This window comes from Ruditapes philippinarum, unplaced genomic scaffold (genome assembly GCF_026571515.1).
Source record: "Ruditapes philippinarum isolate M1 unplaced genomic scaffold, ASM2657151v2 ctg236_1_1_1_1, whole genome shotgun sequence".
NCBI classification, from domain to species: Eukaryota; Metazoa; Mollusca; class Bivalvia; order Venerida; family Veneridae; genus Ruditapes; species Ruditapes philippinarum.
Window position 1 is genome coordinate 1 of NW_026855129.1, and position 105308 is coordinate 105308.

The 105308-nt window shown below is 32.7% G+C and overlaps 6 protein-coding genes and 1 long non-coding RNA gene across 14 annotated transcripts; 6 read left to right on the forward strand and 1 right to left on the reverse strand.

The window, feature by feature from the left end:
• Positions 1 to 1646: 1646 nt before the first annotated feature.
• On the reverse strand, positions 1647 to 13512 carry LOC132742196 (succinate dehydrogenase assembly factor 3, mitochondrial-like). Of its 2 annotated transcripts, none has more exons than XM_060730526.1 (3): positions 13269 to 13383; positions 3982 to 4222; positions 1647 to 1934 (listed from the first exon to the last, which is right to left on the reverse strand). In XM_060730526.1, the coding sequence occupies exons 2-3, from the start codon at positions 4159 to 4161 to the stop codon at positions 1755 to 1757; spliced, it is 360 nt and encodes a 119-aa protein (XP_060586509.1). In that variant the 5' UTR covers positions 4162 to 4222; positions 13269 to 13383; the 3' UTR covers positions 1647 to 1754. The 2 variants fall into 2 exon arrangements, with proteins under 2 accessions (XP_060586509.1, XP_060586510.1); XM_060730527.1 differs by lacking the exon at positions 13269 to 13383 and adding an exon at positions 13384 to 13512 and having other exon boundaries at positions 1730 to 1934.
• Positions 5196 to 23910, forward strand: LOC132742195 (uncharacterized). 6 transcript variants are annotated; one of them, XM_060730525.1, is made up of 8 exons: positions 5196 to 5220; positions 14845 to 16092; positions 16364 to 16615; positions 17638 to 17861; positions 18734 to 18837; positions 19490 to 19578; positions 21009 to 21140; positions 21493 to 23910. In XM_060730525.1, the coding sequence occupies exons 2-8, from the start codon at positions 14895 to 14897 to the stop codon at positions 23520 to 23522; spliced, it is 4029 nt and encodes a 1342-aa protein (XP_060586508.1). In that variant the 5' UTR covers positions 5196 to 5220; positions 14845 to 14894; the 3' UTR covers positions 23523 to 23910. The 6 variants fall into 6 exon arrangements, with proteins under 6 accessions (XP_060586508.1, XP_060586507.1, XP_060586506.1 ...); XM_060730524.1 differs by lacking the exon at positions 5196 to 5220 and adding an exon at positions 13387 to 13458; XM_060730523.1 differs by lacking the exon at positions 5196 to 5220 and adding an exon at positions 13396 to 13466.
• A 1650-nt stretch (positions 23911 to 25560) lies between these two features.
• Positions 25561 to 37537, forward strand: LOC132742197 (uncharacterized). The gene is made up of 8 exons (XM_060730529.1): positions 25561 to 25702; positions 26144 to 26647; positions 27671 to 27910; positions 29180 to 29403; positions 30861 to 30967; positions 31514 to 31602; positions 32219 to 32347; positions 33116 to 37537. Exons 2-8 carry the CDS (start codon positions 26179 to 26181, stop codon positions 35161 to 35163), a joined length of 3306 nt encoding a protein of 1101 aa, XP_060586512.1. The 5' UTR covers positions 25561 to 25702; positions 26144 to 26178; the 3' UTR covers positions 35164 to 37537.
• A 6403-nt stretch (positions 37538 to 43940) lies between these two features.
• On the forward strand, positions 43941 to 54652 carry LOC132742198 (uncharacterized). Of its 2 annotated transcripts, XR_009627401.1 has the most exons (4): positions 43941 to 44086; positions 46541 to 48387; positions 53998 to 54102; positions 54305 to 54652. XR_009627401.1 is itself a non-coding variant. In XM_060730530.1 (2 exons), the coding sequence occupies exons 1-2, from the start codon at positions 44045 to 44047 to the stop codon at positions 47795 to 47797; spliced, it is 1299 nt and encodes a 432-aa protein (XP_060586513.1). In that variant the 5' UTR covers positions 43941 to 44044; the 3' UTR covers positions 47798 to 49371. The 2 variants fall into 2 exon arrangements, 1 of the variants encoding a protein (XP_060586513.1); XM_060730530.1 differs by lacking the exons at positions 53998 to 54102; positions 54305 to 54652 and having other exon boundaries at positions 46541 to 49371.
• A 5688-nt stretch (positions 54653 to 60340) lies between these two features.
• On the forward strand, positions 60341 to 66638 carry LOC132742187 (uncharacterized). Its single transcript, XR_009627400.1, has 7 exons — positions 60341 to 60479; positions 61441 to 61479; positions 64133 to 64189; positions 64434 to 64528; positions 64897 to 65041; positions 65839 to 65927; positions 66473 to 66638. It is a non-coding gene; the product is annotated as an uncharacterized LOC132742187 (long non-coding RNA).
• A 1063-nt stretch (positions 66639 to 67701) lies between these two features.
• LOC132742181 (uncharacterized) lies at positions 67702 to 71846 on the forward strand. Its single transcript, XM_060730506.1, has 6 exons — positions 67702 to 68089; positions 68395 to 68603; positions 68813 to 69026; positions 69462 to 69665; positions 70497 to 70739; positions 71842 to 71846. The coding sequence occupies exons 1-6, from the start codon at positions 68035 to 68037 to the stop codon at positions 71844 to 71846; spliced, it is 930 nt and encodes a 309-aa protein (XP_060586489.1). The 5' UTR covers positions 67702 to 68034.
• A 6237-nt stretch (positions 71847 to 78083) lies between these two features.
• On the forward strand, positions 78084 to 101250 carry LOC132742182 (G-protein coupled receptor GRL101-like). Its single transcript, XM_060730507.1, has 23 exons — positions 78084 to 78141; positions 78542 to 78687; positions 79268 to 79471; positions 80161 to 80297; positions 81134 to 81245; positions 81790 to 82029; positions 82614 to 82763; positions 85799 to 85987; positions 86650 to 86763; positions 86982 to 87125; positions 87330 to 87515; positions 88659 to 88867; positions 89786 to 89886; positions 91438 to 91637; positions 93143 to 93280; positions 93706 to 93822; positions 94110 to 94619; positions 95307 to 96358; positions 96562 to 96994; positions 97418 to 97545; positions 99259 to 99307; positions 99786 to 100021; positions 101101 to 101250. The coding sequence occupies exons 2-23, from the start codon at positions 78546 to 78548 to the stop codon at positions 101248 to 101250; spliced, it is 4941 nt and encodes a 1646-aa protein (XP_060586490.1). The 5' UTR covers positions 78084 to 78141; positions 78542 to 78545.
• Positions 101251 to 105308: the final 4058 nt, after the last annotated feature.

The following is a 105308-nucleotide window of genomic DNA, read 5'->3' on the forward strand; positions in this document are numbered from 1 at the left end:
CTGAATAACTGAATACAGTTACAGTAGCAATATAATTAAATATAAGACTCACAAATAAATACATATCACTTTAACTATTAAGTATATTTCAACCTTTAACAAAGTGATTTTCTTATAATTAAGTGATTTTACAAGCAAAATGTATCATATTGATGCAAAATAGTTCAATACTGTTGCCAAAACCACAATATCAACAAGAGCTGTCGGAAGGACAGCACGCTCGACTATTCTAAGTGCTTGATAGTAAAAGAGCCTTGATAATGTTAAATTTTTTAAGTTCACAAAAGGGCTAATTTTTTTTTATAAATTCAAGTTATAGGCCTTGAAGAGAGTCTAATTATACAGTATTGGCTTGACTATTCGGAAGGTAATGTCACAAGGGTGTTTTTATTGAGTATAATAATACTAATTACCTATGAATACATAAATTTGACAGAAAAGGTACAAAGGCTTGTTATTAAGATGTTTTATTAAGTAAATAACAGCTTTATTATTATTAATGCTTAAATTGTCCCAAAAAAGGCACAAACCCTTCAGTAGTTATTGAGATAACAGCTTACAAGCAAAACTTTACCATGAATTTCTAAGTTAAAAAAGGGGAGAAAAATCAGCCTAAATGCAAGGTAGAATTATGGATCTTTGTCAGTGAACTACAATTATGACTCTAAATGCATATGTGAAGTTTTAAATAAATATCTTTAATAGTTATTGAGATATGTAAAACTTGCATGTAAACATTAACCAAGAGACTAAGTAGAAAAGGGGATATGAATCAGCCTTAATGCAAGATAGAGTTATGGAACTTGGTCAGTGACATACAATTATGACCCTCCAATTATGACCCTACGTGCATGTGTAAAGTTTCAAGTAAATATCTTTGAAGACCTTTAACTTTAACCAAAAAATTTCTAAGTTCCAAAGGGGCATAAATTCTGTCAATATTGTAGGCAGAGTTATCCAACTTGTCAATCTGATGTACCTTGTTACTATAAATAAGTATTGTAAGTTTCAATTGAATATCTCAAGCAATAATTGAGATATTTGACTTTACAAAAAACTTAAACCAAAATTTCTAAGTTAAAAAGGGGCATAATTCTGTCAATATTGTAGGCAGAGTTTATCCAACTTGTCAATCTGATGTACCTTGTTACTATAAATAAGTATTGTAAGTTTCAATTGAAATATCTCAAGCAATAATTGAGATATTTGACTTTACAAAAAAAACTTTTAACCAAAATTTCTAAGTTAAAAGGGGCATAATTATGTCAATATTGTAGGCAGAGTTTATCCAACTTGTCAATCTGATGTACCTTGTTACTATAAATAAGTATTGTAAGTTTCAATTGAATATCTCAAGCAATAATTGAGATATTTGACTTTACAAAAAACTTTAACCAAAATTTCTAAGTTAAAAAGGGGCATAATTCTGTCAATATTGTAGGCAGAGTTATCCAACTTGTCAATCTGATGTACCTTGTTACTATAAATAACTATTGTAAGTTTCAATTGAATATCACAAGTAATAATATAGATATTTGACTTTACAAAAAACTTTAACCAACACAGACGCCGACGCGGACGCTGACGCCGACGCCGGGGCGACTACAATAGCTCTCATATTCTTCGAATAGTCGAGCTAAAAAGCAAAACAAATTTTAATCTCTCAACATTAATCTTTTTAATCTTTTTTACAATTTTTAATGTATTTTTTTTGTATCATTTTATAAATATTTATCCATATTATTGACATCTTGTCAAGAAGACTTGGTTTCTGAATTCACACCTTTCCTATCAGTCGCTGTATTAAATAGTTCTACTAATTGAGCCACCTGCTCATCATTAAAATTGTCTAAAAATTCTGGCGATAAATTGGTTCCCACTGTCTGGTGTTTCTTCCTGGCTGCAAGCTGTTTTGCTAATTGCAGGTAATACTTCTGAAAATAATGCAAATAAATATGGTTTTAAAATAATGTTAATAACTCTAGAAGTTAAATATTTTCCATAAACTTAACCATTTACTTTTGCAAGGCAATTAATAAACAAACTCCTACAATCTTGTAACAAATTTCAAATAGAACAGTAACAAGAGGGCCATGATGGCCCTTGAGATCGCTCACCTGTATGTAGGCCCCCACCACCCCCCCCCCACAACGTTGCAGGGCCAATTTTAACCCAAGGGCTTTTTATTTGCACAAAACTTGGTAGACACCCATAAGAAGATGTTTCATGCTAAACATCTATGCTCTAGCTCATTGGGCTTTTTTTTAAAAGAAGATTTTTTTAAAAGTTTTTAACTATACACATATAGTTAAAAACAATGACACCCCTGGGCGGGGCCAATTTTGACCCCAGGCTTTTATTTTGAACAAACTTGGTAGACACTTATTATAACATGTATCATGCCAAATATCTTAGCTTTAACTCTTTGGGTTCTTTAAAAGAAGATTTTTACTATATGCATATAGGGAAAATCAATGACCCCCTGGGCGGGGCCAATTTTGACCCCACGGCTTTTATTTTGAACAAACTTGGTAGACACCTAATTAGAACATGTTTGATGCTCAATATCTTAGCCATAGCTCTTTGAGTTTCTTTTAAAAGAAGATTTTTTAAGTTTTTACTATATGCATATAGGAAAAATCAATGACCCCCGGGGCGGGGCCAATTTTGACCCCAGGGCTTTTATTTGAACAAACTTGGTAGACACCCATTAGAAACATGTTTCATGCTAAATATCTTAGCTCTAGCTCTTTGGGTTCTTTAAAAGAAGATTTTTTAAGTTTTTACTATATGCATATAGGGAAAATCAATGACCCCCCGGGGCGGGGCCAATTTTGACCCCAGGGCTTTTATTTGAACAAACTTGGTAGAAACACACTAGAAGATGTTTCATGCCAAATATCTAAGCTCTAGCTCTTATGGTTTTTTAAAAGAAGATATTTAAAGTTTTTTTCTTTCGGTTGCCATGGCAACCAGAGTTCTGCATGGAATTAAATTCTTTGAACAATTTTTAAAGGTGACCACCAAAGGAACATTCCTGTGAAGTTTGGATGAAATTAACTTAGTGGTTTATGAGGAGATGTCATTTAAAGTAAAAGTTTACGGACGGACGGACGGACGGACGACGGACGGACGACGGACGGACGACGGACGGACGGACGCCGGACGAAAAGCGATCACAAAAGCTCACCCTGTCACTTTGTGACAGGTGAGCTAAAAAGCCATCATTATAGAGCTAGGCTAACCTGCACATTAATCACAATTTTCCAGTCCTTTTGGTCAATCTAAAATCAGTTAAGGGCCTCCAATACAATAGAGATTAGTATATCATAGTAGAAACTAAATATACAAATTGTATACCTGTTGACAAAAGTTTGAATTTGGCTATATTTGATTGACATGTGGCATTCTACAATTGATTCTACTTGTCAACAAAACTTTACCCAAACTGACCTCAATTTAAGCAGCATTCAACTATTTTCTGTTGGAAAACAATTTTGTGTTGTTTCAGCCTTAGTATTTCAGCAATTTTATCTTGAGGAAGTGCATCATTTCACTCTTAAGCATTCTTCAAAACAGAGCTATTTATAACGATCAGTGACTTTTGTTTCTAAAAATAGGAGATCAGTAAACAAATTGTCTGCTTTACTTATTAAAACCTGGAGAGCGGACCAGTAGATTAGAGGTATCAAGGGGTTTCCTTACTGTTTATTTATTTTATCCTCATGTTTGACAATTATATGAAACAATTTATCTAAAAATAGCATATTTAACGGAAATAGCATACTTAACGGAAATTAAAACGCAAAAGGCTGCTTTAAACTGTGAAATTAGCCAACCTATTATACAAATTCAGCAGATATTAGGTTTAAACACCAAATGTGACAAGACCACAAGAAGCAGAATATTTCTATGGATCACCAAGCAAAAAAAAAATCAGAATTAATGTAACCCGAGTGACAACTGATAGTATACACTTACTGTCCATTCATCCATAAATACTTCAGCCTCGGTCTCTGAACATTTTTTGTGCCTCCGAAATTCATCTTTGACATACTGGTCACCCATTGCTTGCATATTGAATGGCAAACCCCTGTGTAGCTTCAGAATAGCCTTGTATAAGGCACGCACATGACTAGTATGATTCATCACTGACGCCATATCATAAAATATTTCCTGGACTTTATATTGTTGGTATACAGGTATTCAGTAATGCATCGTCCTGTAAAAAAGAATTGAAACATGTTATAAATGGTGAATATGACTAAACAAATTATTGCTAACTCTTTGATTTTTATGTGTTCCATGTTATGTGTTATCAACAAGTGATTTTGCAGTATTTTTCACCATATTTTTACTGCATTACTAATGCAGTAATGGCTAATTTTGCATATTCTGACCACTTTTTTGGTAATTTATATGGGTTTGCAATGTGTATATTATTTTCTTTCTTAACTTCAGAATATTTTACTTTTTAATACATTTTCAGAAGTTTCATGAAAATTAGAAGGTATCTGCAGGTATGCTGCTCTAATATTATCATTCACCCCTTACCCTACTGGAACCAAAAGTATTTAGTCTTTGCCACCAGTAAAGAGCCAGGCCAGCCTATGCATCTGTGCAGTGCGACCAGGCTCTATACTAGGCTGGCCTATTTCAAATTTTCATCTTGATATCCCCAAAATTGATAATGGACTGTACCAATAGAGAAAGTTTGAGTCCAAGTGAATTTAAAGAAATTCAGCATGTTTAAGGGTTAGAAGATTTTTCTAATATAAAACTGTGCTACTATAGTACTTATGATCTTTAGGTTTTAATATTTGTTGCCTTTGTGTACCATTTAATTAACATACATGTATTATTATTGTGTGTGTTTAACTGTACCAAGTCCTACATGTAAAATGACAAGAAGTATGGTTTGGTTTTGTTTTATGGTGCACCAATACAATTTAGGTCATATGGCACCATAACAGGAAAGATGATTTTTGTTAAATGACTGGAAGTAGTTGGTCTATTTAAATTGATGTAAGACACTGCAAGACTACCCCAATACCCTTTCCTTTTATTAATCATTATCTAAGGGAAGTAACTGTGTTTTTCATAAACTATACTCAAGGAAGGTAAAAGTGTCTATATATATGAATCATGACTGTATGGTTTTTATGAGAAAATTAATTGATGACTCATGAAAACATCAAGATTTACAGGAAAGAAATCTATGTAAGTCTTTGTCTTCCTTTTCAATCCAGTGTTTTATATAATGTTTTTGTATCATATTTTAATTTGTATATGTTTTGCATTATATGAAATAAATACTGTTTAAACCAAAACATTCAGATATAAATGGTTTGACACTAAAATCCTTTTATTTAATATTTAATCTGTTAATAATTGTAACTTAATGGAACTCCACTAAGGTCAGTGCATATAACATTATTAAATCATTTTTTACATAGATCAAATGAAGTACTTGAAATGGAAAAATCTGCAAATGATAATAAAACAAGAGGGCCATGATGGCCCTGAGGTCGCTCACCTGTATATAGGCCCCCCCCCCCCAACGTTGCAGGGCCAATTTAACCCAAGGGCTTTTATTTGCAAAAACTTGGTAGACACCCATAAGAAGATGTTTCATGCTAAACATCTAAGCTCTAGCTCATTGGGCTTTTTAAAAGAAGATTTTTTTAAAGTTTTTACTATACACATATAGTTAAAAACAATGACACCCCTGGGGCCGGGCCAGTTTTGACCCCAGGGCTTTTATTTAAACAAACTTTGTAGACACTTACTAGAAGATGTTTCATGCTTAATATCTAAACTCTAGCTATTTGGGTTTTTTCAAAGAAGGATTTAAGGTTTTGCTATACACATATAAGGAAAATCAATGACCCCCGGGGCGGTGCCAATTTTGACCCCAGGGCTTTTATTTGAACAAACTTGGTAGACACCTATTAGAACATGTTTGATGCTAAATATCTTAGCCATAGCTCTTTGAGTTCTTTAAAAGAAGATTTTTTTAAGTTTTTACTATATGCATATAGGGAAAATCAATGACCCCCGGGCGGGGCCAATTTTGACCCCAGGGCTTTTATTTGAACAAACTTGGTAGACACTTATTAGAACATGTTTTCATGCTAAATATCTTAGCTCTAACTCTTTTGGTTCTTTAAAAGAAGATTTTTTAAGTTTTTACTATTATGCATATAGGGAAAATCAATGACCCCCTGGGGCGGGGCCAATTTTGACCCCAGGGCTTTTATTTAAACAAACTTGGTAGACACCTATTAGAACATGTTTTAATGCTCAATATCTTAGCCATAGCTCTTTGAGTTCTTTAAAAAAGAATTTTTTAAGTTTTTACTATATGCATATAGGGAAAAATCAATGACCCCCCGGGGCGGGGCCAATTTTGACCCCAGGGCTTTTATTTGAACAAACTTGGTAGACACCCATTAGAACATGTTTCATGCTAAATATCTTAGCTCTAGCTCTTTGGGTTCTTTAAAAGAAGATTTTTAAGTTTTTACTATATGCATATAGGGAAAATCAATGACCCCCCGGGGCGGGGCAAATTTTGACCCCAGGGCTTTTATTTGAACAAACTTGGTAGACACTCACTAGAAGATGTTTCATGCCAAATATCTAAGCTCTAGCTCTCATGTTTTTTTAAAAGAAGATATTTAAAGTTTTTTCTTTTGGTTGCCATGGCAACCAGAGTTCTGCATGGAATTAAATTCTTTGAACAATTTTTAAAGGTGACCACCAAAGGAACATTCCTGTGAAGTTTGGATGAAATTGGCTTAGTGGTTTATGAGGAGATGTCATTTAAAGTAAAAGTTTACGGACGGACGCCGGACGGACGCCGGACGAAAAGCGATCACAAAAGCTCACCCTGTCACTTTGTGACAGGTGAGCTAAAAATACACTCAGAATTAAATTGAAAATTGATAGTTTCTGTAATTTTAGCCAGATTAAAGTGAAAATGGTTGCATCGCTTTACATTTTGGGTTTGCACAATGAAAATGATTATACTGGGTAAATGGGGAGAGACACTTACTAGAAGATGTTTCATGCTTAATATCTAAACTCTAGCTATTTGGGTTTTTTCAAAGAAGGATTTAAGGTTTTGCTATACACATATAAGGAAAATCAATGACCCCCGGGGCGGTGCCAATTTTGACCCCAGGGCTTTTATTTGAACAAACTTGGTAGACACCTATTAGAACATGTTTGATGCTAAATATCTTAGCCATAGCTGCTTTTGAGTTCTTTAAAAAGAAGAATTTTTTAAGTTTTTACTATATGCCATATAGGGAAAATCAATGAAAACGCCCCAGGCGGCGGGGCCAATTTTGACCCCAGGGGCTTTTAATTTGAACAAACTTGGTAGACACTATTAGACATGTTTTCATGCTAAAATATCTTAGCGTCTAAACTCTTTGGTTCTTTTAAAAGAAGATTTTTTTAAGTTTTTTACTATTATGCATATAGGGAAAAATCAATGACCCCCCTGGGCGGGGCCAATTTTGAACCCCAGGGCTTTTATTTAAGACAAACTTGGTAGACAACTATTAGAAATGTTTAAATGCTCAATATCTTAGCCATAGCTCTTTTTGAGTTCTTTAAAAAAGAATTTTTTTAAGTTTTTTACTATATGCATATAGGGAAAAAGTCAATGAAACCCCCCGGGCGGGGGCCAATTTGACCCGCCAGGGCTTTTATTTGAACAAACTTGGTAGACACCCATTAGAACATGTTTCATGCTAAATAATCTTAGCTCTAGCTCTTTGGGTTCTTTAAAAGAAGATTTTTAAGTTTTACATATGCATATAGGGAAAATCAATTTGACCCCGGGGCGGGGCAAATTTTGACCCCAGGGCTTTTATTTGAACCAAACTTGGTAGACACTCGACTTCAACTAGAAGAAATGTTTGCCATGCCAAATATCTAAGCTCTAGCTCTCAGTTTTTTTAAAAAGAAGATATTTAAAGTTTTTTTTCTTTTGGTTGCCATGGCAACAAGTTTCTGGCATGGAATTAAATTCTTTGAACCAATTTTTAAAGGTGGACCACCAAAGGAAACATTCCTGTGAGTTTGGATGAAATTGGCTTAGTGGTTTATGAGGAGATTGTCATTTAAAGTAAAAAGTTTACGGACGGACGGCCGGTAGCGGACGCCGGACGAAAAGCGATCACAAAAAGCTCACCCTGTTCACTTTGTGACAGGTGAGCTAAAAATACACTCAAAATTAAATTGAAAATTGATAGTTTCTGCAATTTTAGCGAGATTAAAGTGAAAATGGTTGCATCGCTTTACATTTTGGGTTTGCACAATGAAAATGATTATACTGGGTAAATGGGGATAGCCAATGATCAGAAAATTTTTACACAAGTTATCAATTCAGACCTACATCAAGTGGTACGAAGAACTTGGAAAAATATAGAGGCCCAGAGAAGATGATGTGAAAACAGAATTGATAGTGGTTGTTATAATGGGCATATCATAATATCCTAAACAAGAGGGCCATGATGGAACTAGATCGCTCACCTGACTTATCAAACTCATCCAAACAATTACCTAGACAAGCATTCTGGCCAAGTCTCATGACAGGTGAGTCAAAAATGTGACAACTACAGTATTAACAGGAATTATCCATATTTGAGCAGTGCCGACCTAGTTTTTTACCCAGGTGGACACATATTCAAAACTGGACCTAAAATATCATCAAAACAACTTCAGACCCAATTTCAGGATACTTTGATCAAAACAGTAGCAACTAGAAGTGTTAAACAAGATATTTCTAATTTTTAGCTCTGGTGACCTAGTTTCACATGCGATTTCGAACTCATTCCCAAGCAATACCTAACAAGCATCCTGACGCAAGTTTTGATGATAATTGAGTCCGAAAATGTGACCAACTAGAATGTTTAACAAGGCTTTTCCATATTGGGGCGGTGTTTGAGCCTAGTTTTTTCCATCCCAAGATGAACCCATGTTCGATCTTGACTTAGAAATCATCAACAAACTTTCAGACAATTAACAGAATATTTGGATCAACACAGTAGCCACCTAAGAGTGTTTAACAAGATTTTCTATATTTTAGCTCCCTGTGACCCTAGTTTTTATTTCCGAGATGGTCCCATGTTCGATTTATTCCCAGCAATGAACCTAGACAAGTTTCCTGACGCAAGTTTTTAATGACAATTGAGTCAAAATTGTGACCCAACTAGAGTGTTAACAAGGTTTTACTAAATTTTTTAGCTCTGGTGACTGCTATTTTTTCAAATCCGAGAATTAACCATTGTTCATGTTCAAACTTATCCGAGCTATCACCTAGACAAGCATCTTGATCAAGTTTGATGATGATTGATGCAAAAATGTGACCGCTAGAGTGTTAACAAGGTTTTTCTATTTTTAGCTCCGGTGACCTACTTTTTCATCCGAGATGACCCATGTTCAAACTCATCCGAGCCAGGGCCGGCAAAATCTGATTTTGACTAACTTGTCCGTTTTTACTTGAAGCATTTCCTTACTTGTCCGTATGATACTTATATAGTAAATTTTAGAAAATTTCCACTTGTCCGTACAGGCTGTGGGACAACCTGGGCAATAGGGACCATTGATTTCGCCGCCCCTGCGAGCTGTCACCTAGACAAACATCTTGACAAAGTTTGATGATGACTGAAGCAAAAATGTGACCACTAGAGTGTTTACAAGGTTTTTCTATTTCTAGCTCCGGTGTCACCTACTTTTTCATCAAAGATGACCCATGTTCAAACTCATCCGAGCTATTACCGTAGACAGGCATCTTGACCAAGTTTGATGATGATTGATGCAAAAATGTGACTGCTAGAGTGTTTACAAGGTTTTTCTATTTTTAGATCGGGTTGACCTACTTTTTCATCCGAGAATGAGCCATGTTTCGAACTCATCCAAGCTATCAACTAGATAAGCATCCTGACCAGTTTGATGATGATTGATGCAAAAATGTGACCGCTAGAGTGTTAACAAGGTTTTTTTCTATATATAGCTCCAGGTGACCTAGTTTTTTTCATCCGAGATGACCCATATTCAACTCATCCGAGCTATTATCTAAAACAGCATCCTGACAAAGTTTGATGATGATTGGGTCAAAAATGTGACCACTAGAGTGTTCACAAGGTTTTTATTTTTAAGCTCCTGTGAACCCTAGTTTTCATCAGAGATGACCCATGTTCAAAACTCAATCCAAGCAATTGACTAGACAAGCAATCTGACCAAGTTTGATGAAGATTGGATTTTCAAAAATGTGACCACTAGAATGTTCACAAGGTTTTTCTATTTTTAGCTCCGGTGACCTACTTTTTCATCTAAGATGACCCATGTTCGAACTCATCCGAGCTATCACCTAGACAAACATCCTGACCAAGTTTGATGATGATTGGGTCAAAAATGTGACCTCTAGAGTGTTCACAAGGTTTTTCTATTTTTAGCTCTTGTGACCTAGTTTTTCATCCGAGATGAGCCATGTTCGAACTCATCTGAGCTTTCAACTAGATAAGCATCCTGACCAAGTTTGATGATGATTGAGGCAAAAATGCGACCGCTAGAGTGTTCACAAGCAATTGTGGACGTACGACGGACGGACGGACGACGGACATTCACCGATCCTAAAAGCTCACCCTGAGCAAGCTCAGGTGAGCTAATTAAAAAGCTAAGGGAGACAATTCAATGTTATATTGATAATATTGAGCAATCATAGTTACTTCCCTTTTAATTAGGTTGGCCAAAACATTTCATAGGACCTATATGGACCTTTCCAGTGTTTACAGTTTTATGTAAATTGGCAAACTTGTTATCAAATTGCTACACAGAGATTATACATAGTCAGTGGTTGACCTGGTTTGCACAAAAGAACACATGGTTATGTTTGTGATACTGTTTGTGAGCAGTTGACCTAGCAATTAATGGAAAAGGTGTGGCTAAATGTTCCACTACGAAAAACCGGAAAGGTATATTATGCAGAAAATTCAAAGAAATAAAATATTCAGACTTTCCAACAGACTTTTCCAACCATAATAGTAACAAACTACACTTCCTTTCCTCCAGATTTTCAATGATTACTTCCATTAAATTTTTAATATTGCAATTTGAAAGTTATAACACTCTGATTTTGCCTACATCAGTAACAAGAAGTGTAGATCAGCAGCTTTGCAAGTTATTTCCAAGATTATTATAATGAATATTTGGGAAGGTGTTCCAAGATACTTGGGAAGGTGTTCCAAATGATGGATTAGCAATGGATTTTTAAATGGATACTTGGGAAGGTGTTCCTGCATGAAGTGTACTTAGGACGGTGTTCCAGGATAGTAATTTTGCCAGAGATAAAAAAATTTAAAATGGATACATGAGAATGGGTTCCCTGATACTTGGGAAGGTGTTCCAAATGAGTGATTTGCAATAGATTTTTAAACAGATGCTTGGAAAGGTGTTCCCTGATACTTGGGAAGGTGTTCCCGGATACTTGGGAAGGTGTTCCCAAATACTTGGGAATGTGTTCCCTGATACTTGGGAAGGTGTTTCAAATGAGTTATTAGCAATAGATTTTTTAAACAGATACTTGGGAAGGTGTTCCCAGTTACTTGGGAATGTGTTCCCTGATACTTGGGAAGGTGTTTCAAAAGAGTGATTTGCAATAGATTTTTAAACGGATGCTTGGAAAGTAGTTCCCTGATACTTGGGAAGGTATTCCAAATGAGTGATTTGCAATAGATTTTTTAAATGGATGCTTGGAAAGGTGTTCCCTGATACTTTGGAAGGTGTTCCCTGATACTTGGGAAGGTGTTTCAAATAAGTGATTTCAAATAAGTGATTTGCAATAGATTTTTAAAACAGATACTTTGGAAGGTGTTCCAAATAAGTGATTTGCAATTATTTTTTAAAAAGGATACTTGGGAAGATGTCCCCAGATATTTGGGAAGGTGTTACGGGATACTTGGGAAGGTGTTCCAAATGAGTGATTTGCAATATTCATGACATTTAGAAACTTAAAATGAGCAGTCTTTTGTTGCCTCTTCATGTTATCTATGTCTCTGATTAAACTATTAGAAACTTAAATGAGCAGTCTTTTGTTGCCTCTTCATGTTATCTATGTCTCTGATTAAACTAACAGCAGCAAATTTCACATTTTGCGAAAGTCAGTCGGTCTTCAGTCCTCGCTGAATAAAAATCATGCAGTCTTAAATAAATTTTCTTTCCATCAGTTCTCATGTCGGAATTAAATTTCAAGAAGCTAAAAATATCATGCCTACAATGTATCTTATTTACAGTTACACTAGTTTCCGTCATACTATATAATTTAAATCGCCAGATTTATAATCTTATATTAACTGATAACATTAAACCAAATTATTTTGATTAAAATTTTAATGCTTTAAATGTCTGGGCTGGATAAAAATCATCCAGGACTGAAATAAACCTTAGAGGCTAATTAATGCCATGCCGATCTGTGGCCTGACATATTTTTAAACTTTCGCATAGACTGATTGAATATCCATAAATCTATTTAAATCTCTTTGACTGTCTATAAATTTACGGACATTCAATAAATATCATGAAATCCTAGGTCTGCGAAAGTTGCTATTCTTATCATTTGGGATTTTAACAGTCATCGAATCTAGCACTGGCCCAGTGGCCCATGGCCAGTGAAAATTAGTTGGGGCCAGTGTAAATTTTAAGAAAATTTTGTTAAATATATAGTAGGATAAATTCAAAACTGGAATTCGTGCCAGTAAATTCATAATCTTAAATTCAATGACAGGATTTATTTATTATTTTTGGGTTTTATCGCTGTAAAATATATTAAATAAGATTCATGAGCTAACACAGGGCTTTTTTTCACAGTTTGGGGAAGCAGCCCAGCCCTTAATTTTGGGGAAAAATTACATGGTATATTTGCAAAAGGGGAAGAAAAAACTTAATGTAAATTCAATTTTTGGGGAAAACTGCATGATTTTAAAGAAATTTTCTTTGGGGAAGCAGCCCTATACCGGCCCCTGTTATAGAAGGTAAAAAGGCCCTGTAACAATAAGTCATAAATTAATCTATTCTGAAACTTATTTGTATTGCGTCTTACTCTTAGAAGTACAATCTCATTAAATAATTCATTATCATTCTCTAATTTTAAATAATTATTAAATTCTGTACGAACGTGCTTGAGTACAAATATTAAATATTCTCCTAATTTCAAACATTTATTAATATTTGGAAGAAATATATAATCTAGTTACATGAATTATCTGAGCAGGACGTTCACCGACTAACGCTATGATCGCTTCCCACTTCTAATACAGTGTGGTCAGAAAAAAGGCAGAAAATTTATGTAAGAAATAATATTGTACTTACTTGACCGGTGCGCTTGTAAGAAATTCAAATCTGTAAAAAACAATAATTCACGGTAACACGGAAGTAATATTTTCGGTAATTTGGTAACTTGGAATTTGTATATTTTTTTCTTATCCATTTATGTTTTCTTTTTATTTGAATGACTGTTTTGCGATTTTTAGATTGAATAATCTTGCTCGAAAGTAATATTTTTCCAAGTGGTCAGGAAAGCCGTGGATTGTAAAGGCTACTTTTGGTTTCGTTTTTGGATACATGTATGTATAGGTAATATTTGTAATTTATACAAAGCGATTTTATTCATTTATCATATACATATGTATAAATATTTAACAATAACAACTGTTTTAATAAAGATAATAATGATCATGCGCTAGTAAAATTGTAACCCCTGATCCATTTCGGGCCAGTTGGGTCAGCGGGTCAGACATTGGCACAATCCAACCAGCTCCGCCTTAACATACAAGTGGGGCATCTGTTGCAGTCCTAATCTTTGTTTGATTCGAAGTCTCTATAAAGAACGCCAGATTATGGTTTCAATACTTTCTTTTTATACATTAAAGTATGTTTAAAAAACCAATGTCTCCCAAAATATAAGAAAGACTTTAATAAGGTCTTTCACAGCTGGAAAAAAAAGACTTTACAATTCGAAAATGCAGGGGCCACAACTGAAAGAATTGCAAATTTCACAATCGATTTTTGACTAATTTTACAATAAATTACCCTGGACTATTCCCTGTTTTTCATTTTGAAATACCTTATTTCTCAAAAAAAGGTAAATCAGGCTTAAAATTGTTTATAACAGATTATGTCAATATTGCATGTTTTTATGTTTTTCCCCCTTCACAATCTTACGAAATATAACGCGTATAAATGCCAAGAAAAGTCACGCTTGTTCTTATAAATAAATAAATAAATAAATAAATAAAGACAAAATCAATAAAGCATGTGTAGATATTCCAGTGTACGCGCCTTAAAAGGACTGCCATACAAATCAGTCAAATTCCGCTCAATTTCAAAACAGAAACTATATTATATAGATTATTTAGAATATATTATTGAGAGTTATATGGGGTACAACATAAATGCTTATATAAGACACGTAAATAGACACTTTTGAGCAGAATAAAATCAAAATTAAAGTGACATAATGCCCATTAAGATGTATATAGTGAGTGAACAGATGAATATCAAAATAAGTTTTCATCTTGCCATAATTTCTTTTAATTTAATAATTTACTTCCCATAAACAACAAATAATGCACCGATCCAAAACATTTCTGTAAATATCTATTTGAATTTACCTATAACACTCAGTTATATAAAGAGTGGGGCAGTCTTTTTATATTTTAGGCAGATTTATAATTTATCCTGAACATTTTCCAATGTCCAGTTCAACTAAACTTGACTATAAAAATATGAGCATAACTGTCACTTTAAGTTTTTTTCCTTTTTTCTTTATAGAAAACACGCCAGTAAACACGTTTTAAATACGTGTGTGGCAGAACAGTGTTATGTCGTCTAAAGCCAGTATTCCCGACAAAGATTCGGACGACTCCGACACAACCGAAGTTTTCTTGAACCAGTTTTCGGACAATGACGAAGACGATGAGTCCATTCATGACCACGATATTTTTACTGTGAGAAACACAAATGCCCTTGCAACGGACTTAAGACTAAAACAATCACCGATCGCGAATAGTCCTTATGGTATTAGTTTAAAAAGCATTCCCGACCAAGGAGCTGACAAAAATGTACGTAGCGGCACGTACCCTGATAATTATAGCGATACTAGTTCTGATGGAAGTGAATATTCTTATACCGATACTGAAGATTTGTTGACAGATTCTGATGATGATTTGCTAGAAGGCTGGGAACATTGCTCTAAACCACAGAGAAGCCAAAGAAATAAAAATGTCATTCCAATGGGAGGAGTTCGTGGTATAGTAAAAACACACAAGCATGTGCAATCGCCAACACAGATAAAAGAATTTCCAACCAATACGAAAGGTTTTTCTAAAGTGGACGTAAATGACGATAATAAAGGTAGAATGTCTCTTGATGTACAAAGTCACCAAAATTTGTCACAAGGTAGAGCAGGGAACAACGAGACAGACCAGACACGCCAGAAAGAGACACGACCAAAGCAATTCAAAACACCATATAAGCAGCCGGTGACAAGCTTGCCCAGTGATGAAAATGTTGGAAGGAATCAATTTTCAGCAGCAAATTCCAATGTAACTTCATATTTTGGCGTGGAATCGACATCTAGTAATGAAAACTCAAAAAGACCGATGAAAGGCATTGATGATATTGGAAAGTCTCAGCCGAACTCAGAGGCTGCATTAAATAGCTCTGCACAACTATTGTTACCGGAACACAGTGAAGATTTTTCGGTAACTTCGAATGCATTTGCCGAAAACTGGGAGACTGGTTCTTATTATGGAACAAATACTACTGAAACTCATCAACTTGAGTATCAGTCTAGATCGCATTGTCACTCTGTCTTTCGTGCATGGAACAAAAATTGGACAACTGATGATTACCTTATTTGTCCGAACTTTTTGTCGGGAGTCCATATTGAAGAAGACATTGGGGACACGCAGAAGGTTGGACATCGCCGTGGACGTGGCGATACATCCGCTAAATTTGGGTCACATCATCCTCGGATGCCTCGCATGTTTCACAGACGCCGGACTAAACTGAACGAAGGTAAGTTTTATGATTAATTAAAACATGAACTTGACAATTTGCTTCTATAGCATTTAAAAAACAAAACAAAACCATTAATTTCCATAACGACTGTGTATTTGAATACTTTTTTGCATTATAACAAATACATGTAATCCTCTTTACTTTAAAATTATCCCCAATCATAACAAACATTCTTGACATTTTTGTTTAACTACATGTAAATAATATCCATGGCAGAAAAAAAAACTACCAAAACGGCGGTTTTCCTTTTACTTGCTTTTATTTTTAGACGACAAAAGAGCAACGTCACGTGAAGACCGTTTCTCGGAAGTAGCATCTATGATGAAAACACCTCTAACTGAACTTTTTAAAGTTATTAAAGAGACTGGACTGGATGTGACCAAAGTTTTAGGTCAAGCTGGTAAACTTGGTTTGCCAATGCAATTCCCCTGTATGCAGTGTCATGAAAGCTCGATGATGTCAGAAGTGGCCACAGATTTTATAACCGGAAGTGGATATTCATCAGACGGTAGATGTAAAAGTAAGTAATTGATTGTTAATATATTCGAAATCATAACTATTTTAACAGAATTTCATCTATGAAAATAAAGGAAGACATGCACGAGTTTTACCTAAACGAAACCAAGCAGGTCATTCATTCCAAATTTTATAGAATTAATTTTATATCAATACATTTAGAATTTATGGTTCTTTGTTATCTCTTTTAAGGACACATTACCCTACACCTGGATTTGTGTAATGAATTGCCCTGCTTTTAACTTGTAACAGCCCATTGAAAGATAGAGGGACTTCAGTATCAAAATGTAAAAAAAAAAAATGAGCTAAAACAGTAAAGGGCCTGGTCACAGGTCAGTCTAGTTGGCCTGGCTCCATAGATGTGCCAAAGGCTTAACACGTTCGGTTTCAGCGGTGTAAGGTCTACTGCTATTTTTTTAAGTCCACGCCTCCAGATTTATGCTGATATGCATAAGATTTTAGAAAATATTTTAAATAGTTGAATAACACTTTTTTTGAGGAAACAAATTAAGTAATTTAACCTTTAATAAGGCACTTACAATGCAAAAGTTACAAAAATATTTATGCAAAAATAAACCTTGAACATGCTTCCCCCGAAAAAAGACACACAAAAAAAACGTAACAAAAAATCAACAACAAAAAACAAAAACAACAGAACATAATTATAATGAGCATTTGACGACACTGCCGCTTTAAGGCGAGCGATCAACACTGCTTATTGAAACTGCAACTTTACTGACTTAATTGAAACTTTAATATTCTAATTATTCTCTGTTGTAATCATATTATGAGTACAATGCGTAAAATGAAGATATAAAATCAACAGAAACAATTAACAGCAGCAACCCCTCATAAAGTAAATGAAGGAAGAAATGAAAGATCAATATAAAGAGAAAAAAGAAAATGGAAGTTTATACGAGTATGTGAAAAAACACTCCCACATGTAAAATCTTTGAACTTTAAAGATATAGATATGTGCGTGTTGTAAGACATACATCTATAACATACATGTATAACTATTTTCAGGATGCGGAGGACAGTTGCAGACACTTGATTCCCTTGGTAAAATGATAGCCAAAATACGAGACACTGTCGCGAAAAACAACTTTGAAATACGTGATGTGTACCCCGATGGTAATTGTATGTTTGGAACTGTGATTGATCAACTGCGCGTGCGCGGTGACTTCCGGTATACTGTCCGAACACTGAGAAAAGCCGTGGTTGACTACTTAAAGGAAAATCCAAACGCAGTAAGTCTTGTTGAAAGAAGGCTCATGTTTTATTTAGCAATATTAATAACGAAAGTGTTTAAAACCATTCGCTTATACTAAGGTGTTCAGTGCTTAGGATTATAGGTCATGGATCCTAGTGTTTGAGTCCCGGTTATTCTCCATCCTAATCTGATTGACAGCCATAGGTCGGACATCTAGTAATCACGGATATATACGACAATTATAGTTCCTTCAATCAAAACACCTTTAAAACTCATGTATTTCTTTCATATATCATTTTCATGCTGGTTGATTTTTCAAGTTATTTCCCTTTAACTTAAAGTTATTTTTTTTAGCAAAATATGTTTCTACATTTTAAAATGTTATGATATCTAACATGTGACACTTACCGTTTGTTTAAGTGATATCTCATATTATGTAAAACTACACTTTGTTGAACTTGGAGTGTCTTGAAATATATTTTTAGAAAAATTAGAAGGTAACGACTTTTCTGTTAATTGCACCAACTTTTATTTATAGTGATATTCCCAGGAACATGATTTCCTAATATTACATTACTTAATTAGCAGGCACATCGGGACCTATTCTTATAGTATTGTGTTTTTTATTTATGTTTTTGCATTCCAATAAAAGGCCTCTTACCGCTGTGGGTTCGATGGAAGCCATACAACCACTGGTTGAAACAAAGTGTCCATTCGTGTCTGAAATAATAAACTTCAAGTTAGCTGGAATCTCGTCAAATGTATTAATTATAAAATCATTTATTTATGGCTTTTAGTCGACATATTTTTTCCCCAGCATCGATATGTAAAAAACTAGTTAGAAACAATTGAGTAAGATAAAATTGTTTTTGTATCAATTTCTGTTTTCATCGTTTGTTTTCTTTATAGGAGGACGGGACACCCCTTGAAATGTTCCTTTCAAACGAAACGTGGGAAGAATACCTGAAACGCATGAGTGAAGACGGTCAGTGGGGAGATCACATGGTTTTAAAGTAAATATATAAGCATTTTGTTGGTCTACATGATTTTCGCGGGAGGGGCCTCCGTGGCCGAGTGGTTAAAGTCGCTGACTTGAGATCACAGGTCCCTCACCACTGTGGGTTCGATCCTCACTCGGGTCGAAATCTTTCATGTGAGGAAGCCATACATGGTTTTCTCAAGTACAGTGACTATTATTACTGAATAGAAAAGTAATGGATGCAGTAAAAATATTTCCCTAGCTAAAATGTAAACAGAACTAAACTAAAAAGAATAAAAAGCTTACTGAAAATTCCATCACTATCCGGCATGGAGTGTTCTATTTACCTTTCTTTAAGAGTTCGTGATTAAAATGTTTTGATTTGAACATGTTAAGGCTAATCTTTTCATAATGTTTCATGGTTGAGATTTCTCAGACTTTTATAAACAGTTGCCTCCCTTGTTGAACGTGTTTATCTCATGCTTAAAGAAAAAAAAATGTTTTAGGTGTATATAAAAATGAGATGAAACTGTTACGAGAATTGATCTTGATGATTCATAATCACCGTAAGTCTTAAAATTGCACAACAAGTGTTAGGGAATTCTAGATACAAATACAAATACCAGATCGATGATGTTAAATCCTTTGGATACATGATATTGTCATTAGAATTGTATTGTTTTCAGCGCCATTACCAATGTTTTACAAATGCGAATCGTAATATTTGGTGGTAGGAACGGAGAAACAGAAACTGTACTTGTGCCTAAAGTACCAGGTTTGTTTACATTTGAGCCGCGTCACGACAAAACCAACATAATGGGTTTGCGACCAGCATGGATCCAGACCAGCCTGCGCATCCGCGCAGTCTGATCAGGATCCATGCTGTTCGCCATCAGTTTTCTCTACTTGTAATAGAGTTGGAAAGCGAACAGCATGGATCCTGATCAGACTGCGCGGATGCGCAGGCTGGTCTGGATCCATGCTGGTCGCAAACGTACTATGTTGGTTTTGTCATGACGCGGCTCATTTACACATAGAATTTGAATTCCTGGTTTGTTTCTAGATTAGAATGTTTTTTTACAGTCGGAAGAAAATACTAGAATTGTTTAACGTTTCAGAATGATACCAGTTTTCTTACATATTCTCAAAAATTATAATGTTTGTTGTACATTCATTTAGCATTAATATCACGTTTGTTTATACCAACATTACTAGTACTAGAATAGTATATATATTCTACATGAATATAGTATAGAATTATGTCAATAATCCGGTAAATCATATTCATTCTTTACATAACAATCTCAGTTACACTGAAATCTATAATTTTGTTTATATCCGCACCAAAAAGCAGATTTATCAAAATGATAAATAACAGTTTAAGTTGTATGTACATTCTAACAGTGTGTTTTTTCCTTTTATAATTCTCGTTTTTATCAAGTCAGGAAGTATCTTTAAAATTTTAACAGATCCAGTTAACGAAAAACTGCGGGTCAAATAAATTGCTAAGTAACAATACAGCCCTTCCCTCTTAGATGAAAACAATAAGTCTAATATTGATTCACCTTGTGAAAGATTTAGTTTATCATTTTCTGTCAGAATTCGGAAAATGAGCATGTCTATCAAACTTAAGAAGAAATCAAAATTTGAAAGGATTTTTTGTTGAAATATTGTTTAAGATCCTGTAACACAATTTTTTATGGTTTTACATGTGTATACCATAAATATGATGTTTAAATTAAGATTTATTAATATTTTAAGTTCGAAATAGCATTATTTATAAAGATATTTCCGAATTTAACATTTCATGTAAATAAAGGGAGGTAATTAGAAATTTATTTTCTATTTTCTATAAAGTCTAAGTCAATTTTTTCAATAAGAAATGACTGCATATATTTTAATGATTACATATACTTTGCACAAATATTTTCAGTTCATATTTTACATATTCTTCGATGTTTGAAGACAACCTCAATTACAACATACAGGATCTTTAATAGAAGATAAACATTTTAATTTGAACAGAACATTACTAAGTCTTGCCGGACAACACATTGCAGTTTGGTCTGCTATTTGTTTGGCACATGACTGGTATCTATTAAAGAAGGACGAATGGTGAAGGTTTAGTTATTAGTATAAGCTTGGTAAAATATTAAAATGTTGTATTGATTTGAATTTTGAGTTTTGAATTCTGTATGTTTATAGACGGAGAGAAATCTGAGGCAACCAACGATGAGGTGACGAGGAAAGAAATCCCTACAATATTCATGGGGCATTTAGGGGAAACACACTATGTTAGTTTCCGGCCAGAAAATTGGTGGCAAACCATTCAGGAAAGTATGTTATTCTCTTCTATTTTTTAAATGTCTCGAAAATTATTTATCCACGCATAGTTTCTTTATGTGCAATATGAGTCTTTGAAATTTCCATTGTAGACTTAAATATTAGATTGTATTATTATGTGTTTATATTATTATATATATCAACAAAGAAACTGTTAAAATAAGTATTTTTCTTTAAGTTTATTCAAGCTTTTAGCATTTCATACATATTTATATAAAATATATTTCATTCTGAGATAATTATGTGTACCCCGAAACGTAAAAAAATGAAATGTATAACATTTTATTGAAGATTGTCAATCATGCCTCCCCTATTTTATAACGCATGTTTTGTTTATTTTTATCAGAAAATTTCCAAGCGTCTTTGGCATGGGATCTTCAGAAGTTTGATCCATTGCAAAGCCTTTATGTGCCTGTTACACATTTGGATTTTATTCTCAAACATACCATCAACCTTGAACACATATCATACAGCCTGCCAGAACTCGCCAACATTCCTACCGACGACGTGGAATCTGAATTCACTGTAACTCTTGTTGGCCCAATCATGTGTAAAATGGTGCCCGACTATACGAGTCAGGTTGAAAGTATTGCACCAGATATCAGCGTGTTCTTTCCGGACACTTTTTACAAGGTACCAAGTAAAACATGCATACTTTCAGTGTTCCAAATACCACGTGATACATGCATACAAGATGCCATGTCAGAGCATAAACGGCTGAATCTTTTGACAGAAAAATCATCGACGGACTTGTCACATGTTAGATTAAGTCCTGTCTTAGTCTCGCTTTGGGAGGGTCAAACGATTGCATCCGAGACAGGAACTGTTTATCTTAAGGCTATTGATTTAGAGAGCATTCCGTTTGAGACATTTTTGAGTACACTTGCAAGCGAAAAGTTTACTATTCACCGAACATTGGCATTTAAATCGGAATGGCCGGAAGTGGCCAATGAATGGATTTCACGAAAAAGAAAAAGCGGTAAGCCAGAGGAGCTCGTCATCCAGTCCGTTGCATCAATTGGCTGTCATGTGGTTCCGGTCACATCAAATGGGAACCTGAGTAATGTCATTGACAGCTTTATAACAGACGCTTTGAAAAAAGACCAGTGCTTGTGGAGTTACTCCTTTGCCGTTGCAGAAATGAGATTATCACACTACCTAAGCCATAGTCAGAGATGCTGCTTCCTCCTTCTCAAATCACTGCTAGATTCCACCTGCAATAACCCGACGCTACCCGATGCACTACCAAAAAGCGTATTTTTCTACGCGTGTGAGAGTATTGAAGACAGTACATGGAGTCGCATGCCCGGTAGATGTTTGATAATTATGATAGAAAAGCTTGCGATTGGTCTTCGAATGGACTTCATACCTCACTATTTCATATCAGAACAGAATTTACTACAGAATATTCCCCAAGAACATATTGAAGTATGGTCAAAATACATTGAAGGAATTCTTACACAGCCAATAATTTCACTACACTATGTCCTAGATATGCTAGATATCACTTCATCAGAAATTGGTACTGTTTTTGACGACGTCATTGAAGACTTACCAAAGTTTAACTCCCACCAAAGTATAGAAAGATCATTCAATGAAACAATTGTTCATGCCTCAGGAACTCTGATTGAAAATCTTATTTATCAAAGAGAATATCACTTCGCTATGATTACATTTGATGATATACATGAACAGGTATGTCGGTTCACAAAACAACCCGTTGAGGTCGTGAAAGTGATGCGAATGGTATTAACAATGGCAGTAGGGTATTGCTGGTGTTTTGGATTGTATATTGACCTTGTCAGGGGAACTACAGTGACAAGAGATATCGGAAAGGCTTTTGACCCGGTGCACATAACCGAAATATTTGGACCTGATATTGATGATGAGGTAATATCAAACACTGTAGTTCCCTCTCTATATAGCATTACTTCCGGGGATTTGAAGTTCCCTACCGTTTGCGCTGATGTGATGATGAAAGCTGGGAAGAGAAAGCTTCTTGCCAATTGTTTACGATATTATATCGACACTTACAGCGAAATTGCCGGTGACAATATTGTGATCCAAAATCAGACATATCAGCCGCATCAACTGAAATTACTTCAAGGTCTTTACATGACATTGCTTGAGACGTACGATGAGCTAGGTTGTCCTGGTAAATTCCGCGAATTAATGGACAAATTAACAACAATAGTACAACTTCGCCAGGTTCATTCAGGTTTCCATGATTTAGCATTTGCATGGGAGACTTTAGGAGAACCGGAACTAGCTGTAGAATGTTGTCCCTGCTACAATAATCACAAAAGTGGATCTATGAAAAATCTTTTACAAAGAATGTTTGGAGGTATGGGAGATTACCAATATGATTATTATTAACTGTATGTGTATATTAGATTGGATACATCATTGAACAGTGGGAGACAACTGAGAAGAATCACAGGTTATATATTGTGTCATTGTTTAAAGTAGAAATAAACAGGTACTGGAAATTGACAGTTGCTGTTGATAAAACTTGTGTATTTCACGGTTTAATTTTATTCATTTTCGATTTTGAATTGATTTTATATTTCTAGTCCTGTCTTTATAAATTAAAAATTTCAAGGTTATACTTCTAAGATATAAAATGGTTCTGTGAATATGTTTTTAGAAATTTCATTCTATTCAGTTAAGTTGTTATTTTGTATCCTGAGAGGGTCATATTGTAATTTTATTTTGCCAGTTTAAAATGTTGATGAAAAAAATTGCTGAAATAAATTTGAAAATCTTGTTGCTTATTTCACCAGAAAACATTCCAACATTGTAAAAGGCACAAAATACCTCAGAAACAAATTATTTGTTTCTTCTTTAGAAAGGGTAAACATGAGTTTTATAACGTAAAGATAGATAATGGTTTCAGAGCATGCAAGATGCTTATCACCGAGGAATGCAACCCTGAATATAAAATCATTTGTTATAAGAGTAGCAAAATGTAAAAGTAGAATTTAAACTTCGATGCAATATTAACTGTACTTTTTGCCAAAAAAGCAACAGAAGTAAAATATGATCCCGGATATTGGCCAAAGACTAACCTTTTGGATATCAGGACACCAAAAATAAAATATTTTGAGAAATAAAATAAAAAGGATATCTCGAGCAAAATGGCCTTTGAATTAGAAGTAATTATATTTTTAATATGTTATCTTAAATTTAAGCATAGTTTTAAACTTGTCCGATCGGCTGGACGCTGACTTTGCGATGGAGACTGCCTCGTTTCACGTACAAATGTATTTAAATGTAGTTCCTTTTTTCCGTACCGGCAAATAAAAAATAAATACTACTTTACGTTCTTGTCCCTTTGAATGACGCTCCAATTGATGGAATGTTTATAAGACTGAATTATCACTTGTCATTCTTATGTGAATGTACCGGTTGTCTAACAATGTTGGATATACTAGTATGTTAGAAACCATCACTGACTGACTTACTCACTCACGCACACATTTAATCTTTATTAATCACTGTAGGTTTAAATATCTCCTGGGCTACTGCATTCACTTTCCAGCTAATGTTTAGCAGGTCAGTATTTACTACTCGAATGGAAGCAAAATATTGAAAAGGACATTAAAGTTGCAAAATTGCCGTATAAATTGCAACAAAATATATGCCGGCGAAACATTTAACTTAACAGAAAAAATGTGTGCTGACGGGCGCTATTTAGCTCTCAAATGTAGGCGTGTTGTTGTTCACTCCAAACCTTTTCCTTCTATTCTTATTTTTCATTGTTCAGTATCAAATTATTTACGAATCTGACATAATGCAATATTTATACGGACAAGTTGGTGTATATTTTCTTATTTCTCTTTGTGCAAGTATCGACATTTTACAAGTAATCGTTTGATGATAAATATGCATATCAATTCGTTTCATACGAAAACATTGGATCTGGGATTGTTACTGTTTATTTTCAAACAAGCGCTTAAACTTGTGTTCAGTGAATATACATTTAATGTTCAATGTACACGCAGGCGATATTACTTAAATATGGTTGACTGTGACCTAAAGCAATCACTCTTGAGATAATGGGAAATTACTGATTTTAATAGAACCAATCAATATTAAAAAATAGAGACAACAGATGTGTTATTTTATAGTTTTAATAAGAATGATTTGTCATAAATATTTTTGAAATTCAGTACAATATGGTATATTTTAGGGACGGAAACGACTTTGAATAGTTTATTGAATATATCCCAGCCTTCACTAGCTTAAAAGTAGTTACAAATACATGTAAACATAAAGGTAGAATAAAAACAGTATAATATTTATTTAAACTTTGCATGCTTTTGTAATATGAAAAATATAGTTATTTTCAGAGGTCATTGACCTCAATTTCGAGTTATCTACCGATGAAATAATCATTTAAGATAATACTTTAAACCTTTTTTACAATTAGATAAACCATCTTAAATGTACACGGAAGGTAATTTACGATACGGGTTTTACCCTTTTAAGTACAAACATGCGCAGTTCTGAAGTCACCTGATACTGGAATTTACTACTTTCGGTTTGTTAAACATGTAAGTTGAACTTCTGATATTTTCATTTTTCGTTATAATCTAATAATATCTTATTTTTTTGTGATTGGAAAATATTTTCATAAGTTTGATTACTGAAAATATTGAAAAAGTACGGTGTAGTTAAAAACAATGTACTCGATACATAAATTTTAGTCTGTACTTTCGGTTTACAAATAGTTCGGCTAGTGTTGTTTCAGTATCATTCAAACATATAAATACATATATTATATGTGGAAATTGTTCACTTATGACTGTTAATGCTTGTGGTATTGCACTTATAATAATACCGACGGAATTATGTCCGTTTTTGTTAGATCCTTATGCGCAATAGGGTGAATTTCGCTATATACATGTATAGCGAAAGGTTAAATTCATAGCAGATTTATTTAATGGGCACGAACGAAGAGTAAGAATTTATGCTTCATTGATCACCGCTTTCAGGCACGGAAACAGATGAGAAATCAAAGTTATCTGTCATGGAGGAATCTTCAGGGACAGTTTTTGCCAACACATTTTCCGATTCTGAGGATGAAATTGAAACTGATGCCGAATCTGCTAATTATGATGCCGGGGTTGAAGTAAGAGAAACGAAACATGTGTCCCATCTGGATAAAGTTGATATAGATTTACCTGTGGGTATGAGCAATGAACCGTCAAAGTCTGAGGGACCTCATGTATTAGAGAAGCACAAGCTGACAGGTGATGAAAGAAAAGACGCTCGTGAAGGTTCAGATCGTGTACTGGAAGCGAAACAAAACATACAAATGAAGCAAAGGTACACAGATAATCTGAGCCATGGATGGGCATTGTACGAAGATGACCTATGGTGTATGCCTTTAACATGCAACAAGAATGGGCAGTCACTGTCATCGAAGAAGCCACTGTCTTCGAAAGGATCCAAGAATTATTCAAAGAAGTTGTTAATGAAAACAATGAGACAATCAAGTAAAATTTATTTATTATTTTTATAGACTGTTTTATATCCTTAGTAAATACAAGTTTTTTTATATGCATTTAGTTAATAATAATAGATGATAAAAAGACCTAAATGGTAAAATGTATCAAATTAACACGGAAACAAATTTTCTTGAAATGTTAACAATATTGTATTCTTACGAAAATCCTATCATTACACGATGAAAATGATTATTTTCCGTGATAGATTTTATAGTGCATTATCTTTCAACCACTGGCGACAGTAAAAACAACTGAGAATGAAAGACCAATGCCACCATATTCAATGTAGCCAGACACCTGATCTATACATATATCGATCATTTTATGCCCCGCCATTGTATGTATGTGTGTGCGTGCATGCGCGCTCATGTGTGTAAAAAACTTCATACATATATGTCCGAGCCATAGCGTCTGCATTTACGAGTACGATGTGTTGCGCATGCAAAGGTCACAGCAAAGGATTTATCTCAGTCAGACGGTGTGTCATTAGCAAAACCTATTTCTGCAATTTCAAGGGCAATGTTGGACATGATGGTCAAAGGTGAAATAGTGTTTATCCAGTATACTTTTCGTTTTATGATTTTTTTAGTCATTGATGCATTATCAAAATATTTGGCAAACGTCTCCACCCAGGTCAAGGTGACTTGGAGGTAAAAAATGTCATACTGCGGGGTGTTGGGGGTCATCGTTTTCCTATGGACTCATTTTGGTTTCATACTGAAATCCCTTACCCTACTTTCGATCGGCGGCAAATTCAATTTCAAATTCGATGATAAAAAATCACCAATTGTAAGGATTAGATATAAAATTAGTTATGTTATTATGTTGCATACAGATGTAGGAGATATGTCAAACAGTATTTATATACACGTTTCTTTACACTAAGAATATAAAAGTAAAAAAAATATTCTATGTAAATTAACAATGTTACATTTGTATTCAAATGAAACATTGTTATCATACGCATATGGTTCTTTATGGTGTATCGATAACGATTATTTTTCTTCATAGAAAAGGGTATGTACCGTTTGATTTATGTTTCACCAATGACCATGATTGCCAGAGAAGCAAAGAAAAACGGATATGACTTGGCAACATTTATGGAGACATCAGAGTTCATCGGTGGACCTTCTTTTCAATTGCCTTGTATGCAGTGTTATGAGAAAAACGGCGGGAAATTGAGTGGTGGCTTGAGCTCTATGTTTGACGGTATGGGCCAGGGAGGAAGCAGTAGTAATGGAAAATGTTTGAGTAAATATATTGCTTACATTTTACGTTTATTCAAGGAATGTGGGTGTTTGAAATAATTTACAAATTCATGCAGTGATTAAACGATACCGGTAATTGTGAAAATGATTAAAATTTGATATACCCTTTTTGTATTGTTTTGCATAGTAGAAAATATATGAGCCGCGTCATGACAAAACCAACATAGTGCGTTTGCGACCAGCATGGATCCAGACAAGCCAGCGCATCCGCGCAGTCTGATCAGGATCCATGCTGTTCGCTATCAATTTCTCTACTTTCTATAGGGTTTGTTAGCGAACAGCATGGGTCCTGATCAGACTGCGCGGATGCGCAGGCTGGTCTGGATCCATGCTGGTCACAAACGCATTATATTGGTTTTGTCGTGACGCGGCTCATATGAAAAGTTTTGAAGTTAATCTATGCTTGCTTATCTCAAAACGGAGAAATCAGGGATCGCTGGTTCGATCCTAGGGCATGGCGTCATTTCTCCGCGACAATTGATATCTGACATAACCCTTGTGGCTTATGGTTGCCTCTAAGGATTGAGGCATAAGAATTGCAGCCGCCGTTTATTCCCGCGTAATCGTAAAGAGGCGACTAAATGGGTTCGAATTACTGGAGTCTATGCATCTCTTAGCTCCAACAGGTGAGGTGGTTTTGACCCCTGGTGTTGCGTTAAGTTTGTAACACACGAGGTTAGCCAAAGCTATATTTCCTGTTTCGGCATTATATCACCTTAATTGTATTGGTGCGCCATAAAACCAAACAAATCAAAATCTCGGACATTTAGTCTAATGGTTATTTGTCTCTCTGTTTCATGTGAGATAAGTAGTTGGTCACTTGCTGGTTAGTTATCCAGAAGTAAAATACGAGTGATGGATATCGTTATGTAATATGCCAGGCATAACTTTGAATAAAAGGCAACGCATGGTGTTATCTGTTACTAAAACGATACCCTAAAGATATTATAGAGGGATTTAAAATTCTATAGTTGAAAGATATTTTACACCCAATAAAAAGATTAAGGAATGCATACTATACCGATGGATTTTTAAAGAACAGATAAGGCTCTTACAAGATTAATAATTCAGAATTTTTCATACTTAGTTTATAATTCTGCCCCAAGTATTTTATTTGTACATGTATGCAATGTATTGATTCTTTTACGACTGGGATGGTTAGTTCTTTTACACATTTATCTTGTGCTTTGACAATTCATATACTGATAAAACATTTATTTGTTAATTTAACATATTTTTTTTCCTGTATAAGCCTGTGGAGGCCAAGTTCAAACGCTAGCGATGTTTGGTAAAATGATACGTCAAATGAGGGAGAAGATTGAAGCGAAAGGTTTAGTTCCTCATGATGTATACCCGGACGGTAACTGTTTGTTTGCTGCTATAGTTGATCAACTTCGTGTAATGGGCGATTTCAGTTTCACACCACACACGCTCAGACAATCTGCTGTGGAGTATCTGAAGGAAAACCCGACCGCAGTAAGTGCATTTTCAATTATGAATTCCGTGTAAAGGTAATTATCAAAATTGAGTACTTAAGCTCGTCTGTGTAATAAATTTAAAGATCGTTCAATATAAAATCCACCACCACGGGTGCATAACCATTGACGTGACCTAAATGAGGTCCGGATCCACTTCCTTTTTTGCTTAAAGGAGATCGGATGGCTTAACTTCAATGTAATGATTGAATTCTTTGAATTCTGAACACTTGCCTGTCTGAAAAGATCAACTTCCCGAAGTGTTTTCATGCTGGACTTATTTCCTTTGGTGACATAGCACGTACCATTCTTCGAGATATCACAACACCGAAAAGAAATTCTCTATTGTTTTAAACTTATTCACTGTGATAGTGTGTCAACTAATTAATGTTTCAAACATCTGGGTTTGTATAGAACTGAGGATTTTATATAATAATAAGCATTGGTATCAGGACCCTAAAAAGTAAAATCACTTTGCTGACGAAGTTATAAAACTGAGCATGAAATATACGTCTCAATTGAAAAAAAGTAAATGAGCATAATTGTGAACTGTTTATCTGTTTTTGTTATGTAAATTTCAACATATTTTTGTCTCGTCTGTTGGTCATATCTCGTGGGTTGGTCAACCTCACAGACATCCGCGGATAACTTACTCGTAATTTACAATGACTCTATAAGTGACCGGCTGCTCACTGCAAATATTTATTTCAGCGGTGAGAGACAAATATTAGACTCATTATCCGAGATCAATTGGAAACGCGAAATTTTACATCGAGTATCGAACCAGCGACCCATGTATTACAAACATGATACTCTGCCTGTTAAACGAAAAAGGACGCATCTTATATTGACTATTTGTTCTGAAAACAGCTGAGATATTACATGATATAAGAGACTATGTTTAATGCGGATGTTTAGATGATAAAATTCCAAAAGCTTGACCAGCTGGCTCTTTAGCGTGTCATATGTTTTAGCACTAATGTATACGCGGGACCTCGATTTAAAGACTGATTCGAGTAATTTTAGTTGGCCAGCCCGGAAATTGAACCCACAATGTCGAGATTACAAGTCTCACGCTCTACGGGATTGAGCTATGTCGGCTTAGGCAAGAAAAGCAAATTGTTTAAGATAATGCAGCATCAAATTGCCACCGATATTAATCATTCAATAGCCCGGTTACAACATTAAAATGATCAGGAAAATGAACACTTTAGCAGACGGCATTTTAAATTTTAGGGGTGTTTCAACAGAAACTGTGTCTGAGCGACTTCAGTTTGTGACTTTATAGATGCATTCGCTACCATCATTCTATTAAACTGTAATCTCTGGACCTTGAATAAGGTTTCTATGGTAAACAGGCATATTTAAATTTCGAAGCAGTAGCAAATCAAAATAATCGTATTAAGGAAAGGTACATTTCAAATGTTGATTGTATTCTTGCTTTTTCTTTCGAAATAGGACGACGGGACGCCTTTAGAAATGTTCCTCACCGACGATGAAACCTGGGACATGTACTTAGCACGCATGAGTGAAGACGGCGAATGGGGGGATCACATGATTCTCAGGTACGTTGATTTACTAACGCATATCGAACGTTCAACGGCAATCTTATATAACATAACGTAATCGCATGTTATTAAACATTATTTTCCCTTCTTTTTATATATAAGTCTATATCTAATTAATACAATAAAAAACACACTTTTGTGACGAAATCTAAAGTGTAATAATTAAAATTGTTAAGTTGTGTATTCATATCATTATACATATAGCTTATAGTAGTGTACAGCATTGTATAGTATTGTACGGCAACAAAAGATTGCGTTTTATTTCTAACATAACAGGAAACATTTTTCACATTACTTATACTAACTTTTATATAAATATATTTTGAAATGGTATGAATATAATTGTGTGTCCGCTTCCTAAAAGATAATAAAATGATTTGAAATGAGAAATTTTACATTGATAACGCATCTTGAAGTTCGTTTTTCTGATTCATATTAAAGAAGGTAAAGAAAATAATATTCTTTTATTATAAAAGCATAGATTCAATAAAGTATATGTGCAAATTAATAAACCTAGAAAAGAAAGTGAATATACTATTTCAGAGCAGTAACTAACGTTATTAATAAGATGATAGTTATATATGGTGGAACCAGCGGACAAAGCGAGACAATCCTATCTCCCAATCCCAAAGGTAAGTTTACCATGACCATATCGCTGAGGCTATAGGTTTTATCTGCGAATGTTTAGAATTTTAAAGAAAAAGGGGCCAAAACTTATAAGGATTTAAAGTTCAAATATGAATTAAAGAACGAAATGTTTACATTTTTGTCGAATTAATTAGTAGCTTAAAATGAAGCAATTTATCTCTTTACTGCAACGATAGACTTCATAAGTTTTTCCTTTTACTTCGTAATTACTTTCGAAAGATTTGAAGGTATAGATTAAATATACATGTATCACATATGAGACAAGTGATGTGTTCAGAGATCATGTTCAGTGATGTATTAGCATCTGTTAAGTCACAATAACTTCATAGAAACTGCAATCTAGAACGTCATGATATTATTGTTTACAGCAGCCAGATTCGGTTATGCAGAGAAAAAACACCTGATTAAAACTCGAAAATATTTCTCAACACTTAATTTCTTAGACGGACTTTAGTTTACATTTTATGAGCTATGCTTGGGATTTCAATATGAGAATAAAATAGAACATTTACCTTTTGCAAATGCCGATCACTTTCGATTTTAGTGGGGTATGGGTTAATGTCATGTATTAAGTCCGTGTATTCGTTTTATTTGGTACAGGTGAGACAGATTCTGCAGAAGCGGGAGAACTGAATTCACAGGATGAGGGCACTATTTATCTAGGTCATGTCAGTGAATCACATTATATAAGTCTTCGGCCAAAATGTTGGAGAGAAGACCTAAGAAAAGGTATAATTTCAAAGTTTTTGTTTTCAAGAATCAATTGTAATCCATATTTGTAAAAATGTTGTTTTTTACTTATGTATATGTAACCCTTTTATATCAAGAACTTAAACGTTGGTTTTAAACTGTCTTTTAACGTGTATAAAGCTATATATATCTTACCTTAAACTTACATCTCTTTTGAGTTTTGAAAGAAAGAATACTTCTGACATACCTGGATTACAGTAATTTGCGAATGCATACAAGAAATCATTGCTAAACATTTAAATCTCTACTTAAATTATCTGCATTGTACTTTTCCTGAACATTCTATTCTGTTTTGTGAACAATATTCGTGTAGGGCTTCTGTATTACATCTCTATCAGAAATCATCCATATGATTATAGAAACAACTTAATTTTTCTGTTTATAATTTTTATAAAAAACGTTTATCTAGATATAGCTTTAAACCCTGAATGATGTCCGTAAAACAATATAATTTGAGATTAGGTTTATTTTATTTCCTTGCTATGCAAACAAAAAACAACAATCAAACATAAAACTTGAACAATAAAGAAAATGCTTTGCAATGATAACAACATATGAAAGTTTTATTGATTAAAATATAGAAGCAAAGATATGTTATTACAAAATGATATTTACACGATTTCAGGGCCTTATTGCGTCTATAAGATAATTTCACATTTCAGTAATGCACTTAATAAGTTTTTGATATTGTTTTATTTTGTTTGTTTCTTTTAATAACATTTTAATATGTAGTTATAACATTTAAAGGTTTCGAACAGAGCAGAAAGTCAGCAGAATCTGTATCAAGAAAGGTGATGTTGGCAAGCTGTCCGGTTAACCAAATTGACTTCATCTTGAGACAGGCTTTCCGGATGGATTGTATTCAAAATTATGGTTCGGATTTGATAGATACTTACTATCCTACTATTGAATCGTCTGATTGTAATATTGACATGTTTGGTTCAGGCGTGTGCAGATTGATTCCATGTAAAATGAAGAGTTCAGCTTTGGGTCCTGACATAAGCATGTTTTTCCCGTCAACAAAAGAGGAAGAAAACATAAATGGTTGTTTTCAAGAGCATGTTTTTACTGTTTTTAGTGTTCCCAATGATACAAAAATTGTTACAACTTTGACATCTGCAAAGGCAGTAGATCTTATCGCCGAGAATGATGCAAATCTTATTGGTAATTTAAAGCTTATCCCTAAAATACCAAAATTATGGAGAGGGCAAACAATAGTATGTGAAGAAAATTTGAAGAAAATTACGTATTTGAAAGACTTTGGATTAGATTTTGACATTGGAGACGAACTGTTGACTCCGACGAATCTTAAAGGTGACACTACACATGTTGTAAGTTTAGCTTTTAAAAGTGATTGGCCGTCATTAGCCGACGAATGGCCTCGACGAAACAGACAAAGTGGTTTTCCTGACGAATATACAATACAGGCCGTTGTAGATGGAGGCTGTCATGTAATTGCTTTGACATTAGATACCAAATTGTCAGATGTAATTGATGATCCTATCAATTTCCTTGTCTCTCAAAATGACCATACCTGGTGTTATACATTCGCTGCTGCAGAAAAAGAAATATGTCGTTTCCTATCAGCTGAGCAAAGAAATACTTTTCTTGTCTTTAAAGCTCTAGTTGACGATACATTGAAAGACATACCTTTCCCGCCTTCAGTTGTTAAGAGCATATTCTTTTACGCTTGCGAGAATATCGAGAAACAAAACTGGAAGTCGAAACCTGGCGAATGCATTTTAATTCTTCTTAAGAAATTTGTTGAGGGTTTAAAAAATCATCATATTCAACAGTACTTTCTTCAAGAGAAGAACTTATTAGCTTGCATTCCAAAGGAAGTAATAGACGAGTGTTGCGAGAGGTTAGAGTGTGCAAGACGAATGCCTGTAGTTACCTTGTATTTCCTGCTAGATCAACTTAACATAATGTCATCAGATGTAGGTGGTTTTGTAGAAGGAATTATTGAAAACATGAAAGTGGATTCACAAGCATTTACTACTGGAGTCATTGCGAGCAGATCTTTACTTCCAGTATGCACTGAACTGATGGAAAATATGATTTATGAAGATGACTTCCAATCAGCTTGGTTAGTTTTTCAAGATGTAGTAGAACAAGAAGGCGGTGATTTACAAACACATGGCATTGATTTGATGAAAAGACTGTTTCACGATTTGCATATAGGTTATATCTGGTGTTTTGCTTTGTATATTGACATCAAGCGTAAGACAAACTTGACATCAAAAGCTTGTGATGGGTACAACACTGTTCATGTTACTGAAGTTTTCGGCCCAGACTGTGTTGATGAAGTGCCAGACACATTGGTTCCTGAATGCTTTAGCATAGAAAGTGGTGACTTGATCTTTGCTTCAACGGTGTCAGGCATTCTGTCTGATACAATTAGTGGGAGATTATACATAAAGTGTATGAAGTTTTATCTAACGACCTATGGGGTATTGGCAGGAGACTCTCTTGTTATATCAAAGTCTTCTCACCAAGCATCTATGACCAGAAGGTTGCTTATAAGTCAGTTACAAGACGTTTATGTACGACTTTTTAATTTTTGTTTAAGCAATGGTATACCTGAAGAGTTTCGTGAGATGATGCCAGTATATACAAAGATTGTTGAAAGGTTAGGTACGCAACAATGTATAGGAAATCTTGTCCGCATGTGGCGATATCTCGGTGAAAACAAAAAAGCTGAAGAGGTTAGTAAAAGATTGGGTGCCGGTAAGGAAGGAAATGTATTCAAAAGCTTGGTAAGTTCGATGTTTAATGACTACGAACTTGACTAAAGGATATTCATGGAAGAACTGCAAGGGACTGAGCTCAACCGTCACTTAATTTTAACTACAGAGTAAATATATGCATTTTGAATGGGATGCATGAAAGCAATAGATAATAAGCTAATAAATCTACTTTTTATTTTGTGTTACATTACGCAACATTATATAACGTACATGTACGTATATATAAATTACAATGAAATGAAAGTTTTTGTGTGACAAAATATTTATTTTTAACTTCGAAATTGAAAAAAAAGGATAAAACTTTCAATAAATCGAATGAATGTAATTTTGGGTAATATATAATCGTTAAATAGACTTGTGTAATTGATTCGTAATAAGCGTGTGTTGTTCATGATAATGATATTGACCGACAGTGCATAAGATTTGTTTGTACACATTTTGATAACATTGTTTTTTTTGCTTAGTGTTTACTACAAGCTTTTGTTTTGTTTTACATAATTTATTCACCTTTTCATTTTATTTAAATCAATTACAGTTATGTATATGCTACGTACATATCATTGCGGTTATGATTTTTTTCTATATGACTATTTGAAATATATCATCACCAGCGCGTCCACTCTAGTATATTTTCCTATATATTCCTATAACTTGACCATTGTTTTATAATTCCCTATATTAAGGCCATGACAAATCCTATATTTTGATTGCATGCCTATATTTTTTTGATGGGAAATGAGTGGATGCCCTGCATCACATGAATTCCATTGTATCTCAAAAATGTGAAAATTAATATTGTATATTCATATGTGTCGTCAGTTTTTGTTTTAACTATTTGACTTAATAAAAGCACTAAAATGTTTAAAAATGAAAAAAACAATGCATGAAATTTACCAACGCCATTAATAAACTAGAAAATATTTTCGTTTTTTTCAAAGAAGTTTCGTTATGCCTAACGCTCTGTAGGAAATAAAGAAATAAAAGATGTATTTGTTATCATGTGTATAAACTAAATCAAGTAATGCATTTACAACTATTTTTTGATAAAATTTGACTTAAACTGACTTATTTTTGTTGTTGTAAAATGTTTTGATTTTATCATGTACATACTTTAAATTGACCTGAAACAACACGCTTTGAACTGACCTGATACAAATCACTTTGAATTGACCCGATGCAATACACTTTGTATTGACCTGTAAAACATAATTATTTTGAATTGCCCTATAACACCACATTTTGAATTGACCTGATAATTAACCTGAACAATACGTACATTTGATTGTTTATTCATTTTGAAAAACACACGGGTGAAGCAAATATTTAAGTTGTTCTAATCTTTTCAGCCACATTTCCTGTCTGAAGCCAAATATTATAAAACAACCTGAAAAAGGGTTACAGTAACAACAGTTTTGTCAGGTTTCATGTTAAGAAAATGTTATCAGTATTTATTTATATAAATAAATTTTTTAAGATTAGAAATATTTTGTGCTTTAGTGAAAAGTACCTCCGAAATATTTTGATTGATCTTTTAGTACTTGTTTTGACATTAATAATAATGATAAATTGGTAATAACGAGTTTGTTATGTTATAATTAGCTCTTAAAATTAAGGGTGTCAGCTCTCTCTAGATGTTATTGACAATGTTGATAAGGTGACAATCAAAACTCTAAACCTACTTTATTTTATACATGGACTTGTCAAGGGTTCATGTTTTAAAGTTTGAGGACATATCCTTAAGAAACATTTGAGCCGTGTCTTGACAAAACCAACGTAGTGCGTTTGCGACCAGCATGTATTCAGACCAGCCTGTGCATCCGCGCAGTCTGATTAGGATCCATGCTGTTTGCTTACGAACTCTATAAAAAGTAGAGAAACTGATAGCAAACAACATGGATCCTGATCAGAATGCGCGGATGCGTACGCTGGTCTGGATCCATGCTGGTCGCAAACCCATTTTGTTGGTTTTGTCATGACGCGGCTCATTTAAAATTATAGAGCATAGTCAGACTGTACGGGATGCAAACTGACCTGACCTTATACTGCTTACAAAGGCTTATTACTCTAGGTTTTAGCAGGGAAGGTCTAAAAACCTTTACATATTACAATTGGACTTAAGTTCAGGCTTTTCGCATTTCGTATTGTTTTCTTAAATTGAGCTATATTGATTATTTGATGTATTTTTTACATATTTGATCTCCATTTGTAGAAAATTGTAGTATTTTTTACCTATAAATCTTTTAATCTTAATATTATATTATGCTAGATAGCGTGTTAAAATATTAACACGATTGGAGCGTTTACAGCGTCATTGCATCAATTTTCATAACTATATGACAGAATGAATTTATATATCTTCTTATCAAATAAATTGTTCATAGTTTGTATCGAGAAAAATAAAAAAGATTCATTAAAACGGGACAAGAGACTTTTTTTATTTGTTTTGTTCTTGTGTTTCATTTTTGGTCATAAAAGTGCTAGATAAAAAGACATATATTTCAAATAAGCATGGACTCATGCACTACATTAGGTTTTTTGAGATTGAGTTTATTTCCTCTGGCTCTATGTAACATTTAAAAGTGTGTCTAGTATATTAATGAAATCATTTTTATACAAAACATATTCGAATGTACTACGAAGCGCTAGTAAAATTGTTAATCATTGCTATACAAAACATATTCCAAATGTTTACATACCGAAGCACTACCAATATGCTACGGATAAACTCGTTGTTGGAACATGAAACATCTTCAGTATTTCACATCCATTTGAAATACTTATGTGGGTGTTTTTGTGAATGTTATTTCAATCTGTTTGTTATTGTTTGGTGTCTTGCTGAGCTCCTAAACGGTTGCCCGGTGTTGATGGGTTGTGTTGGGAATGCCTTTAATGAAATGCCACCTTTTCTTTTGCGATTTTCAATAATTTGAAATTGTTTTCATTGCTCTGGAGGTTTCTCGAATTCCCAAGATTTTTTATAAATACAGCAGCAGGTCTTTTTGCAGGTCAGGCAGTGTTTTTGTATTTTCTTGTCCTTTTCCTTCGAATCGTTGCTTCCGACACTTGGAATTGACGATTCAATATGACTTCGCCGCCGGTGATATTGGGAGTGTAGGCACCTTCCACGTTCGTAAGACGTAACACGTATACTGTAATACAACATGATTGACAGAATATCAGAGAAAGAAATAGAAATACGGTCTTACATTAAGAATCGTTGTTTCCTTGGCATAGAGTGTTAAGACATTCTTGATATAATCAGTTCTGTATATGGACAAAATGAAATGATATGGGTTTATTTCGACTGAAGACACACCCCATGCACGTCGGGCAAATACAGCAATGGCTGTCGAGATTGTTGCTTAAGTGAAAGAAATATGTAATACCGCTGCAAGTACACCACTAAACAAATAGCTAGTATATTTGGCATTTCATTAGGAGCAGTTCATACCATTCTTAAACGTGATTTGAAAATCAGAAATGTGTGTGCTAGATGAATTTCCCATTTGCTAACAGATGAGTTGAAAAAGCTTGCGTGCAATTCGCTAAGTTGTTGTTTCCAAATTATATTGTACGTTTTTTTTTGCAAAAATTCGTCACAGGTATCGAAACATACGTTCATTTTTGAGCCAATTTAGCAATAAAAAAATCAAGATTGTGGCGACAAAGTCTATAAAAAGACCATGAATTGAAAAAATGATCCATTAGTATAAAAAGGGTAATGCATGTCATTTTCTTTGAATCTTAGGGTCCCGCCATTCAGGTTGCTGTCGTAAATAATGCAAATCTGTTAGTGTGAAATTTAACAAGACAAATGTTTTTCTTAAACTGAACAGATACTCTCGAAAATGAAGACCTTCAACAGGTTTAACCAATGTCAGATTGCTGCTTAACAACGCGTCATCGCACAAGGCGTCTATAGTACCAGGACTTTCTGAAGCAGAAAAAAATCGTTGAGCTCCCCCATCCTCCTTACTCACCTGACATTGCCCCTTGTGACATTTTGTTATGCTCCCCGAAAAAATTTCGGGGGAGCATATAGTCGCCGCCTTGTCCGTCCGTCCGTCCGTCCGTCTTTCCGTCCGTCCGTCCCCTTTTCTTGTCCGGGACATAACTTTGAAACAACAAGAGCTATCAACATGAAACTTTGTAGGTAGATAGATCTCATTGAGTAGGTGTGCAGTGCACAAGAACCGTAACTCTGCCTTGCCTAATTTTTGAATAACCCCCCTTTGTTTATTTTACACTTTGAACATTGTCCGGGACATAACTCTAAAAGTATAAGAGGTATCAACATGAAACTTTGTAGGTAGATAGATCTCATTGAGTAGGTGTGCAGTGCACAAGAACCGTAACTCTGCCTTGCCTAATTTTTGAATTATCCCCCTTTGTTTATTTTACACTTTGAAATGTGTCCGGGACATAACTCTAAAAGTATAAGAGGTATTAACATGAAACTTTGTAGGTAGATAGATCTCATTGAGTAGGTGTGCAGTGCACAAGAACCGTAACTCTGCCTTGCCTAATTTTTGAATTATCCCCCTTTGTTTATTTTACACTTTGAACTTTGTCCGGGACATAACTCTAAAAGTATAAGAGCTATCAACATGAAACTTTGTAGGTAGATAGATCTCATTGATTAGGTGTGCAGTGCACAAGAACTGTAACTCTGCCTTGCCTAATTTTTGAATTACCCCCCTTTGTTTATTTTACACTTTGAAATTTGTCCTGGACATAACTCTAAAAGTATAAGAGGTATCAACATGATACTTTGTAGGTAGATAGATCTCATTGAGTAGGTGTGCAGTGCACAAGAACTGTAACTCTGCCTTGCCTAATTTTTGAATTATCCCCCTTTGTTTATTTTACACTTTGAACTTTGTCCGGGACATAACTCTAAAAGTATAAGAGGTATCAACATGAAACTTTGTAGGTAGATAGATCTCATTGAGTAGGTGTGCAGTGCACAAGAACCGAAACTCTGCCATGCCTAATTTTTGAATTATCCCCCTTTGTTTATTTTACACTTTGAAATTTGTCCTGGACATAACTCTAAAAGTATAAGAGGTATCAACATGAAACTTTGTAGGTAGATAGATCTTATTGAGTAGGTGTGCAGTGCACAAGAACCGTAACTCTGCCTTGCCTAATTTTTGAATTATCCCCCTTTGTTTATTTTACACTTTGAAATTTGTCCTGGACATAACTCTAAAAGTATAAGAGGTATCAACATGAAACTTTGTAGGTAGATAGATCTCATTGAGTAGGTGTGCAGTGCACAAGAACCGTAACTCTGCCTTGTCTAATTTTTGAATTTTCCCCATTTGTTTATTTTACACTTTGAACTTTGTCCGGGACATAACTCTAAAAGTATAAGAGGTATCAACATGAAACTTTGTAGGTAGATAGATCTCATTGAATAGGGGTGCAGTGAACAAGAACCGTAACTCTGCCTTGCCTAATTTTTGAATTATCCCCCTTTGTTTATTTTTACACTTTGAACTTTGTCCGGGACATAACTCTTAATGTATAAGAGATATCAACATGAAACTTTGTAGGTAGATAGATCTCATTGAGTAAGTTTGCAGTGCACAAGAACTGTAACACTGTCTTGCCTACTTTTGGAGTTATTGCCCTTTGTTCATTTTGACACTTTGAACTTTGTCTGGGACATTACTCTAAAATTATAAGAGATATCAACATGAAACTTTGTAGATAGATAGGTCTGATTGGGTGGAAGTGCAGTGCTTAAGAATCATTACTCTGCCTTGCCTTATTTTGAAGTAATTGCCCTTTGTTTATTTTTACTTTTTGACTTTTGTCCTGGACATTACTTTAAAACTATTAGAGATATCAACATGAAACTTTGTAGGTAGCTAGATATAATTGGATAGAACTGCAATGCTTAAAGAACCTAAACAAAGCCTGGTCTAATTTTGGAGTTATTGCCCTTTGTTCATTTTTACACTTTGACTTTTACCCGGGACATAACTCTGATATCATCAGGAAACTTTATAGATAGATAGATCTCATTGAATAGAAGTGCAGTGCAAAAAAAAACATAACTCCGCTCTGCCTAATTTTGGAGTTTTTGCCCTTTGTTCATTTTTTTTTATACTTTCCTGTGTCCAGAACCTTCTCGGGGAGCATCACCCGGTTCAACCGGTTCTTGTTTTGAAAGCTATAAAATACCTTCAAGGTCGAAAATTTGTTCAGCGTTAACACCTCGGTTCTGTAATATCCCAGTGTTTTCATAACTTATACATAAACAATTATGAAAATGCGATCAAAGATTGGATCCGGAGACTGAAAACTTATATTTCTACCGGATGTGAATATGTTGCGTGAACAAGAAAAAAATCAGCGAAATCTGTGAAAATAAAAAATAAAATAAAACACATTTTCGATCATTCAAGAGAAAAAAGTTGTAAATATGAAATTAAATATAACATAAAAAAGTCAAACAAAACAAGAAAAAAATATCATAAACCATCCTTATTTTACTTTTCTACATATTATATATGTAAATGATATATCTGTTCTTTAAACACAAAGTTACATGATAGTCTATTGTACTAGCGATTTGAACACGATATGCTCATACATGTATATGCTCATATTTGTGTACCACACATGTCCATTGTTACTTGGTGGCAGCTTATATCGATTAGATCACTTTTTGTAGTTAAGGCAAAATAATAAAGACCAACGGTACCAGATTTAAGATTCAGATAATAATTTACATAATTATCATGTGCGATTAATGACTAATTTTGCAATATTTATCACCAAATTTGACTGATTTTGCAATATTTATCACCAAATTTGACTGATTTTGCAATATTTATCACCAAATTTCTTTCTACTCTGTGACTAAGGCAGTAAGAGCTATTTTTCATATTTTGGCTTAACTTTGGTAATTTATGTGGACTGTAAGTGCTGTTCGTAAATACTTTCTTTGTTCACTTTTACCTTTAATAACATTTTCAAAATTTTCATGAAAATAAGAGTTTTGGAGACATGTTGCTTTAAGTTAATTTAGTTTTATATTCTGGCTTGTTTTCATCTAGGTGTTTAACAGTTTAAGATTATCTTCCAAAATTTTCCTTTTATTGTGTTGTCATAATATCCAGAAAGGTACTCATCGCCATAACTCTGATCTATCTTTTGTTTTTTTTGTCACTCAATAAAGTTTAACCAATCTTATATTTTATTTGAAAAAAATCAAAATACTTCTTTGATTCTTTGACAAATCATTTAAACATTCGGCATCCATTTTTAAAATATTAACCCCCACAGGTTTGTCATTTCTTGAGATGAAAAAATAAAGTAATTTCAGAATGCTAATGTCCTTTAAAAATATAAGGAAAAACATACCCCTGATGCGATGTCCTCTTGCCAGAACCTAAAACTTGTAAATTAAATATTCTTATTCGTTCATATATATTGTCTGCTTAAAAATGCATACATAACATTTTAACATTTTGACCATATAGACAGTTCTGTCACGTATGTGATTCCATTATCTGAAAAGTACCCCTGCCCCCGGGATTTTCTATATATCTCACTGTTCATTTTAAATGCGCGCTTTAATATCACCGTGTATATCCAGTACTACAGGAATGTGCAAATAACGCAGGAATTGTGATAAAGTAACGCAGAATTGTGCAATTTAGTGGCTTAAACGAGCAACGAACGCGATAAGTAAAGGGACCAATATTTTTATTGTACACCAAATTGGAAGAAATGAGTTAGCGCATACGGTTGATTAGACATTTTACTTAAAACTTCATTAAAAACATGTCCATGAAAATGTTTATTTTTCAAGATTATTCATGAAAATGACGACCTGACTAACGTATTGATGGCGACTTTTAGTTTCGTTGATACCTTTAAATACAATAACGTAGATATAACTTTATAATTATTCGGTGTACCTGAGACATTTTTCAATCTACTTGTGTCATATTACACTTAATTTAGCAGATAAAACATAATTGAGACCATTTTTACGGGGTAACGCCGAATTCGTGAATGAAACACTGAAGCAACGGCGGTTATTTCATTAAAAGTAGCTAAATCTTATTTTACCAGCTTCCTTCTATTGTTATACGACACTTGTAGTTTGACAAATGTCTTAGGTATACAGAATATGAAAAAAATAAAGTTTTAAATGTGTTTAATGTATATATTTATTTGACGAAACACAAAAGTCACCTACAAAACGGTAATCAGGTTGTCTTTCTCGCGAATGATCTAAGAAAGTAAACAAATTCCTGAAAAAAATTGTAATACTGGTTAAAGTATTATGTCGTAACATCCGTATGCGCTAATTCAACTCTTTAAATTTGATTTAGAATAAAATATTTTGGTTCGTTTACTTATTGTGTTATTCGTTTTGGCAATGGCGTTGCACTGATTCGGCGTTGCTTTTACGTTAATTGCACATTCCTGCGTTTCTGAATATGCACGGTGAATATACACTGTCAAGTTAACTTGAATTAATTGTCGCCCTTGGCTTGATTCAGTTTCAACTAAAATATTTGATCCATTAAATGGTTAACAAGAATATCAGATCATGTTAATGAGCAATATTCATGTAGTCTAGTAGCGCTTAAAGTATATATAAAATATTGTCTTATGTATTTTATAACTTAGATTAAATAGACACTCTAATACTTAACGATTACTGCATTTCTAGGATTATCATGACATTATAATATTATAACAATCCAGTACAACGAGGAACAACAATATTGAAAACTCTTGGCCTTAGACCAAATGTGTTTTCAAATCTATATTATGTAATGTGATAACTTAACATCATTTTATTATTATTATATTATTTCATATGCTTGATTGCTAAAAGGACGGATTTTTTTCTTTGGAAATTACGTTATTGAAGAGCAGATATAAAGAGCAAATAATGAACATGCATACGGTTTTTCAACGAAAACCTCTTCTTATGGTAATATCTAATTTTCAATTATTATCTACTCGTTTAATCAACATATTTTTCTCTTTCAAAGTGATCTATATTATATTATCCTTTATCTAACAATTTTACGCTTTTTGCAGTTGGTCGGGACGTGGTCACGTATCAGTCCATAAAAAGTGACATTGACCTCAATTATAGGTTTATTTTTTAAACGAAAAGTCATAAAACATGGAAGATAACATAGCTAAATAAATAATATATGATTTGAAACCAAACGCTAAAGAATTTACGGGATTAATGGTATATATCCACCAATTAAAAACAATGTTACATAAAATTATCATTTGGTGTATTTCATAGAATGTGTATACAAATGCGTTTTACTTCGCAACTTATTGCTAAATTTTACTATTGCCTAACAAACAACATAATTTTATCCTTTTTAAAAGAAAATCCATTGTACGTAACTGTTATGATAAAGTTAAAAACTTGTTATGGTTATAGAAGAAGTGGATGTGTATCAAGATTTAAAATGCAAATCAATTATTGTTATTTCATCTAATTAGACATTATATATTCAAGTTGAAATGTATATTATAGAATATCAAGCTTGAGACTGTTAAGGTATTATTGTATATGACAAAAAAAAATAAAGCAAACAAAATTAAATCCTTGCATCTGTTTTAAATGTTTATATTCAATAAATATACAGAATTGGAAAATTGCTGAGACAATTCTTTAACCGTAACCCAGCAATTCAAATAGACAGTCTTGTTATTGGTAAAAACATGTGTGCAAGAGAAATGAAATGTTAACAGACTCAATTGAAGTATGGTGAGCAGAAAACACATGTTTTGAATTAATGAAGTCTCTATCTTGTAAATATGAACACTTTAATATCGACTGAATATTTCTTGTAAGGCTGCAGTTCACTTTGAGGCTGGGTTGAGTGTATTAAAACGCTATTAACTCAAACGGCTTTACTGTATTTTAGTAGGAACATTTTGGATTTTTCATGCATTTTTTAAGAATATTATCGTCACATGTTTAAACAGTTTAGAAAATGTTATTTTATTTCCCTTTAAAAAACTTTTTTGAAAACAAATCTAAGTATAGCTTGTTATTGGTGGTTTTGTATATATAAACAAAAATGTTTTCAAGCCAAGTCAAATACTTTAATTTGAAGCTGTAACCCTGGCCATATTCGGCTTTCAATATACATACATCGGTACATGTTTTAAAGTTTTATAATCCGCTTATGGCAGCCCACATAAAGGTGTTTTTATAACACCTGTTCCGATTTGATTTAGTAATAAAACAATACGGTCATATTCTGTTTTTAAAATAAGTCGTGTTCTTGTGAAGAACTGAAGACGAGCCACCTCGATTCCGGAGCGCTTGTCTAACATTGATTCATATTTCCAATATAAATAATAAAATCCTTATTGCAGTGTTACAGATCAAAATAGTTTTTAATCATAAACATGATGCTCAAATTAAGATTTATCAATATTGTAGGTTCCAAAAGGTATCATTAATAAAGATATTAAAGGGAGGTAATAAAAATTATTTTCTATAAAGTTTAAGTCAAATTTTACAATAAGAAATGAATGCATATATTTTAATGATTACATATAATATGCACAAAATTTTGCAGTACATTTTACACATATTCTTCGATGCTAGAAAATGGTTTTATTTGCATAATTATGTACATATATATAATTTCAAATAGTGTGGTTAACCACTTTGATCACAACGCACAGGATCTTTCAAGATGAGCGCTATAAAGTTTTGATAAAGATTTGTACACACAATGAAAACTCTATCAGAGAATTTATTTAAATTTGCACGTTGACACAGAAAGAACCATTGAAAGAGTAAAAAAATCTCGATTTTGGAGTTATCTGCACTTTAGGTTGGATTTATTTGCTAATCTCAAGGGTAGATAATATGCATTTATACAGCTAATTTACTTTCTAGTTTTAGAGATTATGCAAAAGTTTCAAAAATATGTATACCTTCACCCCCTATTTGAAATGAATTTCCAGTCTCTTTATCTCAACCAAACAAAAGAAAACACAAGGACTGGTATTATTGAACTCCATAAAAATTTGTAATGTGACAAATGATAGGAAACATAAACTAAAAGTAACAATGCTAAAATGTTATTAAGACTTATACGTTATATGTCCTCGAAATTACGTTACATGAAAAAAATCAAAATATGGGCAAATACTCAAAAATAAGACCAAGAACGGTAATATTTTTTCTCTTTATTTTATAATGATGTTCTCAGATACTGCAAATTTTAAATGAGTCTTACGAAATAATTTTTACACTGCTTATATGTTTATTTTAAAACTATAGCGACAGTCCTCAAAGCAAATTAGTTACAAGTATAGTATAACTAGTACATTAGTATGATTTGCGATCAATGTCAAAATATTCAATATAATACTCATAAATTAATTTGTTTTACAGATACTAGCATGTTTGGGCATATCAAGTCTTTGCTTCATCTATACACGGACCGATTCTGCTGCTACCTTTTACCAAATTTTTCAAACATCTGACGGAATCAAGGCGTTCTGGGAAACTGACAAAAATCTTAATGATTTATTTTCTGGTACACAGAAAGTTTTAAAATCAGCAAGTCCATTTACAAGAAGCATTGACAATTCTATCTTTCAAACACATCGTGACATACGAGTTTTAAGAGACGAGACCCTTAGAAATATCATAATCGATGACGAAGTTGACTGTTCGAAAAGACAGTTTTTGCTTTATAAATGCAGTAGGGGTCTTTGTGGGGGATGGGGCGACAGAGAAAAGGGAATAGTGTCTTCATTCCTGCTGGCGTTACTAACAAACAGAACGTTTGCCATTTATATGGACAAGCCATGCGAACTAGAGAATTTTATGGACCCTTTTATCTTCAATTGGACAAAGTGTAAAAGATATCTGGACACAATACCAGCGCAAAATACAACGGAAGAAAATCATGTTGGGGGAAATAGAGGGTTTTATGGTAAGATATCAAGTATAGACTTTGAGAAACTTTGGACACGAAAGAAGATTGTGCTGTTCTTGAATGCGTATGTTCCCGTGATGGACAGCATAAAATTGCATAAAGACGTCGAAAAACAAATGAAATGGATCGTCAATATGACTAGACCAGAAATTGTTCATTTAGTTATCCACACATTGTTCAGACCAAAACAACGACTCAGAAATGAACTTGCTGAATTCATTCGAACTAATACCAACGGTAGGCATCTTGTATGCAGTCATATAAGGATCGGTAAAAACCCTTCAATCCCAGGTGATAACAATCTACCAAAAGGTTCACCTAAAGAAGGAACGATATTTTCGTTCTTGAAACGGTTTAAAAATCCAAGAAAATATGCCATATATATTGCCACAGATTCTAACGACGTCAGGCAAGGCGCCATGAATAATTTCAAAAATGTTTTCAATATAAATCGCACAATAGTTCACGTCGACAGATTTAAGAAGGTAGACAGAGAGACAGATATTTGCGAGGGTCTCTACACGGTTTTATTCGAGCAATTAATGTTATCCTTTTGTGATACGCTCTTAATAACGCGCAGTAATTTTGGAACTATTGCAGCTTATATGCGTGGTTCGTCTGATGATTTATATTTGTATCATACAAAGACGGATAAGGTCTTTTTAACCAATATTACAAACATTCAATCAGTTTACGGCTTTGTTTGACCGTCTTTTGGAAAAGAGGAAAAGACTTAAAGCCAATGAAACAATTTTCACATGTTATGTAATGTTTTTCGATTTATTAGTTATTAGGGTATTTTGTCACATTCGATCCATCTTTAAATAGTTAAATATCTAATTCGTAAGCCTGATTTATTCATAATTATATAGTCAGTTAAATACTTGATTTATTGATTGATTGATTGATTGATTTATCAATTCAGTAATGCATCCTCAGTCTTCAACAATTGGACATCAACTATCATTATTTAATGAAACAGACCCTCACTCTATATAATTATATTTGCAGCAGTCGTATTTGTATCAGTGTAAGTCATTTCATGTCAAATTAAAAGACAATTCTCTCCCAGACAATCATGTTAAGTCCTCATGTTGCGACAGAAGTCATGTGATCACGACCTCTCCCTCTCGCGAGCAGATTTACGATATCATTATATGTATATAAAGCCGTTGTAGAAAGATGCTTAGCATTATAACTTGTGACAAACCGATGCATCGCTTCGTCAAAATAAAACAGTACAGAAGAATGATTTGTCAATTGAACTTGTATTTGACAATATGCTTCATTATTTTAGGTATGTTTGTTTTATTTCTAGTATGATTGTCATTTATATTTAATTAGTTAATATGTGAAGAAAATCGTATTCATTATATTTTGAATTTAATTTCAATTATTTACATATGTATGTGTTTGGGTCGTCCATGAAAGAAACACTTTCAGTGGTGTGGTGTCATAGGTATAATGGAATAACTTGTAATGGGTACAGTAAAATTATTTTGCAACGGACAGAACTCAATTACTTTGAATTTGGCAGAATAAAGTAATTATATGCAATTGCTAGAGTATACTTGTAATTACTACGTTACAACGGACAGAGAACTTATGAACAGACAGAATAAAATTACTTTGAAATGGGAAGACGAAAAGGTACTTTGAAATAAAGAAAGAAAATTTCTTTGGTGTAGACAGAGTAAATCATATTTTGCAATGAAGAAAGTTAGATAACTTTAAAGTGTGATAGGGAAGCTTCTTTGCTTGGCAAGAGTAAAGTCTTGAAAACAAAGAGTAACTTTTCACAAGGCAGAAAAATACTTTCTAATGGGCAGTGTAACTGATACTTTGCAACTGATAGAGTAAAATTACTTTGTATGACACGAATAAAGGTCTTTTTTAAGTAAAATGTATTTGCATGTGTGTAAAATTATTTTTGAATTGACATAGTGAAATGTCTTGTTTATATTAAATTATAATTATTCTAGTTTTATCAAAGTGAAATTATTCTAGTTTAAACAGTTTCAAAGCAATGATTGGTAAACATTTGTATAACTGCAGAAATATTGTCAAAAATACCAGAATTATTTTCACCAGATTTATAGTAATCGCGTTTATTTAAGAAAAAAACCAAAAATACAGCAGTGCACATATGCATCAGTTTTATATAAATTTACAATAATAGAATAGAATATATATGCATGCATTAAATTATGCTATTACATAATATATGTTCAGACCTGTCAATAACATGTTCTTACTTATAGTATTAAATTCAAATAATCTTTTAAAGCTTAGTAAAATATTGTCTTGACTTGTCATCTCTGCACAATTGTTTAAATACAGTTGTTAATTGCAGACTCGATCCGATTAATACTGTTTATAAGGAATGCCTTCATATGTAAACTTTTGCGCTTTTAAGAATCATTTTATTAATAGTCCCTAAAGCCTTGAACAAGTTTATCTTACTTAAATTCCATCTTGGCCAACATTGAGTTTATAAATATATGGTTAAAAACAGAAGCACAAATACAAGAGTTTGAAACAGATCCTTTTAAACACATTAATATAAGCTTTGTGAGTTCTCAGACACTAAATCGTAGGAATCACTATTACTATTATACATACACGAAAGACATGTACATACACGATGTCGACTTTGAAAAATTGATTGTCATAACTGATAAATGAATTGCGTGAAACGTTACTCAAAACTCTTAATAATAAAAACACATGGTTGCAGTTGCTCGCTAACGGTGAGTATCTTTGTTCTATTAATCGTTACAATGAGCCATGATGGCTCTGGAGCGCTCGCGAGAGATTCAAGCTAGAAAAGGGTAAAGCCAGTAATGAATTTATATTGGGTTTGTCATTTTATCTCCAGGCTGTCAGAGACTGCTTCATGGCAAATACCTAAACTCTTGACGTTGTAGTTTCACAAAAGAAGACTTAAATAAGTTTCCAAGACTAATCTTTATAAACTAAATTGACTCAAAGGGTGGGATTAATATTGACAGAAGAAAAATTATTTAGACGAAGAATTATCCAGAATAATTCTGACAAAGTTCATGTATTCTTCATTAAATTTATACTTACGGAGAGTTTGAGGGTTCATGTATTAAATTCCAAAATATTTTTAATTTTAATGGCATTCAGTTGAAATAACCATGAAAAAGCCACAGCGGCGCAGCTCAAAAAGCGCAACATTCATTGACATTTGGAGTACACCAAAGTGTCTGGTAGAAAAATGGATCTTGACAAAATTGGGACCTTGGGGCATAACCGGAAAATGTCATGCTAGGATTTATCATAATTTGAACACTGTATTATTGTGCAATCAAGTTTGCAGGTTTGTAGTTGCGACGTTTATGTATTCAAAAATGTCGTCATTAAAGAAGAATGCGAAAAACGCCATTTTCATAAACATGTATCTAAGATTTGTTTTAAGTATTTATTTCAATTATCCAGAACTTATTCCTATTGAAGTTAAATAAATCCAAGCCGATGGATTCATTTGCTGTCTTATCTATAAATTATAAGAGATGGTAAACGAAAACTTGTTTCCTTTCATCTTATTTGTTTGTTTAAACATCTGATCTTATCATGACCATTTTATTAAATTACATGATATAAAGAAATAAAGTATTTTATGCCTTCACCTTATGATTGAACAGCAGTTCAATAATAATAGGTTTGAGTTGTTAGCATCTGAATGACATCTGGATCTATCCGACAAAAGAACTCCTTATGGTATTATTCACCAAATGGGTTGTAAAACATTGACCTTACGTTGCCTGTAATCTTAAAGAAGAATAATTATATTGGCATAGTAGTTTCACAATAGAATGCTAAAGTTAATTGTTTTAAACAGGTTTGCATAAACTATTTGATCCCTCGGTTTGGCCAAATTTGACACCAGGGAGATGAATTATATTGTTTTTGTATAAGACCATAAGGTGATGGGGCATGCAATATATGTAAACTCATGGCACTTAACTGTCAGAAGTTGAGTTTTGAGACAATTTGATTATACTAGTCTATGTAAAATATGTGGCCCTTGAACCCCGCCATTTTTGACCTCATAACTTATTAGCTTTTGTAGTGGTTTACTAGGTAATGCTACAAGACAAATAGCTAAACTCTTGGACTTGTAGTTTCACAAAAGAAAATTTTAATGTATTTTCCTTATTAGTCTATATAAACAAAGTCCCGGGGCTAAGTCAATTTGACATTAGGGGCATGATTTATATATCAATGCTTAAAGTCAAATATCCAAAGGCATTGCAGTTATAAAAAGACGTAAATGTATAACCCTAGATAAGCCTATGCAAGCTAGGAAACTGCGAGGACGGAGCTTTTTTCACCACAGGGGCATGATTGATATAATTTTTTGAAGAAAAGTACCACGAGGTGATGCTATATGCCAAGCATCTAAAGAAGAAGATTTTTTAAAGCTCTCATTTTTAGCTTAGTTTATCTGCTTATGAATCATACTGGAAATATCTATGTACCTGTTGTATAGGACCACCTAAGAATCAATCCTGCTAAGTTTGATTAAATCCATAAAAGGATTTAGGAGGAATGTTGTTTAAAGAAAGTGTGAAGAACGGTGGACGACGGACAACGAACGGTGGACGTCGGACACATTCCGATCATAAAATCTCACCTTAGCTCTGAACTAAAGCAATATCAATAGTAAATCGTTTGCTCTGACTTTGAAAAGGCATAAACAGGCTAGACATACTGGACAATTTAACCATGAAATAGATAATACGATGTTGTATGATGCAATTAAAGATATTGACACTGTTAAACGGCATAAACAAACTGGTAAATTTAATCGTGAAATTGATCATATGATGTTAAGGGATGCAATAAAGGATATGTTCATGCCCGGGGGGCACTACGCATTTACAGAAACACGAAGAAAAACATAAAACTATCAAAAATGACATTAATGAAATGTATGATGAGCAAACAGCAGGTGTATAGAAATGTTAATGTCGTATATCTAAGAACGTAATTTGGGTACATTGTTTTCGATAACTGTATGTGAAGAATTTGCGTCACCTCACGCAATTGCTTTGACAGAAACTTAAACCAATTTCCTTTTGCTATCTTTACCATTCACTGTCTTTTAAATGCTAACAGCGACTTTCTTTGCTGGCAAGTAATCCTGCATTTATAATCATTATTGACGTTGTACTCATTAAACTAAAACTAATTATTTTATAAAAGGAATTATCCTTTACAAAACATCATGATGATGAAATGAAAGTGTCATTTTTTCTGAAACTGCTGAACAATATATGATCGACTCATGATGTGTATTTTATATAGATTAGTACTAGTACTTGCAAAAATGTTCAGTGTAGGAAAGTTATTTGAAAAATACTTAAGTCTCAAGTTATAAAATGAGAAATGTCTATACATAGTCCCTAATTTTTAACGACCCTGAAACGTGTTTTATTGCCTCTATAGCACTTAACTAATTCGTATCAAATTACTGTCATTTGATATTAACAAGTCGGAATCATATTTCATGCGCTTGTTCGTTACCAGAAGACATGTATGGTATTATGCATCCCGTTATAGAAGAAAGATAACCGTATGTTTGCAGCACTATAAATGTCTAAAAATCTAAGCGCGCAATCTAGAAAAAGAACAATAATCAAATGAAAAGTACAAGTTTTTGAAACCTCTGGCATATGCTTTCACAAAGATATGTTTACAAGCACGTTGTTATCTTGCAAACACTTTCTCCGTTAAAGTCTCTAGGTTTTATGCTTCTCCTAATGTATTGCTTTTTAATAGTTAATGCCGTCTGCAACATTATACTTCTACTTTAATCATCAAACCACCTAATTGTTGTGTTGTCTGTTTATTAAAAATGGCATGCTGCATTGCCATATAAATCAATCACTTAACAAACCAACAAATACCGCCAAGGTTGAAATTACTTTGCCTCTATGCAAATCCAGAATGTCTACCTACTCCTTTGGGAATGTTTCAATCTATCAATTAGCAATGTCTTTGTGAATACAGCCACATTAATTTAGCTAATGCACTTCACATACACCATTGTTGCAAAGGAATATTTCGAAGATGATTTTTAAGAACCTCTGTGAAGCTTTAATGTTTCAAGATAGTTAGACATCTACTTTCAAATAAATGATATTCACAAAAAAACTGTCGATCAGAGAATTGCTAAACTACCTATAACATGCGGATCTAGCTTTATTAATAAAATAGATAAAAAAAACGAAATCCACAGAGAACGCCCAAAACGACTTAATTGAAAATGTTGCAGGCTCGGTTTTGATTGAGTCTGTTCATGGACTGTACTGGAAAGTGCAAGTTACCGTCAACGCCCCCAAGCACCGGCGAAAGCAGAACATGAAAATGTTTGATAATAACAATAAAACATGTTCAATAAACCGAAATTGCTGTATTTATTCGACTGAGATATATTTAATTACAGTAAACAAACAAGCAAGCAGTCACAAAAAAACTAAACAGATAACTAAACAATAAAGGAAACACTAAACAAATATTAATTTTAAAACCAACCAAAATCTGTACTTCAAAAGGCTTATTCGGTCATGCTTAACGATGGCTACTATTTCATATGAATAACAAAAAGCATGTGATAGTTCGCTCTTTATTTGACTATGAAATATTTTCTTAGATTTCATATTAGTACATATTTTTTTTAATTGTAATGTAAGGTAAATGTATAATATTTTCCTGGTCATAAATATATGTTGAGCATACTTATAATGGTAATCAGTCTTATACCCTACAAGTCGACTTTATTTATCTCTCATTGTTTTGTATTCCTATAAAATATGTGTTACTTTAGTATTTATCACTATATTTTTAAAGTAATTGAAATGTATAACATTGCAAATAGGAGTTGTATCGGCATTGTTAGAAAACCAACAGGCACCAAAACATACGCTCAAGACATGCACACAAAGGAAAGGATATGACATTAACTGTGAAACTTTTGTTCCAGGTAAGCTGATACTATTCATATATTTGGACGAAAAATGAAATGATTTATATAAAAAAAGATTAAACTGTACGATAATTTGGTAGAAAAGATTATATAACCAGAGAAAAAAACATCGTAAATGATCTTAAAGAAATGGAACGCCAAAACTTAAAACATAGGATAAAGGAGTATGAATATGAACTTATATTATCTATATTTACAGAGGAGAAGGCTGACAGCGTAAGTCTGTGGCCTCCAGGCCCATACGTTTTACCAATGACGAGTCACGGATGCCCGGAATCTTCAATGTATGGATGGCAGGAAGGTTACATTGACATCACATGGCAAAGTATTCAATATGCGCATGTGCGAATCAGTGGCACAAAGGGGAAAGTAATTAACGTATCCAAAGAAGAGTTCTTTGAAACGTCAGACAGACATATGCTTGTTTCGCCGAGTCTAAACGGGTTAAAATTTAGTTTTTGTTATAAAGTCAGAAGTAACGTATCTGTAGATATCGGCTCTTGGCCAAATTGGGACTTCAGCATTTATGGTACAGACAATGGTTGTCCCGAAGGTAATCTTTAGCACCAACAAGTTTTAGAAGAGGGCATTTAGGGGATAATGGTATAATTTGAATCATATTATGATGAAAATTACATGTTCTATATCAGTATGGTTTGAACAATTTGTGAAAATTATTGAAAGAACTTTTTGCTAAAAATCAACACAAACCGCGCATACATATTTTATTTACTATTATTGATTTCAATATTTCAACAATTAACATTTTCTTAGTATCATTTTCATAACTGATTGAATTTCAGGTTTCGCTCAAAGTTTTTCCCAAATAATATTACAAAATATTTCACATTGGGACTCTTACGGCCATTTGCCGGACTTTGTGTTAACAACAGACGGGACAAATGGTAAGTTTAAAAGCGTTAGAGGCAACGAATGAAACTTTAAGATTTGCATACGCCCCTTTGCACCGGCTAACTAAAAAAGGTTTAGAATAATTCAGAAAATGTAAATGCATTGACGCTAAAGTTGCATTGGTACTCATCACTTTTAATCTGATGTCGTAGGTCCATTGAGACGAGAAAATATCTAAATAATGACATTCATGTCGGTTTTGTTTATATTCTAGTTTTACAATTAAATTTTCAATAAGCAAAATTAATTGAATCTTACTTCATCTTAGTGTTAAAAGAATGATGATTATTATAGAATATTAGAGGAATACTCAATTTATATTAATCTGTGGTTAAATATAGATAATAATAATAATCTTTATTCACAAAAGGTTACAAACCCATGAGTGTCATGGTATACAATCAATCATTTAATAATAAATATAGGTCAATGGTGACATATAACAATGACATATAATAGTCTCTAAAAGACATGTAATTACACATTTTATGTAACAATTCTTAATAGAATTAATTGTGTTGCATGCATAAAGCTTTTAAACACTAAGAAATAAAAAAAGTAAATAAAATAAATTGCATTATGTTCTAACCGGAAGAAACTTAATAATTCACAGTAGAACCTGAACTTGTGATTTAATACATTACAATCACATATAAATATGTATGTTTTACTAGAAGAAACTTAATATTGCATAATATAACATGAACTAATAATCAAATACACATGTGCATTACACTTACATATAAAATGTATATTTTTAAGTATTGAATGATTAAACAAAACAGATTATTAATATATACTTGTAAAAATGACGTTGTAGGAGAAAAGTGTGAGTGAAAATATTTTTAAGAAAAGTAAATCGGTGTACGGATTTCAAAAGCTTTATAAATAAAAGTGGACAGTTTTTTTATTATAGTAGTCGATTCATTTGACATTAATTCGATAAATTTAGGTATGTTTGGTCTTTTCCAGTAGTACTTTGGTAAATACTTCGTTCTTATATCACAATATAAAGTACATTCTAATAAAAAATGGTATTCATCCTCGAGTTTGTTACATATTATACATTTTCTTTCATTTCTTGAAATTTTGTTTGGTTTATGCCATCTCCCTGTTTCAATTAATAACCTATGTGCTGAAACTCTAAATCTTGTTAATGCTATTCTAAATTTCTGAATGTTAATTTGTTCAAGATACAATTTAAAATCAAAGTTTGAAAAAAGAATGTAAAGGGAAGCTCTTGATGAATTGCGTAGAGATTCAGTCCAGTTTTGCATGTAGTTATCTTTAAGTCTCTGTTTTACCAAGTTCAAAAATAAAATTTCATTTCCCACTCCCTGATTAACCCAAACATGATAAAACCCTAGTCTCTGAAGTAATTGTTTAATTGAATTTGCCCAACATTTATAATTTGGTTTTTGCTCTGTATTAAAGATCATCATATCGTAAACTTTTTTAATGTACAAATTAATGTTGTTCCGATTTCAAAATTTTAAACCAAAATTTTAAAATTCGTATCATTCTAAGCTGTATTAATTGTTCTCTGCCTAATTCTCCGTAAACGAAGTTATCTTGAGTTTGTGGCCTTATAAATTTTTGCAAAATTTCAAATGTATATTTTCTATCTTTTTTGCTTCCATAAAACCCCATACCTCGCATCCATAGCTTAAAATACGTGTTATTAACTTGTCAAAAAGGTCGAGTGTATGTGAAACTGAGATATTAGGAAAGTTTTGCATATAAGAGTTAAGCTTAAAAATTGCCTTTAATGCTTGTCCTGAAAGTGCTTCGAAAGTTTTGGAAAATGATCCTCCCACTGTAAAAACGATTCCTAAATATGTGGAATTTATTTACTATTTCAATTTCTGTATTTCCATATAAAAATCTTAAATTCTGCTGATTTCTCCCTCCCTTTTTAAAAGCCATTATTTTTGTTTTATTAACGTTTAGTTTTAGTTTCCATTCGTCGCAATAATCTTTTAAAATATTTAATCCATTTTGAAGATCTTCTTTTGTTTCCGATATAATAGCAATGTCGTCCGCATATAATAATAAGAACAATTTTAGAGTACCTAAGTCTATGCCTTTAAAACCCTTTAATATAAAAGTATCTTCTAAGTCATTTATGTACATAGAAAAGAGAAAAGGGGACAAGCTGTCCCCTTGACGGACCCCTAATGAACACATGAAAGTTTCGCTCAATGTATTTGATAATTTAATTCTGGATTTGACGTTTGTATACATAGATTTCAAAACTTTCATTACTTTTCCCCTGACTCCTAATTTTATTAGCTTTAACCATAGATTATCCCTAACAATAAAATCAAATGCTTTTGTAAAGTCAACGAAGCAAACAAAAAGACGTTTATTTTCAGAAATTATAGGATTAATTATACTTTGTAATACAAAAATATTATCTACAGTTCCCATCTTTGACCTAAATACTGCTTGCGCGTCAATGTAAACGTGATAGTTCTCTGCCCAATTATTAAGACGTGTATTAAGTATTTTTGAAAAAAGTTTACCTAGGGTACTTAGTAATGTCACTCCCTTGTAATTTTCCGGATAAATTATTATCTCCTTTTTTATAGATAGGTATTATGAAACCTTCAGACCACATTTGGGGAAAATAACCTTGTGATAGTAATTTGTTGAAAAGCTTGAGTAAATATGGCAGTAGCGAGTTTATTCCGTATCTGTAAAATTCATTTATAAAATAGTCGGGTCCTCCGGAACGATCATTCTTAAGTTCTGAGCATGCGCGTAATATTTCATTTTCCGTGATTTCTAAATCAAGTTCATCAAACATACACTGAAATTCCCCATTGACATATCGTTCGTTAAAATAAATTGCGTCATCGTCCGGTTGAAAAAAAAAATTGAATCTGGGTTATTTATCGCTTTAAAGTATTCGGCGAAATGTGTACAGGATATACTATGTTTTTCTGCCCTTATACCTGTATTCTTTAATAGCTTCCAATATTCTTTTGCATTTTTATAACGGAATTTTTCTAATTTTCGGTTTCCTGAATATCGTGATTAAGCTTTTTATTTTTAATTAATGTTTTATACTCCGTTCTAGATTTTACCATATTGATTCTATTTTCTGTAGTTTTTATATGCTCTATAAATATTCAAGTTTCTATAAAATTCTTTTTGTTTCCCCTTACAGTCATTATCGTACCAATTATTTCTTTGTTTTGTTTTTTTCGGGTTATTTGCCTTTTTTCTGAAGATTGGGTCACATACACTGGACAAAAACTTATTAAATTCTTGTAAATATATGGCAATACATTACTTAATTAAACAAACGAAAGTATTAAATGGTGTTTAATATTGCAATATGCGTTTCATTATAATCAAATTTGATTCAATATCAAAACATTCCTCTGTATTAAGCGTTTCAAAATATATGGCAATACATTACTTAATTAAGCAAACGAACGTATTAAATGGTGTTTAATATTACAATTGCGTTTCATTATAATCAAATTTGATTCAATATCAAAACATTTCCTTTCTATTTAGCGTTTCAAATTATCTAATAATTGCCAAACAGTTAACATTATTTGGCATTTTAAGCTATCTAAAGACCTATGAAAACCAATATCAATGTTTAATTTTGATGATTGCAGGTTGCAAAATAATTTCAGTTGATGAATTTCAATCAAACCGTAATTAGATTTTTGATTTGATAATTTTCAACGATATCAAATACACAAATGTACTCTTAAATTTTAATATTATATTGTAGCACATTTCCGCTCCTAGTTAAACACATAATTTTAATATCTATTTTCACTATATAATAATTTTATTTTTAGATAGGTATCTGTTTAATTAGCCAAATTGCAAGGTTTTAGATATTGCAGAATACTTTGTTACATTCTTTGCAGCAAATATGTTAACGCGAGGGATATGTCCGAAGTATTCCGCATAATCTTGTAACTGACAATTTAACTGTTTTTACAGATAATGGTCACTTACTTATCATACATATTTACTCATACGAAATTTGTAGGATAAATAGATAAATATATTAATTTATCGGGAAGTAGAGATCTTTTCTTGTTAAGCCGTTGATTTGTCGGATGATAATTGTAAACGCAATGAATATGTCCGAGGAATTCCGCATTATCTAGTAACAGAAAAAAAAAGCTTAATGTAGAGGGGCTAACATCCTTAACTTCTTAACAAATCTGTTTGATTTATTTTTAATTCAATATGTTTCCGCACATCTTTTAGTAATAAATGAAATTTTAAGTAATTTATTAGATTTACCTCTAACTGGAACTTTAATCAAAAATAAGAATTAATGATTATCAAAATTAACCTTTAGATATCATTTATATGTTAATTATATTTGGCAATTTTTCACTGCAATTAGATAGTAATCTTTGCTATTTGAATTGAATAGTCATTTATTTCGTTTTATATTTCAAGAGCAGCGGGCATAAAAACTGCATTTGATATAGTGAATTTCATATCAGAAATTAAGAGCAGAATAATTTAGAAATATATTTGAATGCCATACACGAGTATGCTTTCACAATCGTAATCTAAGCTCTTATGTTTTCATTTGTGTTTAGATATTCTCCAAATTAGCATTTGCTCCCGAGAAACTGCTCGTGCACATGGCAACCAAACTACCAATACTACTAGAACTGTCAACAATGATAATAATACAGAGTTTATTAGCTTATCAGAAATGGACATACCCTTTTGGACAAGTTTCTTCCTTATCAAAACAGCAAGTGTTTAATTTTAATTATTAATAAAAAGTTTATTATATTTCTAGTGTAAGAACTTCCTACATTTCTTAAAGATTTTATTATCCACTTCTTATTTATAAATAATTGAATGGTTGTCTGACATATAGGGCACGCATTTCATACATTGTGGATGCTGTAACATTATAATGATGTTCCGTCTATATCAGGGTATATGATCTAATGAAACAATATGTAAGGTAACATTATGCTGTTTCTATAACGCTGAATGTCTCCGTAATCTAATGTACATGAATATTCTATGTAAACAGACTTATTTGTTTTTTTTTTGTTGTTGTTTTTTTTTACAAAATACCTGTCATAGTTACGTACGGTTCTGCCAATTTTTCAATGATTTAGTGCGTAGGTCATTAAAAAGAAGACGTATATAAATATATTTCTTTTCTACATATATTTTGGAATTATTCTTTTACAAAATAAAATAATTCTCTTTTATACACGATAATACGTGTTTTGTACCATATATTAATTAAAAGACCAAATGCCAGTGGCCATTAAATTTGTTATAATCTTATTACTTTTGGTAGGATTCTGTAGCATGTCCAAAACATAAAAGTGCCACTGTAAGTGAGGAAACCTTATATCTGGAACAATACAGCACAGACCAAAATGTTCAAATGTTGCCAGCGACCAACACCTTTTGTTATTATGAATTAAATACATATTCTGATGGTAAGTATGTATATTGGTATACATTTACAATTGTGAAACGTTTAAAAACAAGCAACACCAGTTACTTGAAAGCATAGTTTGATGTACAAATGAACGGAAATATTATGCTTGAGGAAAAACAATAAAAATTGACAAAAAGTATTTTTTGTTTACTTGTTTAAAGATAGACATGATAAAGTACACATACATACATGTACTAAAATAAGTCAACATCATGTGCCATCTTTTAACATCAAAAATACTAAAAAAAAATTCTTTTTTGCGGCCGAAGGCCGTTTATAATCAGTTTGACTTCCTGTAAAATGTACTGGGAAGAATTGAATATAAGAAGAATTTTCATTGGTCATTTAAAATTACAAATTGATATCTTGGAATCTAATTGGCCAATCTAAAATTAAATGTAAATGATAGTTCTTGCCATTCAAAAATACTTTTTAAGGATATTTCTAAAAATATTAAGTATAGATCCAAGTAAAAACAAATAATAGGGACACCTAGTTAAATACTGACTGTAAAACAGAAGTTGTCCTACTTTGAAGATTTATCAGTATCAATATGCTTATAATTAAATTTCTAAAATGGTCTTTCTTTTCTTAGCTACAAGAAATCATTTTTCATTGTTTTGCAAGCATTTTTAAACAATTCCGTAAATATGTATCGAAATATGCATGTTAATTAGTTTTACTTCGGACGAGTATCTTTTTTAAAAAGATATTTGTTGTTTGTAAGTGGGATTGTCCAGCTTATTTATATTTTAGGAATATCGTTATGAAAATTTGAAGTTGATCAGAGGAAAGTATAGCAAACTAGCGACAGGGTGATCCCCCGGAAGCATCATTATCATCAACAACAAAACCAACAATAACAACACCATCAATACATGAAAATTGCAGACTCGTTTTAAATTTCAGTTTTAGCAGCCTTGTGGTTAATACGCCTTTTTTTTATTTTATTTTTTCAGAAATGGAGACTTGGTTGCTAGAAAAAAGATTAAAGAAAGGTATGGCGGAAATGATTTTTTTTGCAAGCAATGTCAGTTGCAATTATATGTGATTTGTTCAAAGTGACACTATGCTGAAACTTTCATTGTCAAAAAGAGCTGAATTGACAATATATTTCCAAAGATTGATTGTTTTAATGGTGACTGAGCAACAGTTGATATAGAAAAAAACGTTAAGGATAAAAATAAATCAAGTATAGGTTAAAGTTTATTAGTACCTATTTACAAAATTAAGTTGGTCAGGCGCGGCGCAGCAAAGCGACCAATTTAACTTTGTATATACGTATTAATAAATTTAAATAGCTTAAACAGTGTTTTAAATAATTTTTAAAGTTTGCCGATTTACCAAAGTAAATGTGTTACGATTCATTTGAAATACTGTCATCCTATTGGACAAAAAATAATTTCAAACACTATAGTATAAAAAGATTGCCAAACTCTTTATATACATTGAAAGTTACAGGTTAATCCCGATGTATATTTACAGAAATTCCCTCGGGTCACGTGATTTTTATCGTTCATCCGAAATGAATTATAAATTGAATTTTGACAAACCTGTTCACTCATTATCAACGCTTGCATGGGCAGATTGATACTTTAATGTATATTAATGCATGTGTTTTAAAAAAAATACCATATTATGGGATTATCATGTAATTTAACATTTTAATGTATGTACTGCGACAGCATTTTATAGTTTTCAATAACGTATTAGTATACATGTATATATACGAAATATCCTTTTTGATTTTAAGTTTTCTTACCCATAGGTTATATTTGCATAGTTTTTCATGGTTAAACAAAATTTGAAAATATAAAATAGCAATTTGCACAAAATGTTAACAATCTAATCCTATTCTGTAAGGTATTACTCTTGTTTGAAAGAAAACATGCATACAATTTTCCAATGGTCGATCTTTTTATGCTCCCCGAAAAAATTTCGGGGGAGCATATAGTCGCCGCCTTGTCCGTCCGTCCGTCCATCCGTCCGTCCGTCCGTCTTTCCGTCCGTCCGTCCGTCCGTCCGTCCCCTTTTCTTGTCCGGGACATAACTTTGAAACAACAAGAGGTATCAACATGAAACTTTGTAGGTAGATAGATCTCATTGAGTAGGTGTGCAGTGCACAAGAACCGTAACTCTGCCTTGCCTAATTTTTGAATTATTCCCCTTTGTTTATTTTTACACTTTGAACTTTGTCCGGGACATAACTCTAAAAGTATAAGAGGTATCAACATGAAATTTTGTAGGTAGATAGATCTCATTGAGTAGGTGTGCAGTGCACAAGAACCATAACTCTGCCTTGCCTAAATTTTGAATTATTCTCCTTTGTTTATTTTACACTTTGAACTTTGTCCGGGACATAATTCTAAAAGTATAAGAGGTATCAACATGAAACTTTGTAGGTAGATAGATCTCATTGAGTAGGTGTGCAGTGCACAAGAACCGTAACTCTGCCTTGCCTAATTTTTGAATTACCCCCCTTTGATTATTTTACACTTTGAAATTTGTCCGGGACATAACTCTAAAAGTATAAGAGGTATCAACATAAAACTTTGTAGGTAGATAGATCTCATTGAATAGGTGTGCAGTGCACAAGAACCGTAACTCTGTCTTGTCTTATTTTTGAATTATCCCCCTTTGTTTATTTTACACTTTGAACTTTGTCCGCGACATAACTCTAAAAGTATAAGAGGTATCAACATGAAACTTTGTAGGTAGATAGATCTCATTGAGTAGGTGTGCAGTGCACAAGAACCGTAACTCTGCCTTGCCTAATTTTTGAATTATCCCCCTTTGTTTATTTTACACTTTGAAATTTGTCCGGGACATAACTCTAAAAGTATAAGAGGTATCAACATGAAACTTTGTAGTTAGATAGATCTCATTGAGTAGGTGTGCAGTGCACAAAAACCGTAACTCTGTCTTGCCTTATTTTTGAATTATCCCCCTTTGTTTATTTTACACTTTGAACTTTGTCCGGGACATAACTCTAAAAGTATAAGAGGTATCAACACGAAACTTTGTAGGTAGATAGATCTCATTGAGTAGGTGTGCAGTGCACAAGAACCGTAACTCTGCCTTGCCTACTTTTGGAGTTATTGCCCTTTGTTCATTTTGACACTTTGTTTTTGTCTGGGACATTACTCTAAAATTATAAGAGATATCAACATGAAACTTTGTAGATAGATAGGTCTCATTGGGTGGAAGTGCAGTGCTTAAGAATCATTACTCTGCCTTGCCTTTTTTTGAAGTAATTGCCCTTTGTTTATTTTTACTTTTTGACTTTACAATACTTTTGGACAATACTTTAAAACTATTAGAGATATCAACATGAAACTTTGTAGGTAGCTAGATATAATTGGATAGAATTGCAATGCTTAAAGAACCTAAACAAAGCCTGGTCTAATTTTGGAGTTATTGCCCTTTGTTCATTTTTACACTTTGACTTTTACCCGTGACATAATTCTGATATCATCAGGAAACTTTATAGATAGATAGATCTCATTGAATAGAACTGCAGTGCAAAAAAACATAACTCCGCTTTGCCTAATTTTGGAGTTTTTGCCCTTTGTTCATTTTTTTTATACTTTCCTGTGTCCAGAACCTTCTCGGGGAGCATCACCCGGTTCAACCGGTTCTTGTTTGTTCTAGCGTACAGTGTTTACATTTTCAATATAACTGAAGGCGTTTATACGACGACTGAAAAATGTAAGTAAATCTCATTGTTAATGCTTGACAAAGGGTAAGAAATTAAATAAACAATTAGTCAAATAATATGCAAATGTAAAATCACCGGTGAATCATTTTATTTAGTTAATTATGCTTCAAAAATCCAATTATTCTTAATTCTTTAGAAATGTCAAACATGCGTTTAGAAATGTTCAAATAATGACAGTTATTTTAATTAAAACGTTTCTTTGAAATCTGATTTGTTTTTGTTACATTGTCGAAGTTTGGGGAATGGTTATAAACAAGGATCATTACTGGAAGGCATTGATCTTGGACGAACTGTCGCTGTTTCTGCCGTAGACATAACAAGCACTAAAGGTTTGAAACATTTCTTCATAGAACACTGAGCATTGATTTCAACAAAACAAAATGCTTAACCCCAAATAAAAGATTATTCTGTGGTTTAATTGAAGTAATTTATCTGACGTGATCACCGTTATCAGTTATCTGAATCAGTTTTAATTCGCCAAGATCTGTTTTTTTTTTCTTCATTTTTTCCCACATTCTTTTTTCTGTTGTTATATCTTAAGAGTGAGCTGGCTTTATTTGTATTTGCCTCTCAATACCTTGACTTATTTTTCATCTATAGGACATTGTCATTTGCTTCCATGAGCTTATGAGAGCTTATTATTTGCTTAACATATTGAAAATATTTGAATATGTACATGTATGAAATTATGATTCAGATACATCAAACGTTTGCGGCAATTTGAAAGTGAAATGTTTCATAAGCAGAGAAAAAATGGACTTTATGTACACGGGCGCTGTTTTATGTAAATATGTCAATGTTTGTCGTCTTGGTTCTTTCTCAGTCAGTCTTCTATTTATAAGGTAATATATTTTTCAACGTCTATTTATCATGTTCTGTATAATTAATTTAAATTTAGAATAACATTTTGAGTCTAAAGAAGAAACACGTTAAGATATTGAACTAAGCAGCAATGAGTATATAGCTCTGACCTTAAACAAATGGCAAATGCGAACGTTTCTAAAGGCTTAATAAGCCTGTTTTATACCTTTTTTGCTTCAACTTTTATACTTATTTGCAATATAAGAAAGTAATAATACGTAGATTGCAACAAAGAACAAAAAACCGACGCTTAGTTTTTAAGTATTATTATTTCTTTTAACATGATTTTAAATAAATGCGATGTCATTTTGCATGTTCTCCATGATATTGAACCAATAAAATCTATCGCGATTGAAATGTTAGTATTATCTTATAGTAAGGTGTTCATGGTTTAATTATAGAACAGTTTTTAGAATTAAAACTAAAAGTTTAAAAATTATATTTATTTATGAAAAGTCATTGTTGGCACATATAAATGTTATTTCCTCAGGTAACAAAGCTTATAAAATATCGATATCATATATCGATTCCAATTTGGAAACTCTCTTGTTCCTAATACCTTTCAATAGTTTTTTATAGTTGATGTTTAGTTTCGACTTTGTACATGTGTATATTGGACATGTGTTATGTAACATAATTATATATTTAACTTTGTAGATATTTATCAGTATGATACTGACCACTCTTTCTTTATTTTTTTTTTTGATTTTCTTTGCATTGTTTTTGTTTGTTTGTTTGTTGGTTTGTTTGATATTTTTCAAAATCTTGAAATTCAAAGGATCATGGAAGGACGCTACGTAGCATTGTCTGTCGACAATGTTGATGATGACTTGAACATCAATGTGTATACTGAACGTATTATCAACGGTAAGAAAATATATTTTCATATAAGATGTTAACCGTTTAGCCGAAGGTATTTTGGTATATTTTGTATTTTAATAGACGTGAAATTACGCCAATACATATACTAACATACATGTGAGCGCCTAAACACATACCAAAACACACATGAACACCTCATACGCATACCAACATACACGTGAACACCTCATACGAATAATAACATATGCGTTAGCGCCTCATACACAAACTAACATACACGCGAGCGCCTCATACTCATTACAGCATAAACTAGAACATTCCATACGCATACCAACCTATACATGGATGCCTCATTCGTATTCCAATATGCTCATAAACACCTCATACACATATCGACATACATGAGTAAGCGTGCATTGAACTGGAACAAACTCGCATTTTTACCAACGTTAACTGACACGCGATCATAACGATGTTCACAAACATGGAAATCTATCAATCTCCATGTCAACGTTTTTTGCGGACACACAAGCTTACGCAAACAGACTTATGAAGCTTTGTTAATGACGCCTTTGTATCATTTTATACAGATGAAGTAGGAATTTGTAATAATGACCTTGGGATGAGCGATATGAGCATTACAGACGATCAACTATTGGCGTCATCAGCCTCTTTATCGTACACGCCCAACAAAGCAAGGCCTTTTTCCTCAGGATGGTGCTCAGAGCTTAACGACCATTCCCCATACTTTGAGGTTATATTATGATTTTACGGTTCTTTTATTCTTTTTCTTCTATTTATGTCTTCATAATATGTCTTCATTGAACGCCGCCTTTCCTTGTTGATCTCGTTTATCATATTTTTCACTATATTAAAAAATGTTTCCAAACTTTATAAATAAAAGTATTCCAAATTATCACTCTCATATCATTATCTTTCGTCTTTTAATAGTTTGAGGATTATTTTCTATATTTGAATTTGGTAAAAGCAATTTTGCCTAACATGCATACGATAAAAATTTTAATTTAGAAAAAAAGATATACTAGATGATTTCTAAAAACATTAAAGAAGAAGAGATACCGTCCTATAGAAAATAATGAAGTCTTTGAATAGTTGTGTCTATACTGTTTCTTTTCCTTGCAGATTCTGTTTCAAGTACCAACAGCTATTGAAGGCGTTACGATTTATGATTCGAAGGAAACACAGTTAGCCCTGTCTAGAGAGCTCAACAGATGTGCATTTGTCCATCAGAACACGTTTGTTGTACAAATAAAGGACGCTTATAACATTAACGTGTTGAACAAGGTTAGATCTAGCCAGTGTATATTCTCGATGGAAGGATTCCATCACATTTTTGAGAATTCCTCCCTATTCTTTCAAAGGCAGGGAGGGGGATAGAGAATTTGACAAAGATAAAGAAGGAAAAAGATCAACAAATGCAATAAATTCTCACTTTTAATTCCCCCCCCCCCCGGTTTTCCAAATTCTAGAATAGGCACTGTCTAGCTAAAGAAACGTTAATTGACAATAGTTGGCTATAGGTCTATCTTTTACTTACCTATTGTATGCTGCTGAAATATGGTCGATTGTTAAATATTTCGTCCGCAGCTTTTTTAGGTTTTATACATGTTTTTTTTCTTTTTAATTTTGAAAAAAAGTGATTCTTTCCCAAATAAACTTGTTATCTGATCTGCATGGTATCTGACAAGCTTGGTGTCTGACAAGCTTTGTAACTGAGCTTGGGATTCTGATAACGTCTTGTTAAAAGCAACAGATACAAACTAATTTAAAAGGAAATATCTATAAAGGAAACATATTTAATTGAATTATGTATGTGTGAAATTGTAAAATTATTTTGTTCATTGATATTCTATCTTTCATCTAACACACAGCCTGCTGTTGGAACCAGTATAAACCAGGCTATCCTGCATATACTCGTAATCTTGCAAAACTCTTTTATTATAAACCTAATGGTGTGTATGTTTATTTGGAAGAAGATATCAAGGGTTTTGACATTCACCTCAATAACCAGTTTTTTTCTTTATTTCAGACACTACATTTCGACGTTTCTAAATCAGGGTCTGACCAACGAACGTTCTGGTTTTCAAAACGCGTCACTGCAAAGTTTGTCACCATTTTCACACCAAAGACGATGGGTCTAATGCCCACATGTTTGAAATTTGAGTTACTAGGATGTAGGCAATCAGGTAAGAACAAACAATTTTTAATCATATCGATTCCATGTATTGTTATCAGAAAAACTGTGCTAATAACACTAAAAAAGAAAACAAATCCAGTATTATCATATTCAAACATCATTTACAAACAATGTTATATAGAACTTTTTAATTTCGTATAAAACAGGATTATAGTAGTAATGGAACATGTCTGCAATTTACAGCAAGCAAGAAAAAGTGAAAAAATCAAAGTCGTAATAATAGATTAAGGATTGTATAAACACTTCAAATCTTTATCATATTTTTTATCAGCAAATAAATTGAATGTTTTTAAGGTCAAGTTCTATATTTTCAATCCCTCGAATATGGCATGAGCAAGGAGGTGGGATACGTCAGCGAGATTTTCGACGATAGGACATTACTCACAAATTTAGGCTTCCCTTATCAGTACAAAACTAACCAAGTTTATAAATGGCTAATCACATACCCGGACAAGCATTATATTAAACTAATATTCACACATATTGAACTAAACGCTGTGGTGGTAAGTTCATTTATATAATTCAGAAGTAATTTTACGTTGCAACCAGCAAACGCTGGGGAGTTATGCTTTTTTCTTTGAAGTTGGCTATATTTATATACGTGTAGTGGTACCGTAATGAGTTTGGAACAAAAACACCCTAAACAAATAAGTGTAAATGTAAAAATCATGTAAAATTAGAAGTAAAGGCGCTTTTTCTTTTACCTTTTCAGGAACCAACGATGTGCAAAGACATTTTGAAAATATCGAACCATATTGCTGATTCAGAATTTGTAAGACAAATAGATCAAGACTTTAATCATGTTATTAAAGACTCATTAGCAATAGAAACAAAGGAGTCTCAGCTTATTTTGTCTTTTGAAACTTGTCCATATCAATTGACAGCACAATCGGGAAAAGGCTTTAGCTCTTTCGTTACCTATGAAAGTAAGATAATAGATTCCGGTCTATAACTATTTTTGATTTAAAACTAGGCAATTTATAAATGATTGCAAATTTGAATTGTGAAGTGCCAATTTTCAGGCATTTGTCATCAAAAAGTTAGATAGTAAATTTTGATATGACAGTACATTTGACAAAACTATTTTAGAAGCTACGAATCGAATTGATCAATTTAGCATAAAAATGGAAATGTTACCAAGCACTATGATCGTTTCTTTTCAAAACTGGGGCTCCTTTCCTGAAAGTCAAAACTTCTTGATCAAAACGTTATAACTGAATATAAATGATATAGCAAAAACATGTTTTACATGCATAAGATTTGTTGCAAAGCTTCCAATCTATTGAAACTAAATTTGAGTGGCGTTCACATATTATTTACAAACATTGACCTAATATTTGTGTGTTTTTTTTTCTTTTAAGACATACCAGCTTGTTTTTCTCTACGTCCACGCATTCTTTGGAATAAAGGGTTACGAGAAATTTGCCGTCAGTCTATCATGCTTATAACATCAATGGCGTTCCTCGGCTTCCCATTTCTACAAACAACTGAGCAATGGACTATCAATAATCCAACTAAGAGGATTCATTTGCAAATAATTTCATTTTATGTCCCGTGCAAAAATGGTAAATTTTACTTTTGATATACTCTGATGACAATATAAATTGTGACCAAAAGGATACCTTATTTGTTTTTTGTTATTGTCAATACAAACACGTTTTAAGAGAAATCTTAACGTTTACTGTGCAATAATAATTTTGGAAAGAAATAATAAAACTAATCAACAAATATGATGACCTAAAATAATACTTCTTCAATCTCACTGCTAAGGCTGTACATTTCAAAGGATCTTAAACAGCATTTCTTTTTGGGCAAGGTAGTCCCGTGAAAGGGGGCATAATTGATCTGAATTATAAAAAAAGATCTGTCTGTGTTGTGTAATGGTCAATGTACAGCGATATCATTCGGTTGGCTACTGAAGCGACCTGAGCAACGCCAAACGTTTTGCTGTGTTTATATTTAGTTGACCAAATAATTTCTTACAAGGCTTTTTATGGCTCGAAGACACAACACGATAATACTTTTAAATATACTTAACTGATTATGTGTGTCTGCAAGGGCAACCCATTACAATGATTCAATTTATTCACGTGTAGTTTGAATATTATAGTAGACGATACTTGTTTATCTGTTCTTGTTTTACCAGATACTTATACTAGAAATAGTTGTCTATAACATGTTTAATTTGTCAGAAATGTGTAAATTGTTAGGTTTTCCGTTCAACTATTGTTTTCATTTAATGATAAATCTAAAGCAATTTCGCATAATTGCGGCAAGCTTTGTAAAACATTAACAACAAACATTCTGTCTTTACTGTCGAACTCACCTGTAAAACATAAATACACGAATTGTTGATAGGGAATTACATTTTAGTTTAGTTCTTATTTATTTTTCAGTGTATTACAAGTCGGAATTCAAAATAATAGATATCGAAGATGAGAAGGTTTACTGCAATATCAACAAGCCCCCTAAAAGCATTAAATCATCATTCGACAATATTACCGTTTACTTTTACAAAGGAACAGATCCATGGCCGAAATTACCACATATTGAAGGATTCAGAATCGTTTACAGTGCAATAGCTAAGGATGAGGAAGAAGAAAATGGAATATTGATAAATCAAACTGCATTATCAAAAGGTATTTTGTCAAACATAAAAAGTGGTCGCTATTTTCTTACAAAATAAGAGTAAAATCTTGATTGCGCATTGTAACCTGATTGTACATTTAATTAATCACATTTTGTTATTTTGCTAGTTAAGATAGATATAAGTTGATTAAAACAATGTCCTATATGCTCTAAAACTAAATATTTTATGAATGATTTACTATAGAATAGACATAATGAATTATTTTACTTTACAAAGGACAAAAAGGAACTACACTAGATTTGTTTGGTAAGTATCAAGCAGTTTAAAAAGGTTAACTTCTTTAAATAGAAAATATGAAAATGTACATGAAAATAGCTTTCTTTGCTCATAGCATTGTTTATGTTAGAGAAAGGTGTACAGAACGACATTAATCTAATAACTTGTCATTTCACCAATAAAATATGAGGCGTTCTTGTAAGTGGAGCTTGGCCAGCAGTTTCATATTAAGTCAAAGTAATGTTTTATTTACATTTAACATTGAAAAGTGTCTTCATTTTCAAAAATGCATATTTTTCTTGTCAAGAAATTAATTCAGCAGATTTAGAAAATAATACTCCAGAAAATGACATTTTAAGGCCATATCGACTTACTGAAAGAAATTTTTACTATAAGAAAAAATAATTTAACTGAATAGTGTCAGGCGAATTAGGTGGGCAAAGAAGCTTAACCACTTTTTCCTTTTATAAGACATTCTGAACCAGCCACATTTGTTATTCGACGCCATCGTTAATGATTATGAAATTATGAATTTCCTATAAATTACTGTCTGTCGATAGTTAGGCATTAACCTATAGAATATCTTTACGTGACAAAAACATGGTTTATATATACCTTACCAGTAAATGTTCCTGCATTTGGAGCTTGAAATTTAGAAACAGCTTCATCAGAATTGGTATACTGAGATAAAAACATTGTACAGCGCTTTTTACCCCATTGATCTATCGTTGTCTTTCTGCAACCGCTTCTGATATTGATGCCCCTCTGAGGTTTGAAATCATAAATCAAGTTCCATTACCTGTAAAAATTAAAAAGCATTTGACGTTGGTCACAATATTTATACTTTTTTAGAAAACATTTAATCTTCTTTACAGGGTAGACTTTTGTCCATCATTCGGGTGTCGGAGGACGCTTTTTAGTTTTAATTATAGTGTCAGAATGCTGTAAACATTAACACTTTTAGCAATTCTTTTAAGTAGTTAAGAGCCCCTAAAGCGGCAACACAACCTTTAATAAAAGCAGTTTAGAGTAGACATTGATTATGTAAGAAGTTAGTTTTATTATTAAGAATGATGGGATGAATTTTTTTTAAAGTAAACGTCCTCTTTGATAACCTGTAGCCTGCTAAATTTATGTTAACATTTGTGTAGGTATAAAACTGTTAGTTAAAAGTTCATGGAAGTTTAATATCACTATATACAAAAGTCTAAAAAAACAAACAGTATTGTGCCAGGTCAAACTTCACGAATTCACATATTGACCTAGCACTAAACATTTTCGAAGGCTAATCTGTTCCGATTTCAGCAGATTCAGGGTTAAAATATCACAATATGCAAATGCTTTCTACACTTACAATGTTTAAAAATGCAACAGTCACACAATTAATTGAATAATGTATTGCCAACCCGTTGTCCAGATCACATTTTTACGAAAACAATTCATTAGGCAGTTGCATAAGACTTCAAGCGATCTTGACCAGCAATCAAATTCTGTAACTGCATTCTGATACTGCTTTTAGTCATTCACAAACCTCACATTCTTCTAGAAGCTGACCATTCTAAAGTTTTGCCTATTTCATTTTATATATTTATGTTAATGTATGAGATAAGAAATTGAGTTATGAATTTAACACTAAATTTTTGTTTTCAGTCACAAATGTTGCAATTAATAAACCGGTCACTTATCCGTCATTCCATTTCAAAGACGGAGTTCTATTTTCGATACGGACAACTGATGGTCAAACGTTTCCAGAGATCTCAATTTGTATGAGTATCTTTGTTCCTAGCAAACCCTGGATGCTTCTTGATTTATATTACGTCTTTCGTGTAAAGTATCTAGTAATTTACAACGTGATTGGGTAAGTACTTTAGATTCTCATGCTTATCTTCTACAACCAACGTATTAGTTTCCCCATACAAGTGTATTAAATCTTGACATCTCATACAAATTAAGACATTGTTTTGAACTTTACTTAAAGACATGGATTTGAAAAAAAAATATATCTTATTCTATTGCTTTAGTACAATTATAAGGACTGGTGGTCGTTTGATGTTTAATTATAGTATAAAGAATAAAGAAATTGTCTCAGTTTGAGAAGCATTACCATAGGGTAAATAGTTGGATAAATTTTGATGTAATTTAAAGTTTTGAATATGTTATTTTAAACAGCGTAGACATTAAGGAGAAAATGTACAATATATTAATTTCTGTGGGACTAACTGTCTGGGAATTGAAAAAGGTGGCCAATATTTATGAGGATATTACACCAAATAGAACAGTGTTACTTAACGACGAAGCAACAAGATATATTTTACTACAGCAGCTCCTTTATAAGGCACTTGATTTATGCGAAGTAAAAGTATACGCTGATGAAGGTATGTTTGCGCTATCATTTCTTGTTAACTCACATTTAAATATTTATATGAATTACATATGGTTTGTTTAAGTGATCATTACGAAATTTTTTCGAAAGTTTCTTGTAATTTCACAACTTGATGGAATGATTTCACACTAAACAATCTGTTACATATACGATATAATAACGATTAAAATAGTCAATATTTTATATTTAATATGTAAGATATGTTTATTGAACAATAGTTTATATATGTAACTTCAATGCCTTACATTACACCATGTCTATAATTCACTGTCCGTAGTAGTTTATTATTCAAGTTAATTATCGATAAATAGATAAATAACTAGTTATACTCGTACTGAGTTTAACGTATCTAAAATGTACTATATATTGTATATATTGGAGAGAATAAGAGAGTTGCTTAGGTTTACGATTGTCAAGGTATGATTACTAGAAAATATATATGTTCTTATTAATTAGTTAAGTTCTATGTAATGTTTACCCTTCGTTTTCACATTGCCTCGCCTTTATTTCAAGGGCAAGAATATGATCCGAGAAAAGAGATATATATTCCGAAAAAAGGTAAGACTAATCAACGTGCAGATCAAATTTATCACATTTTTAATTGGGTATTACTAAAGCTTTGTATACAATTAAGTATTGTCATTTCAATACTTATCAAGAATAGTTTGAACATTTTATACATGTGTAAATTCAATTCCCCATGGTTCTAATTTCTTTACCTAATTCAATGCAAAGGTGAGATCTGACCCCATTATGAACCCTTTTAAATGGGTCATCATATGCTGGATGCAAATACTTGCCTATGAATTGGTTAAATTGAAAAAATATGAAGGTACATCGAAAAGAAATTATATACCTTACACTTATTATACTTCCCTTTTTGCAAAGAAAGTGTAATATTATACTATCATGATTTGTAATATATCTTTAAAAATATAATGTCATTTATTTTACTTTATGTAATATATAAATTGCGGGATTAGCATAATGAGAAAGTCAGAACGGGTTTAGTTCCCCCTACATCAATACATGTATAGCATTTGAAACTTATTAAAAAAAATGTTCAATTGTTATTGACATCAACGTTAATTTTTTAATATGAAATGTACCGCCTCGCAATAAGTTGATACAAATAAGTATATATTTCCAACTTACTTATGATTATTTTATTGCCAGTAACTAAACAGCGTGTGTTGTTGTTTCCAGATAAGACCTTTACTTACATAAGTCATTTATTAGAAAAACAACCTTGGCAATCTACTGTCGAAAGTGACTTTAATGTAAACGCGGAGCGTCACGGAATATAACGCGGTATAATATGAACGTTTAACCGCCTCCGTGGTGGAGGGGTTAGAGTGTCGTTGACTTCTAATCCAGTTACCTCTCTGTCGTGGGTTCGAGCCCCGGGAGATGCTTTGGTAGTTTAGCGTGGAGGAAGGTAGTCTATTACTGGTGTAACTCTCCAGGAACGATGGTTAGGAAACTACCCGCCTATATATTAACTGAAATACTGTTGGGAAAAGGCGTAAACTGAAACAAACAAACAAACAAAGTTATTAATTTCCTACAACTCCTTTGCTAGTTATCATATATGTTTACAGTTCATGGTGAATGGGGTCATTGGTCCTCATGGTCGGATGAATGCTACTGCGATGGCCATCAATACAGGCATAGACTCTGTAATAATCCTGATGAGAAATTTGGTGGTAATAAATGCCCTGGAAGTGATACTTCTGGAAAACTTTGTTCCAATAACGATGAACAATGCACAGGTATAGTTTTCCTTCTTGTTATCTATACATATAGGCTGACTTAAATCAATTTTTTATTTCATAGGTACAAAACCTTGCATTGTTCATATAAATCATTAATAAAAATAGTATGGCACAGTGATGCAACTTTTGTGATGTGACTTTATTTGCATTAAAAGATAGTGTTACACTTTATTTTAGTTTATTTCAAACAGTTGTTTTAACGTATGCGTTGAACAGAATATTATATTGATGTAGGTTCATTACTGGTGTGAATAAGTTATTATCATATGCTATTGTGTTAAACATGTTCTGTAAATGATATTGAATCTAAATGCTTCCAAAAATTTGAATAAATGCTTTTAAATTAGTTGCCAATGCGTTGTCATCATCTATTTCTACAAATTCAATCTACATCTATTATATAGTTTGTAAAATCTATATCTTTAAGTTCTGTTTATACATCGGAAACATTATTCTGTAAAAATTGGTCTCTAGACTTTTATACAAATAATCAATATTGAAATTAATAATATATAAGCAAAAAATAAATTCATAGGAAAAGCTTACATTACAAAAAAGGCATAGCTTCTGATGAACTTTTTTTTCTTTTGTTTACAGTTTATGTCGATCCTACTGATCAAGAAAATCGTCCTAGGAATATACCAGGTTTGAAAACAAACGTGTTTACTTTGACTGATAATTATTTCAAAATAGAAAAAAAAAAACAAATAACAAAAACAGAATACATAAAGAAAGCACAAAACGGTAAAATTGAAGATGGCTCTGTACATGAACTGTGCTGGAAATTTTCACCGGCTTAATCATAATTCAACATTTAAACATAAAACATTCGCAGATATGTTCAAACGGCGGAACCTTCAATGAGACATTTTCGTGCAATTCCATCAATAGCGGCGTATGGTCCCGAAGAAAAAGAAAGAATAAGCCCTTAACGAGAAAACAAATACCAGAACTTAACAAAGGAGATATAAGTTATGAAGTTATCTTAAACTATTTTATGTCTGCTTGTGTTACCTTCTATTTGGAATAGCATTATGTAGTTTTGGTTTTATGTAATAGAAAGTTAAAAAACATTTTAAAATATAAAGTATTTATGTGTTTTGTCGTCCATTAGAATTCGCAAGAATTGAAATTTTACACTTTGCATTACACAAACAGATATTACTGGCCTTAGCAGTTGGTCTCATTGGGATACATGCTCGTCTGAATGTAGTGATGGATTAATGACAAGAAGACAAAAGTGTACATTGTCGGAATCAAGTAGAAGTACGGTCAATTGTACAGAAGATGTAGTTGAATATAGACCCTGTGCTGGCATAGTTAGCTGTAAAGGTAAATTGTCCCGTTAAATTATGTTTTAATCCTGCTTTTCCATAATTATTTCTATTTATATCCTTGTTCGATAAAATAAGTAAAAAACACTTGGTAAATAGTATAGTCAAATTAAATCACATTTTCAAAAGTAAAATAAATAGCATGTACGTTTGCCGACGGAAGGCAGAACTACTTATAAAAATTGACAATGTTATAATGCCTGTTGCATCCATTTTGCTTTTTATCACAAATAAACGAAAATTTAGAAATATTTATCTTCGTTGCCTTTACTAGTATGTTCACAGAGGTTTAAGAAGTGTTACAGAATAATTTCGAAAGCAACGAATTGGAATCAGGCACGACTAGAGTGCTGGATAAGGAATATGTCGTTGGTGTCCATGATGTCGCTATCCGAAATGCGTTTTATCAAGTACCTGTTACGAGAAAGAAGAAAAATAGACGTTCCTCCGACGAACAATTTCAATGCTGAATATTACGTTCACATAGGTAAGTTTCTTTTTTAACGACTTTATAAATAGAGACTTTATTTAAATACTCTTCTACTCGTAACATGCCAAGTATATATGTTTCTAATTATTATTGTTCTGTTGAACCTCAAGACGTATATGTCACACTTTGACATATGCATGCGAATACGTCACAAAATGTTTGACAACAACGGTCGAAACACAAGTTTCATACGAACATAGGAACGCATGTGTCACATTTAAAAAGCCTTATTGAAAAAGTGAAAAAAATATATTAAGTTCTTAGTGCGAACGTATATGACACACCTGCAAGTTTTAAGTTGACAGTACACGTTTAGTCTCCTAGCAGTGTCTCAAGTAACGGCACTTAAGGTTTCCTCAACGTCTGTCTTTACACACGTCTACCCTTTACCGGCTGTTCTGTTCATATGCCAGTTTTGCTGTAAGAATTTAGTGTTATGAGCCTCGATGTGCGATGCCGGTGTAAAATTTGTAATATATAAACATTAATTCATATTGTGACTGTGTCAAGTGCAATGAAACTGTGTACTCAAATAGTGAAACCATGTACATGTATGAATATGGAGTAGCTTGCAGGAATAATGACAAAATTAAATCATGCCAGTTTATTGTGTCAGTTCATTTGGTACACTTGCAACCAGCTAAAAAAATGAATACATAAGCTAAACGGACGACCCCGTTTTTGAACCCTGAATATAAATGTGTTAAATGAACTTATACGCTAGATATTTATGTTTCTAAAATTACATTTGAACATACATTTAGGCTGTATTCGCAAACATTTGTCAAAATTGTAAAAATTGAGGTTCGACACTGCTGTATTTCAACAAATTTGTGAAACTGTAACCAAGAACGTAAACACAACACGCTCCTAGCTTGATCACAATACAGTTTTGCAAGGCTTGTTTTGAATACATACTTTTATGCGTTAAACATAGTGTATAATTCGGAATTTAAGGATCATATTATTTTAAATAAAACATGGATTTCATCTAATTCATTTTAATACTTTAAATGAATTTAACATACCAAAACCTAGTTTACTTTGAGAGATGATGATGAAACATACCAAATATGTAACAATGTTATTAAAATACTAAACATTTATTTTATGATTATTTATAGGTTTCAATTTGGTGGAAGTAATTTAGCTGTGTGGGAAAATGGAATCGTTGCAACTTACTTTACGGCATGGTCAGATAATAATTCTTAGAATTATTGTTCTTCCGAGATAATTCAAATACTTTTGTTGTTGTTTTCAAAAGACATGCAAAGTACTCAATTTAAACATTTATTTTGCTTTGTATTCTATATATGCATTTTACGTATTTCGGTGGTTCTACCTTTGTGTCTGCTAATTGCACACAGGGGCACTTAAAGTCTTCCTGCACCAGTAAAATTTAGCTGAAAAGTCGCCATGTGACCTCTTAAGTGTAAGTGCAAGTAAAATCCTACCCCCCAAAAAATTCATCATATGTAACGTATAGAAAAGACATACAGTTTAATGTAAAATGTTTCGAAATGTGTGTACAGACGCATGTATTATGAAAGTGACTACGGCAATAATAAGATATTCATTTACTTCTTTAATAAGGAACATGAAGATGCCATCATCCGGAAATTGTACGCGCATGAATTTTAAACTTTACTATGACAACAATACATGGGAGCGTGAGGATTGCAATCATAAATTGGCAGAATATCTTATGTGTGAACATAAAGATGAAGGTAAAGCAAGCGGTAAGTCAAATGAAATGTTGATTTGTTTTGATATTATTCCGAATACAGTCGCCATTTCAACTCCATAAAGTTATATCGTGAATTTGTGAAATTAAATAGTGATTTCGTGAAGTTGAAATCTTTCAACGATTAAGTTAAAATCGAAATTCGTGAAGTCGAAATTTTGAATTTACGAAGTGAAATTCGTTAAGTTAAATAGTAAATTAATGAAGTTGAAATCGTGAATTCCTGACGTAAAATCGTGATTTCATGAAGTTGAAATCTTCAATTCGGGAAGTTGAAATCGTGAATCGGAAATTCATGAAGTTGAAATGTCCGCACAGGTCTTTCATTAACATAAGATCAGCGCGCAGGTCTTAATTATTTTTTGCAACTATTGCAATTTTCTAATTACTGCGATGTACCTAAATGTTTTTCTTGGCTTTCAAATATCTATGCATACGCATTTCAAAGAATATAAAATACAGTTTTCAATAAAAGAAAGATATAAATTTGAACTTAAAAGAAGTTATCTTGAAATTAGAATAAAATGATAACACTGAAATATCTTACTTGAAGGTATTGAATGTCTATGTTGTAGTTCCTGTCAAATCATTACTTACCTTTGCTGATATGGAGCTTACTAGAGTTCCCGAACAAATACCCGCCGAAGAATATGCCGGCAACGTCAGTATAACAGTAAATGGTGCAAGATGTTCTAATTTGTCATGCCATTACAATGTTTTCAAGAAAACAATTGGCTGTCGGCAAACCGACGGGATATGGAATGAATGCAGTATTTATCGTAAGTATGACGTTTTGTGTAGATTTTTTAAGCTACAAAATGTTTATGTGGTAATCTTTAGATATTTGAACTCAATGATGAATATACATTAATGTTCATGCCCAAAAAACATCGCACGTATGTATACTTCAACGGTGAAGAAAAACATGTGTTTTCGGATAAATACACGTGCACGTTGCTACACTACAATTAAAATGCATATCTTTAAGGACTATGAAGCTTACTGCAATAACGGCACGGTAGATTTGATATCGCCGGTGTGACGTAAAATAAAAAACAAAACAAAACAAACAAAATAATATAAAAAACGATATCGCACTACAATATGAAAAGCATAACAAAATTGTTTCTCTTTACGAAAAAACAAATCCGTAAAAACCGAAAAGCCGCATGCAAGAATCTTATGCAAGATGACAATACTGCATTTTTTCCCGCATTAACATCTGCTAATGCCCTCTGACTTATTAAATCCTTCGCCCTGCAGACAGTTTAAAATGCACCCTCTTGCTTCTTCGGATGTTAATGCATGAAAAAGGTGTATAGATATTTTTGAGGATTATTTTTTTGCAATTATTTTGTAAACTACTTGTATTAGTTATGTAGCTTAGTAACTTCTCAAAATGACAAAAGCTTTTCATATGAGCGTAAATATTAGTTTAAGAAAATCAATAGAATATTAATTTTTACAGTACCCCCAAAAACAAATTCAAATGTTACTTACCAGACATACCTTGGCACGCTCAGCAAAACATTCTCTGGCAAAACTTGCCAAAGATGGGACCAAAAAATACCACATACTCACGACATTGATGGCACAATGTTTAAGGTTTGTCCTATAATTTTGTCATTTAATTGTGGTTTATACACATGAATATGTGTTAATAATTGCACCTAAACCTGCTTAATTTGTATTATGGAATTGTCCAGCTTTGAATTTAGAATAGAAAAATTCCTTTAAAATTTGAAGGAGTTTTATGTCAAACTACCGGAAGTATAGAGCCTAGTCAAACTGCCCGGACGTGAAGCTAGCCTGGCTCTTTACTGGTTGCAAAGACTAATCACTTTTGGTTGAAGAAGGTACATGAATCAAATTACAGTAACATAGATACACTCTTTTGAACAAGGACAATAAGAAATGCATGCCATTTGAAAATTCATTGTTAAACTAATGTTTTTTCTTTAACAGCGGTGAAAAAATAGTACATTTAAGCACTGCTTATATGTACATCTAAGATGCCATCGATTATATCTGAAAGCCATGTTAATATTTGACGTATTGCTTAGCACTTTAATAAAGTCATTTTTCATTGGATAATCGGTACGTTTATACGATAATAGTAATTATTAACTTTATAAACGGATAGAATCAACTCATGAAGTGATTTCACTTTATTTTCCAAACTAATGGAAGTTTGCTACATCTTGAATTCAATATAAAGATTTTTTTACATGTTAAAAGAATAGAGCCTTATAACCTGTCAAAGCAAAAATAACAAATACCCTTATCGAACCATGTTCCACATCACAATTAACATCCTTTATTGACTTTGACAACTATGTGCATACTATCCATTTTATTATATAATTCATCTGATTTTGCAAGATATGTCAAAAACCGACAAAATATGATTAAAATTTAATGCGATAGTATTTCTTACACAGGGAGAAGGTATTTCAGACGCAGCCAATTATTGTAGAGACCCTGGTGGTATGGGTCATCTTTGGTGTTTTACAACAAGTTCTGATACTCGATGGGAACCTTGCTTATTAAAAGGTTGGTAATAGTTTGCATTATGAATAAATAAAGAAAGGAGTAATATGCCTTGACCAAGTTTTGAGCCTTTTTACAAAACAACAATTAATAAGATTACTAGAAATGGATCAACTCTAAAACAAAACAAGTGGCACAATTATTGTCGCTTGGCTTTTTCTGACATACTAAACGCACGCAAAGTACATTTACTACAATGTAACAAAAAGCTATAGGTAAAAATAGCAGGGATACCCCATCCTTAAAATAGAACGTTTGACCACCGGATAATGTATGCAAAATGGACATGTTCATAATTTTTGGACAATGTTTATTTCGTGAACCTAAATTTGTTATCTGATATTCAATTTTGATACATTTACTAACACTTAAACGTGTATATATTTACTTTTTATCAAAGATTTTATATTTGTTCATTCACAGTTGTTAATCCTCAGTTTCCTTCATTACATTTGATGATTTTATTTTGTTGACTCACAATTCATTGTTTCCATTTGATAATTAGCGTTTGCCTACGTACATTTATTTTCATGGGTTTTACTTACAGAAATCAAAACCGAACGCACTTGTATAAAACGTATGGCGTATACTGGAAAAAGAAATACAACAATAACAGGAAAACAATGTAAAAGCTGGGACAACTTAAGTCATAAAATGTCTTTCCTTTCGAACTTTGATTTAGAGACATCCTTGAATTATTGTCGAGATCCTTCAAATTTAGGTTACAATTGGTGTTATATAGATAATTCAAAAGGTACTGAACAAAGGGAGCCTTGCCAAATTGAAGGTAACAATGATACGGAAATATTAAAAGGTATTCCACTGAGAATTATTGGCAGGATGCGACGAGAATTTTTTTTCTCTTTAAAGTGCTCCTGTTGATATATATAATAAATTAAAATCTTTATTTTTTGCGTTAGGACCTTAATGCAGTTCCTTTAACTTGATTTCAGTGACATCTTACCATTCGATCTTTTCTCTAAAGAAAAGCAGATGTAGAAATTAAAAGAATACATTCATGTAGCTTAAAGTGTTTTTGTCATAGAATAATGAAATAGCAAGTAACTTGGTACCGTCTCGACTTGTTTTTTTCTATTCGTTAGTCGTGAGTGTTTAGTTTTATTTTGATAAGGTTCTGTCTCAAAATGCATAAAGTATCTTCATTCTCTGTCAACCTACAACAACAACAACTTCCACTGCCACACTTGCTACTATTACTTCTTTTTCTACAACAACAACAGCAACTATTACTACTACTTTGCTTCCATTGTGGTCTAGAAATCAAACTATTTTACTTAAAGAACTGATAATATTCTTTGCATGTACTCGTATTTTTACATTTATTTTGAAAATGATTTTTATTCTATCCAGACAGTGAAGTAACCACTGATAAGACATCCTTTATAACGAGGGGCAACAATTTCATGTGCGATGATGGTAAATTCCTTCCAAAAACTTTGAAATGTAATGGCCAATTTGACTGCGAAGATAGATCCGACGAAATAAATTGTACTTTTTCAGGTAAATCGACGCGGTTTTGTATAATATCTTAATCACATAGTCTGATAGAGTATATATGTTTTTGTCTTTATTGTTTTACATCAGATTTAACAAAAAAAATAAAGTTATATTATTGTTTATTTTCATAGAATGTACTTCAATTCATATAAAATCATATGCATCCCATATGCTCTTTCTAGTAAAATGTATATATCAGAAGATAGTTGGTTGCTACATTCGCATTGTTTTGAATCAAAAGCACTATATATGTAAAAAAAATTATATTCAACATCTAATGAAGGTCTTATCAACCGTCTCAACCACAAGTTATTTTGAGTAATCTTTGATGAAAATCAACAGTTTTGCTTTTGTAATTCTAATTTGATACATAATAAATGTCAGTTACAATTTGGTAGATAATACTTGAATTCAGTGTTACACCAGGGAAACTACGGAAGATATGATAGTGGTTACAAACGTGAAATGCTAGCAGCCATCTGTTTTTTAGAATTGTTGACAGCTTCGAATCATCTTTCCAATTTTTGAAGCTCTACAAGTATAAATAACACACATTTAGTGCCCTAATTCTTAGTATATTTTTAGGTAATGAAAATAGACGAGGCTGTTGAGCGAACGCATGTAAAGTAGCTTGAACGAAATCTCACCTTTTTCATGACATGACGCAAGAAAACCCATATCATAATGACTGAATGAATGGTCTAAAGAGTTTCTTCTGTCAGTACAAAATATGTACCGGCAAAGAGTGTACAATGACAAAAGAAGTCTCAGAAAAAAATAAACTCAAGGATTTATTTGGCTTTGATTTGCAAACGGTCAATTAACAATTGAGGGTCCATGTTTAGATATATATATTACAATAATTGAGCTTTAAACAATATAGAGCCTGAATTGTCTTCAATGGCTTTACATAAAAACTTCATGCATTGAGCATATAATTGTTAAAATGTAAATTCGGAATTAAGTAAAATGTTTCATAAAACATCAATAAATCCAGTTAGATGTTTCCCTATTTAAAGTTTCTTAACTTTACAGAAAAATGATTTTAAAAAACGATCCATGTAACTGTTTTATCTTTGATTTCATTATTTCTTGTCATAACCCTTAACTGACTGCATCCGGAAGTGATTAACTTTTGACACCAATATTACGCTAGACTCTATACCTTTGGCAGCTCATTGATTGTAATTTGATATTGACATTCTTTAAAATTCAAATGGCTATTTCAGTTTGAACATTGGCAAGTGCGCTTTACATTTCAAGCAGGTTCAGGATAAAGTTAATAAAACATATACATTTACTTCAGTGAAGCATCATGTTTGATACAGAGTAAACATGGTTGATGCCGGGATGGAGACATCCCTAAACATCGCTTAAACTCGTGAAGATACACTTTCTCGCTCACCGGATAAATCTTCTCCTATCGCGACATCAACCATGTATTCAATCTATCCTGCTTTTGTCTACTTTTATAATGGTTTTAGAGTATTTAAATGGTTTCGTTCTTACTTTACCCCAATAAAACAACTTTATTTTGCTGCTAATCACATGACCTCATCATGTGATGTAATGGCTGGCGATAGATACGTTTGTCCGACAAGGCTTTATCCAGATGATAATAAAGCATGCAGCAGGATGGGATTTATTTCAGTAAAACGTGCACAGTCATCGGATGTGACTTTATAAATTTTTACTTCGTCTGTCGTGTACAAGACTTTGAAATTGACGTTAGTCTTGAAATTGATGTCGTTCGTTCGTTTGTTTCTCGCACAAAAGTTTGAATTTTCGGTCATCTATTCATTCATTCATTTTATGTGAGGAAGCTTTCTCACTAACCAGATAGAAAAATCCTTAAATGTTACTAAAAATAGCGGTGTTGGAAAATCTTATCTCACATGGGCTTATCTCACACTCAACGTACAGCACTTCTAAATAAAACGCGATTCAATCCTATTTTAATAAAAATGAAACGTAAAAAGGTCAAATTGTATTAAATATTTGTGAGCTAATCTATTAAATTGTCTACGGAATCAAAATAGATTGATATTAACTTTCACACTGCAATGAGTCCTACTCTATCTAGATCCGCCCTTTTCAATAACGATCTGTTACTAAAAATAGCACACTTTAGAATATCGAAAAATTCTTCGTAAAATCGGATATTATGACACTTTGCCTGAAAAACATTCATGTTTTTTGTTATGATAACGATACTTCTTCATTACGAATCTCTTTTTGATATATTTTAATTGAATATTCGGCCAAAATAACCGACAAAGTAGAAAAATCTTTGCAAACGGTAAACGCTTTTTGTCAACCATTGAAGTATGGACTGAAGTACTTATAAACAGTAGGCTAATATTATGGCACTTTCCGTTTTTAATATCGATGTGTTTTATCATGATAACCTTGCTTTTTGATGAGGGATCTTATATGAATTTATTCTCATTAAATTTTTCACACATAATCTTGGTCAGAAGAATTTTTTGCGGACGTACATAATGCTTTTTAATCCTAAGCCCTGCCCCCCTTTTCAAAACTAGGTACGTTGTAATGCGCGTAGCAAGTAGATTCGTGTCCAGGTGTGAGAGAGAAAAATAATCAACCATTGGGTTTGATAGAGGATAGGGAAATCCCAACCTTCGGGCAAATGGTTCCATCGGGAACTCGCCAAGGCTCGTTCCCGATGGAACCGATCACCCTCGGGTTGTGATTTCCCTATCCTCTATCAAACCCAATGATAGATTCTATTAATCCAGCTACCTTACGGAACGTCAATGGTTCTACTCAGCAGTCCGTTCTTGTCTGGAATAATGTACGGAAGGGCCCCTGACATCTTCCCCCACCAGTAAAGCTGGGACGTTTCAATATCACTTATACTGTGTCGGTGCGACGTAAAACCCAATCAAACAAACAAAATCGTTCATTGATTTGAAACAGTTTCAGAAACATGTATATTATATGTTAAAAAGTCACATTGATATGACAAATATACAATATGTCGTAATGCTTCACTCGAAATTACTCTTTAAATTCAGTTCATCCAATGATAGAAATAGATGCTGGAACCAACAATTCGGTACAACTAAATGCGACTCTTTTTGAAATCGGATCATTCTTTAGATGCAAGTCAAATGAATTAATTTCTGTAGTGGCTACATGCGATGGAGTAATTGACTGTTTTGATGCGTCAGATGAACTTTGGTGTATTGAAAACATAAAAATAGGTAGGTCGGATTTGTCTGCAATGTGGCGATAACATACTTTTTGTATTAATAAAAAAACAACATTGATACTTAGTAATCCATGCCATTTGTACTCAATATTTTCTTTTGATTCAGGAAATGTATCAAATCAGTAGCTACATGTTCCTTACAGTTTCATACGCTGATACGAACAAGAACAGCTTGTTTGATTTTTATACCAATAAGCGTTAAACATTCGGCCCACTTTTTACAGTTCAATTCTTTTCAAGCAACAATCACGTTTTTTGTACGATAGTAAGTTATTGATCAAAGGACGAGTTGAATGTAAATGTTCTAAAACTTAAATATAGAAATTAGATTAAAACACTGAACAATCAATCGAATATTTCTTATGAATGGTAACACATTTCTTTTGGTAAATCGGCAAACTGTTTATCAGTCTTTAAAAAATAATTTAAAACACTTAGCTGGTTAGAATTTCTTAGTACGTATTTACAAAACTAAATTGCCGCGTCTGACCAATTTAATTTTGTAAAATGCGTATTTATTAATCTTAACGTTTATTTAAAATGAATACTCATCTTCCTCCAAAGAAGTTTTGTGTTAATTTATCAGAACAATCTTAACGCGAAAGAAATGAGGTTTTATAAACTATTCATTCGTCATTTTGTATGGTATTTCAGAAAGCAAGACTTGCTCTAAGTACCAGTTTCAATGTGACAATGGCGACTGTATACATATCAGTCTAGTTTGTAACTTCAGGGAGGATGGTATCGACGGATCTGACGAAATTTGCGGTAAGCCGTCTTAAATTCATAATAAGGCTCTACAAAATAAACAAGCAAATTTCAAACTGCAAGTTGTGTTAGTGCCTGAGCGTTTGTGAATTGCTTGTAAGCTTATCCCATCCTATATAGAGTATATATAGGCAGTCTTAATTGCTATGAATGTGTTTACTTTCTTTATATTTGTTTTAACTGGAATTCTATGTGTATTATAAGTTTTAATTGTACAGTTTATTTTGATCCATTTAACAAAGATTATGAACAGTGCTTGGAATTTACGGAATTTCAATGCGATAATGGACCATGTATTCCTATAACTCAGCGTTGTGATGCAGTTAAACATTGTGCAGACGGATCGGACGAACTAACCTGTGGTTTGTTATATATTTATTTTGATTTTTTACGGATATTTTAACGATGCCTTTGGTCACAAATATTGTATTGCAAAATATCATTAATTATTCACCAGCCCAACTTATTTTCAATAATCTTCTCATGTGGCCTCTACAATATATTAAAGAATGTATACTGAAGTACCTGCCAGGGTATGTACGAGTTCTTGTTCCTCTTTTACACAGATGAATGTCAACCAGGAGTAGCCTTTCATTGTGACTTCGAAAGATGTTTACCATTGAGGTTAATATGTGACGATTATCATCATTGTGAAGATGGCTTAGACGAAATGAATTGTGACAAGGTGTTTTATTCATGTCAAGATGTCTGGGAAGCTGGGTATAGAAGGTCTGGATATTATAACGTTAGAGGTTTGTACAATGGTATATAAATAATATATTTGACTGTATCGTAATAAAATACAAATTCGGAATTATATTATAGCAGTTGAGGTTTGTATTATGAGAACGTCTTTTTCGAAACGAGAAAACATAATTTGTTCGAAATGGCAATTGGCGCTTTGTGTATAAAATATACGTTTTATTTAGTGTTAAGTAAACTATAGTTTGCATACATGTGATAATGAAACTAAAATGATTCAAGGAATAAGAGGTTAATACACGGCAGGAGAGGGCCGGAAGGTGATAATCGGCCCGCAAAATGAATAATGGACCCGAGGGCTTTAGCCCGAGGGCCATTATTCATTCAGGGCCGATTATCACCTTCCGGCCCTACGCTGACGTGTATTAATGTCTTTAATACACTTGGTAGATCTAATAGTACTGTAGCATTTAAAAAAACAACAACAAAAAATAACAAAAACATAATCAAAACAAATAGACTTTGAAGTTCTTTCGTTGAAATTATTGTCTACTCTTCTACTTTTCTGGACAGAGATGTTTTCTGTTTGTTATTCAAAGCAGTAGAACCAAGAAGCAAGTTTTATTTTCATTTTTTTGGGAATGAATTTGTCGTATTATTTCTTCAAATTTCAATAGTAACAAACATGTGTTTGTACTAAATACGCTTAAGGTCTCATAATAATAATAAAGCGATTCGTGCTGACAACCTACTTTCACTTTTACAGTTAACTGTTTGATGACGTTAAATGTGACGTCATTGTTTCAGTTTGTGCACGTGCACATGTTCTGCGGGCTGATAACTAGTTCTCGGCCCCGGGCCGCAAACTCATAATAGGTCACGTGACACTCATAATCAGTTGAAATCATAGGCAATTTTGTTACTATATATAGTAACAAGTGTATTAAATCAGAATATTTTTTAACACAGACGAGACAAAGAAAGCTGAAATGTTACATTTATAATTGCTTTTGAATTCTGAATGAATTACAACAGATATTTACATGCATGAGCTAGAAAGATTTCTCATGATCGAGCTGGAAATCTAAAAACAAATGTAAACGGCCATTTTAAAATTATATCCATATAATTGTTCTTGAAATACCAGGAAACAATTTTTAATGACTATGTCAAATTTTGTTTATCTCTTCCAGATAACAAGCGATGGCTTAAATGTTTGTTTGAGGAAATGGACAATAACACAATCCAAACCATTTTTAACTTTGATATCTATTATATTGAATTTTTTATCGGCACATTTGAAGTTAACCGTTTACGATTTTACGACAATGCAGTAACATTGACAGAAACTAACATGAACTTTGTAATATATAACGATGTTAATACCAGTTGTATTCAACAGGTATGTAACTTATTAGCTTTCGATCAGTTGTGACTTTAAATTTCGGCACATTTTCCGTTTACCTACTGAATGTTTTGAAGTTGACGTGTCCAAATTCATTCTTAGAACTCTTTTGTCAATTTCTTGATCCGTGTTAACAAAGATTTAAGGATCAGAATCAAAAATAAAAACCCGAATATTCTGCATCGATTAAATATTTAATATTAATTTGATTAAAACTGGACTTGAAATAGCAGGCTAATGAAATATTATAATAAACTTTATTGTTATTTTTGCAAGATATCGGCATTTTACATTTGATCCAAATATTGATCTTGATCCTAAAAGTAATCCTTATTTTTGATCCAGTTATTTCAGATTTTGTTTTGTTATTAGTTGACTTTATCGCAAAATAGGTTTTTTATTTTGCAAATGAGCATTTTTTACGTTTTGAATAAATTCCATTTAATTCTAACAAAAATGATTAATTTTAGTGAAAACGGATATGGATATCAAAATTGAAAATTTAGTTAGTTAACAGAGGGCAGGTTGTACAGGCAAGCTGGTATTTCTTTATGCTTGTGGCAAAGGCCAATCACCTTTGAATATACTAAGAAAAAAAAGATTCACTGCGCATAAAATATGTTAATTGAAGCAGCTTTTTAAAAGTGTTTCCAGTTAATAAAGAGTTTGATCATGCAGAATATGTGATGTCGATACCGTTCAAGATTTCAGTTCTCTCAAAAGTGTTATGCGTACATGCAAGAACTCTTTAGATTCATAGACGTTTCGATAAACCGTGATAAAAGACATATTTTACATAAATGACTAATTCTCACCTAACTTGCATTTAATATAATGTCTAAAATAATCACTTTGGCTATATATTAATGTGTGTTGCCATAGTACCTATTAATGACAAACTTTTTGTTGTTGTAGATAGAGGGAAGATGTACACCGCCTTATGACATTCTATCGAGAATTAACAGCTCACTACCAGCATGTCTTTGCTCAGTCTTTAATTATGAAATAATTCGAAGGTAAATGTTTCATAATTCAATTGTAATTTTTTTATAATTCGAAGGTAAATGTTTTATAATTCGAAAGTATATGTTTCATAATTTGGAATTAAATGTTTCATAATTCGAATTCAAATGTTTCAAGTATTTTGCTTCTGGGTTCATTATTCTAATTGATTTAATTCAAAATTACGAGTGTTGCAAGAAGCTGCCTTACTTAAATGAAGTAATTATTGTGGCTAAAGATACTTGCAAACAAAACAAGTTACTGAGCCAAAATATGCAAAACAAAAACTATAATTCGACAAGATAGCAATGAATTATTGGCCCAATATGAAGATTAAAGAGGATGGTCAAATTTTTATGATTTGAGATATTTCGTTCACTCTAAAAACCATTTTTTTCTGAAGATTGGATACAACTAAGTGTACTTTGAAAGCGTGCAGCATATAAACGCACAAATTATGACACACAAACAGATTAACTTTTCCTAACAAAGGCATAACATGAGTTTTATACCAGTGAAATAATGGTTCAGGGCATAGTAGACTATTATCTAAATATATCAGATTATATGTATAGCTGAATGTGAAATTATTAGAAATAAGTTGTCCAATAACTAGAAAAAATATAAACAAAGTAACATTTTGACTTCCATGTAAAATACTTAATTACTGTATAACTGTGCTAATTTCTAAACAGCGACAGCAGCAAAGGATGATTACGTACTAAATCAATGTGTAAAACGGGACACCAAAAGCTTTTGAGAAGTAAAAACAAGACCATTTTGGCCTTTTACGAAATTGATTTTATTGATTAACTCATATATGAAATGTACTATATTATTACAAGTGAAAGTAAAATGAATGATAATTGTCACGAATAGTACAAATATTTTTCTTGCATATCAGACAGGATTATCTACTGTTTACATCGGTGCTAGAAAACCCTGTCATATGTCCCCCATGTAAGACAAGTTGTGTGCTTTTAATGACGTCATTGCCGCGCGCATTTTATGAATAAATTGCGTTCTTAGGATGACTCATTTTACCGTTTTAAATGAAGTTTTAAGTTTATATGCTACTAAAAGAAAAAAGTGCGCCATGAGAATATCAGTTTTCGTAATTTCTGTTCTAAGAATAATTTATATGTAATATGCAAGAAAAAGAAACAAACACCGGTTGTCGGTATAGACGGGAATATCTTACACACGCTGTCGGTATAGACGGGAATATCTAGCTCTCGGGTTACTGTTAAACGTAAAAAATGGTCAAAGCCTCATTGTCACCGTAAATAGATACTCTTGAGTTAGATTTTAATAATCTTTCACTGGCTGACGGTACAGATCGGATTATTTAGCTTGAGGTTCTTATAATATATCTGGATACAGTTTTTAAAATGTTAATAAACGTATCTTATGTATTAAGCAATTGTAGCACGTGAAAATGAAAGAAGAAAAATACCCCAGCTACTATCATATTCTAAATGGAAACATATTTATACATTTCTTCAATATTGATTCTGATGTTTATGATATGTATACAGGCTAGTTACATACAATTTCTAATGCAGCATTGAAGAACCAAAGAGTATTGAGCAATGCAAAACTACTGCCGACAAAAACTGGACAATACATCACGAATTTTCTACATCTAAGAAGGATATACTATATTTTTATGGGGATGGGTCTCGCAGCATGCATCATTCTAACCTACAATTAATAGCAGACGAAATATCACAAAACATACCAGGACCTGCCATATGCAGGCAAGGTAAATAAATACAAAGTAGTAGTTATCAAGCGGGGGTCTTGTAAGGTGGTTTCTTTCGTTATTATATTTTCAAACCGTTTAAACTAATTTTGTCAGGTTATATGGTCCTATAAAAACGGTTGTTTGCATATATCAAGGGAGCCGCCATGCCAGGTTTACTTCTCAATTATCAAGTGTCAAATTTCAATCATATCTTAAAATCCGTTACACAATTGTTTCGTTGATCAAATTAAAGGTGTGTATAAATTGTTTTAATGAATTTAGAGATGTGGAAAATGTCGGCCTTCCGAGTGTGATGATACGACCTAAAATTATTTTATCTGAGAGAAATTTGAACGATGTAAAGTTCGAGCGTTATGCGTTCGCATGTTTGAAATGAGTTTTGTCTGTTACGATAGTGTGCTTTAAGTTTCCACATACTGACGTTAGAATCAATCACTGATAGCTTTAGGACAAATACAAGTCTTATATGCTGTCTAAGTTACTTGATGTGTTGATATTGTTAGTGTGAACGAAAATAAATCATAGAAAAAATGTTCCGTACATGGCTGCTGTCCTTATTTAGTAGTACTGATATAATCTTCCGCTAATCGTGAAATGGTAAGTTTATTAGGTAAGAATGGAATAGACAAACATTTAGTAGCTCAATTTCCTCTACAAATTTTGTTCCAAAATAAAAATAAATAATTTAATACGTATATTTGCAAATTTTCTATATTATTAAAATGTGTTCGACACCAAACAGTCACATACAAGTAAAACAAATTATCCCATTAATAGGGACGGATGAGATGGGGGGAGAATATAACAGGTGAAATAAGGAAGGTCACACCGACCAACACTTTTAAAACCACATATTTAAGATTTTTCAGCGAAGATTTCACGTGTTTAACCATGCATTATTTAAGGCAAGAGTGCTGCTTATATATTATAACAGAATGGGAATAAAGGACCAGGATATCTACTTTGATGTAATTAAAGTAATGTTTATTGAAATGAAGATGTACGTAATTATTTATGTTCTGGAATAAATTCAAATTAAGATGTCAGAATTTTTTTTATTGTTTATATTTTTTTATTTTTGGTAAAATAATTGAATTTTCCAGGCAAATATTTAATAATATATTATAAAATATAATATATATATTATATTTTTGGCGGCATGGCCGAGTGGTTATTGCTCTGCACTAGTAATTTAATGATCGCTAGCCACATGGGTTCAAACCCTGAAAGGGGTAAGTGAAACATTACACTCATTGCTCAGTACTGGTAGGTTCCAGGAACGGACTCGAAAATGCATTTATAAGCTAATAGCTTCCTGCACAATCGAACTAATACAATTTTTGTATAAACCAAATATTTTTAGCAATATTTGTAACGTCAATAGTAACGATGTTTCTTTTTACTTTTTATTGTTTTACATAAGGTAGAATATACTTAAGTTACCATAGGTCACATTTACAAGATCATAGCTGCGTTTATCTTTTTGTTTGCTACTGCTCTAGATTACATAGCCAAAGATGACAACTTCGTTTGTGATATAAACGGAAAACATATTCCAAAAACTATGAGATGTATCTACGACATTGATGAAACCGGCTTCACGATTGGCTGTAGAGATGGAAGTCATTTGAATAATTGTGGTTTGTACATAATGCAAACAAAGTGCATAAGATTCCTAATAACAGAAATTTAAGACTTTAATGTTTCAATACATTTAACAATAGAATAAACGGCTTTTAAAGACAATCAATTGATAATGTTAGATTGTCGGACTTTATGCGGACTTTACAAGTTTTAATTGTATGATTGGATGGCCTTGTACATTATTGTAATTCTTACAGAAATGGAAATAGTGACGATAGCTTCTTAATTTGATGATATATAAGCACTATGTGAAATGTGTCTCACTTACTTTTTGATTATTAAAGGAACAGACATAACTAATCTCTGAAATCTTAAGGAACATTTGTTCATGTCATAAGTATCTGAATTTTGATCGCAAAACTTCTATAGCTACAATAATCAGCTAGGAATTTTTAATAACTTGAACACATTTGATTTGCAGAGCACCATAAATGTCCTCGAGGTATGGTCAAATGTCCAAACAGCTACTGTATTCCTCAGCGGTTTTTATGTGATGGACTTTTACAATGTCTTGGAGGTGAAGATGAAGCCTCATGCGGTGAGTCATTTACTTGAAATATTCAAGATACAATGTCTTATATCAAACAACATATTATTACACAAATACAATCCCACCAATAATCTACAATTCTCTAAAGGGTATTTTTATCCTTTGTTTATTTTCTTAAAAATCTAAATCTGACTTTTGTTTTTCTTGAACTAATTACAGCTATGAACTGTAGGCTACGTGTTGCTTGCAACAGTTACACATCTTTATCCTCTTTGCTTAGGTAAGATATCGAGCCTTTGATCTTTATTACATTTTCAGTAATTAAAATATTACAGGTTGCTCCCCATCGAATAATGAAATACTTATTATACACGACGCTGAAACTGTTAAAGGACCAGACATTTTTCAGTTTGCACGGCAATTTTCTACAGAAACAAATATTGTTCGTGTATTAAGTTACAAAGCATCAACACCCCTTGAAGCGTACGGGTTCGATGATATATTACTTGACGTTGAAGATAAAGAAATAAGCATTGTTCAATACGTGGAAAATACTTTTGAATGTCGCTACAGAATAGTGGCAAAACATCTTCTAGATTCAATTCATTTTACGAATGATGGTCTGAAAGGTGTTATTATACTTCAAACCAGTGATGTGGCAGAAGCGGTCAATAATGTAATCGTAAAATCAAAGTTCGTCTCTGAACACCCGGGAATGGTGTACAGAGTTATGGAGAATTTCAATGTGTCAAGTTATTACAACATAAAGGTCTTAGACGTCTATGTTCGAAGATGGCAGATTCTAGATGGAATTGGTGCTGAATATTTCAGCGAATTATGTAAAAGTAAGTCAGTGTTATTGTACAACAAAAGATAGGCACGTGTTAATAGACATTTTATCAATATTAAGGAATAACTAAGTTAAGAAAAAGAAAAGAGAAAAAGGTATTTGTAACGCATAAAAAAAATATTTTTGAATTTTGCATTTCGGGAATTGTTTGCAATGCCATTATATTGTATCACATTGGTATCTTAAATTGCTTTCCTGGTCTCGTTTTATATGAAAATAATAGTGCATTTTACTTTTCTAAGGTTCTGTAATTAATATCATTTTTATCAGTGGGTTTATTATAAAAAGGCAATTAAAAACTCTGTTGAATTGGATGATAATATCTAATTGTATTTGTCATAAACCTAGATTTACGCTCAAATGAATATATAGCATGGTCGAGTCATACTCAGAGTAGTACTCTATGGATTGCTGGCAGTCTGGGTTCAAACTGCGTTAGGAGCGATCTGTTGTTTCCTTCCGAGAACATTTACACTCATTGCTCAGTACTAGTTAGTTCTAGGAACGGCTTGAGAGGGTTCAATAATCATATAGTTCCAACACAATCGTATTAAATTACATTTTCGAATAAACTAAATAAATATCCCATTTTCCTAGTGTGACAGCATTGAATAAGCATATACATTGATTTGATCAATAAAAAGATGGACTTGTACACCCAAAGCACCAATCTTATTTTCAGTTACAACAAAAGTTCACTGCGCTGGTGGTTACAAATGTGCATGGAGTTATGCCTGTTTATTAATAGATCAAGTTTGTGACGGTATTGTTCATTGTCTACATGGGGACGATGAAGCAATTTGTGACTTTAAATGTCCAGCTAATTGTACCTGTCATGGATATGTTGCCGATTGTAGCAGTACCGACTTTCAGTTATCTTTTTTGCCAACAATTTCAGATACAATCCGTTATCTTGACTTAAGTTCTAACAATGGACTGAATAGTATTTTAGAAGAATCTAATCTAGATCTTCCATCGTTACTCGTATTGAATCTTTCGCATTGTGGCATACAGCGTTTGAGATCATTTTCGTTTGGAAAAATCAAGAACATTCGTCGCTTAGATTTAAGTTACAACTTATTCACAATATTGCCAGATTATGTGTTTAAGAACTTAAAACATCTTAAATCTCTAGAACTTCATGGTAACTATAAACTATCAGTGATCGAGATGCACGCATTTGCTGGATTGGTTCATGTAGAAAAATTTGACTTGGCAAATGCTAAACTGGAAACGGTTTTGGCAAATACATTTTCAGGGATGAATCTAGGAAGTTTAGACTTGTCAAACAATAAGCTAAAGGAAATGGCAAATTTTGCTTTCCGTGACGCAGTTATACGAAATATAGATTTCAGAGGAAATGATATTAAATCATTTAATACAGACATATTTACTGGACTTATTGGTTTGAATGAACTTTTTACGCCGGAGTTTAAATTTTGTTGCATTAGACCAAACTACGTTAAAGAAGAAAACTGCTATCCCCAGAAGGACGAGTTTTCATCCTGTGATGACCTCATGAGACATTCTGTGCTACAATTTTTAATTTGGTTAATTGGAATAACAGCGTTTCTTGGAAATGTTATGACGATTTTATATCGGATGAAATATGATAGGAAGAGGTTGAAATTAGGTTTTGGCATATTTGTTACAAACTTGGCAGCTGCAGACTTTCTAATGGCTGTTTATCTCATCATCATAGCAGTTGCTGATTCCGCATTTCGAAAGAGGTTAGTCATGTGATATTCCTGGGAAAATGATTTGCTATATTTCTATCTAACTATATAAAATATACATGTATTTGCCTGAAGAAATAGAAATTTTGATACATATTGGGAACCTATCACTTTAAATAGTCCTTACACCAAGGTTATGTTAAATGTGTCCTTTTGTATATTGATCAAGTACATGTATGACAATTTTCCTTTTTTTCATAGGAATTGATACATAACGTTTTACTTCCATTATACTTATTTCCGTTCGGACGTGCTAAATTGTCCAAAGACAGAGCTGTTACTTGTGCTATTTACACATGGTTGTTTTCTGTTACTGCCGCCATATTTCCTGTTGCATATGAAGGGTACTTCAAAAACGAATTTTATTCAAAATCTGGCGTTTGTATTGCTTTGCCGTTAACAAGAGATCGTCCACCTGGATGGGTATATTCATTGTCGGTCTTCGTTTTCCTCAACTTTCTTACCTTTGTCTTGGTAGCAGTTGGGCAGCTTTTAATATTCATTGAAATTCGCAAACACTCTGGAATTGCCACTTCTGTAGAGACTACAAGAAAAAGGGACTTAAAAGTAGCAAGGAATCTTCTCTTAGTAGTAGCAACCGACTTCATGTGCTGGTTTCCAATAGGAGTAATGGGTAAAGAATTGTATCTAATAATTTATTTATTGTTCCTTTTAGTTTGTATGTATTTAGACGTTGCATAAACTGAATTTATATGACCAACTGAGGGGCATATTATTATTAATTACTAAAAAATATAAAGCAGTAATTTGTAAACTAATATTTCTAATTTTGCTTTTCAAACTAAGAACATATTACGCCGCTTTTCATTGAACGACACTTACATGTCTTACTGAAGGTTCCATGTTAATTGCCGTATGAACACATCTGTTTATAAATTCAATCTTTCGTCATATTGAAGTCTGCTTGAGCCAGTGCTAGGGGGCGTGAACAGAACTTTAAACCGTCCATTACATTCTACAATATTTTCAATTTTGCCGATTAAGACTGTTATGTATTTCGGAATACTATTGCTCTGTATTTTATTTTCAATTTAAGCAATGTTTGCGCTATCGGGTCATGTTATTTCCGGGCAGGTGTACGCCTGGGCAGCCGTTATCATACTTCCTGTCAATTCTGCTCTGAATCCAATTCTATACACGTTGAGTGCAATTTTAGGAGGGAAGGTAAGTAGTTACTATGAATTTTGTGCTGCAGAACTCAAAGTTAAAACAAAATATTCCCGCAATTTAGTTAAGGCTGGTATACTGCAATCAGCTTGTCCGTCCGTCCGGCCGTCCGGCTGTCCGGCCGTCCGTCGGTTTTTTCTTGTCCGCCCAATAACTTAAGATTCATATTTGGCATGAAGGTTAGTCATGATTAGTAGATGACCCCTATTGATTTTGAGGTCACTAGGTCAAAGGTCAAGGTCACAGGGGCCTTGACTTCAAAAAGCTTGTCCGCCCAATAACTTAAGATTCCTTTGACCTACAGTCGTCATATTTAGCATGGAGGTTAGTCATGAGTAGTAGATGTCCCCTATTGATTTTGAGGTCACCAGGTCAAAGGTCAAGGTCACAGGGGCCTTGATTTCAAAAAGCTTGTCCGCCCTATAACTTAAGATTCCTTTGACCCACAGTCTTCATATTTGGCATGGAGGTAAGTCGTGATTAGTAAATGACTCCTATTGATTTTGAGGTCACCAAGTCAAAGGTCAAGGTCACAGGGTCCTTGACTTCAAATAACTTGTCCGCCCAATAACTTAAGATTCCTTTGACCCATAGTCTTCATATTTGGCATTGAGGTTAGTCATGATTAGTAGATGACCTCTATTGATTTTTATGTCACCAGGTCAAAGGTCAAGGTCACAGGGGCCTTGACTACAAAAAGTTTGTTCGACCAATAACTTTCGATTCCTTTGACCCACAATCTTCATATTTGGCATGGAGCTTAGTCATGATTAGTAGATGACCCCTATTGACTTTGAGATCACCAGGTCAAAGGTCAAGGTCACAGGGGCCTTGACTTCAAAAAGCTTGTCCGCCCTATAACTTAAGATTACTTTGACCCACAGTCTTCATATTTGGCATGGAGGTTAGTCATGATTAGTAGATGACCCCTATTGATTTTGAGGTCACCAGGTCAAAGGTCAAGGTCACAGGGGCCTTGACTTCAAAAAGCTTTTCCGCCCAATAACTTAAGATTCCTATGACCCACAGTCTTCATATTTGGAATGGAGGTTAGTCATGATTAGTAGATGACCCCTTTTAATTTTGAGGTCACTGGATCAAAGGTCAAGGTCATAGGGACTTTGACTTCAAAAGTTTGTCCACCCATTAAGTTTAGATTCATTTGATCCACAGTCTTCATATTTGGCATGGATGTTGATCGTGACTATAAGGTGACCCCTATTGATTTTGAGGTCACTGGGTCAAAGGTCAAGGTCACAGGGACCTTGACAAAAAAAGCTTTTCTTCTCAATTGCACAAAAATGTCCTGTCCGCAATGTATTGATTTTGACATTTTCACATTTGAAGCATGTAGAATACATAACTTTGCAATGCACTGGCTTAGTAAGCTCAGATTTGGCAGGGAGGTTGTCCTTGAGCTCTAAATGGCCACTGTTGATTCTGACAAAGTGGTATGCGGGGGTATTCACGCCATGATAGTGGCAGTTCTAGTTTTTACAGAAGGATAGCTGCTTTGTGGTGTTTCATCTTTGTTGGATTGTTTGTTATGATGATAGTGATGATAAAACAATTAAATTATATGAATTGATTCTTATCTTCATTGATATGTTTGTAATGTTTTTTCAAATATAAAATAAATTGTATTTTTGCTTTTATTCCGTGAATTTATGTGATTCTGAAAACTAATATCTTTAATGCTTTCTTTCTCAGAAATTCAGTCCTAGTACAGATGAACAGTCAATGAAACAGATCACAGAAGGTTTGTTATTTACTTTTTCCTAAAGTTGTTTCTTGGAATTCTTAAAAAAATACAGGGCATCTAAATTAAAGAACGTCTTCCCTAATCACGATTCAAGTACATCTTCCTCTCACATGAAAATACACCACTCATATGACACACATTTTGGCCGATTTTTTTTTGCACCTGAGAGAAAGCACGGTCCTTCTTCATTATTATTTTTTACTGAACTTAACCCCCTTGACTTGACCTTTTCATATTCTGAACTTAAATAATACATGTCTAATAAAAGCTAACTTCCTGAGATGCCATTGGGTCTGATATTTAAATGTCTGGTAATTTTCTATCGCAGAGTAAAGTATGAATTGAACATTTAGAATTCGATTGAAATATCAACAATGTGTATTTATTCAACAATACGTTCTATTGCAGAGACAATGAACAATTTTGATGCCAATTTTGTATGATAATAATCTTGGATTTTCTTTTTACCTTTCAGAACTTGGAGAAAACACAATCAGATGTTTAAATATTAGCCATCGTTTTACTAAGGTGATCAATCGCTCTGGCTTTCAAGATATTACTATGATTTCCGAAGACGTCGAAGTGCCCGTCAAATCAATCCTATCTGTTTGTACAACAATAACGCAAACATTGAACGTGTTACAGTCTTGCTCACTCGGTGTCAGGTTTTTGGACAGAGGATCTTTGTATGTTGGTGTCAAAAATAACAAAGTATGCACTTTATATTAAACTTTTTTCTCATTCAGTTTGTTTACATAAATACTTCACTTGCATGGTTTAATCATTTTATTGTTTCAGCTGCTTTATTAATATTTATCATTAACGTAATAATAATCTGCTTTCATAAAATCAAGAACATCAGAAGAAAACAATATAAAAATATGTGAAACTAAACAATATTTGAATGCCGTCACATAGCAATAAAGAACATTTTTTTAGCGATTCATGCAAAAACATAACATCAGTTTCGCAAGTACAGTAGCGTAGCAAGAAGTAGTTACCGCATTGAATTAAGTCAGATTTAGGAATCAATAAAATAATTAAAAGTCTTCATTTGGACTTAAATGTATTCCAAAAGAATTGGTTATTGGTTAGAATTGGAACTAGAAAGTATCAATGATATTTTTTCAAGTTTCAAGTTTTATCAGTACTTTATAAGCACATTTAGACCCGGAAATGTTTTTGTTTCCCTTAAGAAAGGACAAACACAAAAGTCATACCCTCTAGATAATGGTCTAGGAGCATTTTAGATGCGTATCACTTGAAAAAAGCGCTGAATGTGATTTTACTTATTATAAAAGTACCAAACTTGTTACAAAGTAGTATTTTGAATTCCAAACATTATATTGAATCACTTTAACTGTACGAATTACCAAAAGGGCAAAAACAAGGAGCAAAATTTAATTAGACAGAAAACATTATGAAAGGACACCAAAAATGTTTTTATGACTTGCAAAGACAATTATACAACTTGCATCATCATGTACGAATGGTCAGCTTTTGATGAAATATATCGAGGGTTGTTGCAAAGCGGGTGTAGCTCGTTGGCCATAAATTAAGAGATACAGCTATTTTGAACGAAGTTCCTAACATGCAACTTATCATTTATTTTAGCACTTTTTAGTGTTGAAAATTAAGTACCGCTTAAGCCGGTGCCTCAAGGATGTTACACTTTTTCAATATCATGTACATACTCACTCAAACCGAGACTGCAATTCTTATGTGATTTTGTTGAGATTGATGCTTCCGGGGGACCACTCATTTTCCAGATGTTTTTTATACTGTTTCAGCTGGCGGGATCAGTGAGAATCAAAGCTGTGCCGTTTATTTCCTATAAACCGGAAGATCAAATGGAGAGGATTAAACATCTAGGGATAATGATGAAAGGACTGTTAGCCGCAAGAGAAAATTACAAGCGCTTTCTTGAACTAGTTGTGTAAACACAAGGGGCATATTATTACCGTAAGGAGGTAGGGGACATATCCGAATGATGACCCCGACGAGGGGGCATATATTTACTTAAAGGGGGCGGGCCATATCCAAATGATGGCCCAGGCCTTTTCTATATAACTCAGACATGGTGTTTTGAAGGTACTGAAACTTTACTCTGTTATGGTAATTATATTTTGTGTAGGATATAAGAAGTATTTTTTGCGTTTTTATGCGAAACTTAGCAATTTGGTAGCTTTGTATGTGACAGTTTTTAAGGAATTCTGGAATATGTTGTACCTTCAAAAGGATTTCCCATATTGATTTATTTTAGGTGTAACTTTTGCAGGGTTTCGGTTAAATATTATTTGTTGTCAGTCATTATTTTAGGAGCAATTCATGTAAACTATTATTTTCTTCAATGTATGCCATATATCCTTAAATAATGCTGTGCAAATGCTTATTTGCCGGTGAAACAAATTTTGAAGTAATTGGAATTGTGTTTCTGACCACACTGAAATACAGAATCGTTCATTTTTAGGTCCCCTGCCCCTTATAGAGTGTTTTTGTTTGTGCGGATCAAACATCTGGGGATGATGATGACAAATCTGGTCTGTTAGCTGCAAGAGAAAATCAACAGCGATTTATTGAACAAGATATGTAATTAAGGGGGTGGGGGGGGGAATAATTTTACTATAAAGTGTTTTTGTTTAAATTGATAGTTGATCTATGTTTGTTTTAATTATATAAATCAAAAGCAGAATTTATTTTGAAAACTATGTTAAGAGTAGGTTTTTGTTTAAACTAATTTGAGTTTTAGGAGTGTTGTAACTGTACATGTGTATTAAGCGTAAGGTTTAATTGCTTATTTTCCACTTTTGACTTCTGAATGTTTATTTTATTTATTACATTTATCATATTTTACCTATTGACATTTTTTTTTATTTATCGTGATCTTGATAGATACGTTAACTGAAGAAGCTGATTTTCAAGAGCAAGACATATTTGGACATTCTCAAAATTTGTGTCGTTTTTTAATTAATTGATTGAATATATAAATTACAAAAATTAATATTTTGCGGAAACATTAACACGAATTTTCACTTGTTATGCTCACGGGGGAGGAAGTGTTACACGAAGGATGGAGTTCTTATGATAACTTGTTCGGGAGTTCTTGTGATAACTGTCGGAAAACATCTGTTTATACTACAAAAACACTCCACAAAAGTGGTTATTTTCATCGTTCAAAAATGAGTTTTAGGTTTTAAATTAAACTTTAATTATTAAGCTTGTCTTACATCTTGTATTATGTGTCAAAAACTTATTCACAGGCCATTTTTCATCGTCTCTTGCTTCAAAATCTGGTAGTTTTCAGTTAAATTTCCAAATTACTTGCCAAAGCACAAGTTTTGACTTGTTTATTTCTGGTTTTCATCCTTGCCATACATAATAACCTAATTATAATGCAAAATTCCAAACATAAAGCACCGGCTAATAGATTTATACCCGATTTTTCAAATGTTCCGGAGTTCTTGTGATAACTCTGAAGATGTCACAGAGTTCTTATGATAACTTTTGTTATTGCCGGTGTGTTTCTTGCGCTAAATCAAGAAATATACATATACAATATTTCGGATTTTAATTGTTTTCTTTTTTAAATTAAATTAGAGTAGGACTACCTTATATATTTATTTCATATTGTGATTGAAGTATTAGATTATTTATTGGCTAGTGTCATTGAAGTTTAAAATGTATCTTTTAGATTTATATATTGTGAGCTTTTTTAGTGATTTATTATGTATTGTGATTTAAGTCTTGACATTTATATTACTTGTTTTTTTACGTCTTTAAAAAATTATCATATTGTTATTTAAGTCTTAAACTATTTACTGCCTTTTTGTGATTTAAGTCTTAAAATTATCTGTTATATTTACATAATAGGAATGATTAAGTATTTTAATGATTTATTATATATTGTGATTTAAGTCTTAACATTCTTTTTTAATTAATTTGAAATAAGTCTTAACATTTTATATTTTACAATTGTGATTTAAGTCTTTAAATCATTTATTTTATAAAACGCACTTGGTCTTATTGTCTTCATTACATATGATAATTAAATTCTTAAAATTTCCTATTTCCTATTAAACTGTCATTTCAAATATCTCATAATTTTATTTAAAAATACTTATATAAGATATTTGATAAAAAACTGAAGATATATATTAAAAATTAAAAGTCTTAAGTCAATTCAAGTCTTAAAATTGTTTATTACAATTATTTCATATAATGTGGTGGAAATTTTAAAAATACTTTTTTTATATTGTCAGTTTAGTCTTAATATTATAAATTACATTTTGTAATTTCAGTCTTAAAATTACATATAACATGTTCTGTTGTAATTTCAGTCTTAATTGTTTATGACATATTATAATTTCTGTCTTAAAATTACATATATCATGTTGTGATTTCAGTCTTAATTGTTTATTACAATACAAATGTCATATGGTGGTTGTGTTGGTAGTTTTCACTCCGGTACTCGGCAGTGCCCCAAAATGAATTTACCAGAACACAGTTCAGCGACCGCATTGTTCCTGAGCAGGCTTGTCAAGTTTGCCACAACTAGTCGCCTTCACTTTCTCAAGGAACGGATAACTTCTGAACATGCCAGAGCAAAGGTACAGTGCTATGACCGCAGAAGGGATTTCATGATCACTCACAACGAAAGTTACCTGCACTGTTGGGAAATCGAACCAATCAAATCACATGTATGTATGTATGTATGTATGTATGTATGTATGTATGTATGTATGTATGTATTCTAGCCTAATTGAGGGTACATCCGCCCTTTAAGGCACTGAGAGTACGGACCACGGACATGTCACCATTGATGATGTAATATTTTAACCAATAAGCATATTTAGATCATCTCTTTTTAAGGGTTTGCATTATACAATTATCAGGGCCTTTCAGTTCTATAGCAGGGACCTTTTTTAGGTAACCTCAAGTTTACTTCTTTCACATCTGAAAAACCTTTGTTAATTCTTATTTTGACTCAAATTTAAGAGAAGGACATCTTCCCCTTCATGTGAAAAAATCCTGTTATGCAACATGATTCATATAAATATGAAGTGAAAATTCTACAAGAAAGGTAAGTACTTAACATCGTTGCATTTCGGAAATAATTTTCTTAGAAAATGTAAAAACGTATATGATAAAATGTGCACCCGAAAATGTATCAAAAGCCATCATTTAGTATTCAATGAAAGAGTAACATTTAACACTTTTGCATGTGATATATTGACTGACATTTTCTAGGAAATTGTAGATACGGGCTTCAGAAACCTCCACTTTGTGTTAATTTCTTTTTCAGAGATTGGCTATAATATAAAATCCTAATCTGATTTTTTTTTTGAAAAAAATATATAGACGTATTCTAACATATACACCTAAAATGAAGCCACTTTTCAGCATGCAGATTTCATTTTTATGCTTTCTTAAGAATATTAAATATCTCGTAAGTGTCTTGGATATTTGTTTCTTTTGAATTTTTCCATATTAACAAATATGTCAGTCCTGTGAGCAGCCGACAATTTCAGTGAAAATACAGGTAATCTTTGAAGTCATTAAAAAAATCTATCGCCTTGTCTATCTCTACTTTGATGTTTCGGGAATTTTATTCTCCTATAGAAAATTTTCATCTTTAGCACGAAAACTTAATTTTGGGTTAGATTTCGGAACCATTTCTCATAATGTAAGCCTATGGGAAAATCAATACTGTAGTCTGACCAAATATATGGGATTAAAAATAAAATGTCAGACCTGGGCACATAATAAATCAAGGATCATTACAATTATGAATGCATTCAATCTTCCTCAATAATAGCTACATCCGGGTTTATCTAAATTAAATATCTAATGAGTTATAAAAGATAACATTTTAATGTCCTGTTTGTATGTACGTAATACCATTCCATTACTATGTACTGTATTCAGTGTATTGATTTAAACGATGAACTTTTGTTTCAATAATTTATTCGATTTATGCATGTCAGCATGAACAATATAG

Bases quoted from the DNA above. Each gene is read 5' to 3' on its own strand.
- LOC132742196 (XM_060730526.1), bottom strand. From the start codon at position 4,161: ATGGCGTCAGTGATGAATCATACTAGTCATGTGCGTGCCTTATACAAG. The intron at 1,935-3,981 runs GTAAGTGTATAC...CATTATTTTCAG, and splicing joins TATTTATGGATGAATGGACA to AAGTATTACCTGCAATTAGC.
- LOC132742195 (XM_060730525.1), top strand. From the start codon at position 14,895: ATGTCGTCTAAAGCCAGTATTCCCGACAAAGATTCGGACGACTCCGAC. The intron at 17,862-18,733 runs GTAAGTCTTGTT...TTTTCTTTATAG, and splicing joins TAAAGGAAAATCCAAACGCA to GAGGACGGGACACCCCTTGA. The intron at 18,838-19,489 runs GTAAATATATAA...TATTGTTTTCAG, and splicing joins GGAGATCACATGGTTTTAAA to CGCCATTACCAATGTTTTAC.
- LOC132742197 (XM_060730529.1), top strand. From the start codon at position 26,179: ATGGAGGAATCTTCAGGGACAGTTTTTGCCAACACATTTTCCGATTCT. The intron at 31,603-32,218 runs GTAAGTTTACCA...TATTTGGTACAG, and splicing joins CCTATCTCCCAATCCCAAAG to GTGAGACAGATTCTGCAGAA. The intron at 32,348-33,115 runs GTATAATTTCAA...TAACATTTAAAG, and splicing joins GAGAGAAGACCTAAGAAAAG to GTTTCGAACAGAGCAGAAAG.
- LOC132742198 (XM_060730530.1), top strand. From the start codon at position 44,045: ATGAACATGCATACGGTTTTTCAACGAAAACCTCTTCTTATG. The intron at 44,087-46,540 runs GTAATATCTAAT...TTTGTTTTACAG, and splicing joins AACGAAAACCTCTTCTTATG to ATACTAGCATGTTTGGGCAT.
- LOC132742181 (XM_060730506.1), top strand. From the start codon at position 68,035: ATGGGTCTAATGCCCACATGTTTGAAATTTGAGTTACTAGGATGTAGG. The intron at 68,090-68,394 runs GTAAGAACAAAC...AATGTTTTTAAG, and splicing joins ACTAGGATGTAGGCAATCAG to GTCAAGTTCTATATTTTCAA. The intron at 69,666-70,496 runs GTAAATTTTACT...TTTATTTTTCAG, and splicing joins TTATGTCCCGTGCAAAAATG to TGTATTACAAGTCGGAATTC.
- LOC132742182 (XM_060730507.1), top strand. From the start codon at position 78,546: ATGAAGATGCCATCATCCGGAAATTGTACGCGCATGAATTTTAAACTT. The intron at 78,688-79,267 runs GTAAGTCAAATG...TCTATGTTGTAG, and splicing joins AGATGAAGGTAAAGCAAGCG to TTCCTGTCAAATCATTACTT. The intron at 97,546-99,258 runs GTAAGTAGTTAC...TTTCTTTCTCAG, and splicing joins GTGCAATTTTAGGAGGGAAG to AAATTCAGTCCTAGTACAGA.